Source organism: Tenrec ecaudatus, chromosome 11, assembly GCF_050624435.1.
Source record: "Tenrec ecaudatus isolate mTenEca1 chromosome 11, mTenEca1.hap1, whole genome shotgun sequence".
Lineage (NCBI taxonomy): Eukaryota > Metazoa > Chordata > Mammalia > Afrosoricida > Tenrecidae > Tenrec > Tenrec ecaudatus.
Window position 1 is genome coordinate 73,883,757 of NC_134540.1, and position 119,590 is coordinate 74,003,346.

The window sequence follows — 119,590 nt, forward strand, 5'->3', positions numbered from 1 at the left end:
ATGAGCCCGCTCCCATCATCTTTACCACCACTCTAGATGCCTCACCTCCTGCCATTTCAAATCACTGTACTGTGAGGCTACACTGTGACCTGCTTCTAGCCTCTGCTTCACCTCAACATCTAATCTTCCTACTGTCTGCTTCCTCAGGCATGGACCAGGGGCAGCGTAAGTTGAAAAGACCTTCAGTATATTAACTGTCCCACAAAAGTGGGTTGGACTGGGCTCTCTGTACTGCTGTGTGGACTAATTTGCTGTTGTATTCCTCTTTGCTATATAAACTTATCCTTTTACATCATAAGCGTCCTGGCTTTGTTTCTCTAGAGAACCCTGTGTAACACACACCCTTTGGCCTTCTAGGCTCCAGAACTGAGACAGTAAGTTTCTGTACTTACAAGCCGCTCAGATTGAGATGTTTTGTTATGAATCCTTGGAAATGTTCGTGCAGTGATTTACTGGATATGGCTCTTCTTGCCAGAGTCTTTGTAACTCCCACCAACTGACTAGGAGTATTCCCTCTCTTCTTGATGGGTCTGAGTCACAAGAGAGAAAAAGTTGATGGGGCTATATGATTCAGTTGTGACTGACCGTTAACCTGGCAAATTGTGATTTTTCAAACCTTGGAACTCTAACAAGGGGATACCATCCTGTTGAGTATAAAACTAGCCATCTCAGAGACAGAAAGCTGAGGAATCTGGAAATCAAGGAGCAGCCAGGCATGGGACGTGGCATTTGGACCCTGAGATCCCTATGCACTGAACCTCCTCAGTCCAGGGAGAGAAGGCTATATAGCACTAGAGAAAAGGTAGAGGACTTAAAGAGAAGCAGCAGAACCAAGAGAGGCAGATTCCTGGCCTGTGGAGCAAGAAAAGATGATGGCTTTGGGGCAAGAGCTTGCTTGCTGAGTGGGATGCCCTCAGGCAGTTAATTGGGTAGCTAGGCTTGCTGACTCTCAAGCTAGAGCTGAGCCTTTGGGCTGAGGCTTAAGATGGAATGATGTGCCCTTTGGGTATTTATTGGCATCCCTAAGAAAGCTTTGTAGCAAAATAGCAGAGACCAAGGACCAGAGAGGTGTGCCTGAAGGCATGTCTGGAAAGAGGCTGTCCTGGGCATTTCTAATCATGAATTGTATGTAACCTGTTTATACACACACACACACACACACACACACACACACCAAATCCATTAGAATCAAGTCATTTCTTACAGCAACCCCAAGTAGAATTTCACCTGTGGGCGTCTGAGGCTATAAATCTTTTTTTTCAATCATTTTATTAGGGGCTCAAACAACTCTTATCACCATCCATACATACATCAATTGTGTAAAGCACATTTATACATCCATTGCCTTCATCATTCTAAAAACATTTGCTCTCCACTAAGTCCCTGGCATCAGCTCATTTTTCCCCCTCCACCTACTTTTCTGTTGTCCGTCCCCCAGGGAGGAGGTCACATGTAGATCCTTATAGTCGGTTCCCCCTTTCCAACCCACTCTCCCTCTATGCTCCCAGTATCGCCACTCACACCACAGGTCCTGAAGGGAACATCCGCCTGGATTCCGTGTTTCCAATTCCTATCTGTACCAGTGTCCATCCTCTGGTATAGAGGCTATAAATCTTTATGGAAGCAGAACACCTCACCTTTCTTCTGTGAAGTAGCTAATGGGTTTGTATCACCATGCCTGTGGATGGCAGTACAATGCACAACTCGAGATCCCATGTAACCTGTTAAGCTGCTGTAATTGTGGGAACAGTCTGGTCTGTGTGACCATGGCGATGAATCAGTGAACCCTGCTGAGGTGTGCTGTAGGAGGGATGGCTGACTGGCGTCAGAACTGGTAAGGATAAAGGGCTGGAGGCAGTCTGCCCTCCTCCTTCCCACTGTGTAGTCGGATGACCCTGCCGCCATGCCTTTCTGAGAAGCGAATGTAGAGGTAACGTGTCTCCTTTTGTTGCTTTCAAACCAAGGCGATGCTATTTCTGAGTTCTCCCATTGAGGTTTCCCAAGGGTGCTGCCTTCTCAGGCAGCTCCAGGCACAATGTGTCTCCTCTTTCCCCTGGTGTCTCTGCCTAGAAATGGAGACTTCCCTCCTACCCACCCGAGGCACTGTGGGTTCAGCAGAGGAGAACTTCTTGATGGTGGGACAAAGGTGGCTTCCTGGAGAGGGCTCGGTGCAAGTTGAAGGGAGCTATACCCACGGAGCACATGGGCAGGGGCAGGCAGGCAAGGCCGTAACTTGACCAGAGGCTGGAAGATGAGAGAGAATTGCCAGCAAGGTCTCACTGGGGAGCGGGTCCTAGAGGGCAAGTTTGCACTAGTCCGGCTTCTGTGGTTGCAGTGTACAGAACCAAATGGAAGGGGTCAGAGCGTGGGTGTGGCCGCAGCTCCAGGAACAAATAGGAGTCAGCATGGGCCTCGGACTCTGAAGACCAGGAAGGAGGAAGTGGGTTTTGGAGACAGATTCAGAAGGACGTGACCTCGGGAGGGAGGGGGAGTGATTAGTGTGGTACCCAGGAGCCACATGGGTCTAGGCTAGGGACACCTTTTGTTCTGGATATATTGCCTGATATCCAGCAATTGGTAGCAATTGCTACTTCTTTGGGCAAAACATATTAGGAAAATGACCCAGATGCCACATCTCCCTTTACGCAAGAGGGGTTGGAAAAATAAGGACAGCGACAAAAGAACAAGTGACCACTCTTGGTTTTGAGAGGGAATTGTTTTTTTAATTAGGACTAACTGTAAGGCCTTAAATTCACAAACATTTCCACAGTTACACATTTCAAATAGGAAAGAGGTAATTGGTCAGCGCATTAGATCTGAAATGATTCAACAAGACATTGCTAAAACTTCATATAAAAATAAGTCAAGTGTTACATCCTTTAGGCATCAGTTGAGGGCTAAGGGCCGCAGCACTGACTGTTGCTTGGCGAGCACCGTCGCCCGGGGCCTGGCCTCCTGCCTGCCCCCCACCCTGCAGCCCTCCTCCTATGTGCGGCCCTTACGGTCTCCTAATACAGGTGCCATGCAGCCTCGAGCGCCCTGCCCTGGGCCTGCAGCACATGTCAGGTTTGGCACGTATGTTTAATTCTGCTTGACTTTTCACATTTACAAATTCAGGAAGCTGTTCTCTTCCCATGGCTGCATGGAGGAAAAACAAAACAAAAGGAAACAAAAAAGGCTCAGGCTCACTGGCCCCAGTCCTTGGGCCACCTGTCCCATTCAAGGTTGACTCCTTCGGCCAGTCCCCTACCTCATGGCCCTCACTACCAGACTGCTCTTCACAGGGGCCTAGCTCAGGGCCTGTGAGTTCCTGGAGGCTGCGTCCACAGGGGATTTTATTGCTGGTGGACTCAAATGCCCAATGTCTTGCCATCTATTCCAGGGGGATGGCTTTAGGAGCAGTGGGTCTGTGGTGTGTATCTGGCTGAGGAGAGGAAGGTGAATCATGTAAGCGGTACTCAATTTGGCAAAGCTGGCATTCTATCCCAGGTGGCCTTCGGCCCCAGGGCAGGGGCTCCTGGAAGAGAGTGGTGGACTCCCGCTGGCTTGTCCACACCCAGTGTGCCCCACAGTCAGAGCAGATGGGCTCCAATCCATAGCAGGCCTCAGTTTCCAGAACCAGACAGGTCTTCACATGATCATTCCACACTCCCCGGCGGACCCCGATGTTCCCTTTCTTGGAGGGAGACCTTACATACAACCCCTCACCTTCCACAATGGTCCATCTTGGCTGAACACGATAGCCACTTGGCAAGGCAGAGCTTCAGAAATATGACCTGCCATTGTACAGCTATGTGTTTGGGAAAGATGTACTGCCTGGAGCTGCCTTTTGGCCAGTCCAGAAACTCGAAAGGAAAACAGTCACAGGGGAGACCTGGGTTGTCTTCGTGTTGACAGCAGCAGCAGCAGCCAGAAGGGGCAGTCCGCCAGAGGTTTGGTTCTCTTACCCACACTTGATCCGGGTCAGCCCTAGTTTTTTGCAGTGCCTGCACTTCTCCATGTTTCCTCGAAGTGCTGGGCGCTCTTGCTTCGATCCACCTGTGACAGACAGGACCCTGCCAGACCAATATGGATCCCTACGGGGTGAGCCCACCTCTCTAATAACTCAGTAAAACGACCCGAAAACTGACTTTTTTCCCTCCCGGTTTGTCAGGCGGCACGTTCGTCTTTCTCTTCCTGGGAGGGGAGCAAAGGTCGTGCTGTCATCAGTGGGGTTGGGCTGGGGCCCTCCAGCACTCCTTCCGTCCAGGCCCACATGTGTGGTAGCAGTCAGGGTCCCACTTCATAAGCCAGGGAGTGTTGTGGAGGAATCACCCTTCCCAGTGCCCAGGTCCCCACCTGGTTAGCCCCCTGGTCTCACAGAGAAATTGGATTTCATGGGTCCCGGGTGTTAGTTTAGCAGAAACTCAGGTTTCTGGTACCCAAAGAGCTTGAAGTCCCCTTCGAATCGTGCATATAGGCGCCGGATATCCCGTTTGCTTATGCCCAGGAAGTAATGCTCCACTTTGCTTTTATTATACACGGTGATTCCGGGAGGGATGGTCGGGTAGGACACGAGATGGTCTATGCCGGCTGCTTGCAGGATGTACGGCGCGTCCTCCTCCAAGGTCTCGTGGTGTCCGATTACGCTGTACTTGATCTCGCACGGGGCGCAGAGCTCCACATACGTCACCCAGTGAATGATGTGGTCCCCAAACTGCAGATCCAGCCACCTGTGGTTTGGGTCACCCAGGTACCGCACAAAATCCTCAAACTGGATCCCCCGGGTCTCTGTTCGATTCCGCCTGTACTTCCTGATGATGCCGGGGGCAATCTCATGCCTGTACCAGGGTTCAAACCGAGGATTGTGAACGAACTTGTCCTTAAAGGCAGAAATGAGTCTTTCAAAGGGATCTCTCACAATGAAGAACTTGAAATATGTTTTCAGTCTAAGGAGAGAGAAAAACAAAGCAGCAGTGAACGGCTGGGGTGCTGCTGGTGGGGACGGTGAAAAAGCAGCAGCGAGAGCTGCCCCTCCCAGACCCTCCCTGGTGCCACGAGTCCCTGATCCCCTGGTGCCACCAGTCCCTGCCCTGGTGTTTTCTGTGTGGCTCTGACTTAGTCCACACAAAATCTCAAGGGAGCAAGTGCTATTGTTGGCCCACTGCACAGGTGAGGAGACTCCCTTCAAAAAACTGCTGTCCTGGAGTCCGTTCCAACTCATAGCCACCTGCCCGGGTGGGCGTCCGAGGCGGCACCTCTTTACAGGAGTAGAAAGTTTCCTCTTTCTCCCACGGAGCTGGAGGTTTCAAACTGCTGACCTTGGGGTGAGCAGCCCAGCATGTAGCCCAGAGGCTCAGAAACCTGACCTTGTGTAAGGCCACACATTCATCGTGGGGCAGCCACTCCACAGAACGCTTCTTTAATCTCCGTCTGTTTCCCTCAAGGAGGCCTGGTGGTGCTGCCGGGCAAGCTTGGGACTGCTAATCACGAGGGCCGAGGGCCACAGTTCACACTCACCAGCTGCTCCTCAGGACAAAGAGGAAGTTCTCTGCTCTGTGAAGACTGACAAAAGCCCCGTAAATAGGGACGCTGTGCATCAGAAACTCGACCGAGGGCAGTGGGTTTTTGGTTTCACTTCAGTGTTTCAAAACACCAAGGATGCCTGAAAGCTTTGGTCCTGGGCAGACCACTGTAGGGGAAGGTGATCTGCCTGGCTTAGGAACAGCCAAGGTCGGAAGTGTGACTTACAGGTAGCGCTCTAAAGAGTCGAGTCAAAGTTGTCAGAGGACTGGGGTGGGAGGGGAGATGGGCAGAGGAAAGGAGAGGCTTTACTCTCCAGCTGGGACGGAAGATGGCCGCAGTGGCGGTTGGCAGTGATTGTAGAAATGACGAGAGCAAGCTGGCCACCAGCACGCTGACAGAGCACCTACTGCAGCCAAGGGGTTGCTTTCAATGCTGCACGTGACACTTCGCAGAACTCCACTGCCCTGACCCACTAAGAGCTCCTCGCTGGTCGCAAACCTCTGAGCTTCAGGGACTTTGTACCAGTTGGAAAGGCTGCATTTCCCAGAGGCCGGAGGAAATGAAGAGCCAGCTGGGGGCAGGAGGAGGGGTCACAGTTAGGCAGTTGGGTCGGGGTGAGGGGGTGCTGATATGCATTTGCTATTTATGTATACTTTTAAAATCTTGCTCTCCTTGGCTACCTTTCAGCTAACAAGGGGAACTTTTCAGAGCATTAGGTAAGTCATTTTCAAAATAAAATGAGACCCAAGCAGAGCCAAGGGAACTCTGAAGTTCTGACAGGGACTCAAGAACTAAAGGCACGGACACTGGGCGTGACCTGGGCTGCACAGACCTGCTGCCACCAGGGCTCCGTGGGGCACCCCACATGCTCAGAGCCTGGGCTAGACCAGAAGGCCTTTGCGGAACTGTCGGGTTGCCTGCTCCTGTCTGTGGAAGCAGCCCTTACCGTCTCTGAACCTCTGCGTCACTGAAGGACGACAGCCGGGGCAAGCCGTTCTTCTCGTGGTCGTGGACGATGTTCTCGGGGATCTCCTCGATGGATGGGAATGCTCCTGGGAGGTAAACCGAGAGAGGCAGGTGACCACCTGGCTGAGCTCTGGTTATTATCCTGAAGGACAAGCCCTGCAGTCTCTGGTGACTGCGCCCTCATGTTCCCCAGGGGCGGGCGTGCCTGACAAACCCACCTTCCACATTCCCCTCTGGAGGTTTGCATTCCATCTGCTGATCCTGGCAGGGTAAGTGCATGAACAGAAGCTTGTGATAATCCCTATGGGGAGACTGATGAACGAGGAATAGAAATACTGGGAACATCCACCTGTGCCAATGCTCCTAAACCGGGTTTAGAAATGTCAAACTCACTGCCATTGAGTCTAAGGCGACTCATTGCCATAAACTGCCCCTGTGTATTTTTGAGACTGTAACTCTTTACGGGAGTAGAAAGCTGCCTCTTTCTCTCTTAGAGCTGGCTGGTGGTTTCGAACTGCTGACCTCGCAGCTAGCAGCCCAACGTGTAACCACTGTGCCACCAAGCTCCTTTAACCTGGGTTTGGCTGCCTTTAGAGAATGATCACTGCCTGCAGGCCAGGTTTCTAAAACCAGCGGGTGTATTGACCCCATGGTTGAAAGCAAGGAGGCCCTCTTGGGGTGGGGCTGACCCTCTCAGAGACAGCAGTATCTAACTTGCTTTCACCTACTTTTCCAGTACAGCAGGTGTGGGACAAGAACACTGAGGGCTCTCTTTGGGGTCACTTAGCTGCCTCCTTCCCTCACCTACGCCACGCCCAGACCTTCCCTGGGTGTGCACGCACCATTCAACACAATCAGCACTTTCTTCCACTGCGTGTTGCCCACTTTCGGGGTCTGGCAGAAGAGAAGTTTGTGCTTGTCGCAGACAAAGATCCGGTCCAGGACAAACTTGGAGACGGCAGTGTGTGAGAGGTTCTTCAGGGCGTCATCCTGGCAGACGCTTCGGATGAGCTCCAGGCGCTCCGAGTAGACCAGGGGCTGGGCTGGCTGGCTCGCCGAAAGCATGTCTCCTGTTGGCTGGAAATGAAACGGGCACAAGGGCCTAGTTAGCAGACAACAGCACGGAGGCCCAGCGGGAGGGCTGCGCAGGGAGGGCCTTCCCCCATCGCTTCCTGGGCTTGTCTTCGCAGGGGCCAGGTGGGGTCACTGAGCCGCCCTGCCACCAATGCTCACCAGGAGCTTGGGATTTCGGTTAAGTGGACATTCTGACCCACAACTTCATCAGAGATAGCTGGCCCTCAGTGTCTTCAGCCTGGGTCTGGACAAATGGATAAGCAGGCAGGCTATATGCCTAGTACTTCCCTAAGGACATCACAGCTCATCCTTTCCTAAAAGCAGCAGGAAATGTCACTCAGGAATTTCAGTCAAGGTGAGTTGCTCCCTCAGGTGTCCTCCCCCACATTTCCTTTCATGTCATGTTGGGTGTTCATCTTCGAATACGACTGTCTATCAAGCCTACTGCTATCGTGCTGGCTCGGGGAGAGACCGTATGGGATAGGGTGGAATGGCTCCGGAGGTTACAGAGACTGCACACTTTATGGGAGCTGGCAGCCTCCTCTTTCTCCTTCACAGGATCTGGTTGGGTCTGAACCACTGACCTTGCAGTCAGCAGCCCAACACTTAACCCACTGGGGCTCCTTTTCTGTATACTGGGAGTTGTTTGGGGGACACTAAGCACCAGGTTGGTGGTTTAAATCCTTCCATCACTCCTAGAGAGAAAGATGAGGATGTCTGCTCTCAGCTATAGAAAAACCCAATCCCACTGCCACTGAATTAATGCTATACAGGGTTTCTGAGCCAATAAATCTTTACAGCAGCAGCCTCCTCTTTCTCCTGGATGGAAGTTTGTAGGTTTGAACCCATGATCTGGTGGCTAGCAGTCAACACTCATCCAACACCATCACCAGGGCTCATGGTCTACATACCCGTGGCAGTGGTTTTGGAGCTGTGACCCACTTGGTCAGGAGCCCTGAGTTTTGTGTTGTGCAGCTAAACATGAGACCAGCAGTTCAAAATGAGTCAGAATCTACTCAATGGTAGTTGAGTTTGGTCTTTTTGTACATTAACTGCCAGTTTAAGCCCCGAGCCACTCTACGTGTGGGAGAAAGATGAGGCTGCAGCTACCATAAAGATGTGCAGTTGGGGAAAACCTAAACAGGTCACTGTGAGTTGGAATCGACTAGATGGGAATGGGTATGGTTTGGGTTCTGGCACACAAGGCAATTCCTCTCACAATAAGCATTTCTTGAACAAAAAGGATTTCTCAACAGAACCTGCTGGCCTATGGTTCAAGGCACAATTGATACAAAAACACCAGTCTACAAGCAAAAATAAAAAAGAGTTTGATCTATACTTAAATGCCCAAATTCAGAAAAAGTGTCAAAAATGTCAGAGGTGAGGGCGCGCGCACGCGTGTGTAAACACAGAGGTTCCTGGTATCTCTGCAGCTGCACAACTCAATTCCTCCCTACTCCTCTCCAGCACCTGAAGGCTGCAGACTCTGACCAGCCCAGCGTCGTGAGCAACAGCATGCTTCCGCGGAAGAAGGGTCTGCAGTCCTTGGGGCTGGGCCCACCACAACACTGTCCAATCCATGGGCTACTTCATTACCGTCTCAGAGACTCAGTGGCACAGTGCTACCCGTCTAATCAGGCCGCTATGCATGGGGATTGCCTTGATGGCAGTGAATGTGCCTGTGACTTATCAACAGTAAGTTTCCATAAAAAGTTCAATGATAGTGATGAGGGGGGATAACAAACCTTTCTTGTCATGTCTACCCCACCTGCAAACATGTGCACAATTTTGCCCATTTTTATGATTAAACTGATTGGGAGGGGGCGCAGAACAGTGCAGGAAGCTACAAGACTCAAATTCAGAGGAGGTTATTATTATGAGTTGGTTATTTATAGTCTGCATCAGAAAATGACTAGATGGAAGCCCAGTTGGAGTTTTGTATATTTGTGTGGTCCTTTTTCAAAAATTAAGTCACTTTATTGGGGCTTGTGTCCTTTTATATCAGAAAAGTTTAAAGTTCAAGGATGCCTGAAAGATCACATTCCTGGGAAGAGGGTTAGGGGCAAGGAGTAGAGGTGCCACCCCTTGATGAGCCATCACAAAGGACCAGAGTCTCGTGTGTTCCCAGACAACTGGGAGAGGCCTGGGCCTCCCGGGCCAGGTGGGAAGAGAGGACTTCCAGAGACTCCAGGAGGAATGAAGGAATCTGAGGGCCCGCCTACTTCTCTCATCTGAGGCAACTCCAAGGGAACCTCCCAGGGACCTTTGACAGGGAAGAAAGGGTAACTTGAAGGCTCCCAGGAAGCACCATAAAAATGATCTACATTAGTAAACTACCTTTTGGAGAACCATTTAGTATCGCTATGAAAATGTAAGACGCCCTGACACAGTTGCTGAAGACAAAGTGGGTGCATAAGCAGATGTGGTGAAGAAAGCTGATGGTGCCCGGCTATCAAAAGATACAGCATCTGAGGCCTTAAAGGCTTGAAGGTAAGCAAGCGGCCATCTAGCTCAGAAGCAACGAAGCCCACATGGAAGAAGCACACCAGCCTGTGTGATCACGAGGTGTCAAAGGGATCAGGTATCAGGCATCATCAGAACAAAAAAGCATACCATTGTGAATGAGGGGGAGTGCGGAGTGGAGACCCAAAGCCCATCTGTAGGCAATTGGGTATCACCTTACAGACAGGTCACCCGGAGGAGACAAGTCAATCAGGGTGCAGTGTAGCAACGATGAAACATACAACTTTACTCTAGTTCCTAAATGCTTTCTCCCCCCTCCCCCTATCATGATCCCAAGTCTCCTTTACAAATCTGGCTAGACCAGAGGATGTACACTGGTACAGATAGGAACTGGAAACACAGGGATCCAGGGCAGATGATCCCTTCAGGACCAGTGCTGAGAGTGGTGATACTGGGAGGATGGAGGGAGGGTAGAAATGAAAGGGGAAACCATTTACAAAGTTCTACATATAACCTCCTCCCTGGGGGATGGACAACAGAAAAGTGGGTGAAGGGAGACATCGGACAGTGTAAGATATGACAAAATATAATAATTTATAAATTATCAAGGGTTCATGGGGGGGGGATGAGGATCTGATGCCAGGGGCTTAAGTGGAGAGCAAATGTTTTGAGAATGATGAGGGCAATGAATGTACAAATGTGCTTTACACAATTGATATATGTATGGATTGTGATAAGAGTTGTATGTGCTCTTAATAAAATGATTTTTTTAAAAAAGGTAAGATGCAGCCTCTAGAGCAGGGGTCTTCAAACTATGGCCATGGTCCACATGCGGCCCACCGAGGACATTTATCTGGCCCACTGGGTGTGTTTGCTCCATTTTGTTTTTTACTTCAAAATAAGACGTGTGCAGTGTGCATAGGAATTTGTTTATAGTTTTCTTTTTAAACTATAGTCTGACCCTCCGACGGTCTGAGGGACAGTGAACGGGCCTAAAAGTTTGAGCGCCCGTGCTCTAGAGAACACCAGCAGACAGTCAGACCTAGAGAAGGGATTAACATGAAAGGAAAATCTAAGGAAACAGAAATGCAGGAGAAGAATCTATATCTTTACCGAGAGCGGTTAAAACGCGAAATGGCATCGTGACCGGCAAACAATGGAGGTGAGGGAGGCAACTACGGATATGGACGAGTGTGGGAAACTAACACTCAGGGAAATATTCCTGAGGGAAACACCCCTAGGGCTCTGTTCCCTAACTTACAACAGAGGGAATCTGGAAAGCTAGTATCCCACAGTAGGAAAGCCACCACACTTTGGTAACTTAAGAGATAAAGTCCAAGTACACGATCCTGTTAAATATATCCTCCCCAACAGCTATGCTGCCTTAAAGTGAGCACACGATTGATTTTATCTCCCTGTACAAGCAGCCATTCCTGTTACCTCCTCCCACAGCGGTACCCCCATTCCCCCTCATGCCTTCTCCCAATACATGTGTCCTAATCTGTGAGCTCAGGGACTTTGCTGTGTTACCACCCACCTTGTCATTTATGTAACTACTGAATATGCATGAGGTATGGCTGCCTATAAAAGCCCCCAAACAGTAAAGACTCTTCTCCCACCTCCATGTGGACCACCAAGAGGGGCTGAGGTGAGCCTGCTACCATGAAATGTGTCTGACTCCTTGAGCTTCTCTTCTGCCTCTCCTATTCGCCATGACCTGCCTATGATCCTTGTATATGATAGCCCATGGCTGTTAGGGGCTGGCTTGCTCTAACAGACAAGGTTTAATCTCTGAGAGGAAAGGTCTTTCTGGGATGGTGACCAGCACAACTCAGACAAAAGTAGTGAGGAAAAGAGAGTTTCATGAGGGGAGAATGTGAAGAGACCCACACTGACTTAGCATGATTTTCATGCCAAATGTATAATAAAAATAAACTTTATTGGCACCCAAGCATGAAAATGAGTTACTTACAAGAGAATAACAATCAGAATGTCTCAGACTTCCCTGTTCTTAGATGTCAAAGTGCCTCTAAGCCAAGGTTCAAGAATCTAGTGGGGAGAGTGTATTGGAGAATTTTCACTCAGTCAGGTTATATGCAATATTTTATATTAAAGGCAGCAGAGGAACTGCCTTAGCTACAGCATGAGCTTGAAATTCTACTTCCTATATGAAAACAGTTCACTTAATAATTGGCACCCACAGTATACCAAGTATATAAAAATGTACATAAAAAATGTTAAAGGAGGGAAAATGTAGGGTTTACTACCATCTTTTAACATTCGAGCCATTGTACTACAGTTTTTATTATTAAACTCAAAGGGGAAAAAAGAACGGTATAGAAATGTCTAAGGTTCAAATTCACGGAGGCAGTGGCCATTAAGAGATCAAAATGCTAGCAGTGATTTTTATTTTACCTGTAGTTTTTTGCTAAGTGCTACATTAAGTAGGTCACTTTTGTAATCAAAAGCCTTAAAAATAAAGGAATGTATTTTTACTGTGGGTAATCCTTCCAGTTTTGCTTATTCCTTCACAACACAATTAAGCGTGCATTAACTTAGTACTTAGTAAAAACCTTGATTTGAAAACAATGACTGGGGATGGGGTTTCTGGGACGTTCTAGAAAACTGTTCCAAGTTCTCTGAGATTGCTCCTGTTACACTTTTTGAGTTGGGATTGTTGGGGTTTTATTGTCAGTCCAAAGGGAACACTGTAAAGCCAACTGTCTCCCTCCTTCAGCAATAACCCTGCATTTAAATGCAGGCCCCTCCTTCTCCCAGAGCACCCTCTGCGTTCCCATGCAGGACTGGCTGTTCCCTGACTTCACTGGCCTCTTCTTGCCTCGCATTCCTCTCTGCTTTTTACAGAGTGACAACTGCTTTTTAACAACAGCGTCCCCAACCCTGTCTCAAGGCCTTTCCTCTGCCAGGATCAATTAAGGAGATGAATCAGTAGGGTTGGTGAGGGAAACGGATGCAAACTTTTATTTGGCCTTTCTTTATTCCTTTAAGGAGTTCTGGTGGCTTGGTGGTTATGCGTTGGGCTGCAATCCACATGGTCTGCAGTGCGAAACCACCAGCAGCTCCATGGGAGAAATACTTAGCTTTCTACTACTGTAAACAGTGTCTCAGAGACCAACAGCAATGACTCAATGGCAGTGAAAGCTGTCCACCGAAAGGGTGAAGAAGCTCATGTTTACAAGTGTGGCAGCTACACTTTGAGGCTCTTTTAGCCTAAAACCTACAGAGAACATCTATAGCCCAGGAGGGCTTTTGTTTAATAGTCAATTTTCAAATTCTACTGCTTTGGTAGACTGCACAGTTGTCCGTATCTGTGAGTGCTTGCTGTTGCCTCGTCTACCCTAATTCTCAAGCCCCTCTTCATTCTGTCGCAGTGTCTTTAACCCTCGACTCTAACCCGGACTGGGGTGGCACTCCAGAGTGGTGCGTTAAAGAACCGTCAACTCTGAAACTACAGGAAAACCGCCCATCTATTGTGTCACGTTCACATTTGCTTTTCTTCAAGCCTCAGCATTAAACATAAGGAATTTCTCATTCAGTTACACTTGTGTTTTCATTACATGTACTTCCTAGCATCGTGCTCTGTTTTCTCACTTTGCGAATTCTCTTACATAACACCAACGGTAAGGGCTGATGTTATGGTCTACGACTTTTCATCCAAACATTCAGCTACGTCATGTGCAAGATAAACTTTTCAAGGTAAGCTTTGAAACCCAAGCGCATTTAGAAATAAGCTTTGTGGGAACCCACATGCTGAGCTGCAGTGTCAACTAACGACTGCGGTCCTGCCTGTCTGCAGCTGGCTGTATTGCAGTAGCTTGGGTATTGCTGCGAACCCTGCAGCTATGTCACCCGTATTGCAAATACCAGCGGGGTCACCCACGGGGGACAGTTGCAGTGGCACATCTCCACTGAGAACAGACGAGGAAGGAGGAGGAAGAAGAGGTGGTCCACCTCTGAAACCTTATGAGGAACAGAATGTTGCCTGATCAGTGCTGAAGGAAGAGCCCCTCGTTGGAAGGTTCTCAAAATGGGAATGTGGGAGGGCCGCCTGCTCAAAGTGGAATCGCTCTTCATGATGCAGATGGGCCCAAAGCCTCAGGAACCTCCGTTTGCTGACAGGGCACAACGCAGAATACAAAGAAACTCCTGCAAAAAATCCCTTAGGCACTCGAAATGTAGAACATACCAAATATGAATCTAGGAAAATCAGAAATGGTCAGAAACGAAATGGAACGCATAAAGATACATATCCTCGGCGTGAGCCAGCTGATATGGACTGGTGTTGGCCATTTGTCATCAGAGATCGCACGAGTGGCTATCCTGGGAGTAATTTGAAAGTAATGGCACTACATTCATCATCCAAAAGAACATCTCAAGATCTCAAGGTAAGACGCTGTGTGTGACAGGACAGCAGCTAGACACCGACAAAGAAATCCAGTTAACACAACTACTGTCAAAGACGTGCACCACCACTACTGGCAGGATGAAACTGCAGAGTTCTACTAATCTCTTCAGGCTGACATCCATCAAAGATGCCGTCAGGATGCATTGTAAATTACTGGTGATTAGAATAAGAAAAATGAAAACAAAGAGGAATGATCAATGGTTGAAAAAATGCGGCCGTGGTGACAGAAATGAAGCTGGAGATTAATGGACTCCTTTATAGCAATTGCCTTTTTTCAACAGCAAACACAGCAGCTGGGCACATGGACCTTACCAGATGGAATCCACAGGAATCAAACTGACTGAAGGGATGATGGAGAAGCTCTCGGTATCAGCAGCCTAAACATGGCCGGGGGCCGACTGTGGAACAGACCACCAATTACTCAGACATAATTTCAGGTTGAAGCTGAAGAAAATTAAAACAAGTCTGTGAGAGGCAAAACATGATTTGGAGTATATCCCACTTGAACTTGGAGAACAAGCTCAGGAACAGATTTGTTGCCTTGAACACTAATGACTTGAACAGCTGAGGAGTTTCGTGGGACGATATCAAGAACATCAAACAGGAAGAAAGAAAAAGGTCCTTAAAGAGACAGGAAAGAGGAGGGACTATGAAACTGACTCATGAACATACAGTAGCTAAAGCACATGGTACAAATGATGAGTAAACGAGCCGAACAGAAAAACCTCAAAAGGTAATTTGAGGAGAAAAGTAAACCATTATCGTGAAATGTGCAAACACCCGGAGTTAGAAAGCTAAAAAGAAATGCACACTCAGCATATCTCAAGCTGCAAGAACTGAGTTTTATGACAACCAGTGGGAGAGCAGGGAGAGAAGGGGCAGAGAACCCAGGAGAAAGACGTGGAGTCAGCATGCCACAAGGGAGGAGCACTAACCGGCAGTCCGCAGCCTCATGCTCTGCCAGCATGTGACCTTTTCCCTAGACTCCATTCTCTCAGCCAGCCCGTCTGGAGGCTGGATGAACTGCTCTTCTGTCCAAGACTGCCCTTCTAGCTCTTAAAATGTCACGATGCAGGGTGGCTTCCTGTCCTGATCCAGAACACTCCATTTTCCTGACAAGTGTGATAGTTACAAAATCTGGTGCCAACTTGAGACTATTAAGAGTGAAGGGGTGGAGTTTAGTCTGTCAATCAAGTCGCTTGATGGGAGCCAGAGCACTCAAGCTGGAGGAACCACATGGAGACTCATGCCAGCGCTGAGATGTTTGCAATGCCACTGGATCCACAAGACTTTCCACCCACTGGCCTGTGATCTTCCTGCATTCGGCGTCATTGCATGTGTTATGTGAGTCCGAAGAGTAATTTACAGACTGGTGTCAGGCATATGGGCTAATGTCAGACTTATCGACTTGATCTGGACTGGGATGTTTTCTCAATATACAATTGCTCTTTATATAAAGCTCTTTCTTATACATATGAGTGTCTGTGAATTTGTTTCTCCAGTCTACCAGAACTAACACAGCACATTATCTCAGCTGGTCGGGAATTCAACTCACGTTTACATAGCCCTCGTGACATAGACAAAGAACACTGAGGGATCTAAAAATGAACGTGACCTGTGCCTCCTTCAGAGTCGTGAATTAAGACAGAATTAAGCCCTCTCTGTCTGGGGTTGCAGAAATGGGACAGGCAGATGACAGACAGACACTGCAGGGCAGGAAACTGGCCTCACTGAAGAATGGCAATGGTCAACCAAGTGGTGGCCTGCAGGAGTGTTTCCATTTTAAGGGAGGTATTCTGGAGGAAGTGGTGACTTGGGGAAACAGAGACCTAACGGACTTGACTTTCAATGAGTTTAGAATGTCACGATTCCCCCTTCTCTACTAGCCTGAAACCTTCAGAATAACCCCCTGACCATACCTCTGGCAGTGCTCTGGCCACCTAGGCTCCGTGCCCATGTGAGGCCCAGAGCTGGTTGGCACCCGTGCCCGTCTCTGTCCCCGTCCTGTCTTCACGAAGGCAGGGTGCCACTGAGAGCGGTTGGCCCAGCTCGTCTTAGCTAAGTCGTGACCTCATTCAAGTGTTTCTAGTCCTTGGTACTACTCGGGAAGGCCTCCGCAGATCCCTGCTCCAACTTTCAGTGCAGCTCTGAGACCACGCATGGAGAGAAAGAACTGTCCTCTCTGAGTTTCGCTCTCCGAGAGCTTAGTTGGGTGTACCCATTTTCCCTCACAAGTGCCTCTGGTGTTTTGAGTAAGCCATGAGGAGGTAAAGGTAAAGACCAGGGCACACACCTCTCTTGTTTTTCACAGAGATCTCACCACACACTCACAGCACAGCTGAATGGAGACGTGACCGATTCACTGCGGAGTCATCACCTTGTTCGACGGAGTCGTGATCCTGCTTTTTCTGGTGTCATTTATCTTTTACACCCACAGCCCTGTTAATAGTGTCCTTTCACAGAAGTATCCACGAGTTATAACTACAACGTATTTTCTATTCTGAAAAGACTAGAGGGAATCTGCTGAGATCCACCAGGAAAGCAGAGTCAGTTTTCTGTCAGTGAATAGTGACCCTGTGCCAGCCCCTCTCTGAGGGTGCCCTAGTGTCATAATGGGTTAAATGTGGGGAAGTTCCTTGCAAGGCCAGTGACTTGAACCCACTGCTGTTCCTGGGGAGAAAGATGAAGCTGTCTGCTCCCAGGAAGATCTACAGTCTCAGAAACCCAATGGGGCAGTTCAACTCTGATCTACAGGATGTCTCTGAATGAGAATCTACTTGTGACGGCCAGTCTCTTCAGCCAATGGGAAGTCTCTAAGCATCGAGGTCTTTTCAGGAGGCTGGGCACACGCTCTCAGAGGGCACCAGGTGAGTGTTCAGCTCTCCCACTAGAATCACTAGTACCCCACCTGCACAGCCAACATGAGAGAATCCACCTGCCAAAGTGGAACTCTGCCTGAGTCCAGCCCTACCCCTCTCCAGGTCAGCCACACCAGCAACTGCTGCCCAAGGGCCAGCCACCAAAGCACCTCGTGAGAGTGCATGCTGGGCAAATGGGAGGTGCCAACGGGCGGGCCTGTTCCTCCATTGACCATCGTGACCGGGCCCAGGCCTCCTGCCTCACTGTGCCCACCTTCAGATCCTCTGGCAGGTGCTTCTCTTCTGGCAGGTTGCCCAGCTCCGGCTTGGTGGCCAGGAACAGAAGCTCCTGTTCGGCACTGTACACTGGAAGACAAGGAGGTTACAGAGTCTCCTTACACACTGATCACTGGAGTGGAATCTTGAACCTAGAAATGGAGCCCACCCCAGTTGTGGCCAAGGTGACGAAACAATTCAACAGCAGAAGGGTAGTCTTGTCAGCAAATGGAGCTGGAGCCGTGGGATTTTCACCACCAAAAAAGAACCAGGGCCTGACCCTGGTCTCATACTTTATGCACAAAGCTGCTCCACGTGGCTCACAGGCATTAGTTCATAAACCTAGCACTAGAGACTTGAAGATAGTGAGGGAGACAAATCTTTAAAACTGTGTAAGTTGGACCCCATCAAAATGAAAAACAACCTCTGATCTCAAGAGACTTTGTGAAGATGCTGGAATGGCCTAGCTACAGAGGGGGTGGGGGGAATATGTGTGAACTACCTATCTGACTGAAGACCAACATCTGAATATAAAAAGGAGCTTGCAACGGGCAGCAGTAAAGAACAAACCACCTCGTTATAAAGGGGCATTCACCAGAGAGGCCCAGAGGGCGAGGAGCATGTGAGTCCATGTTCAACAGCAGCAGCCAACAGGGGAGGCAAAGGGAAACCAGGAGGGGACATTGGACCGTCAGAATGCCTCAAGTCAGTCGTGCCGACACCACACACTGGTGAGCACACAGGGAAACTGGCTCACTCTCACACTGCCAGGGAGCCGGGACGCGAAAGGGTCCCTGCAGCCCCCACCCCGGGAATCAGTGTGGCAGTTTCTATGACTGGACCCACAGTCATTGCATCCTGGGAATTTATCCCACCGAAGTGAAGCTGATGATCACTTAAAAATATCAGCACGCCATGTTTATGGCGGTCCAACTCTGAAATGGTCCCGATGTCCCTCAACAGGTGAGTGTTTAACCAAACTTGGCAATCAGCAGGGATGGTGTATGGACACAGAAAGCTACCGGACTAGATCTCTGGAGAATTACATTGCATGAAAAAAGAAATTTCTCCAAAATCCCGTATTGTATAATTTCACCGACAGATTCTTGAGTGACAGACAGCACGATTGAGACAGAGAGCTCCTCGGTGGTTGCTGAGGTGGGGGGCGGGGTGTCAGGCCTTGGGGACGGGAGGGGGGGGGGCTGGGGGAGGTGTGGCTGCCAGGGCCGCCCGCCACCAGGGAGCCTGTGGGGATGGCCATGTTCTGGACGCTGACTGCAGCATCACTAACCCACCGCTACAGCTTTTCCAGGAGGCAACCCCTGGTGGAAAACGGGTGAGGGCACTGAGGGGCCCTTTGTGTTCCCCTGTGAACGTTGGCCAGAATCACAAATGAAAAATGAAAATTTGGAAAGGGAAAAAAAAAGCAGCAGCCAAGTCGGCAATCAAGCCAGTGCATGCATGTTCATTTCAAGACAGGAGAACGCCACGGGCCCTGGGATGCAGGTGCAGGCATCTCGCAGTGGGCTTGCGCCCAGCAATCATTTACCACAGTGCTTTGGGAACCTCAGGAGAGAATGGGAAGGTAGCCCCCTAGGTACCTCTCAGAACAAGAACTATTTACTGCAGGATTTCTCAAAACCTACTATGTATTTAGGGAGGAAAAAGTAGATGGAAACAAACAAATCAGCAACTTACGCAAAGGTATACTTTTTTTAATTCAACACCTCCTCCTCTTGGGTCATTAGAGCCTGCCCTCTGCACACCCACCAGGCTGCAGCTCCAAGGCCCCTCAAGAGATCTGGCTGCTGAACTGACCCTCCCTTCCTTACAAGTACTCTGTCCTTCCTTCCTTCTCTGCAGAGAAGAGCTCTCTATGCCCCCAAATCCTTACAAATGTCCCATCCATGGTCGTGACTCTATGCCCTCATCTCTTACGCCTCAGTGTGACTTGATTCCACTGGAATGAAATCCTTCTAACTCCCATACCTTTCCTCCCCTAGAGTCAAAATCCAGTCCTCACCCACCCTGAGGGCAAGCCCGGCTCTGCACCTGGAAGAAGGCCAGGGGCACTGCTGTGGACAAGTGGACAGAAACATCCTGGCCACCCACGGGCCTTTGGTGCTCCTGAGGGCACTGTCTGAGCTGGGCTCTGAGCGGCTGATGACCCTCCTAAACTTGTCATCTGTGAGCACTGGCATGCAAATCGAAACCAGGCTCGCCCCACTCCCCTGGGCGGACCCAGAGTTCCAGCAGTGCCTTCTGCTAGTCTTTGTGCCATGCTTCACTCTGGCATGGATTTGAGTGGGTTTTGGAGAAACTGATGGCCCCTTAATAAGTTAATAGACGGGGAGGTGAACCTGCATCCTAAGCACTGACTAGTGAGTGGATACTGACAGTTGGCCTCGATCACATCCCAAGAAGCACGGGAGAACAAGCCTTGGCAGCCGTGGGGCCTCAGACTCTCACCTTCCATGGCTGGGGTTGTCGCCATCCTGATCTGAATGTGTTTGAAAGGAGCCCTAGTGGCACGATGGTTAAGCACTCAGCTGCTGACAAGAGTGTTTGGCGGTTTGAACCCTCCTAAGGGCTCTGAGCGGGGGAAAGATCTGGCGATGTGCTTCCATAGAGGTTTCAACCTACTAAGGCCAGGGGTTAGGTCTGCCCCATGCAGCGGGTGGGGGTCGCCGTCAATCACAATCAACTGGACGACAACAAAAACGTGATTCCACATTTCCTGAACTCCCTTAGCCCGGATCCTACTAGAAGGAAAGAGCCCAAACACAATTTGCATTTTGTTATCTTTTCCTGCTGATAACGGGTGACATTTATTTTCCTCACCATCTCCCTCACAATCAGAGTGACTCTCTCCCTGTCTACCCCCCAGTCCCACCTGACACCCCCCACCCCAAGAGTTTCAGGACCAATGACACCAACCCTTTAGGTATGGCTAAGGGTCTTCACAATGTATTAGTTTATTTTTGTTGTAAGCATCATTATACTTTTCCCCAGAATGTTTGTAGATTTATAAAGTGATGTACTATTTTAGGGGGGGGAGGCCCCCCCCTCCCAAAGTGATCATCACTCTCACTCCACTTCATGACTGCCCTTTGCACCTAGTCAATGGGCATGGCCCTGGACCTGCTGGCTGGTAGGGCCTGCCAAGTCCCTGCTGTCAGGCAGGCACACTTGCCTCTGCCCACAAGTGGCTTACCGAATTGAGGAGCCGAGGGCAGGCAAAGACTGTGAGAGTGAAGTAAAACATAAGAGAGAAGAAAAATCAAGTCTCTCTCTCTCTCTCACACACACACACACACACACACACACACACACACGAATGTCCTTAAAAAATTCTAGTACCAACACAGACCCTCAAATTCCAGTTACAACTTCTAAGCCCAGTTACAACACATAACCCTAACCTCAAGAGGACGTTGAGATTTGTTAACCCGAAATATCATTAAGGTTCCACTGCACAACACAAGACAGACCCCACCACTCTGGGTTTGTTTTTAAGGTTAGTGTTGCTCTAAACCAGATGGCTTTCAACCTGAGGGTCATGACCCCTTTCAGGGTCAAACAACCCTTTCACAAGGGTTGCATAAGACCATCGGAAAATACATTTCCAATGGTCTGAGGAACTGAGACACTGCTCCTCTGTCCGTCTCCAGGTGGGTCTGCCCACATGCAGTTATGCTGATCTGGTGAGAGGGAAGCTATCTCAACCTTTGCACTGAAGCTGGTTTTTTACACACAGTCACAAAATGTACCAATGTAGCTTACTGTTGTTTTATATTAAGACTGCTACCCATGCTACACGATGCTTCAAGACAAAATTTCATTTATTTGTTATTAGAAATAAATATTAAAGAGATTTTACTGTATAATTACATATTGTTTTGTGATCAATCACTATGCTTTAATTATGTTCAATTTGTAACAAAGAAAATACATCCTGTATATCAGATATTTATATTATGATTCATAACAGTAGCAAAATTATAGTTCTGAAGTAGCAACGAAGGTAATTTTATGGTTGGGGGCCACCACAACATGAGGAACTGTATTAAAGGGTTGTGGCATTAGGAAGGTTGAGAACCACTGCTGTCAACAGTAGTTTAAGTAAAACCTGTTCTTCCTATCTGCAGACCACACCACTATGTTTTTTGTTGTTGTTTTAAGGTTAATGTTGCTCTAAATAGCAGTTTAAGAAAAACCTGTTCTTCCTCTCTGCTCCAGTAACCCCATCCCAGCCAATGTGATCAAGTTGATTCTGACTCACAGGAACCCTGTGGGGAGTCTCCAAGGCTGTAAATCTTCACAGGAGCAGACAACCTCATCTTTCTCACCCCCTCACCCCACCATGGGCTGGCAGTTAGCTTGACAGCGCCACCAGGGTGCCTACTGGCTCTAGGAGCAGGGGGAATCATTACAAAGAGGTGCAGACCCACCGCTAACCGGGATTCTGGGGAAGGGCTGTATTCCACAAGGTCAGAGGCAGCGAGCGGAGCAGGCTCCCTGTAAAGCTGAGAGCCAGGACTCACCATCGGCCTTATAAAGAGCAGCACTTCATTGTGATGGATTCCGCTGGGCGCTAAGGTTCTTTCCTTGTAATGACACTTCAAGATGGGCTTTGGGTTCAAAAGCAAACACACTGTGACCATGAGCGAAGCAAACTCCAATGTGCGAGAAAATCCCTTTGGGCCACAGTTACCAACCCCTTTCGGTGTCCTGTTGAGCTGGGCTGACTGCCTCCTCAGGCAGAAGAGGGCCCAGGAGGTGGAGTGACTGTCTCCATGGGGAAGCAGAGCCTCAATGTGCCCTGTAGCAGGTGCCTCAATGAACAAACCCACGGTGGCTCTTCCTAGTGGCCTCCAGGGTGGTGGTCACCTTCTCTCTCCTGGATGCCTGACTCAATGCACAACCATCAGAAACCCTGGGAAGTAAGCTCACTTCCTGCTGTCCAGAACTCGGTGAGCTGGGAGGGAAAGAGAGGAGCTGGTACCAAGGGCTAAGGTGGAAAGAAAAGGTTTTGAAAATGATGACGGCAACCTATGTACAAATGTGCTTGATACAATTGATGTATGAATTGTTATAAAAGCTGTAAGAGCCCCCAACAAAAATAATTTTAAATAAATAAGCAAACAAGCAAATGAATGAAATGAATAAATCATTCTGATCAGTTAAAAAATGAAAGAAATTAAAAAGAAGAAAGAACTCAGTGAGCCATTATCTTCAGAATCCTAATAATCTACTTAGGGGCAGTGACGCAGAGCCCCGCAAGAGGCAAGATAAGCTAGGTTAGGTTATGGCGGCAAGCCCATGTTTCGGTGTCAACCGTGATCATCCATGATGCTCCTGCCAGCCCTGATCCCCAGCAGTGGGTAGCCACGGTCCCAAGGCCGTGAAACTTCAAAGGGCTTCTCTCCAGGCTCCTGGAAGATAGTGTGACTTCCAGCAACAGCCAGTCGGGCCCTCGGCACTAATGAACCTGGCTGCGTGGCACCAGCTCCCTGGGCTAATCACAGACTTCCCTTCCTGCTGCTCAGTGACAAACAGCCTCTGACCTTGCTGTTCCATTACAGGCAGTGGGGACAGAGAGGAAGGTGGCCCAGGGACAGCCCTCATCACGGCAGGTAGCTGCTGGTGGGCGCGTTCTGAGGCACGGTAGCCACCTGCAGCCCAGGTCTGCCCAGGCCACAAGGAGTCCATCTGGGAAAGCGCTGGTGTGGGCGCCTTTGCGAGCAGCCCCTTCCAAGAGCCGTAGTGGCGGTGGGTGGCTGTGCAGGACAAAGATGGTGTGGCCCTCACACACAGAGATCCGTATGAGGCAGCATCCTCCCATCGGCCCCTCTCAACACAGCCAGAGGCCTCAGATCTTAAAGTATGAAGCCACCATCACCCTTCCTCGCACAGAGCCTGCACATCACAGACCCCCAAGCACCACCCCACACTCATGGCAAACTTGGGAGTGTCCTGTCGAGCAGGCAGCGTGCCTCGGCTTTCAGACATGTGTCAGAATGGGTACCCCACCCATGTTACGTATCAAGTTACAAAACAGAACACCCAGGCTCAGGTGAGCAAATGGGAAACCAGCTCCCCTTCCACACCCCCATTTGTGTGCCTGTGTTCAGTGCAGGGAATCTAGAAATCCCCAGCTACAACCCAACACTATTTAAATGGCCTTCCATCCACTGCACCAGCCATGACCTTCAGACCTGTGGCCACCAGGACAGACGATCAGGGTCCACTAGAGCCACACAGCCCAGCAATGTCTCAAACCAGGATGTTACCCAAGGGGACAAAGCAGCAACACACTGCACACCACGGCACTGTGGGGGTAGGGGTGGGGGGTAGGGGTGGGGGAGGGGTTGCTCCTCCTGCAACTGGCAGGCTTCAGCCCCAAACAAAGCCATGTCTGGCCCCTAGGCCTTCCCTCTCCTCAGGCCGCTTTAAGGAGGAGGACTTGGGACACTGCCCTCCAGCCTCCCTTCTGGCACAGGCCGTCTGCATGCGTCAACACAAAGGCATCACATTACCCAGCACACCTACCTTCAGGGTCTTTGAAGGTCAGTGTGAGGAACTTGCTGGCGACCATGAACATGAAAACTACCCAAAAGCAGGCGGCCAACAGGAGCCACTGGTGGTGCATGGTGTCAGGTGTCAGCCATTCAGGGGCTCTTCCTGGAAAACACAAGCGAGACATCCGGCTACTCAGAAACAGGCCCAGACCCCAAGGGCAAGACAAGAACTGGCGAGTGCAGAGTAGTCTCAACCACACACCCCTTCTCCCACTGATGAGAGCGGTACTCTGACCCTGAATATGGTGGGACATTTTGATCCCAGTGAGCAATATTAAGGGATTGAGTCGATCCTGACATCAAATTGCGAGCACTTGGACAAAGGGGAGGACAATCGAGAACGTCACTGGGGCTTGTTTGCAGACTCCATCACACGGCTTGGCGGTCAAGTCCAGTCCAACTCGGCAGGACCCCACGGCCCTCAGTTTCCTAAGCTGTACTGTCATGGGAGCAGATGGCCCAGGCTTTCCCCTGAGCAAAGCTGGTGTGTCTCAGGGAAGTGCTTAAACACTGCGACAGATTTTGCTTTGGTGGATTTACCTGCCTCCTTCCTGCCTTCAACATAGGACTGAGTGACCCTCATGTGAGGCTACCTGGAAGCTGGCAGCCAGGTGGGCCTGGGCCACGCATCAGATCTTGGCTGTGGGAACTCACAGAGGGCAGAAGTCATCCCCGGGCAACGAAAAGCGGGTTGCGTTTAAGATCCTGGCTTGTGGCCAGGCTGTAGCCAGACCCAGAGAAATCTCATTCAAAAAGCCAGGGACTGAATGCTCCGTAGTCTCCGCCTCCACTCACTTGCCTGTCAGGGCCTGTGTGGAGCTGTGGGAATGGGGGTTTTTCATGCTACCGCTTGCAACAGAAGGGAGGCAGGGCACTGGCAGTTGTCAACAGGTCAGGGGAGCCACACGCTGCTGCCAGAGATACATCAAGTCCCGAGGAGCCTCCATCGATCGATCCCTGGGAAGAGAAACAAAAGCCAGTGTAGGTCACTTCACCTTTCACACACTGCTTCTTGAAGCCGGGCCAGATTGTTTAAAGAGACCACGCTGGTCAGAGCTGGTTTCCACGGCCGACTGAGGCCACGCATCACTCGGGGCCTCAGGGAGAGCATGGGCTTCTGGGCTCGCTGCTGCTGGGGAATGATGTCTCTGAGCATTGGTGCTTTTCTTCCTCTGGCCTGTGCAGGATGTCACCTCTCCGGCTGTCTCCACCATGCTTACCGGCCAGAGTCTCACTGGGGCAAGATATCTTAGAGCCTGCTTGCTTCTACAGCAATCCATCAAGTGATTACCTAGCCTACACTTGGACACCGCCTGCAGTCCTGACCTGGCTGCACCTTTGCAGGGTGGCTTGTGAGCCTGCCTGTCACCTCCAGGTGCCCACCTGTGAGGCTCCCATTCGAGGGCGGTCACACTTGACAGACAAGAACGCAGGCTGCTCAGGTGGGTTTGAATTCCACAATAACCACCAGCTCCCAAAGCCAAACCTCACCCACTGCTGTCAGGTCAACTTCAACTCAGTGACCCCACAGGGCAGAAGAGGGCAGCTCGGGCACCACCAGGTTTTCCAAGGCCAGAAATCTGTGCAGAAGCCGACTGCCACCTCTTTCTCCCAAGGAAGGACTGGTGGGCTCCGGCTGCCGACCTTCTGGCTAGCAGCTGATTGCTCAACCACTGTGCTGCCAGGCTCTTGCATGTAAAACAGCAAAGGTTTTAGTGCTGCGAACCTCAAGACCAGCAGCTCGAAACCACCAGCCATTCGGAGGGAGAAAGATAGGGCTTTCTACTCCCATAAAGGGTCACAGCCCCGGAAACCCACAGGGACAGTTGTCCTCGGTCCTACAGTCATTATGAGCAGGAATCAACGTGATGGCAGTGAGTTTTGAAGGGTTTTTCTTGGTGGGGAGGAGGATGTGGTGTTTCAAATATTGCCAGGGGCATACTTATGCTAAAAGACGGTTTGCTGCTTATCTGAAATTCAAACTGAACAGGGTATCCTGCATTACACCCAGCAATCCTACGCAGCAGAGGGATCCCAAACCCCTCAGCCGTCCTGCCTCAGCTGGGTTCTCTCCTCCACTGCCACGCCCCTAAGGACAGCACAGCACAGCACAAAGCAGGGAGCACTAGGCTCCGTTCAAGCCCCTCTTCCCCTTCTCACCAGCTCTGTGACTCAGCAAGTTCTCTTAACCTCACTTGGCCTCCATTTCCCATCTCCAACTCCAGGTCCCGTTTTGGCGTGAGGGTGGTCATGAGGACTAAATCCACACAAAGGACTAGCAGCAGCCTAGCCTGCAGCAGACCTTCCAGAGACATAAGCTGACTGTCCCCTCAGTACACGTTATGACTCTCAGGACAAATGTCGGGACCAGAAATGAACACAGCGGCTGGTCCGGCAAGGCTACAATGAGAAGGGAAGGGAAGGTCCTCTGGCCCCAAGGAAGGGGCTTCACTACTGACCTTCCCTGGAGACAAATGAGTGATAGATTGGTCACAGAGAGTAAGAAGCCCTGCTGTTCTCAGTCCACTTGACACCCAGGAGCAGGGACACCCGGAGTGGTCCACCCCGATTGATCACTGTTCAGTGCCCCACCTAGAAGCGGCAGACCTTTTCAAGCATGGGCCCAGGGGCCAGCATGGACTGTAAAGGAAGTAAAGAGGAGGGAGGCAAACAGAATGCACATCATCAGAACAGAGAGGAGGAGATTCCTGTGCACCGAGTCTCGGAAATAAATCACTGGTTCAGGATCTGAGAGGCCCGAACCTTGCAGTCCACATTCCCTAAGCTCTACACTGCAGCTAAGTGGATCCCTCATGGGTGCCGCCCTCTGCCTCCTGCACAGTCACATGCATGCTTACTCTGCCAGGCAGGGGTCTCCCCACTCTGCACACTGTTAGCCTGGCCCTCTTGCCAAACATCAGGCTGACTCTTGAGAGTGGTTTAGGGTTTGAGAATCTAATCTTCCTAATCAAAGCTAGACTTCCGGAAGGGCTCCTAGGTAAGGTTGGACAATAATGGGCAACAGCCTTCCATGTAGACCACGGCAGCTGCCCTCCTGGAAGCCAGAAGGCCTAGGGCTAAGATCTCTCTGTCTGGCTTGGTTGAGAGTGAAACCGGTGCTACTTGAAGCCTTGGCTGCCTGCCTAAGTCTTGGATTTCCATTTTAACTCCGGGCTCTTCACTTCATTGGGGGTTGGGGGCTCCAACTCCTAGTACTTTTTGTGACAAAGAGGAACTGCTGGCCGCAGGGTTTGCCTAGGCTGTAAACTTTCTGGGCCAGGTCACCGGGTCTTTTGTCCCTCCAGCGGTGCTGGGAGATTCTTTAAAATGTGTCCATGAACTAACAAGCACAGGGCAGGCGCTGCTTTTCAAGACTTTCCTTTTACATAAGATCCAGGTATCTGCGTCTGTTTTCACAAACGGAAGGACATCGAAGGATTTTTGCCTTGATGAAAACAGCTGAAGAGCGAAACCATCCGGCATTTGCATTTATTTTGCAGTAACCGTGCAGAGGCACCGTCTGCAGCCCGGACAGGGAAAGCAGCAGCACCGAGCTCCGCTGTGGCCTCTGAGCATTGGTGCTTTCTCTCCCTCTGGCCTGTGCGGGATGTCACCAACAGCCTCGGAGAAGTCTCAGGAAGCTTCTGAGAGGGTTACTGTTAGCGTCAAGGCCAGACGTGATGGAGCATCTTGACTGTAGTGAATGAAATAAAGACAGTGCGTGTGGGTGGAACTTGCCAGCATTCAGGTAGGTGGACAGACAGGGTACAGGGCTACCACTGTCACCGCTGCCACCCTCAGCCTTCCCAGTAACCTTGCCATCTCCCCAATTCTGGTGCGTGAGACTACACAGTACCTGTATTACGTCTGCCTTATGGTGTATTCATCACGCCATTCCCAATCTCACATTATGTTTGTGTTATGTGCGGGTTTGTGTGTTATCCGACATGATTTGGCAGGTTACCTTTGGGTCTCAGAACAATGAAAAAGATTTTCCTGTATCAATGGCATATTCATGGTAATCGCTTCTTTGTTGCATGCCACCTTCGCTTAGGAAAGGCTTCCCAGAAATGTTCTATTTTTGAATCGCGGTGGATACCTGGATAGACAAAAAAAAAACAAAAAAAACCCTCAATGCTGGCAGGAAGCCACCCACAAAAGCAAAATTCTGAGTTCAGAAATACTGACAAACACAAAGGGCAGGCTGCAGAGCTGTGTGTGTGATCTTACTGTTTTTAAAATTACACGTACGTGATCACATACACACACACGGAACGGGGGGTGGGGGTCTTACGAGTCATGAGCCCCTGGTTTTGGTTTTGCAGGGCTTGAGATCTTTGTGCCAGTAGCCAAACAGAGTGCACTAAAAATAAACACGGAAAGTGCCACCTGCGTGTGTCTACCGTCTTGCTTATTCCTGTCCTTTTATCGAAGCTTTCTCCCCCTCCCGACTCCCAACCACAGGGTCCTGCCCACGGCTCTGCGGTGGGGGCTCTTCTAGCTGGGAGGAAGAAAAGATGTAAGGAGCCGACAAAGGCAAGGAGGGCTCTGTTCTCCGGGGCTTGAGTGGAGCAGAGGAGCCATCGTAGGGATGATGCTCGACTGGGTGTGCACAGAGTCGCTAGGAACTGCTTCGAGGGCACCGACAACAGCAGTTTCTGTGTCCTCATCAGTGAGTTCTTACGTAGGCTTAAAAAATGACGAGGTATTTAAGACACCGAGCAAAATCTACAGAGAATAAAATCATAGATGCCCGTCGATGGGTCCTCGGCACTAGCCTGGTGGGTCTGTTTGTATTTTAGGGAAATAAAGTCGTACAGCTGAGGCTGGAGGCCCTCTGTGACCCCACCTGGCCCTCCCACCCAGTCTTCAGAGTTCCTCCTCCGGCTGATGATGCTTTCACAACATAAAATACAAGGCTGTGGATGAAGCAGCTGCAAGGGGGTTAGGAAGGTGGTCTTCTCGGCTCAAGTCAGGGCCAGGCAGGTGGAGAAGGCAGGCTTACCCGCAGCCTGCAAAGAAACACTGCCTCACACGGCGGTATTTTCTAGAGAGCCCAAGTCCTGGATGTACGTTTTTTTAAAACATTTAACTCATAAGTTGTATACTGGCTCAAGGGAAACAGCTGCCAAGGTAACCTTGATAAAAATTTTGATAAAGTGGGACTTGTTCTCCATGTCACAGGCGCTATCAGCCAGCCAGTGCTGGGCGGGGCGGGGTGGGGGTGGGGAACACAACTAAAGGTCTATTGTTCCGCTCTTAAAACACCAGCTCTCCTTGCGTCCACTGTGTACACACCTGACAGCATGCAGCACAGATGTGAGGTGTCTATTTGCATTAACCTTTAAGTAAAACATAGCCTAAAACTAGTTATTTAGCAGGTGCTTCAAATAAAGGGTGCCCTCAATTCCCATGCAGAACAGATGCCGGAGAGACAGGAAAGCCAACTGCCACGGAGTTGATTCTGCCTGGCGGGGGCGCATGCATGTCAGAGCAGACATGTGCCCCACCAGGGTGTCAGGGGCTAGGTTTTGGAAGCAGGCTGCCAGACTTTCCTCCTGCGGTGCCTCAGAGGGGACTCTGATAGTGAAGCTACCTTTCATTAACAGCTGAGTGAGTCCCATCAGTTGCCTCACCTGCGGCTCCCACAGGAGGATGATGGAGCTTTCTTCTGTAGAGTTACAGTCTTGGAAGCGCACCCTGTCTGATAAGGTGGCTATGAGCTGCTATGGACTCAACGGCAGCGAGTTTGGCTGTTGTGTATTTTGTGGGTGTGTCTATACAGGGTGTGTCTACATAGGGTGTGTCTATATATGTATATACATACATATATGTACATATACATATATACATACATACACAGAGAAGGACAATGATGTATACATTATCAAGGGTTCATGAGGGAGAGGGAGGGGTGGAAAAAATTGAGCTGATACCAAGGGCTCAAGTGGACAGCAAATGTTTTGAGAATGATGTGGGCAACAAATGTACAAATGTGCTTGACACAATGGATGTATATATGGATTGTAATAAGAGTTGTACGAGCCCCCAATAAAATGATTTAAATTTGAAAAGAGAGAGAGAGAGGGCTGTGTTGTTGTTGTGGAACTTGCAGCCCAGTGGAGAGACTCACATGATTCAGAAAACCCACCTGAGAGGTCATGTAGGGAGAGGGTGCTGTGAGAGAGAAAAAGTGGGGGTGAGGAAATACCTTGGCAGAGAGCATGGTTAACGAACAGGTGGCAGGCAATGCTCCCAGCGAAGGGCTCAGCATATGCAGAGGCCGTGGAGCCAGCAGGATGTACGGGACCTTGAAGGCCGGCCGGGTGGCCAGCTTGTCCAGAGCACAGCGGAGGGTGAGCATGAGTGCCGTCTGAGATGAGGCTGAGCAGACAGGACTCAGACAGCGCAGCGCCTCATGGAGCGGGTCAGGAACTGAGGTCTTTACCTTAGGAGGGACCAGGGCCAAGCAAGAGTTTTAAATAAGAAGGAAGGTGAAAGTGCGGTGATGGAACTTAAACCTCGAAGCTACTTCTCTGGCAGACAAAGGAGTCCTGGTGGCCCAGTGGGTGACGAGATGGGCTGCTAATCACAAGGCCAGCACTTCTGAACCACCAGCCATTCGGAGGGAGGAAGATGCGGCTTTCTATTCCTGTATAGAGTTGCAGTTCTCTTCTGCCCTAGAGGGTTGCCCTGAGTTGGAATTGACTCGATGGCAGAGAGGGCTTCGTTTGGGTTCTCCAATTGCAGGTGCTCGGCAATCTCTGTCCTCCCAGACATCCACTTAAAACCCAAGCCAAACTTACTGCCATCGAGTGGATGCCAACTCATAGCCCCCCTGTAAGACAGGGTAGAATTGACCCCTGAGTTTCAGAGACGGTCACCGTTTACACAAGCAGAAAGCCCGTCTTTCTCCTCAGGAAGGGCTGGTGGTTTCAAACTGCTGGCCTTTCGGATCACAGCCGGACACATAACCCTACACCACCAGGGCTCCAAACCCAGCTTTGGCCTGGGGACACCAGATCCCTCACAACTGATGTGCAGGGCTTTACACTTCGGGGGGTGGGACTCCCAGCTAACCACAGCAAACTTCTGCTTTGCGGTGGCAGGCCATCTGGATCGAGGCATCTACCTCATGACGCCAGACTTCCTGTCCAAGGCAGCAGTTCCTGGTTCCCAGACATTAAAACCCCAGCTTTAAAAATGTGTCTGTGCATTAATACCTCAACAACACTGGAACAGAGAAACAAGAATCTTTGGAGGTGATGTTTGGGCAGGCTGTAAAAACTCTGCAGATCATTCTAATGAGCAGCAGGGGAGAGAGCTGTGGGTACAGAGTTGCTTCCCCTGACATGACTGCTCAAATTAGAATGCCCACATGGATTCCCGGAGCTCTTGTTCAAATGCAGATCCCAGGCATCCTAGCATGATACCCACTCTTCCTACCACCTACTCCTCCCATATTAGGAAGGAAGGAAAATGAGCGGCAATGGGCATCTAGTCCACTGGCGACTGTCAATGCTCCGAGTCACTAAGTGTTCTGTAGAAGCAGCGGAAGGAGGTTTAACAGGTCCTCCCATCACCACCCACTGTTTCACTCTTGTCTAGCAAGCCCTTTAGCAGGTACCATCTGCAGCAGGGGTGGGGAGCCTTTTTCTGCCACGGGCCATTCGCAGGGCCAGACACAACGATCAAGTTCCTTCTGCTATATTTGGTCAAGCATCTGATTAAGTCACCCCTAAGTGATGGCTGGAACCTCTTCTCTTGGGTGAGGCATGCGATGTTAGCTGGTATTGATGATTTCACGCCTCGCATTATAAGGGTAGTGGTTTCCCACCTCTGATCTACAGGGACTAAACTGCAGAAGTGCAGCTTGTCTGGCCTTGGGAAAACCCCAGTGACGGCGGGCCACTGGCTGAACAAAATGAAAGACCCTCCAAGCTCACTGAGCCTCTGACACTCTCGGCTGGCTGAAGACCTCAGGAGAGCAACTGGCTTAGGGGAGGAAATTGGTGAACTTCCTGCATGGTCCTGCCCAGAAAGGGCACCATCAGGGCTCAGGGTTTTCATCTGCAGGGAGACTGAGGCCTGGCCCAGGACAGTCCTTCCCCCAGGGCTCTGCAAAAGGCTCTCCCTGCAGGCCAGGTTGACAAATGGCTTTTAAACAGCCTGACATTTCCTGTAATTAACTCCCCTTTGGTCAAGGAACCAAGACAACCCCCAAAGTTCCCCCTCCTGCTAATGGTGGCCAATCTGAGTGTGCCGGCCCCCTGGTTACTATGCGCTGCCCTGCACAGAGTCACCCCACTTCCCGGGAGTCTGTACACCTGTCTTCCCGGCGTTACTATTCCCATTGATTTAATGGGAGTTTCACTTGTCAAGATGTCAGGCTTGGAAACCAAGCTACAGGGTCTGGGGCTCTTTGAAAAGCCCCAAGGCCTGTCTGGTGGTTCAGAGAGCTAAGGTAAGCAAGACCATTGCTCAGCCTGTAAGAAATCCTCACCGCCCCCCTCCCCTCTAAGACAAAAGGACAGCACCCACTCTGCATGTTTCTAAGTACTCCCAATGGCTCTGGTACTTTGATGCAGTTTCCCCTCCCTGAGCTGTTCCAGAAAAGATTCTTATGGATTGATTCACTGTGCTGGGCTGCAAATAACCTTCCTGCCAAGCTACCCCCTTCCCCATCCGTTTGAGTTGTACAAAGCTTCTTACATTGTGCTTTGGGGTCAGCCTCCACCTGCAGGGCCCACTTTCAATGAGCACAGTAGCTTATTAAGGTTCTGAAAAATCCTTGGGTTAACAAGCCCGAGTCGCCCAGTTTAAATGGGCTCTTTTCCAAATGTTGATTCACTCAGCAAACATTTACCAAGCCCCTGTTCTGAAGGCAGGCTGGGGCTTTCCTACATCCTGTTCTCAGAGGGCTTGAGTCTAGACAGGCCACGCCAAGCCGTTTGGGGCGAGACGGTGCAGGTGGTGTTGGGATTATTGAAGAAGGGCAAGGGGATAAAGGCCTTGGAAAGGGGATGCCTTCAAGAAGAGGCAGGGAAGAGGGAGGGAGCCCATCAGGCAGGCACCTGGGTTAAGGGCCTGGCCTCATGCTTAGTCTCCCAGCAGCGGCCAGGCTGGTGTGAACAATGCATAGAAGGGGAAATCATCCAGGTGAGGAGGCAAGGGCAGGCAGCAGCTCCGAGCAATCATGTTCAAGGTCCTGAGGCTCCCTCCGGTGTAGGAGGTTGAGTGGCCAAATGGGACTTACAGCAGACAGATGGTGGGTGCAAGGATTGTCTTGTGTGCTTACCAGCAGACCGGATACAACAGAGCTAGTCACCTTGTGCTTTGCATAGTAATGTTTTGTTAGCATTACTTGTCCCAGTTAAATGCACAAAGGCACATTCAAACCGTTTGTAAATATCCCCCCTAAGAACTCTGCTCTGTGACCCCTGCCCATGACACACCCACACATGCACGCACACACGCATTTGATTTTGTTGGTGAATGGGCTCCCCACCTGCTCATTTTGGTGGAAGGCCACCTTTCTTTCCACCTCAGTTCTTCAAGCAAACCACCCCTTCAGTCACCCTGGGCTCCTGTCAGTGTCCCTTTACTGAGATGGGGACTCCTGGGTTCTTGATCTCACCACATGTCACCCACCCCAGGGAAAAAGGATCCAAGGGCCCAGTGTCCAAGTCTTACATTCTTGCAAAACCCAGCGAGACACTAAAGGAGTCTCCGTGAAAAACAACACAAAACTCTTGAGCAGGTTATGAGGAAGAAGGGACACCAGTCAGCTGAGGGTGGAGCAGGGAGACACATTTTACCACTAACCATTTAGGAGCCGTGGGTGTTACGCGTTGGCCTGCTAATTGCAAGGTCAGCAGTTCAAAACCATCAGCCACTCCACAGGACGGGTCAGCGTGAGTCAGAATTGACTAGAAGGCAGTGAGTTTGATTTGCTTTGTATTCATGTCTCCTGGTTTTGAACTACCCTTCTGGGTGGGCAAGTGATTAACAAGCACAGCTACTAACAGAAAGGCTGGAGGGTCAAGTCAACCCAGAAGCACCTGGGTGGGGGCGAGGAGCCCTAGGCATCTAGTCCCCAAAGTTCAGCCATGGAAAACCAGCTGAGCATGATTTTCTGATAGTCCTGAGTTGAATCAACTGGATGGCCCCTGGGTTTGGCTTAAAGGCATTACCTCATCCATAAATGATTACATTACAACTCAATACAAGAACGTGGCATATGAGTTCGTTATGTAAAGTTCTATTTCACTGTGTGAGGTTTTTCTATTGCTAGTTCAGTTCAGAAACTCCCTTTGTCTGCTCCGCCATCACCATGACGAGTGATCCTCCTTACATAATTTATCATCATGAGTTGCCATAATAAACACACACCCCTACCTCAGTCCAGCAGAGATGCCTTTATGAGAGTAGGAACGATGCTTTCTCATGACAAACAACGCTGATGAAGAGCAAACACCTGCATGGGCCATACTACGTGCCAGGTACTGCTCTTAGCAGATAGCCAGTTCTGACAAAATGCCGAGATTTTTACATTGAAGAAAACATTTCGAACATACATGCATGTACTCTTACTCGAGAGTTTTTTTTATATATATTTCCTAAGATCTCCATACAAATCCCTGATGGCACAATGGGTTAAGCTGTTAGGCTGTTAATCACATTGTTGCTGGTTCAAAGCCACCAGCCCCTAGACAGGAAGAAAGATGAGGCTGACTGTTTGCTCCCACAAAGATTTACAGTCTTGGAAACCCTAAGGAGCAGGTCCACTCATATAGGTCACCCGATAGGTGACTACAGATCGGAATCCATACAAAAGCAGTAGCCTTGGATTTGGGGGTGAGATATTTCTCATGAGCAAGATAGGAAGCAGAAAGAATACCAAGTAACAAGGATCTCCACTGACTGGTGATGGCTGTTCTCGTCCATGTACCTGCTGGGGCTGTGGTTCCTGTGTTGTGCTGTACTGGCCCGAAGTTCTTGGTTCTGCTTGTCACGGTCTAGGACAATTAAACAATAAAGATCATTAATTGTATAAGGTCAATACAATTGGGTTTACACGTTAATAAATAACCACTTTGGTTTTTCAAGCATTATTTTATGCAACAAGTCTTAAAGAAGTGGAGTGTACAGGTATACCTCATATTTTTGCGCCCTGCAGATGATGCATTTCGGTTTGGTTTTGTTTTTTAACAAAATGAAGTTTTCTGACTACCCTACTTACAACAAGTTGATCAGCACCATTTCCCAAAAGCAACACTCACTGCATGTCTCTGGGTCCTAAAAACCAAACCAAACTCCCTGCCGGTATGGGCTTATAGCAACCCCATCAGACAGGGCAGAACTTCCTCGGCCAATTTCTGAGACTGTAACTCTTGATGGGAATAAAAAGCCCATCTTTCTCCTGCGGAGCAACTGGGGGTTTCAAACTGTGAACCTTTCCAGTTAGCAGCCCCACTCATAACCACTGAGCCATTAGGGCTCCTCCCCATATACTAAATGTTATGGGACACTCAAACCGCTGCAGTGTAGTGGAAACCTGGTTTTTATATGCCGTGGGAAGTAACAACAAAATCTATGTCACTCACCTCGTGACAGTCTCTTTATTGGGGTGGTTTGAAACTGAACCCACAGTACCTCTGAGGTATGCCTCTCTTTGAATTTTTTGGTAAATGAATGAATATTCTAAATCTTAGCCCAGAAAGCTAACTGTTCTTCCACAGAGCTTATTATGGAAATGAAGTAATTTAGGAATGAAAATAGTCAAATCCTATTATACTTGTTTGACATGTTTGGAAGTGGGGAAGGGATTCTACCTAAGACTCCATTTTTTTCAATGTAATATGTCCTCTGAATTTTGTATTCCTTCAACCTTCAGCACTTGGCAAATTCTAGTCAAATGTCATACAATGAATAACTGGAAACAAGCCAAACTCTGGGAATTAGAGAGACTGCAGATTTAATAGAGTTAGCTGGCAAAATAAATATTTAACACACAACACAGCCCAAGCTGCCTTAGATGCACATCGCAGTCTCACTCTCTCTTATTCTAAGAACTCCCTTGGGCAGGGGCAACATTCCTGTTTCCAATGCTAATTTCAAAAGCAATGCATGTCATGCAGCCCGGAAGGGTAAGCTTTATGCACGTATTCTTATATCCAGATTGCTCCAGACATGTACTAGGCGCAAACAGACTCCCAGGGTCTCTGCCTTTCTAAGGTCCTGTATTGGCCTCTCTCTCCTCTGTACTGGCTCAGTCTTTCTCACTGAAAATGTCCTGGCTATAACTGTAAATTGACCCATAAAATATGCTAATTCCTTTTCTCTTTTTTTTGCTCGATTTGCAAAGACTCTGGTCTCCATCCCAGAGGAGGAAAGCACTTTCTCCTCAGTTATTTCTTTGAGAGTCTATTCTTTGCGGTCCTTAGCAGACCCAGAAAGATCTTTCTTAGCATCTAGAAATTCCAATTTTAAGTCAATATGGACCATGCCCTGATAATGGCAAGGGCTGGGCGGGGACCATTTTAGTCTCTTCAACAACACAAGCCAAGACAACACCTGGTCACTGGAAAGAGGGAATGGGGGCATGCTGAGGATCCGCAACGAAGCCCTTCTTCAGAAGCATGGCTCTGGAGCTGCCTAGTTTTCTTTCAAGAGAATCTGAGACGCTCCACATTCTGGCCCTTACAACTGACCAGCCAAAATCCCCAACTCCTTATGGCCCGAAGTCCCAGACGTTTGGGTGTTTCAGACACAAAACCCCTTTAGACAGTCCTCCCGCCTAGCTAGCCAGACCCGGCTGGCCCAACCCTTTCCTGCCTTTCCTAGACTTGGAAAACAAGCGTGACAGCTCCTGGAAAACCTAGTTCATCTCCCCAGGCAGACCCGCCAACTTCTGACAGGCTCCAACCGGCAGACAGGCCCCCGCTCCGCCTCACCCCGTCTGTAACGGTGCGCCCGGGGAGCATGCCCGCCGCCTTCTCCCGCCCGGCCTCTGCGAGCCGAGGGGCGCGTTTTCCTCAGCCCCGTGAACGACGTGAATGACCGATCACCCACACAGCGAGCACCTCGCGGAGCAAAGCGCCCAGCTCAGCAGCACGGGCGCCGGCTTGTTGCATAATTAGTGGAAGTCCCCAGGCGCCTTCCCGTGAACCCCGCGGACCGGGGAGGCTCTCTACCGGCCCCGCACCGGCGTCGCCGCACACCCGCCGTCTCGGGTGGTTTCGGCCCCGCCCCCCCCCCCCCCGCGAGCGGGGTCGCTGCAGCCATCTTCCCGGCCGGCGGGCCCTCGGGGCTCACCCTTCGAGGAGCGCTCGCTCGCTGGGCGCCTGCTCTGCGCCGCGCCCCTCGGGCCGGGGCTCGCTCGGGCCTCGCCGGGCCTGGCGGCGGAGCGCGGGGTCCCGGCTCCTCCCCGAGGCCGCGCCGCGCCCCGCCGGCCCCCCGCCGTCCCCCCGCGAGGCCCGGAACGCGGCGGCGGCGGAAGGAGGAAACCTGGAGCGCAAGGCCGGCTCCGGCGAGGCCGCCGCCACCACCGCCCGCCGCCGCACGCGCCGCCCTCGCTCGCTCGCGTCCCCGCCGCGTCCCCGCCCCGGCTGCGGGCCCGCGGGGCCGCGGGAGGAGGCGCGGCCGAGCCGCCGGCCGTACCGGCGCGGGCACGAGCGCTCGCCCGGCGCGGACCAGCCCCCGCCGGTCTCCCCGGCGCGTCGCACCCCCCGCCAGACACCGCGCCTCGCGCCCCCTGCCCCCCAAACACCGTGCACCCCCGGAAAGGGACCGACACCGAGTCGGCCGAACCAAGCCCAGCAGGTGCCAATCCAGGAGCCAGGCTGGGTGTGGGAGAGGCAAAAAGATGTCCGCAAACTTGGAAAGGGGGCAAGGGGGTCGCTTGAGTTTGGGGCACCTTCCAGCGTTTTCAAGGAAATCAGAACAGTGCCTGCCTAGATAGATGCCCCTCACGTATACAGTCACGATGGCAGCACACCTGCTTACCTGGAGACAACGCATAAAGGCCTGGGCGCTTTGTAGGCCTAAAAGTCAGAAATGGGTAAGGTGTCAGGATGGTATAGTCTAACAGAAGTCATCCCCAAACTGGCTTTGTTGCCCTGAAGAAAGTAAATCAGCTTTGTTCTGACCATACCTAGCTTACATATCCCTATTTAGTCAACATGAAAGGGGTGTGTGTGTGTGTGTGTGTGTGTGTGTATCTGCATTCACTCACACAACATGAAACTACATCCTCAAGTGCTTGCAAAAATTTATCTTCCTTGTTGGCTCTTACAAAGCCCTGCTTATGCAGCCAATCCACAGGAAGAAGACATCACTGTCTGCTCCGGTGAAGATGTTCAACCCAGAAACCTAACAGGTAGGTAGTTCCACTCAGTGGCAGTGGGTCTGGCTTGAATGGATTTATTGAGTTAAATATTGGCAAAATTTACAGAGAATTTCACTTTTGTGGATGAGCAGTTCACTTTTATGATTCCTTTCTATCGTGCTTTAAAGTTGGCAAGATAGTTCATTCACATTGTCTTTGGTCACACATTCAGAAGAAGTTTATTGGGCCCTTCTGGCTGCTGGAGTTTAGATGACACATTTTGGTGTTCTTCATGGGAGAAAAGCAATACATAAATTTTGGAGCTTAGGTGTGACAGAATAGAATGCAAGGTAAGGATCCAAGATTTGGAATCAGATCCAACCCAAAGCCTGCCATCCTGCCAATTCCCACTCACAGTGACCCGATAGGGCCGACTAGAACCGCCCCAGACTGTATCTACAGACACAGAGGGCGCCATCTCTGCCCAGGAGCAGATGCTTGTGAGTTCCAGCCATCCGTTTTTTGGTTAGCAGCCCAACACAGAGCACACTGTGCTCCAGTGGCCCTTGGAATCAGATCGGGAAAGTTCATAGCCTATTCCAACCCTTGGAGCATGTGACCTTGTGACCTTTCATCTCTCCGTGTCGGGTATCTGGAAAGCTACTAAAACGTATGTGCCTCAGAGTTGGTGCTCAAGAATACTGCACTTTGAGTACATAGCACAGTTCTCACTCAGTACTAAAGCATTGCGGCAAATACTGTCATTATCGCCATTGTGCATTACATTCCCAAGATGCTGTTCAAAAGAGTCAGATGTAGTTTTTTTCTAGGGCTTTACACTTTGGAGATTAAGGTCACTGAGTATTTTTCTTGGGGAGTTCTTCAAAGTTATTCTGGTCCTCATTTACTCCTATAAATAGGCTTCCAGGTAAGTATTGGTATTTAGTATTTATAGCAGGCAGATGCTCACTAAAGCAGCAGCTCTGAAAATGCAATTTGTAGGCTGCTGGGGTTTTCCAAAATCAATTTAGAGGAATCTCAATGTCAAAATTATTTTCATACTAATGCTAAGGCATATTTATTTTCCATTATGTAGATATTTGCTCTGCATATTTTGGTTGTGCAAAAATATTAGTAGGCAAATCTAATGGTGTTCACCGTAGATCTTGGCACTGAAACAGAACTATGAGGGGGTACCCCAGCAAAACAGACTTTTTTTTCAAAGCTATGTGTTCAATTAAAAAAAATTTTTTTTACAAAACAACCTTATCACCTTCAAAATGCTCTCTTGCAATTCCAGTCTTGGAAACATTTTTCAAGCTCATCTGTTTGGATGGCTGACAGCACGTTCCTCGCTTTTTTCTTCACCTCTTCTACATCTTCAAATCACTGTCCTTTCATGTCCCTCTGCATTTGTGGAAACAAAAAGAACTCACATGGTGGCATAACCAGTCTCCCGTCTGCCACAAACTGTTTTGGTCAAAAACTTAGGCAATTTTCTCAGAACTTCTAAACATAAAGCTTGATTAACAGTCTGACCTGATGGAATGAACTCTAAATGCACTACTAGTCGACATCTTTGTCTGTTTGGGAAGTTGACAGATGTCCAGAACGAGGCTTGTCATCAATTGACATTAAATTTTTTGAAATGAGAAAACAACTTGTAAACTTGAGTTTTTCCCATAACACTGTCCTTGTAAGCTGTGTTCAATATCACAACAGGTTCTCCGGTATTTTTCCCTGAGAGTGGAAACAAAATTTCACAACAGCCCCACACTGTCCATTTAAATCAGCTATCACAAAAACAAGGTTTGAGTGAAACTCCTTTTACGAAAAAATTAACTGTGACCGGAGAGAACATTTCCAGGCAACGCCACTGGGTGCACTAATTCAGAGCAAATTGCTGGATGCTGGCCTAGCAGGAAAAATGCATACTACAAAAGCTCCACTCTGCCTAGAACAATTCCAGTTTTGGGGGTTACCCTCTCTGTATTCTAGTCAGTGCACTCTTCACCACCATGCACTTTCAGTAGAAACAAACAAGACCAAACGTTTCACCAAACAAGGTCCTTCCTGGAGCTGTTCTCCTCTTTGTAAAGAGAGGAGCATGCACGCATAGCTTTCCAGCTGCCTACTAGAGAGGGCGATTGCCTCAAGGCAAACCACGTGGAGGACAGCGTGTAGTGTAAAAACCAGACACAAACAAGCCAACTGGCTGTTCTTTCTGCTCCCCTGGAACACCAGTTTCAGTCGGAAAGAACAACTGACAAACGCTGATTCCTCAGCTGTGGGTGTTGGGCAGACATTGCCCGAAAAATGAGTGAATTGAGATGGCCACTTTACGGAAAATAACTGGTGGATTTATGCCAATGATAAAATTCAAGTTCTCAAATGAAAATTCGAATTTTGGGAAACTTTCATTCATCATTGTGAGTTTGATCTTTTGAAAAAAAAATTCTCATGAGCTCTATGATGTTACTAACAACCGTGACTTTTGAAGATGCTGTGTAGTGAGACGTGTCAACATTTGGAAGATCTGCATGCCTCAGGGAGCTATTATTTTCCAGACACCTGAAGTCTGATGTTGCAAAACTATGTATGTGAAAAATTATTTATAGCATATGCCACATAATACTAATCCTTAAGAAATGACCGCTTGTTGAATTTTGGTATAGTATCATAGAGAAACATATACAGGTTTTCTTCATATTGTTAACCCAAAGAACTTTTTAAAACAGATGGAATGGAGAGCAGATATAACAATCTAGATATCTTTTATTAAGCCATGCATTAAAGAGAGCACAGTGAAGTGTTGTTGGAATTCCCATTCATTGCAAATTTATCCAAAGTTTGTTATGATTCACACAGTCAAATGCCTTCCATAGTCAATGAAACACAAATAAACATCTTCCTGGTATTCTCTGTTTTACGCCAAGATCCATCTGATGTCAACAGTGATATCCTTTGTTCCACATCCTCTTCTAAATCCAACGTGAATTTCTGACAGCTCTCTGTCAATGTACTGTTGCATCGATCAGTTTTTGAAATATTTTCACAGACTTCTTCCTGCATGTTATAGAACAGCTGTTATACAATAGTTCCCACATTCTATTGAGTCACTTTTCTGTGGAGTGGGCACAAATATGGATATCTTCCAGTCACTTGGCCAGGTTTTGTGTCGACTGGGCTTGAGTTCTCAGTGCTTTGAGAGTTGAGACCTTCCCCATAATGTGATCTAACGTAATACAATCAACGCCCTGATGGGATGCTGTGAACAAAGCAGTTACTGAGGCCACAGCCATGATGATGTCCTTGGGGGTGTGGCCTGCTTGATATTTACGTAGAGAACTGTGGAGAACTTGACTCTTCTGGCTGGCCTGGATCCCAGACCTAGGTAACTCCTCACCCTGCTTGGCTGTTTGGTGTTGTTGCAGAATTGCATATGTTACAGCATTCACAATAGTTATCCTTTATTCTTCTGCGCCTCTCAGTATCATCACTGACATCCCTCACCTTGTGTTGACCTTCCCTTCACTGTGGTTTGCCTTTCCCTACACCAGAGTTAGTGTGTGTCTTCTGTCTAGTAAAGAAGTCTCTCATCTCTCCCTCCCATCCCTGGCAGCAATAAAAAGATCACTGCTTTCTGTGTGTAAACCTATTTTTTACTTTTCCTAAAGGTGGTCTCACTCAGCATGATGTCTTTCAGATTTGCTCATGTTATAAGATGTTTAGAGAACACATCACTGGGTGTACAACATTGTATGTACCTGTGGCCGTTAGATTTTATGTCAACTTGCACTTGTGTAGGGTGGAGTCCAACAGGTCAATCAAGTCACCGCCTGGTGATGCCTCCTTGGAGGTAGGGACTAGGAGAGACTAGGGACCTCACCTTTCTCTGCTCCTTCAGTTTTCCGCTTGCCTGCTGGGACTGTCTCCAAGGGTGGTCTAATGTGAGCTGCTGACCCAAGGAGCCAACCTCTGAGCTGTCACAACCCTGCCTTGTCCCCATTTGATCTTGGATTCACACAATTCTGCACCCACCAGCCTGTGATCTCCCTACTTCCCACTTTACCTTTCTGTGTTATCAGCCTGAAGCTACATGAGTCTGAAGAAGGCTACAGCTAACATCAGACCTCTGGACTTGAGTTAGACTGGACTGGGATAACTTTTGATATGAAATCACTTCTACATATAAAGTTACTTCATATATATATATATATATATATATATATATGTCAATGATTTTGTTTCTCTAGACAACCCAACTTAAAATAATACCACATGTTGTTTATCCGTTCATCCACTGATATACACTTAGACTGTTTCCATCCTTTTGCTACAGAGAACATGTGTATGATTATGCTATTCATATCACTGTACCTATTTTTCAAGGAGCTATACCTAGGAGTGGGCTTACTGGTTTGTATGGTATTATGATTTTTAGCTCTTTGTTGAAACATTATGCCATTTTCAATTGTGGTTATACTGCTTTACAATTCCATCAGTAGTGTATAAATAAGAGTTTCAGCCTCTACATAACCTTGCCAGATTTTATTGTTTTCTGTTATTTTGTTAGTCCGGGTAGACTAAAGAAACTAATCCAGACACTCGTGTATAAAAAGTAGCCTTTTATATTTATATATTTTCTCTATTAAATATCGAGAAAACATCCCAGCCCAGTCCAGATCAAGTCTTTAAGTCTGCTATTATCCCAGATGTCCTATACCAATCTATAAATTCCTCTTCAGACATGTGAAACACATGCAATGGTGCTGAATGCAGGACAATCACAGGCCAATGGGTGGAAAGTCTTGTGGATCCAGTGATGGTATAAGCATCTCAGCACTGGCAGGGGTCTCCATGTGGCTTCTCCAGCTCTGAGGCTCTAGCTGCCATCAGCCTGTCTCCAAGTGACTTGTCAACCAGAATATCTAGCAGGATCTCAGCCTTGTCAGTAGAGTCTCCAGGGGAGTGAGCCTGTGTCCCACCTCAGACTATTTATCTCCCTAGGCGACTCCAAATGAGGTTATCAAGCTGCCACCTGATTGACAGGCTGAATTCCACCCTTCTCCCCTTATCCTCTAAATGGACAGCAGATTATGTAATTACCACAGAGGTGTACTTTTTAAATAGTGCCATTTTTACAGGGGTGAGAAGGTATCTCATTGTGGTTTTGATTTGCAACCCTCTCATGCAGCGGTTCTCAACCTGTGGGCCACAACCCCTTTAGGGGTCGAACAACTCTTTCACAGGGGTCACCCAACTCATCGCAGTAGCAAAATTACAGTTATGAAGTAGCAAGGAAAATAATTTTATGGTTGGGGGGGGTCACCACAACGTGAGGAACTGTGAAAGGGTTGTGGCACTAGGAGGGCTGAGAACCACTGCTTTAACGACTAGTGGTCATGAGTACTTCTTCATGTGTTTTCAGCTGTCTGAATATTTTCTTTGATGAACTATCTGTTTGTATCCACTGCCTATTTTGTTTAATAGGACTGTTTCTCTTTTTGTTGTTGAGATGTTGAAGTTTTCCACATACATAATTGGGTTAAAACCATGTCAGAATAGAGCATTGGACCAACTTCCCCCAGCCTGTAGGTTATCTTTTTACTATACTGTTAATGTTTTTTGTTTGTTTGTTTTGCTTCTCTGTTAACATTTTTTATGAACCTCAGTACTTAACTTAGGTAGTACCAATTATCTAGTTTATCTTCTGTTGTTTGTTTATTAGTTATGTTTGATAGTGTGTTTAAGCCATAAATTAAGACTCCTAGAACTTGCTATCCTCGCTTCTCAGGAGCATTCCGACTGCACTGCTTCCAAGACAGATTTGTTCTTTGGACAGTTCAGGTAATTTCAACATTCTCTCCCACAAGTCAAATACATCAATTCATTTACAGCCTTCCTTACTCATTATCCAACTTTTGCATGCATATGAGGTGATTAAAAATACCACGGCTTACGTCAGTGCACCTTAGTCCTCATAGTTATATTATAAATGAAGACATCATTCATGGTACATAAATGGCTGAATGACAGTCAATACGACGTATACACAAGTGACCTAGGGCACCTCCAGCGTTTCCCTTTCAGAACGTGCCATGTGATCCTTCAATTTTCTTCTGGTGCTATGCTATGTCCTGTAGAAGGCAGGCAGGCACACGAAGGGAAGCAACTGTTACCCCTTAGTTAAGACTTGGGGGAGTGTTGCGTGACCTGCATGGGGCAACATAAGCAAGAAGTAAACATCATGTCAGGCCACGGATAGTTCAGGCCATATGTGTCGCTTCACCTATCCTAATCTGCCTAGTTATGCATTCTATTGCAGTGATGATGGTACTGAAGTGAGAGAGAGGATATATAAGTTTTATGAGGTTGCACTATGAGAAATTGCTGATAGTGAAGTGTTTGGGATCTTCAAGGTAGCAGTTCATAAGATTCACCCTACCAGTTCTACCTCTGTGGAAAGGTAGATGTGTTAAATGTCATCTGGATCTCATTTTTCTTTTCTATAAACATCATACCTAAACAAAGGCATAGAACATGCCACCCAACAACATCAGAATACACGTTCTCAAGTACAACTAGCACACTCTCTAGAAAAGACTGTGTGCTAAGCCCATGAAACAAAACTCAATAGATTTAAATGATTGAAATCATATGAAGTATATTCTCTAATCACAATGGAGCTGAATTAAAAATCAACATCAAAAGGAAATTTACAAATATATGAAGATTAGAAAGCACTTAAGATCAAAGAGTTAAAGAAGAAACGAAATTCAAGAACATTTTGAGATGAATGAAACAAGCACATTACGTAACTAAATAGATGATACAGTTTTTAAAAGCGCTTAGAAATGTATGGCTGCAAATTCCAAATGAAAAGAGAGAAAAATATTTTTTAACTTTTAACCTTAGGAAACATGAAAAAGAAGAGCACATGAAACTTAAAGCAAGCAGGAGGAACAAAATAAAGAGTAGTCCTCATGGAAGCAGCAGTCAAGAGATCAAATAATGCATTGCACTGGGTAACTATGCTGTGTGCAAAGTGTTGAAGTGCGAGGATGTTACTTTGAAGACCGAGGCGCAACTGCCCAAGCCGGGGTCTTTCAACTTTCTCCTATGCGTATGAAAGCTGGACACTGGATGAGAAAGGCCAAAGAATTTGATGCATTTGAATTATAGTGCTGGCAAAGATTGTTCCAAGTACCATTATCTGCCCAAAGAACCAACAGCTGTATTTGTTGTGAAGAAGTACAACCAGCATGTTTATTACATGGTGAGATGGTGAGACTTTGGGCATGCTATCAGGAGAGATTAGTCCCTGGAAAAGGACATCAAGCTTAGTGGAGGGGCAGGGAAAAAGGTACTCTCAACAAGATGGACTGACATCGTAACTGCAACAATGGCCTCAAACATAAGGATAATTGTGAGGACGGTGCAGGACTGGGCTGTTTCATTCTGTTGTCCAGAAGATTGCTATGAGTCAGAACCAACTCAGTGCTCTTAACAACAGCAGCAGCTGAGCAGCAGCAAAGAGATAATAGGAAAACAGCAGAGAAGATCATTGAAATCCAAAATTGGTTCTTTGAAAAGATCAAGATAATAAATAAGACTTTAATAAAACTGACCAATAAGAAAGAAAGAAAGACGTCTCTAGTAACTATATTCAGGAATGATTCAAGGACATTACTAACTTCAAAAAAATAAAAATGATGTGCTTGACACAATGTATGTATGTATTGATTTTGATAAGAGTTGTACAAGCCCCCAATAAAATGATTAAATTTTACAAAGGTTAGATACGACATTTTAACCTAAAAATTTAAAAACTGATTATAAAGGAATACTATGAACAATTGTATGGCAACAAATTTGACAACCTAGATGAAATGCTCTTTATTGGAGAGTAGCTAAGGCACGTGGGAGATAGGGTAAAGTCAAAGAGCTGAACAGAAAATTTCACAGGACAGCTCAAGAAGATAAAGTAAAATAATATAATGAAATGTACAAAAACCTAGAGTTAGAAAACCAAGAAGGAAGAACACGCCCAATAGATCTTAAACTGAAAGAACTCAAGAAAAAATTAAAGTTTTGAGTGGCAATTTGGAAAGATTCTATGGGCAAAATATTGAATGATGCAGGAAGCATCAAAAGACGATGGAAAGAATGCAGTCACTGTACCACAAAGAACTAGTCGATAATCCACCATATCAGGAGGTAGCATATGAGCAAGAACCAATGGTATTGAAGGAAGAAATTCAAAGTACTAAACTGAAAGCAGTAGCATTGAAGGAAAAAGTTGCAACTGCACTGAAAGCTTTAGCCAAAAGCAAGGCTCGGGAATTACTGGAGTACCCATTGAACTATTTCACCCAGCTGAGGAAGCACTGGCAGCACTCACTCATCCGTTCCCGGAAATTTGGAAGTCAATTATTTGGCCAACTGACTGGAAGAGATCTGTATGTGTACCATTCCAAAGAAAAGTGATCCATACGAGTGCTCAAGTTACTGAATTTTTTCAAATATTTAAAGAAGAATTATACCAGTCTTTCACCAATCACCTTTTTTGCCATTTTTTCTTTTTTAATTGTTTTATTGTGAAGTAAGCGATGGTTTACATATCAGATAATCATATTTTACATTTAACAACTTATTAAAACTCCCACAGGCTTGTTCTGTCCTTCTCCCCCATTTTTTCCATTTTCCTTTGTAGAATATTATTTCCTTCTTCTCTCGAGTTTCTTTCTTCTTCTGTCTAGCCTTTGGCTCCAGCTTCCTTCTCCTCCCGTCCTGGTAAACCATCAAAGTCCATTTCTTTCATCATGAGAATCTTGTCTTCTTTCTTAATATCAGTGGTCTCCTAAAGTATTTGTCCTTTTGTGTTTGACTAACTTCACAAGAAAAGAAAACTACAGACTAACATCTCTTATTAATTTAGATACAAGTATCCCCAACAATAATTAGTAAGCTGAATCTAGCAACATAAAATAAAGGATATATATATACCAGCAAATGATCTTTATACCAGCAATGCAGTTACTTTAACATCTCATAATTCATTAATATGATTTCCAGTCTTAACAGTCTAAGGAATAAAAAGCACCTGGCTACCTTAATAGACACTGAAAAGGCATTTCATAAGATGCAATGCACTTTCATGATACAGCACACAACAAACTAGGAATAGAAGAAAAATTCCTCAGTCTGACAAAGGGCATCTTCAAAAATTACCACAGCCAACATCACACTAAGTGTTGAAAGTTTTAAAAATTTTCCTTTGGAGTCAGGAAGAAGATAACATGTATGTTTTATATTTCTAATGAATATTATGTTGAAGTTTCTAGCCAGGGAAATTAGATGAGAAAAGTATGAAACACATCTACATTGTAAAACTATCTATTTGCAGATGATAGAATTTTATATGTAGAAAATAAGGAATCTTCTATAAACCTGTTAGGACTATTAAAGGTGATTGGCAATGTGGCAGGATAAATCAATATACAAAAATCAATTACATTTCTATCAATGAACCAATCAAAGTAAAATTGGGAAAACATTTCAGTAAAAAGAATTAAACACTTTGCTTCACTCTTGTGCTGCTGTAACAGAAAACCCACAAGTGAATAGCTTTAAGAAACAAAAATCTTTTATCACATTTAGAAAGCCAGAAGGCCAAATTCAGGGCACCAATGAAATATTTCTCTGTCTATTTTGGTGATAGGTCCTTGTCTCCTCAGCTTCTGTTTGCTGATTCCTTGGAGATCTCCATGTAGATTGGCATCAGTCTTTACCCCGGGGCCTAGAAAGTTCTCAGCATTTGGTCTAGGGTCCAAAGGATGCTCCTGGTTCTCCTTTCTTGGTGATAATAAGATCACTCTCCTATCTAGTATTGCTCTCCTTTTAGCTGACGTAAGAGAAAAGCACTCCTAAAACAGGGTATAAGTCAAGTACTCAAGACTCTTACAGGATTATGACTCAAAATATACCCTCACTAATCCTGTCTCATATGGATATTAGGATTTATAACACATCACAAAATGTGGGTAATTACATCAAATTACATAATGGGAGGCAACCACACAATACTGGAATCATGACCTAAGTTGACCCTTATTTGGGCGTGACATAATTCAATCTGTGAGACTTAGAATAAACTTAACAACAGAGGTGCAAAACGTTTACTCTGAAAACAAGAATTACTGAAAGCAACTAAAGACCTAAGTAAATGGAGAGACATCTGTGTTCAAGGGTTGTTCAAATACAGTTCAAATGGTAATAGTCTAAATTTATCTGCTGGACCATCTCAATCGCCATCAAAATTCCAGCTGACTTTTGGCAGAAATTTGAAATCTGATCCTAAAATTCACATAGCACTTCAAGGGACTCAATTAGCCAAAACAATTTAGAAATAGAAAAACAGACTTGGAAGACTCATACTTAATGATATCACAGCTTGCTAAATGGCTGTAGTAATCAAGACATTATGGAACTGACATGTTGGGGATTGTCAAGTTGATTTTTGACTCTCAGGGACCCGGTGTGACAGAGTACATATATCATCAGGTTTTTACAATAGTCATCTGCTGAGGGTGGGTTTGAACTGTCAACACTTCAGTTAAGAGGCAAGTGCCTTAACATTGTGCCACCAGGGCTCCTTATGGCATAAAGATAGACATAGACCAATGTAGTAGAATTGTGAGTTTAGAAATATGACTTCACATTTATATGCAGTTGGTTTCTGACCAGGCAGCTAAGATAATTAAATGATGCAATAGCCTTTTCAGCAACCTGTGCAAGAAAACTGGATATCCATAGGCAAAATAAGCAATGTATGAATTGTGATAAGAGTTGTATGAGCCCCCCAATAAAATGATTTTTTAAAAACATGCAATAAATAAATAATGAAATCAACACCTACTTCATACCATATACAAAAAATCACCTAACATGGATCATAAAATTAACTGCGAGAGCTAAAACTATAACACTCTTAAGATAAAACATTTTAATAAAAAAACATAGATATCTGACTCTTGGGTTAGGCAATAGTTTCTTAAACATGACACTCAAAATATAAGTTACAAAAGGAAAAAAAGGTTTTAATTTAAACTAAAATATTGTGCTTCAAAGATATCACTAATAAAATTAAAGCACAATCTTTATATGGAAAGAAATATTTGAAAGTCATGCATCTTATAAAATACTTGTTTCTACAATATACAAAGAATTATTACAATTTAATAATGAAAAGATAAATAATAAAAATAGTCAAAAGTTCTGCATAGACATTTTCCCAAAGTTTTCCATCTGTATATGAAAACATGCTCAGTATCATTAGTTTAATTAGAGATATCAAAATCATAATGAGATACCACAATGATGAGTATAATTTAAAAAATCAATAACAAATATTGACAAGGCTGTGGAGACATTGATTCCTCATATACTACTGGCAAGGATGTAAAATGATGCAGCCACCATGGAAAACATTTTGGAAAAGTTTCTCAAAATGTTAAATAGTTCCATATTACCCACCAATTTCACTCCTCGGCACATACCCAAGAGAAGTGAAAATGTGTGTACATAAACATTCGTATATGGGAATAACTGAGATATCTATAAAATAACAGATGAATAAGCATTGCAGTTCACATCATTTTTATGGATCTAGTGACTAAAATAGTGGGTAGAAAGAATGATCAGCTAACAATTGTTAGGTGCCATTGAGTCAAATCTGACCGATAACGACCCTATACACAACAGAAGGGAACGCTGCCCAGTCCTATACCATCTTCATAACTGTTCCTATGCTCGAGCCCACTGCTGCACCCCCAGTGGCACAATCCATCTCGTTGACGGTCTTCCTCTCTCCCACCATCCCTCTATCAGATATGATGTGTTGTTTCTCCACAGACTAGTCACTCCTGACAACATGTCCAAATTTCTATTCTGCCCTTGCTGTGCAGTTTGGTAAGTCATTTAGTTTATGGCCTAAATTAAAATCTGTCTGCTATCTGAATAGCAGCTCTAATAACCTATGGAAGCTAGACCTGGATCCATGCAAAGTCACTGTAAAGGACAGAAATTCATACCTAGATGTAAGACCTGTATCACCACTTGTCTGCCACTGGAACTGTGGTGGCTTTCAAGTATAATCATTGAAATGAGGAGTGTACAAAGTATGAAGCTAGAAACATTAAAAATCATAAAAATGATGGATACGGCTAGACATACTGGGAATTAGTGAGTTAAAATAGGCTGATACTGGCCATTTTGAGTTGGACAATCATGGAGTTGACTGTGCCAGGAGTGACAAATTCAGGAGAAATGGCACTGCATTCATAGAACATTTCAAGATCTGTCTAGAAGTACAATCAAGGCTGCCTGTGATAACACAATATCTATAAGCCAAAAAGGATTTCAATTAATACAACTAATACTCAAATTCAAGCACCAACCACTAAAGCTAGTGATGAAAAATTGAAGATGTCCACCAACTTTTTCCAGCTGAATTGGTCAAGATACATCAATAACTGTTAACAACAGGAATTTGAAAGTTGGAAAATATGTTCTTGGTGATAGAAATGAAGCTGGAGATCACAAGCTATAAATTTGCAAGACCAACATTTTCTTTATTCAAATACTTTTTAAAAAATACCAAACAGTGACTGTACACATGGACCTCACCAGATGGAATACAGCAGAATCAGATTTACTACATCTACGGGAACAGATGATAAAGAAACTCAATTTCATCAGTCAAAATGAGGCCAGGGGGTCTCTGTGGAACAGGTCATTAATTGCTCATATGCAAGTTCTGATTGAAGTTTTAAAAATGAAAACAAGACCACAAAAGCTAAAATACAAGCTTGATTATATCCCACCCGGATTTAGAGAACATCTGAAGAACGGATGTGACATGTATTGAACACTAATGTTCCAAGACTATTGAGTTATGAGATGACATAAAGAATACAATGCAAGAAGAAAGCAAAACATCATTCAAAAGACCAGAAAAGACCAAAGTGAATGTCAGAAGAGACTCTGAAACTTGCTTTTGAACATGGAGTAGCTAAAGCAAATGGAAGAAATCCCGATGCAAGGAATGTTTCAAAGGGCATCTTAAGAAGACTAAAGTTTTATAATGGAATGCGCAAAATCCTGCTGTACGAAAAACCCAATAAGCAAAACTGGATCAATAGACAGTACCATAATAAAAGAAGGAATAGGAATTGTCAAGAAGTTCAAGGCAAGTTACGTACTGAATTGGCCAAATCAGTTGCGTGAGACCTGCTCTAAGTGCTAAACAGCAAAGATGTCACTCTGAGCAAAGTTGAACAGTGAATAAATAAGACCATAGTAAAATTGATGCACTTGAATTATGGTGTTAGCAGAGTTTTTAAAGTCCCATGGACTGCCAGAGGAACAGACCAATCTGTCTTGAAAGAAGTATAAGAATGCTCCTTTGAAGCAAGGTTGGTGAGACCTTCCTCACTTACGTTCAGCATGCTATGTGGGGAGAAACGTCTCTGGGAAATCACATCACCACCCTTGGCACAGTAGAGGGACAACGGCGGGAAAGTGGAAGACTCTTGACCTGATGGATTGACACCGTGGCTGTAACAGTGGCTCAGACTTAGTCAGTACTGTGTGGGTGGCACAGGATTGGGTGGTGTTTTGTTGTTTTGTGCACAGGGTCTCTATGAGTCTGAACCAAGAGGACAGCACTTAACAGCAACAAAGCCCTGTAACAGAAGTTGCAAGGTGTGGAAGGAGATATGTACAAGTAGGAAACCTTTATCCGAAGAGCAGAAAATAAGAAACGAAAGAGCAGATCTGTGTGTTTGTGAGGCATATAGTTACATAATTAACCCATCCAGTTGGTGAAGATATAATTACTATTTTCTCTCCAGTCACAGAAGAATGGGGCTTATTTTTCTAAGTTTCCTAACCAATATACTAATGAGTGCTGACTAAAGCCCACTTGCTGTTTATCTTCCCCCATCCCCCACCCGCCCCCCGCCGCACAGGGTGCATTGTTCAGAATGCAGCAGTGGGATCATCTCTGAAGGCAAAGTAATATGCCAGGTTGGCATTTTGAAAAATTTGTCCCATTCCTTTCTTAATATTGAGTTCACATAGCATGGAGAAAGTTATTTCTCTCAGATAAAACCTATTAAAAATGAAGTACGAGGAGACAGTGAGTATTAAGGAGTGCCAAACGCCTGCTAACTTATTGCTAAAGATTATTTTAGGATCCTCACCAGAAAAACTCTATCAAGTCCAACACTGGATTCTTACCATGCTTGTGCTTTGTGTTCTTATCCACCCAAATCTCTCTAGCAATAATGAGTTAGCGGCAATGGAAATACCTTGATTCTTTCACAGCTGACAGGTGTCTTCCTATTTACCATTAATTCTCACACCTGGATATCATTCCCGATACATCATCAGGGCTATGTGTAAAGAGATGAAGACCAGTAGACCCAGGGCCCTAGAGATTCTTCCTCTAGTCATTCCTGGGGCTGGGGTGGGGGTAGGGTCAAAAATTGGCATGACTTAAAGGTAAAGTCCAGGTGAATCTTGGAGACTAAATTATCTTAATGCTAAGAATGCTTTAACCAAAACAAAAAACAAAAAAAAAAACCCAAACTCACTGCCGTCAAGTCAATGCAGACACAACGACCTAGGCCAGGATAGAACTGCCCCTATGTTTCAGAAACTGTAACTCTTTATGGGAGTAGAAAACCCCATTTTTCTCCCATGGAGGAGTTGGTAATTTTGAAACTTCAGAGTTGTGGACAACACCCCAACAATAACCACTATTGAATTATAATTTATGGATAGTAAAATACATAAATATTAAGAATACAACTCAATGAATTTCCACAATTATATCCACCCATTTAACTATCACCCACATTTAGATACAATTTTCCATGACCCTTGAAAGGTCTCTGTGTTTCTTACTCGCCTGTATACTTTGAAAATCCCCTTCAGCCTTACAGGGGATCCTAAGTTTTAACAGCTTCCAGAGAATTCCAATGGGCAGGTTTGGGAACACTGATCAAGTCGAGATCCTAAATTGCTAGAGGACTTCAGTTCTAAGATGCCACTGTATGTTAGACACTGTGTTAATTTAGGAACGGGTTTTGTAGGCACTGTCAGGTAAGATTAGAACTGCTAATGCAAGGGAGGTAGTTCAAATCTACCAGCAGCTGTACAGGAGAAAGATGAGGCTGCCTGCTCTCATAATGATGTATAAATCCTTTATGAGATCTCTATGGGTTTGGAGTTGATTCAATGGTAGTAAGTTTGACTTTGGTGGTAGTTTGTAGGAGAGGGCAGAGAACACTACATAAAATGACTTGTTAAATGACCAAGGATGTTAAGTGACCAAGTGTGGACTTAGGGACTTGATCTGGACTGGGCTGGGATGTTTTCTCAATATTCAACTGCTCTTGTCTGATACAAATATGAGTTGCTATGGATTTGCTTCTCTAGTCAACCCAGGCTAACACATTATGGTACCGGGAGTGGGGTCCTAGAGAAACAAATCATAAAGATGGAGAGTGGATGTTTGTTTAACCTCTCCCTCATGGTAAGTTTTCTTCTTGGGCTAGCCAGAGGTCAGATATGGCCATGCAGTTTTCCATGTTGTTTTCTGGAAAGAATATGGGAAATTAAAGTTTTAATTATTTTTGTCCGGTGTAGCCTTTGATTATTCCTGTGTTTTGAGCTCAAGGGTAGAAATCACCCCTGAAATTTCTCAGAAACCATGGTACTTAGGGGAAATGGCTGACATAAGGTCAAAATGGCTGACAGAAATCCTGGCTTTGATGCTCTCAGAGGCTTAATTCCACATTTTTGTATATATAGACTAATTTAGATTAGTATTTAGATGAGCTAAATAAGGATTGAACTTAACTGCTCTAAGAATTGTATTTAGTATCCGATTCTACTTTGTTTATATTGATTTCTTCTCCTTGTGAATGATAGAAATGTTTATTGGGAATTATGAAAATAGAGAGCATGTCTTCAGCCATTAAAATTGGATCCTTAAATGGTTTTAGGTCACACCTACAAAGAAGGCTTTGAAAGGATAAGTCCTACCCAGTGCTTTGGAGTACTTGGGACATTTGTGTTCCAAGAGACTTGCCTGGGAGAAGATTGACAGATTGAAGAAAGAGGAACTCTGTTTTTTTTTGAAATCATGAACTAGTGGTTTTTGTCAGAAGCTGGAAAAAATCTGGAACTATGAAGAAAACTCCTCTCTGGGACTGAACATTAAAGGTAGCCTGTTGGCAGGCTGAAATGCTTCTAGGTGGCCACCTGGATCCACTTGTTGGGTGGAAGTGGGAGAAATGCAGCATTAAAGAGATGGGTTGAGTCTGGCCACTGACACTTGTGGGTCTGGTTTACAAGGAACTAGAAGAGAAAATGAGAGCAGGTTGACTGGTCTGAAGTTCACGACCTAGCACAAGAGGGCTGTTGAGAATTTGTGATGGGGCTATGGTCTAAGGCAAGGTGACCATTGGAAACCCTGGTAAGGCTAAGAGAGGCAGCCCACATTGAGTTGACCAGAACTGGACTAAATGAAAAGATATTTGAACCTGTGAACTGGTACATATTGCTTCTGACTCTATGGATGGCCTGTCCTAATTTGACTTTGCTTATGAATGTGGATTTCACAAGGCTCCAACTGGAATGAAGATTTTTCATGTCAAAGAATATGACTGTCTCCTCAGAGCATTGGGTTGATGTAAGTGGGCAGTATAGAAATTGGACACCCAAAATTGGGGTGATAAAGGCATGAAATGGCTGGCTTACAAACTTGCATAGGTCGGGGAATATATTCATAGGATTATAAGATTAAGGTGTAGGTGTTACTTAACTGTAATTGTTAGGCATAGGATATTTTTTGTCTTGTTTACTTATAAATTGTTATGTTCATTACCTGGCAGGGGAGATACCATGATCACGAAGGTGGTTTTCTCAGGGTGAGGCTCACCCATTGCACTCCGGATGTGCTGACCCTTGTGATTTCCCCAAATGGGAGAAATTCTACTGCATAATTTGTGGTAGTGGGGGACTGTGTTTGCGCTCTCCCCTGATTAAAAAAAAAAGAATGTTATGTTTAAATGAGGATGGCACATATTGAATTATATGCATTTTAGTTTTATCCTGTTAGGTACAAATATGATTTTATTATTGTTTATTTGAATATTATATATGGCTAAATTTTATGTTAAAGTGTCAAATTGACAAGGGGTGGTCTGTGGTAGTTACATAGTCTGGTGTCAATTTGGGACTTGAGAGGATTAAGAGTGAAGGGGTGGAGTCTAGTCTGTCAATTGGGTCATAGCTAATGAGGCCTCTGTGTGGGCATGGTCTTCTCTTGAGAATTCTGGGAACTCTGGTATTTCCTCCTTGGAGGCAGGAGACATCCTCTCTCTGGGCTCACTCCCTTGGAAACTCTCTACTGATGAGACTCAAAACTCAATCCCTGAGAGACACTCTACTGACAAGACACATGGCACTACACTGACTGATCCCATGCTCTGGGAACTGGAGGAGCCACATGGAGACCCCTGGCAGGGCTGAGATGCTTCTACCACTACTGGCTTGTGATCTTCCTGCATTCAGCATCATTGCATGTGTTTTGTGAGTCTGAAGAGGACTTTTTAGATTGGTATCAGACATATGGGCTAATATCTGACTTATGGACTGGATCTGGACTGGGCTGGGATGTTTTCTCAATATTCAACTGCTCTTGTATATAACCTTTTTCTTATACACATATGAGTTTCTATGGATTTCTTTCCCTAGTCAACCCAGACTAACACACTAAGTAATCATATATGCATACAATACATACCCATTCTTTTCCAGTGCTACACTCAAAATTTTAACCTAACTCTTCTTTACTTTCAGAGTCTAAAGATTCCCTGGAAATAACACACAGCTTTGTAGAAACAAACTGCCAATAGTGACCTGAATACTGGATCCTACTGGTTTTAGAAGTCCAAGAACAGAGGGAAGGCATCCTGGCGGGGTGATCGTTAAGGACTGGCCTGCTAACAGAAAGGTCTGTAGTTCAAGGATACCTGTCCCTAAGTGAGAGAGAATTTGCTTTCATACCGTATACAGTGTTGGAAGCCCTATAGGACAGTCCTCGGTGTCATACATGGTCACCCTGAGTTGGAACTTGCGTGACAGTGCACTACGACAAGGCCTGAGAGAGTGATTCTGAAATTAGCATTTTATCTAGAGTTCCTACTTGGTCAAAATTTGTTTTGTTTCCTCCGCACCACCCTCTTATTTGGACCAATTTATTACTGAATGTTCAGCAGCTCCTCTTCAAAGGTGGCTGGGCACTTTTGTCAAAAAGTATTTCAGTGCAGTGGGACAGACGTTTACAAAGTATATTTTGACTATAATAACCTTGCCAAACAGCAGTTTCTGTGATTTGGAGAGTGTGATAATTCCTCTTGCCTTGCACACCCAATGATGCTGTTTCAATACTACATCATGGTTATAAGCCTTTTCTTTGCTACGATATTTTAAGTGGAAATTAAGAATACAAATTCAAGTTAACATTCACTTGCATGTGGGATCACCCAAGTAACTTACCTAACTAGGAGACAATGGGTTGAGCAGGTGCCTTCCCCGCCCCAAGAAGTTTACATTAGGGCAGTAACGATAAATGTGTTATAGCTTTTCTGGTAGCTAGCCAAGTCCCTAGGTCAGTGGTTCTCAACCTTCCTAATGCTGTGACCATTTCAGACAGTTCCTCATGCTGTGGTGACCCTCTACCATAAAATTATTTTCATTGCTACTTCATAACTGTCATTTTGCAATTGATATGAATTGGGGACCCCTGTGAAAGGGTCGTTCAACCCCCCAAAGGGGTCACAACCCACAGGTTGAGAACCATTGCCCTAGGTAAAATATATGGTAATGGTTAACTATTTGTCTAAGGCTGCTTTACCTAGAGAAGCAAAACCATTGGCACACAGAAACATTTTACACACACAGACACATACACATACTCACAGAGTGAGAGTAATAAGGAGAGAGAGAGAGAGAGAGAGAGAGAGAGAGAGAGAGAGAGAGAGAGAGAGAGAGAGAGATGGGGTAATGAGCTACTGATTGGGCTGCTAACTGCAAGGTCAGCAGTTCAAAACCCACCAGTCATCTCTTCACACGATAAAGATGAGACTGTCTATTCCTGTTAAAGGCTTATAGTCTTCAAAACCACAGGGAATGTTCTACCCTGTCCTATAGGGCTGCTATGAGTAAGGATTGACTTGATGGCAGTGAGTTTGATTATATATAATATATATGAGTTTGATTATTATATATATAATTTATACTTACGTCAATGAATGAATTTGAGGTCAGCAGATCACATAGCTGGCCTCTGATAACTCTCAGGATCACAAGGCAATATGGTAGCCCCTTGGCTCAAGGCTCAAACCTGTAGAACTGATTGTTAATGAGCTAGGTGCAGTGTCCGCACCCAGCAAAAAATAAGTATGCATTTCCACACTTATTTTGGGTGCAAGCCCCTCTCTGGAGGCAATTAATTACACCAGGGCTGTGATCTTCTTAACAATGTTGCATTACACAACAATATTATGGAGGCTTAGAACTGTAGTAAGCCATGGGAATTAGTAGGTGTTACTGCCAAACCACTGAGAATCCTGATCCAACCAAGTTGACACAACACCTTAACTATGACAGTACTGTGCTACTAACTGAAAGGTTGTCAGGTCAAGCCCATCCAGAGGCACCTCAGAAGTAAGACTTGATGAACCTGCTTCCATAGAAGGTACAGTATATACTCGTGTGTAAGCCGAGTTTTTCAGCACATTTTTTAATGCAGTTTTGTGGTAAAATTAGGTGCCTCAGCTGATATTCGGTTCTGCTAATACTCAAGTATATACGGTAGTTTGGAAAACCCAAAGGAGCAGCAGTTCTCCTTTGCACAAGCAGGTCACCATGAATCACAACCATCCTGGTGGTAACTAACAACAACCACAACAGGAATAATAGGCAAATTTAAATATCAATGACACTCTAGTCCTTAGAAAAATTTAGAACAATGGAATGTCTTAAGAAGGAATGCTGCTGCCAATTGTGTATAGAAACCACTTTATTAATGGCCACTGATAAGCACGTCCATTCATTCACAGACATTTATTAAATGATTACTATGTGCCAAAGGAGCCCTGGTGTCCAATGGCTAAGCAGTTGGCTACTAACCAAGGTCAGCTGTTTGAACCCACCAGCTGCTCCATGGGAGAAAGATGTGATTCGATTCTGTAAAGATTATAGTCTTGAAAACTCTGTGGAGCAGTTCTACTCTGTTCTGTAGGGTCATCATAAGTTGGAATTATAATTTAACCTGATGGCAAAGGGTTTTATACTTGCTAGATATTGTCTTGGTCAAATAGCTTGAAAAACCACTGATCTAGAACATTATTACAGGAAATATTAAGGGTTATTTTTACATTTTTAACTCTTCTGAAATCATTGCGTATCTTACACTAGAAGAAAGTAAATTTATAGACAGTACTTTTCAAAACTACAGATAGAAAAATCCTAAATAAAACAATAAAATTGAATCTTGCAATACAAGGGTAATAATCACTATGATTGTTAAGGTTTTGTGTCCATTTGGGTGGCCCAATATTCTCGGTTGTGTGGCAGTTAAGACCTAGTGATCCTTCATGATGAGGTCTAACATAATGTAATTATTTTCATAACGAGAGCTGCTATGAGCAGCCAATCAGTTGAAAAGGTGTTTCCTTGAAGGTGTGACCTTCTTCCAATATAAATGGACAGTGGAAAAGCCTGCTTGATTTTTGCTGGGCTTGGATCCCAAATCTGACTTGTCTTCCAACCTCTGGTTCCTCGGCCTTGAGCCAGTGACTTGCTGTGTTTCTTAATGATACTGTGAGTTTCATCAGCCTGCCATCTTAGCTGCCGAACGAACTTGGCTTCATTTGTCTCTGCCATCTAACTAGTTCATCTTCTGTCCATCAGGCCCTGCGGCTAAATGAGTCAAGAGAGCCCCCAGTGGCTCTCAACCTGTGGGTCATGACCCCTTTGGGTGTCGAACAACCCTTTCACAGGGCTCTCCTGATTCGTAAGAATAGCAAAATGACAGTTATGAAGAAGCAACGAAAATAATTTTATGGTTGGGGTCACCACAACACGAGGAACCGTATGAAAGTGTCGCTGCATTAGGAAGATTGAGAACCACTGCAGGCTAACTTATGAGTCATAGACTTAGAACCTGTCTGGATTTGGAACTTACTTCTCCCAGAACTGTGTATGTCTAATATCAAAAATCAATGAGCATAAATTAACCACATGAAATAATGGAAAAAATATATAATTATCTCAATACATGTAGAAATACATTTGATAAAATCTGATGCTTATTCTTGATAAAACCCTTAACAAACTAGGCATAGAAGATAATTATTATGATCTGATGAAGTGCATTTACTGAAAAAAAATCAAACCACCCCCACAAAACCAAAAACAAACAAGAACATTACAATCTTATGGCCATACTTAGTGGATGAACAAAATATCATACGTAGTGGATGAACAAAAGCAGAGATGTGTGTTGTATCACCTCTATTCAACATCATACCGCAGGTCCTAATTTTCAGAGAAGGATGTAAAACTATATTTATTCAGAGACAAATTGCTTGTTTATATAAAACAAAAAGATTTTCTTTTCTTTTTTTCTTGCCAAGAATTTTTTCACCTGTGATTCGGAAGTCTCTCAGCTTCAAGGACCTCACACTGAGTAGCGTGATACAGCAGAGGCCCAGCAGACTAACGGTATAATAGGATTCTTAACAAATGCAAAGGGGGGCTTCTAATGTTTGGCGCCTACAATTTTGAGCCTTCTTAGCATTTGTGGACCAGCTCTGAAATTAAACTTGATCTCCTGGTTGAGATGCTGCCGGACTCATAGCATACAATGGTGTAAAACTGATCTGTCCCATTGTAATACCAGTTTTTCATGAGGGAGGAGGAAGTTGTTTCACATGAAAGTAGGAAAAAAACATTTTTTAGCTTTTTTTAAAATTGGCATATGCTTCACATGTACAATTAAATCATATTGAAAAGAGTTGCACAATCTTCATCACAGTCAATTTTAGAATATTTTCTTCTTTCTGAGAGAGTTATTACTGTTAGTCCACCATTTTCCTCCAACCTCCCCTGTCATGTCCCTAGTTGATGGTTAATCCAGTTACTAGCTATAGATTTGCCAATTCTGGATTTTATATACAGAAAAAAATATATAAATCAAGAAAAAAACCAAAATCAACAACAATGATAAAATAAAACAGAATAACCTCCATCCAAATAAAAGCAGAAAATAGTAAAAAGTGGAGCAACTTTAAGATAGTTGAAAAAGTAGGAGATTTTGCTTCAGAAGCCTTAACACTTAACCTATCCAAAGACTCAGCAACTCCACATCTGGGGATTTTCCTAAGGAAATAGCCATTTATGTAAGTGAAGACCTGACTATAAGAATGTCCACAAACAACAGAAAAGTGGGTGAAGGGAGATGTCAGACAGTGTAAGGTAAGATAAAATAATAATAATTTATAAATTATCAAGGGTTCATGAGGGAGAGGGGAGCGGGGAGGGAGGGGAAAATGAGGAGCTGATGCCAAGGCTCAAGTAGAAAGCAAATGTTTTGAGAATGATGAGGGTAAAAATGTACAAATATGCTGACACACTTTGTATGTATGGATTGTGATAAGAGTTGTACAATCCCCCAATGATATTTTTTAATGTCCACAATAATGTCACCTATAATTATATAAAAACTTCCCCCCAAAATCCTAGATAATTGGCTATATTGAAGTACAATAGGGAAGTGACGATGATATGGCTAATGAATATCTAATCATATAGAAAAGTATTCAAAATTATTTTTATATGATTCCATTTTTATTTTTGATAAAAGACCAGAAGGGGTATTAGCCAAATATTCACACTCCTAATGTCTTGGAGTGGAGAACACAAGTGATTGTATTTTCTTTTGGTTTATCTGCAGTTTAAAATAAAATCCCAAATGCCAACTAGACAGATTACAAAGATGTCCTAGGGGGTTGGGGACTGGGATTCTCAGAGGATGGAAAGGAAGGGCATTTAAGAGAGGCTGTGCATCGGTTATGGGGTTAGATTAAGGGATGTACTGAGCAGTGTATGGATGTGAGCCCGTGTGATGTTTGGCAATGAACATGAGAGACAGAGTTTTAAAGGAGGCTTGAAACCCTGGCAGGGACTAAAGTGATGTACTTGTGAGAGGTGGAGATCAGCATGGAGATCTCTGAGTGGAAAGTTAACACATTTGATTCTAGTTTAATGTCACATGGGTGTGGGGCAAGGACTTGTTTCCGTATTGAGAGAAGCTGCAGTCAACTGGCAAGGAGGGGTTGGGGTGGTCCATGGAGGGCAGTTGGTAATGTGGCACCCTCAGAAAAAGTGCTTGCCCCTCAGAAAACATCCCATGCTTTAGACAGCCTAAGTGTCCATTAAAGGAGATTAGTTTGGTGCACAGATGTACATCCATTCAATGGAATACCATGAATCCATTAAACATGATACTGGTGGAACAATATTGAAAAATGTAAAAGGATTCTGGGACTATGTACAGAGCCAATAGCTAGCAGAGCCCCAAGCCCACAGACAGTATTTATAGCAAAGCTAGATTGGGGGATATGTCCTTAAACCCCAAATTAGTGAGTGAGGGTAAATGACAGACTTATCTCATAGAAGTGTCTCATCTGTGCGGGAAGAGGCAGACACAAGCACAGGTGCGATATCTGAAAGGTCCGACAGAGAAAATGAAACCCAGAGCACCACAGAGAACAAGGTGGGGAGCAGATGCAGGAGTGTGGGAAGATCAGCCGGGCAGCAGGTGAGAACCCAGGTCTACGGTAGGAACGAAAGTAGCTGGAGCAGGCTCCAGTGTACCTTCAACTGAATTCCAACTCATAGTGACACTCTACGGCAGAGTAGAACTGCCCACCGGGTTTCCGAGGCTGTAATCTTTATAGAAGCAGACTGCCACACTGTTCTGCAGAGCAGTTGCCGGGTTCAAATCCCCATCTTTGGTTTAGCAGCTCAGCTTGTAACAATTGAAGCACAGAGGGTCCTTAGGATAGTCTTTCTTAAAGTCAACAAGCAGTTTCAGGATTTTTATGCACATGGGTGAAGCTCCTGGTGGATCCCCTCTGGCCATGGACCAGGAATGTGAATAGGCTTGCTATCATGCACACTGCATTGGAGAGTGGATTGTTGCAGATGCATTTGGATTAAAATTTAGCACCCTATTATTTGATCTCCCTTATGATATGTTTACATTTGTTCTAGCTTTTAATATTTTCTGCTTTCTTTTCTATTGAGGTGTTTAGCTGTTTTACCTTGTTATTCTTGTTGGGTTTTTGTGGTTTGCTTTTAAATGTTTTTCTCTCTATGAAATCCAGGATAGATGAATCTATAGACAGTAGCTGGATGAATGGTTTCTTGGGGAGCTTACAGGGAAGGTTGGGGGAAAATGAGAAGCTAATAGCAATGAGAACAAGAATGAAGAAAATGTTCTGAAATGGATGGTGGTGATCATTGGACAGCTCTTCTTGGTGTGATTGAGTGAATTGTATGATACGTGAATTAGCTGCCAATAACTGTTGAAAATTTTTAATAAAACTCTGGCTGTAGGAGGCTTACCCTTTAAAAAAATCCCTCAAACTCACTCCCATGGAGTCAGTTTTGACTCATCAGGACCCTGAAAGACAGGGTAGAACTGCCTGTGTGAGTTTCTAAACTCGCAGCTATGGGAACAGGAAGCCCCTTCTTTCTCTCTTGCAGCTAGGATCCCAATGTGCCATCACTACGCTGGTTGCCAGTTCTTGCCAACCTTCAAATGGACCTGCTTCAACTGCCTTCTAGGCTGGGGCTCCACTCTTAGGGGACACTTTGAGAAATGGGACAAAACTAAGTAGAAGAGGCACTATGAATGAAATAGAGAGAAGACCCAATCCCAAGTACGGAGGGTAACAGAACCGGAAAACACCAGAAGTCAAGCTGTCAGGTGTTTGAACATGTAAAAACTCAACCCTAGAGGTACACTGTGGAGTAAGAGAAGCTTCCCTGAACCCTTCACTAATCCCGAATGTCCAGAAAAACCCTGACTCCACATGGCAATGAGCCCGTGGAAAGACTCATGGTCAAACCCTATGCAAAGCTATTATAAGAGAAAAGAGAGTAAGGGGTAGAGTGACATCACATTTCAGAAAGAGATGCCTACAAAATAGTATAATCTGTTACTTCAAAATGCACTCAAAGCATTAAGAAAATGACACAAGAAGCAAAAAAAAAAAATCAGAATTAGAAAGCCTCAGAAATGAGGTGACAGAATTCAGGGAAGAATTAGAAATAAAAGGGAAGAATCAGAAATAAGTAAACTAGATAGAACAGAGGCATGAATAAACATTAAACTAGAAGAAAAATAGAAAAAGAAGGGAAACAAAAGAAAAAGTCAAGAGAAAGTGACAAATATTGAAGGTAACAAAGAACGATGAAGCTGAGAATCCTTGAAGAAGACAATCAAAGCCAAGGAACAAACAGCTGCTGATGACTGCTCTATGGAATTGTATGAGATGTGGAAGAAGTGCTAATAATGCTTAAAAAAGAAACAAGTACTGAAAACTGTAAGAAAACTTCCGGGACATTTTTTAAAAGAAGAGGAAAAACTTGGAACTCCACACGCAGGTACACCATGCCTCTGAACAATCATCCCATTTTGATTAACATCAAACAATCAACCCATTTTGATTAACATCTTAAAAATATTAAGAACATTTAATATTTTAAGAAATATTTTGGACTTTTAAGAAAAAAAATTTTAATGAAGCAAAATGAGTAAGTAAATAGTTATTTGGGATCAATCACACACACGCATGTGATTTCTAAGGAAAATAAAATTAGATTGTCATCAGAATTTTTGATGGGAGGAACATATCGTGTAATCTTGCCTATTATTGAATTTTTTATATGCCTTTCAAGTTCCTTTCAATGATAGGCTTCTCCTGTTTTTCATTTCTTGACGATTGCTCTATTGGAGAACCTCAGACCCATGAGAGGAGTTTCTCACACTCTGACCTTTGCTGATTGCCCATTCCTGGGGCATTTCACCAAGTTATTTGTATTTCCAGTCACTTGGCAACTAGATCAGAAACTGGATGAGAATCCGGCTTCATTCCTTTGACAAGACCATGGGTGGATTTTGGCAGCTAACTTCTGGCTGTCTCATCTTGTTGTGGTCATATCAGTCACTGATGCTTTGAGAGTTGTACAATGAGATATTCAAATTCTATATTTCTAACTTAGTTGTAATACTTTCATAAAGAAACACTATCTCCCATTTATTATAATTATCCAGGGGTTCAGGTCACGTGGACAGGCAGTATCTTTTCCTGTACCCACTGGTTGCAGCATAATCCTATTAGTTGACAAGTCCACTCTTGACAATTGATGGCTTACAAAGATCCTGAATAGCTACAGGCTCTTTATGAATATAATTATAATATATTCATAATATAATCAACTGTGTACAATAGACAGCTTCAAACTTTGGTCATCTTGATTTTGGTACTTTAGAGATTCCAAACATTCGAAGGAAATAAAAGCCAGAAAACTTTGGAATTTAGGTAAAAAAATAAATGTCCTCTTTCCTCATCATGGCAGGTTCCGTTTTTTTCTAAAAGACCCATTTTAGTGTTTTTTCATGCAGATGGTTAATGGGCTGACATGAGCTTAGGAGTTGGCTTTGTCCCTTCTGATTAATGTGGTGCAGTGGTATGAGAGCTGGATAATGATCGTGGCGGGAGTCCTGTGGACATCACACACTGGGAAAGGGAGTCGGTCCATGAATTCGCCTGCACGTCTCCATCCATAAAATTACTGACATAAGAAATGGGGGACTAACTGTGTTGCCACAGTCCGGCTTTATTTCCATCGGCCATTTGCTTCCTCAGCAGCGGGTGCCCTGTGCCTCATGAGTTCTGGGAAGGAGGCTCAGATGGTGTCCTGACAGGTAATAAAACATTGATTTCTGAGGAAGAGCACATTAAATGACATTAACATAGAGGGTAGAAATGAAAAACTGAGTTGTGACCTCTGACTAAGAGTTGTGAGAATTAGTCATAATGGGTTATAAACCGGAAAGGCCAGGATGCCCGCCCTGTGGAACAGTCAGCAGGACATGGTGGTGTTGCTTGTACAATGATCTCTAAATGGCAAATTTGAGTCATAAACCTGTCTTAGAAAACTTCCATCCATTCGGGCTGCTTAGGAGAGGTGAGAATGATACACTGAGTAGTTAGATGGCTGTGATGGAACCGGACTGCAAGAGAGAGAACCCCAGAGACATTTCCCTGGCTTCGGGAGAGTCCTCTGCTTTGTTTGTTGTCATTGTTATTGTTGTTTGCATACAAGTGTCTGTGTTTTTCCAAGACCCGTATCACAATAACTTCCCACGTCACGAGCATGTCTAAGGCAATGGCGAAAGGGATGCTCAGGAGCCTGAGAGAGAAGAGAAGCAGAGCGAGAAAGCAGAAGGGACTGGAAAGCACTGCTCGTGACTCTCAAGGAAACAAGAGAAACAGGGCGCTTCTGTTTGAACTGAGCGGGGATTCTCACAGTTAGTTGAAGGACAATCCTCTCGGAAGCTTGTTTACACTGCAGGGCCCTGGGGCCACAACCAGCGATTCTCATTCCGAGTCATCAGTGGAATCCAAGCCCCTGCATTTTTCATGATGGCCTCAGGTGTTTCTGAAGCAAGTGGCCTGGTGACAATATTCAGAGAAGCTCTCTCCTGAGGATGAGGGGTTTGTATTGGAGCTTCAGGAAGAGAACATGGAGAGAATGAAGTGCCAGAACTCTGGAAATGGTGTTACAAAGTGGGCATGGTGATCATTTTCCTCACACCTAGAGGGATCCATATCCATACCCTCTGAAGTTGTCAACCGAAGTAGCATGTGGTCCTTGGGGGTCCAGGGTGGGGGTGGGGCGAATGATAGGATCTCTGTTTCCCTAGGGAACATTGAACTTTTCTCTTTTCCCAGTCACAGGTGGCTCCCAGAAATTCTACCCATCCACCTCACAAAGCCATCTTCTTGACATTGGGAGGGCTCTGGTCTGAGAATGACCAAGTTCCTGTGACTCCATCGTCAGTATTATAAAGTGACTCACAGGAGGCAGCCTACTGACGCTGGATACAAAATTTATCTCTATAGATCAAGTACAGTAGATCAAGTACAGTATGTGTGTTGGGCAGCTTGGCTGATCATGTGGTTGTCGCTGAAAAACTATGGACTGAGATCCTTGCTCGGTTTTCCAATGAGCTGCAAATTAAGCTACAAAACGAAACTATAACTTCTAATTTTGATGCTAACATTCCTTCTTGCGGTCACTTGGTTTCCCTCCTTTCCATGATAAATGTCTGTTTTCTCTTAAAATTGTTCCTCTGTATTAATCTGAAATAACTCTTTGCTATCATTTAACAGAAATGTGTGCTCTGGGCACCAGAACATGGTGCTCTACTTGTGAAAAAAATCATTCAATGAAAATCCTATGGGTCATAATGTTCCATCCCCAACCCATCGTGGGCATCATGCATGACCAAGCAGTGTTTTGCTCCCATGTGCAGGGGATCCCCATATTTCTTCATTGGGGGTGGGGGAACACAGAGCAGAGCAGCAATACAAATACATCAGTCACATGCCATGGCTCAAATTTCTTCCTACGATTTCCAGATCTACTTGTGTTTCCATCCACTCCTTCTTGGCTTGTGAATCTACATCTTGATTATTTCACAACTCTGGTGCCTCAATTTCCTTTTATCTCCCTATCTCCACCAATGTCTTTTCCTTGTCTTACATATTCAGTCTTCCTCCTCCCCCTACATCTAGTGTCACAGCTTGGTTTTGTCTCCAGGCCATTCACTTCCCTCCTGGAAAGGAAGTCTCCTGAACAGTCTGCTTCCTCTCTGTCGCTATCACCTCCAGCCTCTGATGAGACGATTCACAAATAACACTTTCATTGTTAAGTCTGAAGACTTTCCTCCAACCATCAGCCAACTCTTAGGTTTTTTGAAGTCCCCTCTTCCTTGAAGCACTCTTCTCCTATAGAGCAGTGGTTCTCAACCTTCTTAATGCCACGACCCTTTAATACCCAACAGTTTCTCATGTTGTGGTGACCCCCAACCTTAAAATTATTTTTGTCGCTACTTCATAACTATAATTTTGTTACTGTTATGAATCATAATGTAATTATCAGATATGCAGGATGTATTTTCATGGTTACAAATTGAACATAATTAAAGTATAGTGATGAATCACAAAACAATATATAATTATATATTGTGAAATATTTATGTGTTTTCTGATGGTCTTAGGTGACCCCTGTGAAAGGGTCATTCGACCCCCAAAGGGGTCGAGAGCCACAGGTTGAGACCCACTGCTATAGAGCTTTCTTGCTGACAAATCCTACTTTGATCTTTTCTTGGTTTTTGTTTTTCTCCTGCCCTTGAGGCAATGATATTCCTCAAGGTCTCCTCATTGGCCTCAATTGGCTTCCATTCCATTCTTGCTCTCTAAGTTTGTTCCTTAGTGACTTGGGCCACTCATTTACAAGTGTTACAATCATTCATATACATGTGCTATTAATGATTAAATCTATACATGATTTAGATCTCTTTCTTTTTTTAACATTTTATTAGGGACTCATACAACTCATCACAATCCATACATATACATACATCAATTGTATAAAGCACATCTGTGCATTCTTTGCCCTAATCATTTTCAAAGCATTTGCTCTCCACTTAAGCCCTTTGCATCAGATACTCTTTTTTTTTTTTTTAAGCATAAGGCATGACTTCTAGCCACAGCCTACTTCCTGTCCACCAGTCATCAATCCAGGAGATACAGGTTGGGGTTAGTGCAATACTGTTCCCATCACCTGAGTCTACTTTCAGGTGTGGGGGCCACTGCATCCTATTCACAGTCTGGTTTTTTTCGCTGTGTGCTTTGTTGATACACTAATTTAAAGTTCAGCACAATGTCTTTTTTTGTTGTTTTTGCTTTCAGTTATATTCTTCTCATTTTCCTACCAAATCCTTTATTCTTATTCAAACCTTTTCTTGGAAATCTTTCTAGTCTGTGTAAGGCATTATCATTTCAATAGCTTGTTATTTCTAGTCATTCTTCCCAAATTGCTTTCATCTATCTCTGCCATTGCCTAGTCTATCATTTCTTCTATTTCTGGCCAGTAGCTATTTACTCTTTCTCTTCTACCCTTACACGTACATTTTCCATTCAGTACCTCTGAACTTTCTTCTAGATGTTGTTCCAGAGATTCTTTCCTGGCTTCTCTTCTCTGTGTAAGGAACCCTGGTGGTTTAGTGGTTATGTGTTGGTCTACTAAGCCCAAGGTCAGCAGCTTGAAACTACCCATCACTCCTTGGGAGAAAAACAAGACTTTCTACTCCTTTCAAGAATTACAGTCTCTGAAATTCGCAGGGGCAGCTCTATCTCATCCTTATAGGGTTGCTATGAGTCAGAACTGACTCAGTGGCAGTGAGTTTGATTCAGGGCTTCTATGTGTATCCTCCAAAGGAGTCTTTAAACTTTCGTTTTATCTCAGTCACTTCCTGCCTAGGAGCTGCTCCCTGGGGGTTTCAGGGCTGGGTCCTTTCAGAAGCAGATCACCAGGCCTCCCTTCTGAAGCACCTCCAGGTGGGTTCAAGCTGACAACCTTTTCAACTGTGGATGACCACTGAGTCATTTGCAGCCTCAGGGACCTTTTAATTTCCAGACCTGTGTTTTCCTTTACTTCAGGTTCAAGGCCTTCTTGAGGAGTGTAAAGTGTCACTGCAGCAGTGAGGAAGTTATTCTCTGAACATGGAAATTTAGAATCAATTTTGAAATCCCTCTCTCTATGCCCACATATTAAAGTTCAATTCCTTGGCAGCCCGCTGAGTTTTATGATGATAACCCTTTACAAAGTGGAAGTTAATTTGATGTGAGAAGGAAGAATAATTTTTTTAGTGTGATTTGCTGGCATTTGCTTTGGTTTCAAAGGGTGTGATAACTCCACATGGTGAGCTCATTTATTTTTTTGACAATTATATCTCCTTAAATTGGCCTGGCACTGACAAATTCATGTGTTCCAACCTTTTCAATAAGGCAGAACAAGTGGAACACTTTGGGAAAAAATAAATGGAATAAAATAAAGAATCATGTTTCTGAGTCTGTTATATATTTTTAATTTATCATTACTTTTGCAAGTAATCCACAAGTAAATTATCAGGGAAAAAGTTTTCAAAACCTTTTCACAATTCCATTCCTCTCTCCAGAAACACAGCTTTTTAAAAAAATGTGTATGACCTCATCCTTTTTCTTTGCATTTATCTCCAGACATCCATATAGAATTACCTGTTCTCCTTTGAATATACTTGGACAGAAATGGTAGATTGTAAAATTGGCCATGATACTTTTTAAGCAGCTGTCAGGAGAGGTTGGGTTTATTTCTCTACCCCTGAATCTCAACTAGCCTTCTGCCTTGTATCATGTGGGAGAAGGGATGGGCCTATTGTCAGCACAAGACTCAAGATGGCTCACCCTTACAGCGAGGGAGGTGTTAATGAAAACGACTCTTGGGAGGGGGGAAAAGGGAGGGAGGGGGGGAAAAAAAGGAGGACCTGATGCAAGGGGCTTAGGTGAAGAGCAAATGCCTTGAGAGTGATTGGGACAGGGAGTGTATGGGTGTGCTTTGTACAATTGATGTATGTATATGTATGGATTGTGGTAAGAGTTGTTGGAGTCCCTAATAAAATGTAAAAGAAAAAAAAAAAAAAGAAAATGATTAGGGCAAAATATGTACAGATGTGCTTTATACAATTGATGTATGTCTATGTATGGATTGTGATAAGTGTTGTATGAGCCCCTAATAAAATGTTTAAAAAAAAAAATAAATAAATAAATAAAAATAAAAAAAAATAAATAAATAAAATATCAGGAAAAATTCACTAATTTTCTCTTTGTATACAGGAAAGTAAGCAGATATATGTATATTTATAATCAGAATTTGTGTATTCATTAAAAAAATTTTAAATGCCAAAAAAAAAAAAAAAAAAAAAGAAAACGACTCATCCCTACTCTTAGTGTTACATACACCCTGTTTACCTAGTCCTTCCCAGTTATTTGGTGGGAGTTAGAGACTTGAGTAGAAGAGCCATATTAAGAAATGTCATTCCACTTCAGGCATTATAAACCAGCCAGCCACCATCCAAACCAAACCAAACAACTGAACCAACTATGCAGGGTTTCTGAGTTTGAAAATCTTTAAAGGAACAGACAGCCTCATTTGACACCTTCAGAGCAGCTGATGCGTTTGAACCAACAACCTTGTGATTATCAGTCCAACATGTATCTCACAGTTCCACTAGGGCTGTCTACTCTTCAGGTGGATGCACATATTCTGTAGGGTCCTTATGAGTTAGAATCAACTTGACAGCAACCTGCTTCATATCCTCAACATGGAAATCAGTATAGCTACTAAAAAGACTAAGAGTGACTGCATCTATTAACATGGCAAATGCTCTATAACACAGCAAGTAAAGAAAAGCGTTTCCAAAACTGCAGCATATACTCCATGGCAGTTGGCTTTTGCTGTGTAACCACACCAAATCTTCGTCCTTAAAACACCCATTTAACTCACAGTTCTGTTTTTCAGCACTGTGGGCTGGGCTTAGCTAAGAAGTTCTTACGGTCAAGCTGGCTCAGCCAATCTCAGGTGGAGGCAGACTCATTTATGCATTTTTCTACTCTCCAGATGGAGGCAAATGCATCCACACAACTCTGCATCACCTGGTCTGGGATCTCTCTGCTCCCCCCACCCCCCACTTCACCTTTCTGCTTCATCAGCCCATAGCCATGTGGATCTGTAGCCATGTGGGTCTGCAGGGGGCTCCAGCTACCATATGACCCAAGGACTTGAATTGCACTGGCCTGGGATGCCTTCTTAATGAAAAAAAAAAAAAAAACTAAAAAACTTCTTGATATAAAATTCTTTCTTGTACATAATTTGAGCGTCACTGGTTTTGCTTCTTTAGACAACCCAACCTGGCACACAAGGTATTAAAAAAAGTACTTGCTAACTGATATAGAATTGTCCACAAACCTTTGCTGTTTGCAGGAGTGTTTGTGTGGAATGTCTGTAAGTACCCCTTCAGGTTTAGTGGAATGTAGTAAGTACCCCTGGTGGTGCAATGGTTAAAGCCCTCAGCTGCTAATAGCCCCTCATGAGTAAAGACCTGGCAATCTGCGCCCTCTAAGATTCTAGCCTAGAAAATCCCCCCCCTCGGGGGGGCGCAGTTTTACTCTGTTCTGTTAAGTCATTCTGAGTCTGAATTCACTCCGCAGGACGTAACAGCAGTCATCAGGAAGTGGTCCTGTTCAGCCCAGTAGTCATTTTTATGTTCACTCACTGAAGGTTTTCTCTCAGCCAGCAGGTGTGTTTCAATACAAAAGGCAGTCTGTGCCTGGTGTTTAAAGACCTCGAGCAATTCTCTATAAACTAAAGTGATAAATATTGAACAAATAGAAATCTCTATTGTTTGCTCTGGGAAGCAAGCAAAATTTTATATCTATAAAGTAGCTCATACACTATCGTGAATCAGATTTTCCTTTTTCTTTTGGCAAAACACCACATTTCAAGCTGTAAATGAACATTTCTTCTTGAACCCTGACTAACCAAACTTATTCTAATTTTTAAATTTCATTCATTTCAAAAATTAAGTGATACTACTTGGGTAATATATGAACACATCTTGGCACAGAGTAAGCATGGAACAGTTCCTAAGGGCCTCCTAATTCCCTTAGGGGGAAAATGAAACTCAAGACAAATGTTTATTTCATAAAATGACCCCAATAACAGATTTTATTCTTTCACCTTATCCTTTTCTTCTTGTCTCAAGGAAATTCTTTTCAGAAAAAAATTAATTAAAATTCCATATTTTTGCATCTGACTGAAATCCTATAACTTTATTTCCTTTATTTATTCTATGAGACTTTCGATGAGCTCCTTAGCCCCACCTCAACTCAGTTTCCACATTCATAAAATAAGGGTGATAATACATTCTTCATCAAACAACAACATCCTCATATTTTATGGAACCATGATTTGATTTGAAATGCTTGCTAATGGGAATAGATGTCTTGAAGAGTCAAATTTCTAACCATAACTTAAAAAGAATACTAAGTAGAATTTGGGGGAAAATTGTCATATTAAATCTAGGACTCCCATTTGTCTTTCTCAGATGTACCCCAAATGACAAAACCTCCATTATTGGTAGTAGAAAAGAAACAGTTTCTTAGGAAAATGAAATGTTTTCTGAGTCATCAATGTTTCTCAAACTAGTACAGAACCACAATTATGACTGTGTCCCTTTTTATTTTTATGGCTGGATTGAAAAAGAGGACTCCCTCCAATGCCTGTACCAGAAGGATATTATTCTACAAATAAGGGCCCAGCGTGACTTTCATCAGAAAGCTGGGTCCTTCTGTGCACAGCGGATTGGTTCTCAGCCCAAGGGCTCTGGGGCACGACATATAAAGACACGCTCTTCATTGAGTCCACCAGACTCAGGGCAAAGAGTTACCCCTGCCTGTGGAACTTAGGGGAATGTTCAAACCCTGTCCTACCTGCAGACTTCTGTGGCCAGAAGCGTAACCGGGACTTGAAGATGAAACATTTTCTCCCCCAATTTTCTTCCGTCCTGGCCATCTGCTGCTCCTGCATGCTCCAGATCCCCTCCTCAGGTAAGGACATCTTTCCGCCGGACCCCACCTGGCTTGAGTCCCCGAGGAAGACTGAGGCAGACCTTGATCCTCCTGGATGGGATTGAATTGAATCACTTCCTCTTTTCCTACTGATCTCCAACCTTTAAACAGTGTGAGACGATGCAACTCCTGCCCCAGGAATGTTGCGGAGTTCCTACTTAAAATTGTAAGGAATGAGGTGTGGACCTTGTAGAACTGGAGGACAACGTTAACATCTTAGGCATTTGTGGTCCCAGAATTCTGAAGGAACGGAATTTACAGTCCAATGACAGAGAACGGAGGGACGGCTCGTGAGGGGAGGAGGGAAAAAGCATCTTTTCAAAGTCTTCCGGTGCGCTCCCTCGAGGCAGCTCCTGGGAGAGCACAGCCCGGCTTCTTGGCTTGGGGCGCTGTCCGAGGTGCTGACCTTGCACGTGTGCAGTCAAAGTAGTGAACCAGGGGTGATGTGAATGAATTTCAGGTCACTGGTTAGAATCCGTTATCATCTCTGGACTCAGGGAGGGAAGTGGTGATAGTCGTAAACACAGAATGCTTCACAGTTTGAAATATTGTATTCGAATTTTGATTTAGAAAAGGGAGACAAACTTTGGAAATGTATTTCAAACGGGCCAGTTGTTTCCCCTCCTGTGTAAAATATCATCACAGAGATGTAGTCATTGCAAAGAATCCTTAGGGATTCATGGAGTCAGGAACAGTCACTATGATTTCCTAATAAATGATGTTCTAGTCTGTCTATCTTCAGTGATACCAACCTAAGGCTGTCAGTAGCTTCATCTTCTGAGCTCCATTGGAATCTTGTTTGTGTTATACTTTCAGCATTTTGTTATCAACTTTTATTGATTTGTCTATATATTTATACCCATCTCTTTCTTTCTCCTATTTGACTATAAATTCCTTGGGGGCAAGGTCGCTCCAGTATTTTCTCTTTGCATTGGTAGCAGAGAGCCTTAGATGGACTGTATCCTCAATACATTCACGTAGTGTTGATTTGGATTGCTTTGTAGTTTCTGAATGAGACCAACCGTCACACATTCCCTAATGCCAAGCGTCAGTCTGTCCGTACGTAATTTCTATTTTACTGTTGGCCATCCATGGCGTTCAACGGGAAGGTTGAAAAGCAAATGGAGTAGTCTCTCTTCTCCTAATCTGTATTTTTATGGTTTTATCACACTAGGATTCCCTCAGCCTCTCGCTGACCCTCCAGACGGCTTGGATGTTGTGCAGCTTGAGGTACGCTGTTGCTCAGTAATGTGAGACTTTAATTTTATCGGGAAATATCCTGCGGATAATGGTCTCATAAAACAGTATCTTGAGAGTAGAGGCTTGGCTGTCGCTGAAATTCATGGTTGCAGTTTTCACGGCCTCGCTGGAGGCAACCTGAGAGTTGGATTGAGACTCACTGCCACTGTGTGAGAAGATAAGACAAGCTTCAGAAAGGGGTCGTTTTTTAATTTTTAGATGAGTTGCAATGAAATTCTACTGATTAAGGACTGTACCACTTTTCTTTGATTCATTTCCTCATTTATTATTTATTGCTTTTTTTTCCTTTTAGCAACTTGCATATTGTCTGGGTCAGTGGGCAACTCTTTCAAGTCAACCTAAGGTAAATATAGTAATACATGTAGTCCTTCTTTTAGCTATAGCAGTGCATGTGCTCATAGCATAATAGATTGCCATGATAAGCACATTCCTTTTCAGCCTACAGGAGAATAGTACATGTGTGTTTAAATGTGTATGCATAAGCCTATACCAGCTGCCAGTGAGTCGATTCAGACCCATAGTGATCTAACAGGACAGAATGGAACTGCTCCACAAGATTTCTGAGGCTGTAAATTTTTACAGAAGCAGATTGCCTCATCTTAAACTATCAAGGGAACTCTTTGAATCTAAGTTGCCATAAAAATATCAGGAGTGGCTATTCTCATCATTCTTATAGTAACATATATATTTAATAGATTAATTGTATGCATCATGACATGTCATAGCATACATTACAAATTTAAGCTAAAGCAAGCAGTTCCTTTAAACATTGGTAGACTTAATGTACATGTCCTAATAGACACTACAGTAACGACCACAAAAAAATCTCTCAATGGATACAAAGTAAATGTAGATTCATTTGAAAATGCATATGGTCATGTCAGGATAGAATTCATTATTCTTGGGATAATCTCTACATGCCTTGAGCCACAATTCCTCTTCCTTCATCACCTCTGTCAGCACCACACGATTTCATGCTCCAATCACACATTGAACTCTCTACCCTCCTCAGATGCATAATGCCCTTTATGTCTTACACATGCTTTCTCTAAGCCAGAAACACCTTTTCCTCCTTTCCATGCTGGAATTAACAGCCCAGCCTCTGAAACCAAATAACCAGGGTTCAAATCCCAGCTCTGTCACCAACTAGCTACCTAACTTTAGAAAGTTTCTTAATCATCCTGTGCCTCAGTTTTCCTCATCTGTAATTTGAGGATAATAGCTCCATTGTTGAGTGCTTTCAAAGCCAATTCTGACTCCTAGGTATCCCATAGGACAAAGTAGAACTGTGGCGTGGGGTTTTCTTGACTGTGATCTTTACAGCTCCAGCTCTTTCTCCCTCAGAGCTGATGGTGGGGGTGGGACTGGGGAGATTCAGACAGTCAGTCGTTCAGTTAGCAGGCAGGCACTTAGCCAGTGCACCGTGAAGGAGCCTTCCAATAGTCACAGCATCCTCCTAATAGTATTGTGAGGATGGATTGCTTTAATATTTGTGGAGTGCTTTCAAGGATGTCCAGAACATGGTAAATGACATCATTTAAGCTTTAGCTGTTACCATCGACTTTTTAAAAGAGTTACTGTATTGTTTTGAACATCTACATAAGAAAACATATGCCATCTCAACAATGTCAGCAGGTACCATTCAAGGACATTGATGACATTCTTCAAGTTGTGCAACCGTCCTCCCCATCCTTTTCCAAATCACTCCATCACCATTAACATAAACCCAAAGCCCTCTAAGCAAATCTCTCCTTTTTCTTATCCCGTGACGCCCTGTCATCACAAGTAATCTTTGATTCCTATACATTTGCTTATTTCATAGAAGTCAGGTCATACAGTATTTTCCCTTTTGCACCTGACTTATTTCACTCAGCATAATGTTTTCAGGGTTCAATCATGTGTAGCATACATCAAAGCCTCATTTCTTCTTTATGATGCAGTAATATCCCATTGTGTGTGTATGCAGCACATTTTGTTTACCCATCCATCTGTCAGTGGATGTTCACATTGTTTTCAACCTTTAGTTGTTTTGATAAATGCTGCAATAAACATTGGTGCACAGCTTCTGTTGGTGTTCCTGCTTCCGCTTCTTCTGGGTGTATTTGTGGGATTAGGATTTTTGGGTCCGATGGTAGTTGGAGGAGTCACCCACATGTTTTCAATGCCGCTCTATTTTATCACATTTTTGCTAGAAGTGGATGGGAGTCCCCGTTTCTTCAGGCCCTTGCTGACATCTGTTGTTGTTATTGTTACTTTTTACTGCTGCTCTACTGGGATGAGGTGATATCTGATTACGGCTTTTACCCTTATCTCTCAATGCAACTGATTCTCATCATTCAAGATTCAAAGGCTAGCGTTCCTCTCAAATGTCTTCAATAGATCGTGTCTATTTCCTCTCACTTGCACTCTGTCATCATTCACGTTTGAAGACAATTGTCATTGCTCATCTTTAGAAATACTCTTTACAGTCTTGGCACCTGAGTAAAGACTTGGGGTGAGAACGCAGACTCTCCATCTGCTAGCATGGCCACCCCACTTCTCCCTGAAGGGTCTCCCTTAGCCCTCACAGGAACGCTGTGCTGGTATCCCCTGCATCCGCAGAGGAAGTGGAAGTATGCCTGTCACCTGTGGGACAGACAGTGTTAAATGAAGTTATTGGCTTTCCCAAGCACAGGAGACCACCTAGCGTACCCTCACCCCCACCATGTCCATTTTCCCAAAGTGGATACCATTCTAGAAGAGCAGGAGTTGCTCACTGAACAAAATTACCTGTACTGACTGTGACCCTCTCAGCCTTGCTGCTACCTTGACGTGTGACCAGGAGCAAGCCGCTTCCGCTCTTGCATCTCTCTTTTGTCCAACAGTGGGTACGAGTTGCACGGGTGTCGGTCTCCGTCCTGCTCTGGCCTACAGCACGGGTCAGGTCTGTGACGCAGGAAACCTTATCTTGAAGCAATCCAGGGAAAAGTTACCTCTGCAGATACTAGCAGCGCAGACGTCTTTGTGTTTCATGTTTCTGATTGCCACACGGAACTAGAAGAAGTTTCTGGTTACTTTATGGGAAGTAAGTCAACAGATTCTTATGAACAGAGAGTTGTAACATTCATTCATTAAAACATAGGTGTTTTGAGAACCTGCCATGGTCAGGTGCCATGGAAACAGAAGTGATTAAAGCCAACAAAAATACCTGCTTTCGTGGAGATTATATTCTGTTTGAGAAATATTAAGCAAGATCTATAAGTAGACTTTAAACTTTTTTCTTAAGAAATTAAAAAATCAAAACCAAGAAAATGCTTTTGAAATGTTGAGAAGGGTAAAGACATGAGGAAAAGCATCTTCCTATTCCTTGTTATCTTTTGGCCTGTAAAGTAACAGTATAAAGATGAACTTGATACCAAACAAACAAACAGTTTAATAAGTGTTCATGAACACACACACACATTAATGTGAGCAGATGTTAACAGAAAAAAGTAAAGGCTGTGGAAATAGTAGACACACTCTACTGACTTAAAATGGTGATTCTGAACAAATAACCGTTCTCCATGTAGCCTCCCTCATTATGATGTTAATGAGCTATGGGGTGTGTGTGGGTGTGTGTGTACCTATATACTTGTGCACGTGCGGCGCAGAGAAAGAGGGGGAGAGGATGAGGCGAGATAGACAGAGACCAAGGGAAAGTGAATGCATAGGCTTCACCTGCCCCCACTGCAAACCTCTCTGTACATTCTGTAGGAATATGTATTTATAAATCAGATGTGTTATTACCAACTTTAATTTCTGTTTGAAGGCTGAGCTCATGCAAGACTGCTGAAATGTGATACAGATGCAAATTATCAATACTAGCAGATCAGCATATTAAACGATCTGGCACTTTGATGAACTACGGGCAAGAAATCATGCCCTGTGGTTTTGGAAGAGGAGCGCCTCATGCTCTCATTGCCTGCACCTTGGGCTGGAGGGCCTGCACATAGCTTTTCCTCAGCCCCAGTCATGCCAACAATGGCCGGGCAGGCTTCTAGCAGACCTAGAAATAAAGAATGGGCTTTCTGAAAGATGGAGATTTGTGTACAAAGCAAACATTTAAAAACAAAAAACTGGGGGTACATTTGAACCAATCCTAAACATTTGAATTCTAGAGTAGATCTGTCAGCAACATGAAAGGCTTCAATAACTGTTCTATTCATGTCTCAGTTTGACGGTTCTCTGGGAACACCTTGGGCATCGCTAACTCTCTCGGGAAGGTGCCCTGGCGGCCCAGTGGTTAGGAGCCCTGGGGTTTGTTCCTCGGGAGAAACATGTGGCTGTCTGCTTCTGTAAACATGATCTATAGTCTAACCTGTAGTCCTGGGGTCAACGCCAAGTCACAGCAGCCCTGTAGGATGGAGCAGAGCAGCCCCCACCGGGCTGGCAAGTCCTGGTGGCATTGTGCGTTGGTATTGAACTGCCAGGTGCAAGACTGGTGGTGAAAACCCACAAGCAGCTCCATGCAAGAGTGGCAAGGCTGTCTGCTCCCATAAAGATTTATTGTCTCTGAAATCGGACCCAGGGTCATTTTTGGTTAGCATCGAAGTACTTAAACCCTGCCCCACCAGCACTCCTCCCACAAAGATGACAGGCAGCCTTGGCATTTGGGGGCAGTTGTACTTTGCTTGGTGGGGGGCTCCACGGGTTGGGATCAACTCAAAGGCAATGGTTTGCCTGCTTGCTTGTTTTTGAAAACCCAGTGGAGCCCAGTTCTGCTCCGACGCACACGAGATCACCCTGAGTCGGCATTGACTCCACAGCACCTGGTTTTATTTAGGACGTCCATGGTTAAAGGCTTGGGTACTAACGGTAAGGTTGGTGAGTCAATCTACTCAAGGGTGCCTCCGCAGAGAGGCCTGAGGATCTACTTCTGAGAGATCATGCCCCCTGACAGCCCATGATGGGCAGGTCTACTCGGAAACACGTGGGGTCACCATGAGTCAGAATCAACTTGACAGCAGATAGTGTGGGTTTTTCTTCATTTCTGTACTAGAGATCTCAGAGTATGGTTTTGCTCCCAAATATGGGGAAAATGAAATGACATTAATTACTTTAAATGTATGGCAGCTTTCATTTTTGTCAAGTCTGGCATCAGTTATCCTCTCAGAAAGCTTGGATAACAGAAGAATATGTTTTTTGGTTTGCCAGTTCATTTAATAGTGTTCAATGAATGCAGAGAAGTTCCAGGATGTAACATACTGAAAACCTTGCCCCTTGCTTGTGTCCGTAATTCCCTCTCATCCGTCTTTTCTTAAGGTCAATCAAGACATCTACAAAAGAGTGAGTACCTCCGATCCAACAATGCATGCACTCAATGCTCACTTTTTGAACAAGTGGAGCTTAGTACTAACGTTGTTTTTCTTTCTTTTTCCTTTAGTTTTTATTTCACTACTCCAGATCTCAGGCACCAAGACATCCAGCTCAAACTGGGGTTGGTATTGTGTTATAATCATCTTCTTATGCCCCACTGACTTCTTAATTCACATATGCAGACAGATGGAAAGAGCAAGGAGCTCCCAGATGCACTCTGGGTCAGAGCTGTTTAGTATGTTCCCTGACTATGAGTCTCCTGGCAATGCTGGCTATGAGTCAGAACTGACTTGATGGCAGTGGCTATGTTCCTCCTGGGGCGATAGGATTCTCTCTCTCTCTCTCTCTCTCTCTCTCTCTCTCTCTCTCTCTCTCTCTCTCTCTCTCTCTGGTGGGGATGGAGGTGGCTGGGGATGACTGATTTGAAAGTTAGAGGATTAAAAAACAGAAAAGGAAAAACAAATAAATAACATTTTATTATGCATTTAAACAGCTGTCCAGAGAAGAGTCTGGTAAACTCTGTGCTCTATTTACATTGCCCCATACGACCATCTGTTTTTAAATATCAAAAAGTGCATGGTAGAATGCAAAGTGAACCACCCATGTGCCCTTCCCTGAATGTCACAGGGGCACGTGCTAGGAAGATGATCACCATCACTTCTGAGGAGGTAAATCTCAGTGGGTTCAGGTTTGGAGTTCTGGGAAGGGCAGACGACATCCTTTTAATCCAAGTTCCCTGTCACAACAACAGAAAATTCAGCTTTAGAAAGTCATTTTACAAGGGTGGTCTTTGCTTAGGAAGTGTTGCGTGTCTGTTTATAGTGATGGAAAATTTGGCAATGGGTAGTGGTGAGGGTTCCACAGAACATTGGATGGAATTGGTGTTGCTGAATTGTACACACGGAAGACGTGTTGAATTGGTGAATGCCGTGATAGGTATATACATGTACAACAGTGAAGTAATTTCTTTACGTGATTAAGGCTTTTCAGATCTTTCGAGGGTGCCTTCTAAAAACGTAAATACCAAGCAAAAGCATTGTTCCCCTAGGGAGCAGAGGCCCATGGGTAGGACATAACTGGGACTAGAGAAGGGTGAGAACAGCCCTGGTGGAGCAAAGGTGAAGTTCTCCCCTGCTGAGGGAAAGGTTAGCGGTTTGAACTCACCCAGCGGTCCCCGGGGGAAAGGCCTGGAGAGTCACTCCTGTAAAGTTGAAGAAACCCCTGCAGGGCAGTTCTCTTCAGTAGCAGGGGCCACGATGCATCAGAAATAGACTGGGTGGCACCCAATGACAAGGATCAAGAAGTGCCATGGACATCACAAAGGGAGAACCAAGGGTAGTGCAAAGGAAACGCTAAACTGTCTGTGACCCTAAGTCCCGTGGACACGGAGCCCAGACATCCAGACAGTGGCCCTTTGTCCACGTCCCCCCGGGTCAGGGAATCATCAACAAGTGCAAACCAAACACTAAAAGCAAAACACCAAACCCATGGTCATGGAGTTGATTCCAAGCCATGGCGACCCTCTCACTCCTATGATGGACAAAGATGTACAAGACATAAAGAATTAATCTGGGCGGGAGGTATGCATGTCACATAGACTGTTGTGAGATGCCATCCAGTCAGTGCGCAACAGAGCCAAACACTGCCTGGTCCTCTGCCATCCCCACAAGTGTTCCTATGCCCAGCCCACTGTTGGAGCCACTGTGACCATCCATCTGGTTTAGAGCTTTCCTGTTTCACTGCCCACTACTTTACCAAGCATGATGGCCTTCTCCAGGGACTGGTTTCTCCTGACAACATGTCCAAAGTAAGTGAGTGGAAGTTTCGCCACCCTGGCTTCTAAGGAACATTCTGGCTGTACTTCTTCTAAAACAGATCGGCCTGCCCTTTGGGTAGTCGACGGCACTTTCAATATTCTTCTCCAGCACCGCAATTCAAATGCATCGGCCCTCTTTGGTCTCCCTTATTCAGTGTCCAACTTCCACCTGCATATGAAGCGAGTGAACACAGCCTGGCTTGGCTCGGGTGCACCTTAGTCCTTAAAGTCACCGCCTTGCTTTTCTACATTTTAAAGAGAGCTTGTGCCGCAGATTTACCCGACGGAATACATTCCTTTGGACTAGAAGAGTATGAAATGGGAGTGGGAATCTGCATGGGAGATGCTTCTCTGAGGCAGAGCACCCCGACCTAGCAGGGCGTGGAGTTGATGGAGATAAAGAGTCGGACTTAATCCCGAGGGAATCTTTTTAAATGATGTGTTTAAATTGAAACCTGCTATCAGGGTAAGCTGTTCTTTATTGAAACCATAAAATTTCAAGCTTAGACTCTGAAATGGGTGTTAGTCTGAAAATTAAACCCATTTGTAAAGGAAGCCAGCCAAAGGGATGCACATAGCCTGGGGCTGTCCAAATCTGCTGCTGGGGTACAGCAAAGGACTGCTTAGCGCAAGCATCTCCACCTTCAAACCGCCTCTCTCTTGCAGTTTCCTCCAGTGCACCCTTTAATGCACCTGGCTGCAAAACTCACCAACCGAAGGATGAGAAGAGTTCTGAAGCAAGTATGTGCTCTATTTTATTCTCTCTCTCTCTCTTTGTCTCTCTCTCTCTTTGTCTCTCTCTCTCTCTCTCCACACACACACACACACACACACACACACACACACACAGAGAGAGAGAGAGAGAGAGCACTAGAAGTGTATTTAAATGTGCTAAATGTATGCCATTGTCTTCAAACTCATGGCAACCCTATAGAGCAGGCGAGAACGGTCCCTGTGGGCTTCTGAAACTATAACTCTTTACCAGAATAGAAAGCCCCATCTTTCTCCCGTGGAGCGACTGGTGGTTTTAAACTGCTGACCTTGACGTTAGCAGCCCAACACATAGTCGCTAAGCCACCAGGACTCACTTTTATCTCCTCCCTGACTCCCTGTCACCTCCTTGGGAGAAAGCTGTGTGCCAGAACCACTGGCTGGCTGGTGTTGCACAAATCCCTCACCTTCCTGAAACCTGAGGCCCTGCCTGTCACCTACAGTGGTTATGCCTGCTGAGGGGAGTGCTGCCCGGCTCTTGTCATCTTCTCCTTTGTTCTCCTCAGCCTTATCATTTGTTATTTTGTTTTGTTTTGAACTTCCTGGTACCGATTTATTCCTCCTGACGTGAACTCTGCTTCTTTTCTCCTATTATCCTGCCCTTGTTTCACATTTCAGGGTGTGTGTGTGTGTGTGTTAGCATAGAAATGAACCTGTTCAAACTGTGAATAAATGTTTTTCAATGTTCATAAAGATTTTGTTCCATGGTAGCAGATATGTATGTTTTTGGACACCGAGGACAGGTAAGACAACCAGCTTGTCCCCAGGTGCCCAAGACTTTCTTGGTTTTAGTTCTGAAAGGTCCTAGACCCTGGAAATCCTTCGGTGCTGGAAACCGTCTGGTGGCCCGATCTCCCCAAACATGGGCAGCTGTGGGTCTGGCCCCGAGCTGACCACTTGGTGCTTAGCCAAACCCATGAGGGTCTGAAGAAACTGGAAATGGCTCCGACTTTTCTGAACAGCTCAAACATTGCCTGAGTCATGGGTCAATTGAAAAGTCGGAGCTGTGGGGAAAGGCACGAGCCCAAGCGAGAAATCAGATCGAGAAAACACGCTGCCCTTCTGCAGGAGCTTGCCCTTGGATACACAGCTGTTCTCTAGCATTGCCTTGGGGAGGGTGACTTCTGACCGCCTCAGAATGGGAAGGGGCTGTGCAGGTTCGCAGCAGAACTTTTAGCCTCCAGAGATGAGGCTTCTGTTGCCTTAACCTTGTTCCTCACAGGGCTCAGGAGCTGCTGCAGTGGACTTCACCAAGAAGGTAGGTAGGCTCCGTGGAGCTCTGAACCCTCCGAACATAGCAAAGCACCAGCAGCCTGGCTGCTTCGCAGCTCCTCTAGATGACTTCTGCCTAGAATTGACCTTGAAACACGTCCCCGAAGGAGGAGACTGAGCCTGTAATTGGAGGTTTCCCCGGGCTTGCTATGAGACAAGCCATTCTTCCCGTGGCTGTGACTATCTCATCTCCAGTCTGGCAAAGGATTCATGTGAGCGGCATGTACTCCTAGGAATATGCTTCCTGTGTCTTCTGGGCCTAAATTTGGGGGAGGACCCCATATACCAGGGGTTCTCAAACTTAATGTGCCCCAGAATCACCTGGAAGGCTGGCAAAAATCTCTGCAGGCACCACCCTCAGAGATTCAGTCGGTCTGAAGTCAGAGGGCTGAGGAAGTGCATTTCTAACCACTTCCTGGTGGTGGTGACGTGGTCGGTCCAGGGCCCACCCTTTGAAATCCAAGGCTGCCATGTGCATTTCAGGAAGACCGTGGTGCAGGTGATTGTGTAATGCTTGGTGTTTTTATGTTGCAGGATGCTGCTGCTGCTGCCACTTTGGGAAGGTCATTTTTTCTCTTCAGGGTATAGCCCTTTTCCTCTTCTTCATTTGCTAATCCTGATTCACTCCTGCCTTCCCACTGATGAAATGACTTCACCTCACCCTCTCTACAGCCCGGGCCCACCCAGAACTGCTTATAAGGGTGGGGATTCGACCACCCCCTTATGTAGAGCAGGACTCTCAGTGAAAATCACCTTCTACAACCTTGACCTTGGCAAAGCTCTGAGAAGGCAGAGGGTGGGGAAACCACGAGGCAGTGGTGGGTCAATGAAAGAGCGCTTGCCTTCCATGGGGATGGCCCTCCTTAGATTCCCAGCCAAGGCACCTTTGATGGGGCCACCGCCATGTCACCACAGGAAGCTAGCGTAGTGTATGATTCTGAACCAGTTTCAGCAGAGCTTCTAGATTAGGCTGGCCCGCTAAGAAAGACCTAAATATCTGCTACTGAAAATGAGTCAATGAAAACTCTATGGGACCACAGTGATCTGAATCACACCCCGTCATGAGGATGGTGCAGGTCCAACTTGGTAGTTAGCAACAACAAGATCTATGAATGGCCCCAAAAGATCCTAGCAAGAGGAGCTTGGGCACCACCCTCTACTCTTTCCCAGGGAAGCTGGAGGCTCTTCTTGTCAAGGTCAAAGGGTCATGAGAAGTATGTTTTAGTGTTTAACAAGCTATTCATTTACTAGAGAAGGCTTGGTGGTATAGTGGGTTACATGTTGGTCTGCTAACCTCAAGGTCAGCAGTTTGAAACCACCAGCAGCTCCTTGGGAGAAAGATGAGACTTTCTACTCCCATAAAGAGTCTCGGAGACCCCAGGGGGCAGTTCTACCCTGTCCTATAGGGACACTTGGAGTCAGCATTGACTGGACAGCAGTGAGTTTGGTTTGGATGCTCACACCTCACATCCTAAGTATTTTCATTATTAGAAAACTGTGAGAACTGAACTAGATCAGTGATTTCTACCAAATGCTATTCTTTGGATCACCGGTGCTCAGAGAAGTTTGGCAAAAATCAGACTCGTTACCTGGCTTTCTTGAGGGGTTGTAACATTCAGTAGCTCAGTATAGTCTCTAAGATACCCTGAGAGGAACGACCCGTTTAACTTGGCTTAAATGCAGTTGACCATGGAAGCCTTTCCCACCTGGCCCCCTGCCCCATAGACACTCTCTTGGTCTGCTGGACCTATTAGTAGGTTGTTCTTTGTAAAGTGCTTTGTGAAAGGATGGCTCTCTCTGATGTCTTCAGGGTCAGAAGTCCTGGCAGGGACCGTTGAAGGATCCTCCTGGCGGATGAGCAAAGGCCTTTTGTGGAGTGGTGGAGTGTGGGGACAGAGTCATGGCCCTAGGAGCAGCAAGCGATCCCGGAGTGCTGCACAGAGGATCTAGGATAGCAAGGGTCTAGGACTTAGCAGAAGGGGCCCCATTGCCGGCTTTCAGGTCCAAAGAAGGAGAGCTTTCAGGTCCAAAGAAGAGAGATCTGAAGCAAAGAAATAGAATCCATGTGGCCATGCAGTTCTGTCTCAGTATCTGTAGCTTCACCTCTTTTTTTTTTTTTCCCCAGCCAAGGAATGGCAGGAATGCTGAAGGTGATGTCTGGCAGATTATTCCAAAGGTCAGTTTCACTGCCGCTTCTCTCAACTAAGCAAATGTGCTAAATCTAACCAGAACCCCTTCCCTGGGAAGGAGAAGCAGCCAGAGGGACTATTATTTGAAAAGGAAAGACCACAAAGAACCCCTGAGAACCTTCCTCTGTGGCTCCCAGCACCACACAGGCCCCACCACGGAATGTGGCAGATTAAGCTGTCCCAGGCATGTAACAGCCTTTGCTTCCCTGACCAGCTTTTGTAGGGGTGTTGTCTCCTGTGATGGGGAGCAAGGCCCCACACAGCCTAGCTGGGTCTCCATGATACTTCACCTGGCTCCTCTGATGAGGGAAATGCCACCTGGATAGGCTTTGGGAGGGCACCAAGGAGCCCCCGAGTGCTCGCAGCGTCTTTAGTACTGCCAGACAAGGCTGTTCTTCTCAGTTCAACGGTGCTTTGAGACCCAGAGATTAAATATGGGCAGATGCCTTGGTCTTCCAGCTGTGGAAGAGGGGGTGCAGACACAAGAGCAGCTCTGTGCCTCCTCTCCTGATGGTTACTGTGGTTCCAGGGACCTGAGGCTGCTGGCCTACCAATGTGTGTCAGTGTCTCTCCTGGAGCCTGCAGCCCAGGGTCTCAGCAGGTGTCCAAGATAGCTGCCCAGATGGATGGGGGACATATCACACAGCCTCGGTTCGATGCACAGAGAAGCACATCTTGCAAGTATTGATGATGGAGAAAGGAATCTGGGCCTTTATGACACATCAAATTGAGGCAGAATGTGAAAAACATATTATAGAATAAGATGCCCGCAGGCCTGGTTTCAATTCTGAGAGTGATTTTACCTAAGCGCTACATCTTTTTTTTTCTTTTTTCTTTTGCAGACTTCAACGGTAAAGGGCAGCTGGGTCTGACAAGGCAATCTAGTGATGATTTCAGATTCTGAGAAATGTCAACAATATTTAAAGATAGTTCTCTTGCTCTGGATTCAGCAAGCAATCCAGTTGTACCAAATAAATAAGTAAATAAAATAGTAGTAATAAAACATTTTCAATTTTATTACAGAGTCTCGGGGTAGATTGTGGGTGGCTTTAAAACACTGTGTTTGGTTGATTGTCTTGTTATTTCATGGCAGTTAAAAGCATTGGCTTGGAGTAGGCTGGCTTCAAATCTGGACCCTTCTATTTTTTAGCTTGGCTACTGCCAGGAATCAAATTGTGCTCCCACCTAAATTGATTGGCATTTGTTAAAATAGTCAAAACTCAAAGAAACTGAAGAATAAGGTTTTTTGTTTGTTTGTTTCTGAGAATTTATCTTAGAAGACCTTTCGGATTCTAAATTAAAAAACCCAATGGCTCATAGCAGGCTAGTTACATGAAGCTTCTAGAGAGAGGGGGGTGAATAGGTAATCAACCATTGGCCAATCTTTTTTTGTGTGTATAAATCATTTTATTGGGACTCATACAACTCTTATCACAATCCATACATACATCAATTGAGTAAAGCACCCTTATACATTTGTTGCCCTCATCATTCTCAAAATTCACCTTCCACTTGGGTTCCTGGAATCAGCTCATTTTCCTTTTTTCCCTCCCCCTCTCTCCCCACTCCCCCTCCCTCCTGAGCCCTTAATAACTTACAAATTATTACTAGATAGGATAGAGTAATAATCCATTGGCCAATCTTAATGTCGCTGACTGACGCCTGCCTGCTGTGTCTGTGACTGAGAGTAGCTGCGAGCAGCCTTGGGGACGCTGTTGAGGAGGTGTTGGGCTGCTAACTGCAAGGTGTGGTTAAGGTTGGTGGTTCAAGCTTACTCTTCACACCATTCCACCAGTCATCTGGGAGAAAGGTAAAACCGACTGCTCCCGTGAGTATTTACCATCTTGGGAACCCTGTACAAAGTCACTCTGAGTGGGAACCCACTTGATAGCAGCGATTGGGAGCCGGTTACTAGGTGGTCTGGTTTGGCTTCGAAAAATTGGCATACCTGAGAGAATCAACTGGATAATAGGGTGTTTTTTTCTATTTTCCTCTTTTTTTTTTTTGAGATCTTGTGAAATTTATATTAACTAAGTCAGCTTACCCCCCCCCCTAAATCCAATCAACTTTTATGAGGGTAAAGGGATGTTTCAGGTAATACAGTTTCAGATTGTATACGTGGTCTCTGGAAAGCATGCAAGGCTGCCCAGGGACCACAGCAAGAGTTGGAAACCAAAAATGGCCATTTTGGGGGAGCCCGAAAGACCACATGGAAATGTCCAGAAAGAGAAGTCCACAGATAAAAGAGGAGTCCCAAAACTAGGGGGGGGGGAAAGAGAGCTGAATGTTTTTTATTAAGTCTGAAGGCAATGGCTTTGTTATTAGAGTCTGCTCATGTAAATCCACTTACTGGCAGTGGGTTTGGCTTTGTTTGGAGCTGAAACGAAGCACGTCTAACCAGGCTGTAGAGTTGATTAGCAATTTTGGATGAGAAGAACAGGCCTGGGAGACCAAGGGCAAGATCAGCTTTGGGTTACAGGGGTTTGTGTGTGTGTGTGTGGTTGTTTGTTAAGTTCGTGGATAAAGGAAAAACAAAACAAAAAACTCTTAAAATCAAAGTAACGAGTTTATGATTAATTTAACATTTTTTCATGGATAAATTCTAACCTCTCTATCTGTAGACAAGGAGCCCTGGTGGCACAGAGAGTCAAGCTCCCAGTTGCAAAGGACCCACCAGCTGCTCCATGGGAGAGGGTCAAGCATCTGCTTCTTTAAAGGTTGATAGCAGAGGCACCCCATGGGGCAGTTCTACTCGGCCCTGTAGGGTCCCTGTGAGTCCGAAGAGACTTGAGGGCCAAGGCTTTGGTCTTTGAGGTGGATAGCTGTGGATGGACTCCTGGGTTAGGAATAGGGTTTTCTTTGTTATGTGAATGGGGCCATCACAGTGATAGAATGTGTCATAATCACTTCAGCATGACACAACATCAACTGTGGGAAGGCAGGCACCACATGATCACCCAGCAACACTAAGAGACACGGATCTTTGGCCGGAGCCCACAACAAGATGGTCTTCCCTAGAACAAGGGCCTGGATTTGGACACCCAGCCCCCTAACTGAGAGCATACCTTGCTGTTCACTGTGAGGAGTGGAAAGATCACCCAAAAAGGGCTTGGCACGGCCATGGTACACCGTGAGAACACACAGCCGTGTTGGCTCTTGTGGTCATGAAAGAAAGATGTTGACTTGCCCAAATGAGAGAGCTGCTTTTATATTGCCAGCCAGGGCCTGGATGTCACAGCACCAAGTGCACCCATGACAACTCCAGACTCTTCGCCACACCATGAGGCTTGACCCTCGGCCTCTGTGGCCTCTTCCTCTGTAAATGGTACTTGATTTCCAGAGCTCTCATGGATTATACTAAAGCAATAGAGTAGGATATAAGGGGAGGCCCTGCCATAGCTCACTGGACCCCAGTGACACGCACAGTAAACCAAAGTCTCATTGAATATGGACATACTTCTTTGCTATGTTTTTTAACTTCTCAGGCTTCTTTTCAAATTTAAGTCTTCTTTTTTAATGGCTTTTAATGCCATCCCGCTTCTAAGGAACCTTGGTGGTGTAGTGGCTATGAGTTGGGCTGCTAACTGCAAGGTCAGCAGTTCGAAACCACCAACTGCTCATCAGGAGCAAGACCGGGTTTTCTCCTCCCATAAAGAGTGTTTGTCTCAGAAACTCACAGGTGCAGTTCTTCCCTGTCGTTCAGGGTTGCTATGAGTAGGCATTGATTGGATGACAGTGAGATTCATGCTTCTTAAAATTCACGCTCACTTTTAATGTCTATAAGCGTTGAAGATAAATCTTACATTTCTCAAATGAAATAATTTAAGACTCCTTAGTAGATCTTGCCACACAGAACTGATGTGAACAAATTTGTGGTGGGCACATCACTGCTGAAGGACTTATGATGATGACCTGAGGCCCTGCAGCAGGTAGGGAGCAAGGGGGCTTGACCTCCTTCCAGGTGCTACCCAAGTCTGTGAGCAAAGGTAGAGCTGACAACTGGGCCTCACATCCCTTAAAGGGCCAGCAGAGCAAAACTTTAGCGGAGAAATGCTGCTAAGGTAGTCTTCAGGAATTCACAAACGAGGTGAACCAAATCCCTCACCATCAAGTTGATTCAGACGCCTCATAGCGATACTAAGTAGGGCCTTCCCGACTGTATATTTTTTTAATTTAAAAAATCACTTTATAGGGGGCTCGTACAACTCTTATCACAACCCACACATACATCCATTGTGTCAAGCACATTTGTTGCTACCATCATTCTCAAAACATTTGCTTTCTACTTGAGCCCTTAATATCAGCTCCTCAGTTTTACCCCTCCCTATCTGCTCCCCCGTCCCTCATGAACACTTGATAATTTATAAATTATTATTTGTCATATCTTACACTGTCTGACATCTCCTTTCACCCACTTTTCTGTTGTCCTTGTAGATCCTTGTAATTGATTCCCCCTTTATACTCTACCCTCCTTCTACCTTCCCAGTATCGCCAGTGGTCCTGAAGGGATCACCTGTCCTGGATTCCCTGTATTTCCAGTTCCTATCTGTACCAGTGTACATCCTCTGGTCTGACCAGATTCGTAAGGTAGAATTGGGATCATGATAGTGGGGGGAGAAAGCATTTAGGAACTAGAGGAAAGTTGTATGTTTCATCATTGCTACACTGCACCCTGACTGGCTCATCTCCTCCCCGCAACCCTTCTGTAAGGGGATGTCCAGTTGCCTACAGATTGGTCTTGTGTCCCTGCACTCCCTCTCATTCACAATGATTTGATTTTTTGTTCTTTAATGTCTGATACCTGATTCCTTCAACACCTCGTGATCATACAGGCAGGTGTGCTTCTTCCATGTGGGCTTTGTTGCTTCTGAACTAGGTGGCCGCTTGTTTACATTCAAGCCTTTAAGACTCCAGATTCTATATATTTTGATAGCCAGGCACCATCAGCTTTCTTCACCCCATATGCTTATGCACCCATTTGTCTTCAGCGATCATATTGGGAAGGTGAGCACACAATGATATGATTTTTTTTTGTTCTTTGATGCCTAATAACCGATCCCTTTGGCACCTCGTGGTCAGATAGGCTGGTGTGCTTCTTCCATGTGGGCTTTGTTGCTTCTGAGCTAGATGGCTGTTGTTTAACTTCAAGCCTTAAGACTGCAGACACTGTATCTTTTGATAGCTGGGCTCCAGCAGTTTTCTTCACCACATTTGCTTATGCAATCGTCTTCAGCGATTGTATTGGGAAGGTTAGCATCATGGAATGCCAGTTTAATAGAACAAAGTTTTCTTGCATTGAGGGCCGACTGTAAATTTTTACAGGATCAGACAGCCTCACCTTTCTCCAGTGACTGGTGGGCTTGAACTACCAACCTTACAGTTGGCAGCACAATGCTTATCCCATAATGCCTCTGTCACATGGCTACTACAGCATACAAGTGTGGGATGGGTTGAAGGTACAGAGCTGAGTTATAAGAAGTTCCAAAGCTCTACTTCCTATAATCTGGGCCCTTGGCTCCTGATTCAGAGGTGATGTCTCTAGTGTAAGAAACATGACAAGGCAAGAGTTTGCCATCAGTCAAGTAGTGCTGGGGAATTGCCATGGCAAAAATCCAGATGGGTTATAGAACTGGGGAGGTTAAGTAGGAATCCTCCTCCACCTTTGCTTGAGGATTGTGGCAGTTACATAATTTCCTGTTAACTTTGTTTGGGTATGGTCCGGACCATGCAGCCTCTTCCCCCAGCTCTCTCGAAAGATAGTCTGCAGCCCCTTCCCCACACCTCTCAAGGCCAGAGCTGGACTGTGTAGTCCCTGCCTCCAGCGTTCCTAACTTGTTGGGTCTTGGAACCCTTACCTAACTTGTTGGGTCTTGGAACCTGCCCGGGGACTCAAAATGCCCCTGTCCCTTTCTCTGCTATTCCTTCCCTTCCAGAAGTTCTTTCTCTGCCTCAATAAAATCTTTCTCAACTCTACATTCCTGGCTAAATTCTATCCCTGTTCCTTGCCTCTGTCTCTAACCTCTCAAACTTGAGAGAAGGGGTGGGGTCTAGCCTTTCAATCAGGTCAAAACCAATGATGCCTCTGTGTGGGCATGGCCTTCTCCTGAGGATTCTGGGAACTTCTTCCTCCCTGGAGGTGGGACACACTCTCTACTTCATCTTCCTGCTGACAAGACACATGGAGTCCCGCTGATCCCAGCCAGAGCCCTGGAGCTGAAGGAGCCACGTGGAGACCCACGCCAGTGCTGAGATGCTTCCACTGCCACTAGATCCATAAGACTTTCCACCCACCGGCCTGTGATTTTCTGCATTTGGCGTCATTGCATGTGTTGCGTGAGTCTGAAGAGGAATTTATAGATTGTTATCGGACATATTGGCCAAAATAGGACTTATGGACTTGATCTGGACTGGGATAGACTGTTTTCTCACTGTATAATGCCTCTTTGATACAAAGCTCTCTCTTACACACATGAGTGTCTCTGGATTTGTTTCTCTCACACTCCTGGACTCACACAGGCTTCAGATTCTCTCCAATCCAGCAAGCATCAGCACTCTCACTTCCTTCGCCTTAGGTTATGTATCTTGGGGGTCTCAATACCAGAAAGAAAACAACAAACATGCCTGCCCTCAACTAACCCCTTCAGAGTTGGAAACATTTCCACTTTTGCACAATAGAAGCCCTAAAGGGTAGGACTACTTTATTTATGCTCTTAGTCTTTGTCTTCCAGATGTTGGCGAAAGGGGACTTGGAGAATTGCTCTAATAAAGCCATGCCCTGGAGAAGGACCCTCTCAGAGCCTAGACGCTGCAAGAATGGGGGGCTGCTGGGCAGCCTGGAGCTCCTTCTGGTGGCTGGAAACTTGGGAGGGGGGTGAGTGTGTAAGTGCTACCATTTAGAACCATTCCTGGAAGAAGACTCATCCCATCCTGAAGCAGGTGAAGAAGAAGAAGGACTATTTGTGGTGAGGAGAGCAACAAGGAGCGCCATTTTATGTTTAAATGGCACATACATGATGGGCATGATTATAGATATAACTTTTTTACCAGGGTGTGAGGTCCTCGCCCACTCAGTGAGAAAGAAAAAAGGCACATTTAGTGTGGAGACTTGTATGAGGGGTGTGGTAATTACATAATCTGGCGTCAATTTGGGATTTGAGAGGTTTAGGAGTGGAGGGTGGAGTCTAATCTGTCAATCAGGTCATAGCTAATAGGCCTCTGTGTGGACATTGCCTTCTTTGAATTCTGGGAACTCCTGTATTTTCCTCCCTGAGAGACATCTACTGACAAGACACACGGTGCTACTCTCTGGGAGCTGGAGAAGCCACATGGATGTACCGTAATGCAAACAAACCTCTGAAACCACATGGAGACCCCTGCCAGCGTTGAAATGCTTACAATGCCACTGGATCCACAACACTTCCAACCCACTGGCCTGTGATCCTGCATTCGGCATCATTGCATATATTTTGTGAGACTGAAGGGGAATTTATCGATTGATATAAGGCATATTGGCTAATATTATATTTATGGACTTGATCTGGGCTGGGATGTTTTTTCAATATATAATTGCTCTTGTATATAAAAATCTTTCTTATTCACATATGAGTCTCTATGGATTTGTTTCTCTAGTCTACCCAAACTAGCATAAGGGGGCTGCAAAATATTCTTCGGGAAAAATCCATTATCTTTTCACCCCATTCTTCTACAAACTTCTTGTTGTCCCTTGTATTTGTGAGGTTCTTTGGTCTTATATGTCCCTGTACTTTCAGACAAGCTCTGCAAGATAGAGACTAGCTGTGTTAGACAGCGTTCTCTAGAGAGACAAAACCAGGTTGCTAATAATTTTTTTAAACATTTTATTAGGGACTCGTACAACTCTTATCACAATCCATACATCAATTGTATAAAGCACATCTGTACATTCCTTTCCCTAATCATTTTCAAAGCATTTGCTCTCCACTTAAGCCCTTTGCATCAAGTCCTCTTTTTTCCCTCCCTCCCCGCTCCCTCCTCCCTCATGAGCCCTTGATAATTTATAAATTATTATTTTGTCATATCTTGCCCTATATGGCGTCTCCCTTCACCCCCTTTTCTGTTTTCTGTCCCCCAGGGAGGAGGTCACATGTAGATCCTTGTAATCGGTTCCCTCTTTCCAACCCACTCAACCTCTACTTTCCCAGTATCGTCCCTCACACCCCTGGTCCTGAAGGTATCATCCACCCTGGATTCCCTGTGCCTCCAACTCCCATCTGCACCAGTGTACAACCTCTGTTCTATCCAGACTTGCAAGGTAGAATTTGGATCATGGTAGTGTGTGTGTGGGGGGGGGGGGGGGGAGAGAAAGCATTTAGGAACTGGAGGAAAGCTCTACTCTTCATCAGTGCACCCTGACTGACTCATCTCCTCCTCTAGACTCCTCTGTGAGGGGATCTCCAGTGGCCAACAAATGGGCTTTGGGTCTCCACTCTGGACTTCCCCCTTCATTCACTATGGTAAGATTTTTTTTTTTTGATGATGCCTTATACCTGATCCCTTCGACACCTCATGATCACACAGGCTGGTGTGCTTCTTCCATGTGGGCTTTGTTGCTTCTAAGCTAGATGGCCGCTTATTCACCTTCAAGCCTTTAAGACTCCAGACACTATCTCTTTTGATAGCCGGGCACCATCAGCTTTCTTCGCCACATTTGCTTATGCACCCGTTTGTCCTCGGCGATCATATCATGGAGGTGTGCACCCAATGATATGATTTTTTGTTCTTTGATGCCTGATAACTGATCCCTTCGGAACCATGTGATCACACAGGCTGGTGTGTTCTTCCATATGGGTTTTGTTGCTTCTGCACTAGATGGCCACTTGTTTATCTTCAAGCCTTTAAGACCCCAGACGCTAGCTCTTTTGATAGCCGGGCACCATCAGCTTTCTTCACCAAATTTGCTTGTTCACCCGCTTTGGCTTCAGGGGTTGTGTAGGGAGGGTGAGCATCATAGAATGACAATTTAATAGAAGAAAGTATTCATGCATTGAGGGAGTGCTTCAGTAGAGGCCCAAGGTCCTTCTGCTACCTTAATACTAAACCTAAAAATATAGGCACATAGATCTGTTTCCCCATCCTCATATATATTTGCAAGTACATGTCTTTGTCTAGACCTGTATAAATGCCCTTTGCCTCCTAGCTCTTTCCTCTATTGTCCTTGACTTTCCTCCTGCCCCACTATTATGTTCCGTCCCCACCTGGGTTACAGCTATACCTCTTCGTTAGGTTACCTTTCCCTTGATCATTCCCTACCAGGCCTGCCACTCCCACCTCACCACCAATTTGGATCCCATGTTGTACCCTTGTCCCTGGGACTTCCTTACCCCCCACTTCCCCCTATCCCAAGTTCCCCAGGAACTGTCAGTCCCGTTGTTTTCCCTCCAGATAGTTCATCCTGCCTATCTTATTGAGACAGACCTGTGGAGATAATAACATATACAAAAACAAGACAGAGGAAAACAAAGCAACAGTATACAACAAAACAACAACAAACTACTGACAAAGAACAAAACACATCAAGAAAGAAAAGCTTGTCGTTAGTTCAAGGATCATTTGTTGGCCTTTAGGAGTGTTTTCCAGTCCAGTCTGTTGGGGCACCGTGCCCTGGCACCAAAGTCCACTTTCAGTATTCCCTGAGGACCTTGCCGCTCCATTCCTTTGCTGTTCTGCTGCACTCCCTGAGTGCTTTGCCTCGGTGTGGTGGGATCAGGTCAGGCACAATTCACACACTGTGTCTCTGGTGCTGTCCCCTGTAGCGCCATGGGTCAGTGAGGGGCATCATGGTTTGCTAATAATTTTATAAAGATAGATAGATATATAACATAGGAAATGAACTGTTAAATTATATACAGATAGATATATATTACAAGAAATGAACAGTTAAATTATAAAGCAGTACAAATGGCTCAATGCAACTCACTCCTGTGAGAGAGTTGTGAGACACTTGCAGTTCTTCCAGTCTTGAGGGCTGCCAGAGAGTCCTCTGTAGAGAGATTCAGTCTATCCTGGCACAGGCAGCAAAAAGCAAGGCAGGTCACCAGCAGTCAGTCCCCAGCTCAAGAGATGTACATTCCAATTCTGTGGCAAGGCAGGTCTTAAAGGGACCTCGAATTTCAGCAACACAGTTCACAGGTTAGGTGTCCCACAGGTAGTGTAGCTTGTAAATGGAGGCACAGAACAAATAAGGCAGATGCACACTGGTCCTGATGATCAAAGAGCGAGCGACAAGAAAGGTGAGGCTCGCCAAGCCATTTATCTCTCCGCCCTTCAATTAATCCCACATGTATTTCTCAGACAGGCTGACACATTAAACTATCTCACTAGCTCTCTTCTGCTCAGCACTGCGCACCTCTCACCAGTACAGCCAGAACACAAGGCACTACTGCCATTGCGTCTGCTCTGCGATGCAGTAACCATCTAAAAGATTTCTGAGACTATAACTCTTTCTTCGGAGGAGTAACTGGTGGGTTTGAACCACAGACCTTGTAGTTAGCAGCCCTATGCGTACCTGACTACAACATATGATGAGCACTTGAATATCCTTTGAGCATAAATGGTGAATAAAATACATCAGATGTTTTAATATCTTGGTTGGCTCTCCATCCCTTATCTTAAAAAAATAACAATAATTGGGATATATATATCAACTCCCTCCATAGTTCCACCACGTTCAGCAGCATTGCACATTTGCTACCACAATCAGTTTCCAGTCATTCTTTTTTTATATGGACCCCTTGATGTCATCACCCCTTCACCCCACCACCCCGTGTGTGTTCCTCTCCCTTCAAAACCCTTACTCCACTCACTGACTCTATAGGTTCATCATCCTCATTTTCATACACCAAAAACACGAAAAAATGTATACCACAAGTTCAAGAGGGTGACCCCCAATGACATACCACTCCCAAGATACCGCTAATATGTACAATCAAAAAACAAACCAAACAATACAATCCCCAAATACATAAGATTTTGGAAACCAGATCAGGTCTAGCTTGCATCCTAGGGGAGAATCTGCTGACAAATTTTAACTAATGAAGTCAGGCTTCTGCCTTTGACCATCTATGCTCAACTCACTAACGCACTCCATTTAGGGACCACTTTCCTCCTATTGCTCAATTGTGGATAGAGGGACTTCACCAGAGGTTTATTTCCGGGACACTTTCACCAATGAATTGGGCTCCCACTGTCATCCAATGCATTCTGAGTTAGTTAGTTTATTGCGCCAACCTGGCCAATAAACACATGTGGGGTTAATTGAAGGGTGGAGAGATAAATGGCTTGGTAAGCCTCGTCTTTCTAGCTCTCGGGTCTCTTGCTTTTGATGATCAGACCAGGGTGCAGCTGCCTTAGCAGTTCCCAGCTTCAGCTTGCAAGGCTGACTTCCTGCAAGACATCCCTGAGGAGAAGCCACATGGACCTACCCTGATGCAGTCCTGTGCTGGAGCAGCCGTGTGGAGATCCCTGTCTGCACTGAGATGCTTACACATTCACTGACTCAGCTTTCCTCCTGCAGTCGGCATCATTGCATCTGCTTTGTGAGATGGAGGAGGACTTTGTGGATTGGTGTTGGACATATGGGTTAATGTTGGACTTGTGGGCTTTGGCAGCACTGGGTTGGGATGTTTTCTTGATGCACCCTTAACCTTTATATAAAACTCTCTCTTAAACATGAGTTTCTGTGGATTTGTTTCTCTAAAGTACCCAGACTAATACACATTCTGAAAACCAGATTCTCAGACTTTAGGCTCTGATACCAATCCCTTCCTTCAACTTCGGATTATATGCTTCACAATCCTTCAGTGACTGGTGATAGGATGCTTCTTCCATGTGGACTTATTTGACCTCTCACTTAGATGGCTGCTTGTTTAAGACCTCAGAAGCGATTGTATCTCATAGCCTGACCCCTCCTAATTTCTTCCCCACATTTTGCTATAGCACCCGTCTCCCCTGTGTTCCATTCCTGGAGGTGAGTATCGAGCAGGGCCATGATGTAAGAACTGATTGTTCTTAAATTTGAGCTGGGATTTAGTGTGAGCACAAAACCCATTCCTGGATCTATGTTTGATCTTTCAATTTATCCTTACTTGGAAATTAACCCAAATGTCATGTCATGGTATCGCTCAATCTTATCAATCAGAATCGTACCATTGCTTCCACAGTTCCCAAACATCCTATTTCTTCCTGGGTACCTTGACATCATCTCCCTTGTATTACCCCCTTCCCTTGCACCCCCTTTCCATCCCTCATCTTAAACTGACCTCTTGGATCTGGTGCTAATACCTTCTCCCGGCCCCAGTTTATCTTCTGATTCTTTTCTGCTCCTCTTCCATCAGTGTGACGATTGTGTGTTGTCAAGTACTGCCAACCCTTGACTCCTCCCCCAAACAAAATGAAACCCACTGCCATCGAGGTGATTCGAACTCATGGTCACCCCAACTGTGATAGACTAGAACAGCCCCGATAGAGTTTTCTTGGTTGTCATCTTTACAGAGCATATTGCCAGCCCTTCCCTCTGTGGGGGTTCAGACTGCCAACCTGCAGGTTAGTGGACAAGCACAAACCATTTGTGCTACCCAGGGACCTTGCCCTTGCCCACTCACCTCTTTACCTTACACTCTCCCTGGCTGCTCTTTTCCTGCCCCACATATCACAACCTTTGGGCCACAGCAAAAGCAGTTATCAGAGGTCAATATAGCAACAAATGAACACATGAAAAAAGAGGAGAAATCTAAATTCAAGACCTTAACACACCTTTAACAAATGGAACAAAGGCAATGACATAAGCCCTCCAACAACAGAAGAAAAGAAATCATAAGGACCATAGCAGAAATAAATAAATTAGAACACACGCACACACACAGGATGGGGGATAGGGGTGGAATCATCAAGACAAGAAGTTGGTTCTTTGAAAAGGTTAACCAAATTGATAGATCGTTAGCAAGCTTAACAAAGGTAAAGAAGGAAAAGCTTCAATTATCTAGAATAAGAGATGAAAAGGGCATTCAGGTCTTCAATATTTACCTGTGTTAATTTGGGTGGATGGTGTATTTCTAGTTATCTGTCCATTTCTCCTAGATTATGAAATTTGTTGGAGTACAGGACTTCATAGCAATGTTAATCGATTTATTGTATTTGGATCTGTTGTGATGTCACCCCTTTCATTCCTGGAGGCTCTTGTCTATGTTCAGAATCTATCAATGTGGTCCCCACCACTGAGTTCTCAGGAGACCCTCCTTTCCACTTCCAGCAGAGAAAGGGTCTTCAGTTTATGTCAGGCTAGGTAGACAGGGATGCTGTGTCACCTTGGCGAGGCTATGGCTCCCAGTGGACTAGTAGACATTGTGAAAAACATTTTGAGATCTGAGGCGAGCAGCCAATCAGTTGAAAGGGCAGTTTCTGTGAGGTGACCAGCTTCCAATACATAAACGGATGCCCTAACAAAACATGCTCTCTTTCTGGACTCTCCTCTCATTGATTGAACTTTGTTCTTGGAATGTAAGCCTGCAGAGCTCTCTAGCTTGCTGCTTGCCCTGCAGGTTTTGGGTTTTTAACCCCTGCAACCATGTGAGCTCCCAGAGCTCTACAGTCACAGATTTGGGACTTGCCCAGAGTTGCGTGAGCTGTTTCCTCACATTGTGTGAGTCATTTCCTTTAAAAATAATTTTTATATTCACTTCTGTATTAGATGGGGTTCTCTAGAGAGCTAAAACAAGATTGCTGATAATTATATATATATATCTTTATAAAGATAGATATATAACACAAGAAATGAACTGTTAGATTATATACATATCGATATATAATTCAAGAAATGAACAGTTAAATTATGAAGCAGTACAAATGGATCAGTACAACTCACTCCCGTGAGAGAGTTGTGAGACACTGGCAGTCCTTCAAGTTTTGAGGGCTGCCAGGTAGTCCTTTGTAGAGAGAACTAGGCTGTCGCAGCACAGGCAGCAAACAGCAAGGCAGGTCACCAACTGTCAGCCCCCAACTCAAGAGATGTAAATTCCAATCATGTGGTCTTAAAGCGACCTCAACTTACAGCAACACAGTCCACAGGCTAGGCATTCCACGTGTAGTGTAGCCTGTAAATTGAGGCACAGAACAAGCAAGGCAGCTGCACACTGGTCTGATGATCACAGAGTGAGCGACAAGAAAGGAGAGGCTCGCCGAGCCATTTAGCTCTCCACCCTTCAATTAATCCCACATGTGTTTATCGGCCAGGCTGGCATAATAAACTATCTCAGCTTCTCTGGTTTTGCTCCTCTAGAGAACTCAGACTAGAACGAGTAGGTGTTGAACAAAATTTGAGCGAATGAATGAAAAATGATTGTGCAAAAGCTAAGAGCCTACAACATGATGGATGTCACTGATATCACCAGGCTCCATTGAACTGGAAACTCTTGTGTTTCATATACCTACCTATATTTACAACAATAGAAAAAGGGGAGAATAAAAGGAAAATCATTAAACCACAGTCGAGATCCTGATGTTATACACTAGTTTAATTCAGATAGGCTGTGTTAATGAAGATACAAAGCTCTTAGCTTTAGTTTACTGTAATTTTTTGCGTATCTTCCTTAGGTGGAGAAATCTGGTAATGTTCATGACATAGAGGCAGTAATTTGATCAGATGAAAACTTCTCAACTTGATTTACCACTAAGAAGATTAGTTTTGTATGTGGAGCTCACTCACTGCCATTGAGTGGATACTGACTCATAACAACCTTATAAGATAGGGTAGAATTCCCTGGGAGTTTCTGAGATTGTAAACTTTTACAAGAGTGCAAAGCCCCATCTTTCTCCTGAGGATCGGCTGGTGGTTTGAATGGCTGACCTTGCAATGAGCAATCCATCGGGTAATTATTATGCCTCCAGGGCTCCTTATGGGGAACTAGTAAAAGAAAATGCTTAATGCTATCGGCAGGCATTGACTATACCATGACCTGCCAGAAGAACAAACAAATCTGTCTTGGAAAAAGTGCAACTAGAATTCTCCTTGGAAATGAGGATGGCAAGATTTTCATCTCGTGTATGTCTTTAGGTCATGTTGTCAGGAGGGACCACTCTCTGGAGAAGGATATCATGCGTGATAAAGTAGAGGGTCAGCAAAAGAGAGGCAGATCCTCTAGGCTATGCAACGACACAGTGGCTGTAACTATAGGCACAAACATGGTAAAATAATGATGAGGATGGCCACAGGATCTGGTCCTATTTCTGTTCTGGTGATAATACGGTTGCTAGGCATTAAAACTAACTCAATGGACCCTAACAACGCTGAGTAGGCAGAGGGAGAGACTAATAAGAAATGTGACTAGAAGCAATCATTGACCATTTCATCCTCAAAACATTGTTGAGGATCCACTTGCAGAGCTAGAAATTACTTGAGAACATCGTACCTTATTTCAATGGTGATTGTATCCAGAATCAAGTCCTTTGGAATACGTTCCATGACTTGGCATCTAAAATTGGTAATCAAGTGAAAAGCCAAACAAAAACCCATAACCAACTCATTTCAGGAATTGCATGGTCAAAGAATCAATTTTGTTCCGCTACAGCTTTATCAATCAAGACCACCCAGGCAAAAATTATCGTCCAACAAAATCTGTGCAGTGAGGGAGGAACTCAGAAAGACTGATGGAATGGTATCAATTAGAGGGAGAACATCTGCATCGCTTGTAAGGTGTGGCTCCCACCGAAGGATTCCAGGAACGTAAAGGCAGAAGGGACTGGTTCTGTCCTGGTTGTGGTTATTGAGGCAGAACTAGGAGAAGCCGTGTAACTAAGGGTGGGTGCTGTCATGGTGCAAGTAGCTCTGGTTTAAGTCATCTTAGTCAAAGATGGAGATCTTACAGTAGGCCTGGAGAGGGGTCATTGATAAGAGGCAGTAGTCAACGGGAGGATTCTTTTGGCAACATACAGTTGCAGCATGACCTTAAGAAAAAGTGTCCTTTGAACCTACAGCTGGCTTTACCCGAAATCCCTCTCCCCAGACTGATTCACAGCAGGGTGCTCTTTTCCGTCTTCTTATTTCCCGTTTCTCAGTCCGAGCTCATTCTCACTCTTCCATTCCTGTGCAGTTTTCTCTGTCAGCTCCCCGGACTTGGTTCCATGCAGCTTAGACCTCTAGGAATCCCTTTGTCTGCCATTGCAAAAGTCATCTTTCAAACTACAGATATGATTTTGTTTATGTCTCTCCTGCATTGCTTAAAATCTCTCAGTGACTACCCTTCATGGTAGGATGTAGATTAAATCTGGGGAGATGATAAGATAGGGCAAAGTGTTTCACACTGTGGAAGGGCATGAATTTGGGGGATCAATGGATAAAATATATGGATAGAATCTTGTTCCCTCAAAATAGGTGCTGAAACCTTAACTTCTATAGCCATGAATATGGTGCTGTTTGGAAATGTGGGCCGGGCCGGGGTGGGGACTGAAGCTATGTCTGACCTTTACCACATCAGAATCAGCTTTGGACTGACTCTATAGTGAGTCTTAGTCCCTCTGAGGTTTGATGAGGGACAAACACTAGTGCTTCCACATGACGGGTCCTAATTCCTTCAACTGAGTCTCATTTTCTGGTAAGACACAGCCTCAAGACTTTTGATTGTTTTTGCCCATGTGTCCTCTGTATCAGCCAGCTTCCCATACAGAAAAAGACCATACTTTGAAGGATCTTTGATGGTTGGCTTTGTTACAGATTTACTCATTTCATCCATCATTTAGTAGAGGGGTTGACCACCTACCACATATACTCGTGTATAAGCCAAGTTTTTCAGCACAAAAATGTGCTGAAAAACTGGGGTTTGGCTTATACATGGATCAGTGGTACCCCAGCGAGGTGTAACATCTCACAGGTGATCGCCGTTCCTCCGCTGTTCTTTCAAAGCCCCGCTGACACTGCAGGGCTTTGGATGTTTGTTTACTCACATCTAACCAATCAGAGCTGTCCTATGACATGGACGGCTCCAATTCGCAGAAGCACCCAGAGTGATTCACTTACTCCAGCTGCTGAACTGGTAAGGATGTGTCTGTGGCTGCGCTCCGTCTCTTCCCTCTGGTCTCTGTGTTAATTCACATCCTGCATTTCCTACCCTAGGTGTATACTCGAGTCAATCAGTTTTTCTGGTTTCCCAGGTAATAATTAGGTACCTCGGCTTATACACGGGTCGGCTTATATTCGAGTATATACGGTACTTAACTCTGGGGTATAAGGTTTGTGCTTGAAGAACAAAGAGAAGGCCCAGAATGTCCCAATTCATGGTGAGAGACAGACACACACTGTATTACAATGATGCAGAGACAGGGACATGTAGTATGTTGGAGAGAAGCTGTCTTGGTTTGGGGAGAACCACGTGGAAAAGTGGACAAGAGCTAAGGTGGTTGAATAGGAGTTGACTGGTTAAAGGTGATGAAGGAGAGGTTAGAAGGAAAAGGAGGAGAAGGAGAAATGGGAGTTAAAAAAATAGAGGCCCCAAACCAGAAGGAGTATGTAAAACAACCAGAAGGCCCTGTATGAGCTTTAGCGGGTTATTTGTGAGCTTTGAAAGTACACACTTTTTTTTTAATTTTAACAATTTATTAGGGGCTCATACAATTCTTATCACAGTTCATACATATACATACATCAATTGTATAAAGCACATCTGTACAGTCTTTGCCCTAATCATTTTTTTCTCCTCTTTTCTTTTTTTACATTTTATTATCAGTAAGCGGAGACTGGCAGGAAAGACAAGCCCCAGAACTGCGTTGTATTCTGGGGTCCCCGTTTCTCTTGTAGGTCTTAATGCAACTGTCTAGAAACCATCAGGGCTCCAAACAAGCTTGACAATTTCTTAGTTCCTTGATGGACCTTGTCCTCTCATACATTAATGGATGGAGCAGTCCTCTCATACATTATTGCAACCTTACAACCGAGTTCAGGCCACTTCTGTGGTGCAAGCTGGGAGAGAAGGTTCCGTTTCAGCAGTTTTGAACAATAAGGTCATTTTTCAAGACCACGAGCTTGAGTTGAACCAAAGTGTCTCCATCAATAAAATAAACCCTGGCAGGCTGAAGGGGGAAAAAAAAGCTTCTATAACTTCAGGAAAAGCGTGTGCAGTGAAATGAACCTATCATAATAGAGTCAAGGCAGAGATGATACATTTCATCACTTTGGGCGGTCTTCAGTGAAATGTATGAACCCTGCCTTTTCACCGATTTAAAAATATATACATTAAAATTTTAATTTATTGTTGTTGTTATTGAGCATATACACAGGAAAACATGCTCCAATTCAACAGTTTTTTACATGGACCATTGGTGACATTCATTACATTCTTCAAGTTGTCACTGTTGTGCCTGGAATGGCTTCTTTCAAGCTTGTGAGACACTGTACAGCAAATATGGAGGTAGAATAGAAACATTAAACATACTACCAGGTCAATTAACTAAGCTCTCCATGGAATTTCAAACCATGACACTAAACCTCCAAGCCTAGTAACCAAATCCCAACTCCTTTTTTGGCTATTATTGGGTATATTTCTTCTCTTCTTGCAGTGAGGAGTGTATGTGTATTTTAAAAAAAATCATTTTATTGAGGGCTGGTACAACTCTTATCACAATCCATCCATCCATTGTGTCAAGCACATTTGCATCTTTGTTGCCATCATCAGTCTTAAAACATTTGCTTTCTACTTGAGCCTTTGGTATCAGCTCCTCATTTTCCCCTCCCTCCCCGTTCCCCCTTTCTTCATGAACCCTTGATAATTTATGAATTATTATTATTTTGTCATATCTTATACTGCCAACATCTCTCTTAACCCACTTTTCTGTTGTCGTCCCCCAGAGAAGAGGTTATATGTAGATCCTTGTAATAGGTTCCCCCTTTCCACCCCACCCTCCTTCCACCTTGCTGGTATCGCTACTCTTACCACTGGTCCTGAAGGGTTCATCTGTCCTGGATTCCCTGTGTTTCCAGTTCCTCTCTGTACCAATGTACATCCTCTGTTCTAGCCAGATATGTAAGATAGAATTGGGATCATGATAGTGGTGGTGGGGGAGGGGAGGAGAAGCATTTAAGAACTTGAGGAAACTTGTATGTTTCATTGTATGTGTATGTTTTACACATATCTATTATGCATCTCTTCCAATTCAGTGTTTTACAAATATGCAACCTGCTGCAATAATCAGTTGTTCAACCCTGTTCCTAATCAACATGATATTTCCATCAACTGTAAGGTCAGTGGTTCAAACCAACCAGCTTCTCTATGGGGGAGATGATGAAGTTATCCGCTTACTTAAAATTTCACCACCTTGAAAACCAGATGGGTTGTTATGGGTCAAAATTGGCTTGATGACAATGGGTTTTATAGTGTCAAAATAACTTTTGCTCAACTAAAACAAAAACCCTCAAACTCACTGCTGTTGAGTCAATTCCTACCCACAGTGACCCAATAGGATAGAGTTAAACTACCCCTGTGGATTTCTGAGACTAAGTGTTTATAGGAGTAGAAAGTCCTGTCTTTCTGATGAGTATGTATGTGCTAGAAAAACAAAAGTTCATGGCACTCAGTGTCTTACTATATTCACTTTATTGTGATGGTCTGGCACTGAACCTACAGTATCTCTGAGGCATGATGTTGTTGTTATGTACCATCAAGTCAGTGGTGACCCATAGCAACCCTGTGTATGACACAACAGAGTTCCTAGAAGGCAGATAGATACATCCTATCATAGACAACATGGCACTCCAAGACAGATCTTGAAATGTCCTTTTTGACAGTGCATGGAATGCCATTCCTCTTGATTGTGTCACTCCTGGCACAGTAAACCAGACGGTGTTCTGATTCACAGTGGTCAACAGCAGTCAATTTCACTTCACTACTGCCTAGGCTATTGATCTTTATGTGTTTCATTTTCGACAACTTCCAACTTTCTTAGATTCACACTCGGTACATCCCAAATTTTGCAGAATTTTGCTGCTGTTTCTCCTAATCTCGAGCCATGCCCCATCAGCAAATGAAGATTCAGAAGGTGTTATTCCTGTGGCCTTACTCCATCCTGTCACCACGGCCGACTCTACATTGAGAAAGGCATTGCTCCTCCTCAGTGACATTTCGAATGCCTGTGGATCTGAGTAGCTAATCCTCTGGCATCGTCTCCAACACTGTTCTGCTTTCATTCATTAGGCCTTCAGTATCTGACAATATGTCCATGCTGATTCATTCTTCCTCTGTTCTTAGTCTGGAAGCTCTGCTGAAACCCATTTGCTTTGAATAAGCCTGCTGGCCTTTGAAATACCAGTGACATAGATTTCAGCATCACAGCAACACACAAGCCACCACGCTATGACAAACTGACATCCATGTAGTGGTCCAAAAGGGGAAGTAATGTGATTTTTTCCCTTTAAACATCGAAGCTTACCATAAGACCATCACACATCTCAAACCCAGATTGCCACCCTTTTCCTTAGCACAGAGACCTCTCCAGTTTCCAGTCTGTTCCAACTTTATAAGCCTCAGGACCCTTTGCCCTTTGTCCCTTCCCCTATATATTTTCAATGGCATCATGCATTCGAAAGGTGCACAATGAACAAGGAAGGCCGAAGAAGGCATCAGTGGAGAATGTTGAATATACCACCGACTGCTCAAAGAAAGGACAGAACTGTGTCCGAGCAGTACACCCATAGAAACTGAATTCTTGCTATATAGAAATGAGAATCACAGGACTTTGTGTCATGGGCTTTGGACATGTTATTAGGAGAGGCCACTTCTTGGGAAAGGACAATGTATTTGGTGACCTCGTATAGGTGACCCTCGCTAAAATGTACCCCCCAAAACAGTTGACATTCCACCATTTCAGGATGGAAGAAGTTCAAACTACAGTGAATAAATTAGCTAAAAATTAAGACTTAGGAATTGATGCAATACCCATTGAAATGTTTCAGAAGGCTGAAGAAGCACTGGAAGCATCCATTCCTCTATACTAGGAAATTTGGAAGACAGCTACTTGGCCAACTGACTGAGAGATCCATATTTGTGCCTATTCCAAAGAAAGAATGTTCAAACTTGGAACAGTATCATTGATATCGCACACGAGTAAAATTTTGCTGAATGAAGATCATCCAACAACAGTTGCAGCAGTCTACTGACAGGGAACTGCCAGAGGTTCAGGCAGATTAAGGGGATGTGGAACTAAGGAGATCATTACTGATATCAGATGGATCTTGGCTCAAAGCAGAGAATTAAAAAAAAAAGATGTTTATTTGTGTTTCATTGATTATGCAAAGGCATAGGACTGTGTGGACTATAATAAACCGTGGGTAACCTTGAGAAGAATGGGAATTCCAGAACACTGCATTGTTCTCATGAGGAACTTGTTTATGGATCAAGAGGCAGTTATACCAACAGAACATGGGAATACTGCACGGTTTAATATCAGGAAAGGTGTGCATCAGGGTTACATCTTCTCACTTTACTTGTTCAATCTGTATGCTGAGAAAATCATCAGAAAAGCTGGATTATATGAACAAGAGTGCAGTATCAGGGTTGAAGGAAGGAGTATTAACAACCTGCAGTATGCAGAGGACACAACCTTGCTTGATGAAGGTCGGGAGGAATTGAATCACTTACTGATGAAGATCAAAGATTGTAGCCTTCACTGTGGATTACAACTCAATGTAGCAAAGATCAAAATCTTTTCAACTGGACCATTAGGTAACATCCTGAAAAATAGAGAAAAGGTTGAAGTTGTCAAGGATTTTGTCGTACTTGGATCCCCAAGCAATGTTCATTGAAGCAGTAGTCAAAAGATTAAAAGATGTATTGTATTAGATAAATCCACTGCACAAGACCTCTTTAGAATATTGAGGAGCAAGGATGTGACTTTCAGGACTGAAGTGCGCCTTACCCAAACCACGGCATTCTCCACTGCCTCATATGCATGTGCATGTTGGACTTTTAATAAGGAAGAACATAGGAAAAAGGATGCATTTAAATTGTGCTGGAGAAGAATATTGGAAGTACCATGGACTGCTAAATGGAAGAAGTAAGGCCACAGTACTTCTTAGAGGCAAGGATGACAAGACTTCATCTTACATACTTTGGACATTGTGTCTGGAGAGACCAGTCTCTGGAGAAGGACATCAGGTCTGGTAAGACAGAAGGGCAGTGACAAAGAGGAAGGCCCTCAACAAGATGGATTGACACAGGGCCTGCAACATGGGCTCAAGCATAGGACCAATTATGAGGAAGGCGCAGGACTGTTGCAGTGTTTTGTTCTGTTGTGCATATGGACCTGATGGGTCAGAACTAACTATGGCACCTAACAACAACATCATAGTAATGATGGTATTCTATAACTTTTATATTAGATTAGGTCACCTTTCCTTGGATTGGGCACATATATGGCTATTTTCCAGTCTATTGACCAGGAAGATGCCTTCCAACTTTCCTGACATAAAATTATTTTAGTTGCTACTTCATCACTGTGATTTGTGGGTCATGACCTACAGGTGGAGAACGCTGTATTGGATGATAATGTCAGCTCCTCCATCGTCTCTTCCTACAGGTATAGTCTATTGGATTCCTGTGTGCTCCATCTGGTGAGGTCCATGTGTCTAGTCACTATTTGTGCTGTTGAAAACAGGTATTTGCAACAAAGAACTTGTTGGTTTTGCACAATTCCATCATTCCATCTCCAGCGTCATTTCTATGACTAAGGCCATGTTTTCTAACTACTGATCCTTCTTCTGTTTCCTACTTTTGCATTTAAATCTCCAGTGATTATCAATTCATATTGATTACATGTTTAATAAAATTCAGACTGAAGGAGCTGGTAGAATTCTTCAATTTCTTCATCACTTGGTTTAGAGATGGAAGTATTAATTTGAATAATAATTATATTAATTGGTTTTTCTTGTAGGCATATAGATATTATTCAACCATAGACCACATTATAACTCAAGATAGATTTTAAAGTGGAATAAAACTCAAAATCATGAGTGAAACCAGGCTTGAAAGTTGAATAGAGGCTGGTGGAACCCCTCATACTACGGTCGTGGGTCATCTTTCAGCGTTGGAACTGAACTCACCTTAGTGGCTCAATTTTCAGCCACATGATGTATTTATATCTTGAAATTGTTACACACCTTAAACTAATTGACTATTTGAGTCCAAGTGGGCAGGTACTTACTGAAGGAAACAGTTAAAAAGGATTAGGAGAGAAAGGGAAATGGCGCCAGGAAACACAGGGAAGAGGTGGGATGGGCAAGGTTGCCTCGAAGGGATTGCAATGAATAAAATGCAACACAATGTGCATCAATCCTGAATATAAGTCTTATTTGCTTTGTAAACGTTTACTCAATTCACAATAAAGAGGTAAAAATAAAAAAAGATAGATCTTAAAATATTCCTTTGGCTGGTGAATGTGATGTCCATTCTCTTGAATTATGGTTCTCTGAGCCATATGGTAGTTCTCTTCCAAATGGCCACTACCAGTTCATCTCAGCTCACTAATGCCTAGAATATCAATCTTTATTCATTCCATTTCATTTTTGATGGCATCTGATTTCCCTAGGTTTCCCACTTTACACATTCCACATTCTAATTATTCATGGATGTTTGCAGCGGTTTCTTCCCATTTTGAGTCATGTCCCATCAGCAAACGAACATCCCCAAAGCTTGGCTACCTTGCACACCATTGAACTTGACTAGTTCGAGGAGGTAGCTTTTCCCTGGTCCTTTTATGAGTGTCATGCATCCCGAGGGGCTCATCTCCTAGCATTCTATCAGATCACATTCCACCGCGACTCATAAGGTTCTCAGTGGCTGATTTTTCAGACAGGGACAGCCTCTCCCTTCCTCCTCGTCTGTTTTTACTCTGAAAGCTTTGCAAAACACCAGTGGCATGACTTCTAGCATCACAGTAACACACATGCCACCACAGAATGACACACTGACAGAAGAGAGAGGAGTAGGTTAAAAAGGTAAAAAACAAGTGAAATCAGTCAAGACATTGTAGTAAGCCAGGAGAGCAAAATGTTGGCTTCCTTGGGGTGAGAGTGTGAAGGAGGTAAGAAAAGTGACAGAATTTAATGCTGGACTCCATGTAGGGTGTGAGAGAACTAGAGGTATTGGGACATGAGTTACTAAGCTGGGTATACTGTAGGTGGGCAGATTGGTCATTCAGGTACCCAGAGTTCTGCTTATTTTATCTTTTTTATGATTAAAATAAGTTACTTTATTAAAGAAGGTAAGTTACATAATATTAGCTGATTGTAGACAAAGGGAAGGGAATGTGTTAGAGGTCAGATGTGTTGCCGTGAGGGAGACATGCAATTACCAAAGGCCCCTCCCAACACAGACCCAGCCCTGGCTGTCCCCAGTTCTTCAAGTTCAGAAGGGTGTCAGAGGATCGCAGAAACCAGATTACAATTCTTTTCACTATCAACCGAAGTCTTAGGCTTTTTTCTCAGGTCATAAAAATATGATTCCTCTTTCAGCCTTTCCTTGGGGTTGACGCCATCTTTCCATCACATTGTGGTGTTTCCGGCTCTTGGTCTTCTTTTCCATGTGTTAACTTGTGAAGTTGGGGAATGGGTAACTCCTCAGTTCTTTGCTGCACATGCTGAAAGAATTCATGCCGAAGCAGGTTTCGTGATCTAAGTGGGTTTGTATGAAGGATAGGAAAAGTTTCAGGTGTTACAGTCTCAAGGGTACACGCTATTTCTGGATGTGTGCCAATTTATGTAGAAGCCGTGCTGGGGTTCACAACTAGGCATGAACAATCACGTGGGAAAAGCACCCACACGTGTGGAATGGAGGGGGAGGGGAGAATCCTGGGAGACCAGAAGCCCAAGAACCCGAGAAGTTACAGAGTATGTGGACCCAGAGACTAAGAGCATGGACCCCAGTAGGCCCGGAGTGGGCGCATGTGCGTCTGCACCGGGAAGGGAGACCCTCTCCTTCCACCTGCACTGATCAGGAGCAGGATAAAAGAGCGAGACCTTCCCACGGCCAGGACAGTCAACACCTCTGGCTGGGTAGCCGTGGTGTATGTTATTGATGGACCTCATTGACTAAGTTAAGCCTACCTGGGTGATGCCATGAGCCTGGGCCTAGTTTTACCGCCCAGGTGTACTTTCCACCTGACTCAGGGGCTTGAGTATGAGCACGCTCAGTTTTGGGGTCTGCATAGGTGTCTGAGGGGGTTACCTGATGTCTTTCCAACGGGGACCTTTGCAGGCATGGAGGGACAATCCCCTTGTCCCTGTCCCTAAGCTAGCTATCTAATAAGCTCTTTAGACTTTTTCTCATCTCCTGATCAAGATCATTCCAAGGACCAAAAAGATTTGGAATGCTGTGATTTTGGTGACACGCCTTCAACAATGTCATCAGGGTGTTGTATTCTTCAATATGCAGGGTGGAGATAAGGTCAGGATGCATCTCAGGAGAAGGCGATGGATGGATCGATTGCAGCAGAACAAGAGATTACAGACTTGCCATTACGTCTGGGGGACTGAAAGGGTATGCAAGGAAGATTGCCCAGCTTAGTGGTTTGTTGCTTCAGGATCTGAGAGCCGGGCAGGTTCCAAAGCTTGAGACCCAGAGTTCTGATTCCGACTAGTTAAATTTGTGACATCCAGGAACGCAGTTGGACCTCTCAGTTGGATCTCTCATTTTTGGAGCCTTTGCCTGTAGATGGTGTTTATAGCCATAGGATTCACTGGTTTCCCCAAGGTTCAGAGGAAACTGAGAACTGAGCTTTCTTGAAATAACAAACCAAGAGTTTAGGAAAGGAACGGGGTACATCCAAAAGGACGAGAAAGGGACAGTCACGGAGAGACTAGGATCAAGAGAGCACAGAGCAGTGGGCCCAGGTAGGCAAGCAAAGAAAAGGCTTAGTGAAGGGGACAGTCAAATCTATTGAGAATAGTGGCAACTGCGCTGAGATGGAGCTATTGGGCTTCACAATGTGCTGTCCAGGGGTGGTCTTAACAAAAGCCTATTCAGTGGGTAAACAAGAGTCTGTCTGAAGTGAGCTGAATAGATGGGAGTGGAGGAGGTGGAGACAATGAGCATAGACAAGCTCTTTCAAGGGGCTGTGTTTGAAAGGGGCACAGAAGAATGTGCCTGAAATGAGAGAGGCGTGGGGAAGCAAGGAAATGCTTTTTGTCTTTGGTATTGGAAATATTTCAGTATGTTCATATGTTGATAAGAGGAAGAAAATGACAGCACAGGAGCAGGAGAATGAATGAGGAGACACTGGGCTTCGCAACGCAAACAGAAGTATTGCCCTTTCTTTTCTCACTGGCATGAACTGAGCTATCACGTAGCAAGAAAACAAGAGACAATGGTCCAGATGCATGTGAACTGGTAGATTTGGTGGGAAGCATGTGGAAGCTCGCTTCTAATTTCAATAATGAAACTATTGTGTAATACAATGGGACTCCATGGCCCCATCTTTGTTCTTGATTAAGGCTGGGGAGAGACGCAGAGGAGGAAGCTATATTAGTTTCCTGGGTAACAAAATACCGTGAGTGGGTGGCTTCAAATAACATAAATGTATCCTCTCACTGTTTGGGAGGTTCCTCACCTCAATACTAATGTCAACTCATAGTGACCCTCTGGGACAGGGTAGAACTGCCCCTGTGGGTTTCCAAGACGACTGACCTTGTGGTTAGCAGCCCAATGTGTAACCACTTTATCATCAATGTTCCTGGCATTTAACTTAGAACAGCAGTTCTCAACCTGTGGGCCGCAACCCCTGTGGGGGTCCAACGATCCTTTCACAGGGGTCGCCTGATTCATAGCAGTAGCAAAATGACAGTTATGAAGTCACAATGAAAATAATTTTTATGGTTGGGGGTCACCACAACATGAGGAACTGTATTAAAGAGTCATGCCATTAGGAAGGTTGAGAACCACTGGCTGAGAAGAATGGTTGTGTTCTACAGAGTCAAGCATTACAGATGAGTCCTATGTGAAGTCAGTCGATGCATGAGTCACATTTCGCTGGGTCACAGTCACTTGGCCTACCTGTAGAGATTTTCTTGTTGTTGCTGTTAGGTGCCAACAAGTTGTCTCCAAGCCATAACAACCCTCTACACAACAGAACGAAACAATGCACAGTCCTGTGCCATCTTCAAAATTGTTCCCATGCCCAAGCCTATTGATACAGCTACTGTGTCAATCCATCTTCTTGTGAGCCTTCCTCTTTTTCACCTCCCCCTCTACATTACCAAATATGATGTCCTTCTCCAAGGACTGCTCTTTCCTGACAATATGTCCAAAATATGGGAGATGAAGTCTTGCCATCCTTGCCTCGAAGGAGGACTTGGCTGAACTTCTTCCAAGACAGATTGGTGGGTCCACAGCACTTTCAATATTCTTCTCCAGCATCGCAATTCAAATGCATTGGCTCCTCTACGGTCTTCCTTATTCAGAGTTCGACTTTTACACGCATACGATGCAGTGCAGAATAAATACCAGGGCGTGGGTCAGGCACACTTCAGTCCTCAAAGTCACATCTTTGCTCCTCCATATTCTAAAGATGTCTTGTGCAGAAGATTTACTATATGCAGTATGTCTTTTGATCTCCTTCCATGAGCATTGATTGTGAACCCAAGTAAGACAAAATCCATGACAACTTCAATCTTTTCTCCATTCATCATGATGTTACCAATTGGTCCAGTTGTGAGGATTTCAGTCTTCCGTACATTGAGTTGTAATCCATAGTGAAGGCTACAATCCTGGATCTTTATCAGCAAGTGCTTCAAGTCCTCACTGAACAAACAAGGTTGTATCATTGAGGTAGTTAGTTTATTCTGCCAACCTGGCTAATAAACACATGCGGGGTTAATTAAAAGGCAGAGGGATAAATGGCTCAGTGAGCCTTGCCTTTCTAGTTCTCTGGTCTCTTGCTTTCTGATGCTCAGACCAGGGTGCAGCTGCCTTAGCCAGTTCCCTGCTTCAGCTGGCAAGGCTCAGTTCCTGCAAGACATCCCTGAGGAGAAGCCACATGGACCGACCCCGATGCAGCCCTGGGTGCGGGAGCACACGTGTGGAGACCCCTGCCAGCGCTGAGATGCTTACACATTCACTGACTCAGCTTTCCTCCTGCAGTCGTCATCATTGTGTCTATTTTGTGAGATGGAGGAGGACTTGTGGATTGATGTTGGACATATGGGTTAATGTTGGATTTGTGAGCTTGGACAGCACTGGGTTGGGATGTTTTCTTGATGTGCACTTAACCTTTATATAAAACTCTCTCTTATACATGAGTTTCTATAGATTTGTTTCTCTAAAGTACCCAGGCCAACACAGTCATCTACCTACTGTAGGTTGTTAATAAGCCTTCTTCCAAGCCTGGTGCTGCACCCTTCTTTATATAATCCAGTTTCTTTTATGATTTGCTCAGCATATAGATAGAGCAACTATGGTGAAAGGACACGATGCAGACACACACCTTTTCTGATTTTAAACCATGCAATATCCCCTTATTTTGTTCACACAACTGCCTCTTCTCCACGTTCAAGTTATGAATCAATGAGCTCAATGAAGTGCTCTGGAATTCCCTTTCTTCTCAAGGTTACCCACATTTTATTATGGTTCACACAGATGAATGCCTTTCGACAGTCAACGAAGCACAAGTAAATGTCTTTCTGGTATTCTCTGCTTTGAGCCAAGATCCATCTGAAATCAACAATGATATCCCTTATTCCACATCCTTTTCTGAATCCAGCCTGAGCTTCGGGCACTTTCCTATCAATATACTGCTGCAAACATTGCTGGATGATCTTCAGCACAATTTTACTTGTGTGCGATATCAACGATATTATTCTGTAGTTTGAGCATTCTATTGCGTCATCTTTCTTTGGAATGGGCATAAATATGGATCTCTTCCAGCCAATTGACCAGGGAGCTGTCTTCCAAATTTCCTGGCACAGACCAGCAAGTGCTTCTTCAGCTTTCTGAAACATTTCAATGGGTACTCTGTCAATTCCTGGAGTCTTGATTTTGAGTAATGAGAAATTTTTTAAAAAGAGAGAAAGAGACTTTTCTTGTACCAGACTATTAAGAAAAGTGTGCATTGTGTAGAACCCCAAGATTTTCCCTCTCAGTTCTATTACAGCCACTCATCCTGTACCAAGGAGCCATACACTTACCCTGGGGAGGGAGAAGAGGAGTAAGCAGGCACCAATAGGAAAGGCAAGGAGCCTGCAGGCACTGCCCAGGAAGCTGTACTTCTAAGTGCCAGGTCTTAGTTCAAATCCACCAGCTGCTCCATGGGAGAAAAATGAAGCTATGTGTCCCCACAAAGATTTACAGCCTTCAAAACCCCACACAGGGTCTCTGGGAGTCAGAATCAACTCAGGGGCAGCGGGGCTGGTTTGGGATTTGGCTAGGAAGGGCAGGCAGTAGTAGCACCTGAAGTGCTTTCTTCAGTAAGCCAACGTGCAAAAACACTGAGAATTCATGAGAATTCTTTACAGACACGGACAGATGTAAGGAAACAGAGGCAAAACCTGGTCAAAGCCATGCTTAAGCTTTGTACATGGAAAAAAGCCAAAGTGTTAACTAGGTGAAATGATGACAGAAAGATTAAAATGGTCTCTTATTACTAAGGAAGCCAGCAGGATGCGTCCTTCTCACACCTGGATCTTCACCCACCAGGTGAAGGGTCTCCTGCTTCACTCTGCCTCTCCGCCTGCTGTTGTTTTACAACTCGCCCAAAGAAAGAGGTCACTGCCACGCTTCTTTTATATCTGACATTCTCCTGATTCTCTAAATTTTAAATAAAACCATATATATATATACATATATATCATCTTTTATTACCAGTTTCCAGTGCTTCCTGGAGGAAAAGAGATCAGGAGAAGAATTAGAGAAAGAGGTAACCTAAGACAGTCCCCCAAACCAGACACAAAGGCAGGAAGATTTGAGAGAGCTTGGTATTTGGGGAAGTCTCAAGGAGCACCGAAGAGACAGTGGGTGGAATGCAAGATTGGTAAGGCGAGGCTAGGGCAGCTGGCACTGGCCTCAGTCACATACATAGTCTCTCTCTTTCTCTCTCTCTCTCTCTCTCACACACACACACACACACACACACAAACACATACACTCTTTCACTCATTTAGTTAGCACATACTAATTGAGTAGTTACTTGCACAGGACATTGAGGTCAGCAAAAAGACATCAACTTCACTCTTAGAAAGATCACTCTCCTACGTGAGAGGGAAGGCACGAATCAAAAACCCCCCACAGCAGTGAATTTCTGCCAAGTGTTCTGTGAGGAGTGAATTTGGTTCCATTCCAGCACAAAACCAAGAAGCCCTGGCCCAGGTGGTGGCAGTAGAGTGGCAGGGCATGGGGTTGACCTGAACTGACATCTCAATAAGGAGGTAGCATCAACCAGGCTTTGAAGTTGGGTGTGAGTGGATTCCACTGTTCTCTCTAAGTGGAGAGGGGTGTGTGCTCACAGGGCTTCAGCGGTGTGGGAAATTGTTCTGTTTCTCAAGCAAGAGGGTGTGCTGCTTTGATGTTTTTTGTTTTCCCCTATATTTTAACATCTCTGAAATCAGGAAGGACTTACAATGTTAGTCAGGTGATGATGATTGTGATACCATTGTCATTTCTTTAGAAATACCTTATATTTTCTTGAATAAATGTTTTTCAGAGAATTCTCCCTCTCCTCTCCTTACCATTTCTCCTCACCTCCCTGCACAGTCAGTAACTTCCATTCATTTCTGATTTCATCTTTGTGTGGCTCACTTTTGCACAATCAGCAAATACAAATATACGTGTGTGTTCCTATTTTTATCTTTTATCAAATTAGCATGCTATTCTCATGTCAAGTACATGTGAATCTTCTTTTATTTGATTTTTTCCAAATTTTGAGTATTAGTTATCAAAGGCTTTCTTTGTTTTGCATGTCCCTTCTAGTATTTTTATATTTACTATTTTGATTTTGATATACACAGTGAAGCATGTATCCAATATTCTCTTTTTGGACAATGGCTACTTCAATGCCCGACACCATTTATTAAAAACCTGTCCCCCTCCCCTAGAGGGATTCCATTTTAAGTATACAATCATGTTTCTATGCAATTGGCCCCATTTCTAGACCAGTTTTGAACTTGCTGTGCTGTTTTCAGTTGATCTGTTTATCTATTCCTGTATCATTACCACATGACTTAATAGCTGTTCGCACTAGCTCTCCCTCACTCTTTGATATTCTTGCTCGTATATTTTTCCATTTTTAAAACAATAAAAACATATTAAATCATTAATAGAAATAGATTGACATTTATTATACATATGATTTGAAAATTGAGGTAACATTTTGGCCACAGAGCCAAGCATGGCCCAAAGATGTGAGAACCTGAAATACTTGTATACCACAGCTTGTTTGCATTGCCATGGGAATGAAGGGTGCGTCCAGAACAAAACCTTTGGAATCATCTTGACTAATTTTAGAAAATAATTTGCTGGTTTAAAAATTATTAAGATGTTAACGCTTTCATATTAATTTCGGGAAAATGGGCATCTCTATGACACTGGGTCATCCTGTGCAAAAGTGTAGCTTTCTTTCCATTTGTACAAGTTCCCTTCTGCATCTTCAAGAATGGTCTCTGACTTTCCTCATGTAGACTTTTGTGAGCTTCTTAAATCTATTCCTAGATAGTGTTTCTATTACCTGTTCTCATTTTGGGGGGTAAATATAGACGATGGCTATTTTCCACAAGTTATTTTTCTTGCGTGACTGATATTGAGTTCTTATGCTGTTAGTATGAGTTTCAACTTTATTCGCCTGTCTTCTCCAGGTAGGCTATCAAACCACAGCATCTGCAAGCGGAAATGGCTTTGTCTCACTTTCCTCCCAATCTTTATGACCTTGATTGTTTTTTCTCCTTACAGCTGTAATTATTTCCCCCAGAGTTGAGAGCAATGGTTTCCTGGAGAGAATTCTCTAGAAAGGTGAGAGGGACTTGGGCACAGGGGGAGAAAAATACAACTTTGACAAAAGTTAGAGGGGCACCTCTCCCATCCTGAAAACAAACAAACAAACAAAATCCACAAAAAACAAGACCCCAAATTCTCTGCCATCTAGTTGATTCTGACTCATACCAACCGATAGGACAAGGTAGAAATGCCCATGTGGGTTTCCAATACTGTCACTCTACACATGTAGACAGCCTCATCTTTCTCCCTCAGAGCAATTAGTGGTTTAGAACTGCTGGCCTAGGGATTAGGATTTGGCATCTTAATCTATCTAGAAAATGGGCATGTGGTGAAGGTGCAATTGTAACAGGGCGAGTCTTGGAAATAGGGTCTCAGGAAATGACGAAGGCTGAGATGAAGGAAGAACCTATGAGAATGCATTCTCTCTCTGTGGGGGAAGTAGTAATCTCAGACTAGTTCAGCAATGAGGACAAGGAAAACTCATTCACAAATACTCTGCTGACACAGAATAAAGACATGCTCCAAAAAGGCCTGTCAATATATGGAAATGAATGAGATAATCTTTGTGATCCTTACAAGTTTTTAATCAAAGCCCCTTGCTTTTTAAAGGTGAATTGGAGTCACACTTCGGTCAATGCTTGTAACATTAGCATCACTTGGGGGACCATCCACAAAGTGCCCATTCAAGCCCCATCTCCAGCGATTTCACCTGGGGATGGAGTCCTGGCATGGCTGCAGGTGATTCGAATGTGTAACCAAGACTGGGAGCCCTGTGCCTCCCCGCCCCCACCCCAAAGGCGAGCTTCTCTATGACCTTCATCGCCTGGAGACAGCACGTTAGCTTAAGTGGCCAGGATGCCACCGCATTCCAGGGAGGAATACCAAGACAAGCACTACCACGGAGTTCATTCCAAATCACAGTGCCCCATAGGAGCAATGAAAGGCCCCGCAAGCTTTCCAAGGCTATTTTTACAGACGTTGATGTCCGCGTCTTTGTCCCAGTGGAGAGGCTGGTGGATGTGACCCGCCAAGGCAACGCTTAATCATTATGCCGCCGGAACTCCTCCAGGATGGAATAATCCCATCCAACCCCCTGCTGCCAACTGGATTCAGATTCCTTATGGACACCGTGAATTGCTCTTTTGCTGTACTGAGATGCTACATCTTCGCAGGAGCGGACAGCCTCATCGTTTTCCCCTAGAGGGGAGAGAGAGGCTGGTGGATTTGAACCACCAACCTTGCAGTGCCTCCCAGTGCCTAACCCACAGAGCCACTAGGTCTCTTTTCCAGAGAGGAAAAATCCTTAAACCAAACCCACTACTTCCAGTCAACTGCGATTCCATACTGTTTCCAAGGCTCTAACTCTTGACTGGAGCAGAGAGCGTCCGAGGGGCTGGATGGACCTTGGGATTAGTACTCCAACGCCTAAAGCCACCAGGGTTCCTTAAACAACAACGAACAAAACACACTGAGCAGGTAAATCTTGCAGTACCTTCCTCATTTCCAGGAGTCAATTCTGACTCACAGCGACCG

At 44.9% G+C, this 119,590-nt stretch overlaps 2 protein-coding genes and 1 non-coding gene across 15 annotated transcripts; 2 read left to right on the forward strand and 1 right to left on the reverse strand.

Moving 5' to 3' along the window:
• Window positions 1-2,715: 2,715 nt before the first annotated feature.
• Window positions 2,716-37,686, reverse strand: CHST10 (carbohydrate sulfotransferase 10). 12 transcript variants are annotated; one of them, XM_075563247.1, is made up of 10 exons: window positions 37,467-37,686; window positions 35,101-35,167; window positions 30,361-30,597; window positions 28,114-28,248; window positions 24,949-25,106; window positions 24,121-24,252; window positions 17,567-17,658; window positions 7,314-7,548; window positions 6,452-6,557; window positions 2,716-4,928 (listed from the first exon to the last, which is right to left on the reverse strand). In XM_075563247.1, the coding sequence occupies exons 5-10, from the start codon at window positions 24,989-24,991 to the stop codon at window positions 4,391-4,393; spliced, it is 1,146 nt and encodes a 381-aa protein (XP_075419362.1). In that variant the 5' UTR covers window positions 24,992-25,106; window positions 28,114-28,248; window positions 30,361-30,597; window positions 35,101-35,167; window positions 37,467-37,686; the 3' UTR covers window positions 2,716-4,390. The 12 variants fall into 12 exon arrangements, with proteins under 12 accessions (XP_075419362.1, XP_075419360.1, XP_075419361.1 ...); XM_075563245.1 differs by having other exon boundaries at window positions 35,050-35,167; XM_075563246.1 differs by lacking the exon at window positions 30,361-30,597.
• Window positions 37,687-37,776: 90 nt separating this feature from the next.
• Window positions 37,777-87,056, forward strand: NMS (neuromedin S). 2 transcript variants are annotated; one of them, XM_075562564.1, is made up of 14 exons: window positions 37,777-37,973; window positions 38,464-38,529; window positions 56,416-56,569; window positions 60,258-60,345; window positions 73,299-73,409; window positions 74,605-74,660; window positions 74,983-75,033; window positions 79,971-79,994; window positions 80,092-80,145; window positions 82,507-82,581; window positions 83,834-83,869; window positions 84,418-84,465; window positions 86,009-86,059; window positions 86,915-87,056. In XM_075562564.1, exons 5-14 carry the CDS (start codon window positions 73,334-73,336, stop codon window positions 86,942-86,944), a joined length of 501 nt encoding a protein of 166 aa, XP_075418679.1. In that variant the 5' UTR covers window positions 37,777-37,973; window positions 38,464-38,529; window positions 56,416-56,569; window positions 60,258-60,345; window positions 73,299-73,333; the 3' UTR covers window positions 86,945-87,056. The 2 variants fall into 2 exon arrangements, with proteins under 2 accessions (XP_075418679.1, XP_075418680.1); XM_075562565.1 differs by lacking the exons at window positions 37,777-37,973; window positions 38,464-38,529; window positions 56,416-56,569; window positions 60,258-60,345 and having other exon boundaries at window positions 73,068-73,409.
• On the forward strand, window positions 55,431-55,594 carry LOC142461773 (U1 spliceosomal RNA). Its single transcript, XR_012786971.1, has one exon. It is a non-coding gene; the product is annotated as a U1 spliceosomal RNA (small nuclear RNA).
• Window positions 87,057-119,590: the final 32,534 nt, after the last annotated feature.

Excerpts from the sequence above, each read along its gene's own strand:
- NMS (XM_075562564.1), top strand. The coding sequence starts at position 73,334 with ATGAAACATTTTCTCCCCCAATTTTCTTCCGTCCTGGCCATCTGCTGC. Across the intron at positions 80,146-82,506 it reads GACATCCAGCTCAAACTGGG|TTTCCTCCAGTGCACCCTTT; the intron begins GTTGGTATTGTG and ends TCTCTCTTGCAG. Across the intron at positions 82,582-83,833 it reads TGAGAAGAGTTCTGAAGCAA|GGCTCAGGAGCTGCTGCAGT; the intron begins GTATGTGCTCTA and ends TGTTCCTCACAG.
- CHST10 (XM_075563246.1), bottom strand. The coding sequence starts at position 24,991 with ATGAAAAACCCCCATTCCCACAGCTCCACACAGGCCCTGACAG. Across the intron at positions 7,549-17,566 it reads ACCTGCCAGAGGATCTGAAG|CCAACAGGAGACATGCTTTC; the intron begins GTGGGCACAGTG and ends TTTCATTTCCAG. Across the intron at positions 6,558-7,313 it reads AGTGCTGATTGTGTTGAATG|GAGCATTCCCATCCATCGAG; the intron begins GTGCGTGCACAC and ends TTTACCTCCCAG.